The sequence below is a fragment of the Callorhinchus milii genome, unplaced genomic scaffold, assembly GCF_018977255.1.
Source record: "Callorhinchus milii isolate IMCB2004 unplaced genomic scaffold, IMCB_Cmil_1.0 Scaffold25, whole genome shotgun sequence".
NCBI classification, from domain to species: Eukaryota; Metazoa; Chordata; class Chondrichthyes; order Chimaeriformes; family Callorhinchidae; genus Callorhinchus; species Callorhinchus milii.
In genome coordinates, this window is record NW_024704766.1 from 7944118 (window position 1) to 8088296 (window position 144179).

At 48.2% G+C, this 144179-nt stretch overlaps 3 protein-coding genes and 1 long non-coding RNA gene across 13 annotated transcripts; 3 read left to right on the top strand and 1 right to left on the bottom strand.

Moving 5' to 3' along the window:
• The first annotated feature begins 15237 nt into the window (after positions 1-15237).
• On the top strand, positions 15238-19288 carry LOC103190425 (C-X-C chemokine receptor type 5). The gene is made up of 2 exons (XM_007911194.2): positions 15238-15348; positions 17974-19288. The coding sequence occupies exons 1-2, from the start codon at positions 15328-15330 to the stop codon at positions 19015-19017; spliced, it is 1065 nt and encodes a 354-aa protein (XP_007909385.1). The 5' UTR covers positions 15238-15327; the 3' UTR covers positions 19018-19288.
• A 3076-nt stretch (positions 19289-22364) lies between these two features.
• Positions 22365-79417, bottom strand: LOC103190426 (BCL9 like). 9 transcript variants are annotated; one of them, XM_042343858.1, is made up of 10 exons: positions 79232-79417; positions 45468-45590; positions 44113-44429; positions 34268-34626; positions 33008-33127; positions 31515-31722; positions 30672-30771; positions 26796-29010; positions 26037-26291; positions 22365-25456 (listed from the first exon to the last, which is right to left on the bottom strand). In XM_042343858.1, the coding sequence occupies exons 3-10, from the start codon at positions 44415-44417 to the stop codon at positions 24399-24401; spliced, it is 4620 nt and encodes a 1539-aa protein (XP_042199792.1). In that variant the 5' UTR covers positions 44418-44429; positions 45468-45590; positions 79232-79417; the 3' UTR covers positions 22365-24398. The 9 variants fall into 9 exon arrangements, with proteins under 9 accessions (XP_042199792.1, XP_007909395.1, XP_007909396.1 ...); XM_007911204.2 differs by having other exon boundaries at positions 32963-33127; XM_007911205.2 differs by having other exon boundaries at positions 33008-33130.
• A 14355-nt stretch (positions 79418-93772) lies between these two features.
• LOC103190427 (uroplakin-2) lies at positions 93773-97965 on the top strand. Its single transcript, XM_007911207.2, has 5 exons — positions 93773-94274; positions 95421-95555; positions 96599-96740; positions 97003-97061; positions 97519-97965. Exons 1-5 carry the CDS (start codon positions 94211-94213, stop codon positions 97647-97649), a joined length of 531 nt encoding a protein of 176 aa, XP_007909398.2. The 5' UTR covers positions 93773-94210; the 3' UTR covers positions 97650-97965.
• Positions 97966-116748: 18783 nt separating this feature from the next.
• On the top strand, positions 116749-127823 carry LOC103190757. 2 transcript variants are annotated; one of them, XR_489184.2, is made up of 5 exons: positions 116749-116905; positions 118338-118574; positions 120797-120973; positions 122060-122151; positions 127747-127823. It is a non-coding gene; the product is annotated as an uncharacterized LOC103190757 (long non-coding RNA). The 2 variants fall into 2 exon arrangements; XR_489183.2 differs by lacking the exon at positions 120797-120973.
• Positions 127824-144179: the final 16356 nt, after the last annotated feature.

Consider the following 144179-nt stretch of genomic DNA (forward strand, 5'->3'; position numbering starts at 1 on the left):
AGAATAATCCTAGTTTCGCTAACCTCTCCTCATAACTAGGGTCCTTCATTCCTGGTACCATCCTGGTAAACCTCCTTTGCACCCTCTCCAATGCCCTAACATCTTTCCTAAAGTGCGGTGCCCACAACTGAACGCAGTCTCCAACTGAGGCCTAACCAGCATTTAATAAATATTCAACATAACCTCCTGACTTTTGAATTCTATGCCCCTATTTATAAAGCCTAGTATCCCATTTGCTTTTTTAACAGCTGTATCTACCTGTCCTGCCACCTTCAGAGATTGCTTATGTGGATCCCCAGGTCTCTGTTCATTTGCCCCTTTTAAGATTGTACCATCAGCTTATATTGCCTCTCCTCATTCTTCCTTCCAAAATGCAAAACTTCACATTTCTCCACATTAAACCTCATCTGTCACTTTTCTGCCCATTTTACCAATCTGTCTAAGTCCTCTTGGAGTCTGGTGCTATCCTCCTCACCATTAACTACTTTTCCTAGCTTAGTATCGTCTACAAATTTGGAAATTGTGCTCCCTATATCCAGGTCCAGATCATTAATATAGATCAAAAAGAGCAGTGTTCCCAATACCGACCCCTGAGGGACACCACTACACATCTCTCTCCAGTCAGAAAAGCAACTGTTTATGACCACTCTCTGCTTTCTGTCTCCTTCTGCCAGTTCTGGATCCATGTTGCCGCAGTCCCTTTAATATTTTATATTAAAATATTTTGTTTAAAAGTCTCTTATGTGGCACTTTGTCAAATGCCTTTTGAAAATCCATATAAACTGCGTCTACTGCACTACCTTCATCCACCCTCTCAGTCACTTCATCAAAAAATTCTATTAAGTTTGTCAGAAATGATCTGCCTTTAACAAATCCGTGTTGACTGTCCTTTATTAAACCATATTTTTCTAAGTAAGAATTTATATTGTCCCAGATTATAGTCTCTAGAAGTTTCCCCACTACTGACTGGCCTGAAGTTCTCAGGTTTATTCTTCTGCCCCTTTGTATACAGGGAAGTAACACTTGCAACCCTCCAGTCCTCTGGCACCTCTCCAGTGTCCAAAGGGAATTGAAAAACTGTGGTCAAAGCCTCCGCTATTTCCACCCTTACTTCCCTCAGTAACCTAGGATGCATCCCATCTGGACCAGGTCACTTATCTTTGTTGAGCACAGACAGCCTTTTTAGTACCTCCTCTCTGTTGATTTTTATCATATCCAATTTCTGTTCACACGCCTGCGATATTGTGGCATTGGTTGCCTTGTCTTCTTTTGTGAAGACAGTTGCTAAGTACTTATTTAGTACATCAGCCCTGCCCTCTGCCTCAGCAAGAAGATTTCCACTTGGGTCCCTAATTGGACCCGCCCTACCTTTGACTAACCCTTTAGTCTTGATATGCTTATAAAATACCTTAGGGTTCCCTTTTATGTTTCCTGCTAATCTTTTCTTGTACAATCTCTTCGCCTTTCTTATTTCCCTTTTCACTTTTCCTCTGTATTTCCTATATTCTATTTGATTATCCTGTGTGTTTTGCTGGGCGAAACCTTGGGCAAGTTTCCTTACTCAACCCGCCTCTGTTTACCTAGCAGTAAGTAAGAACCTTGTTGTTAAGTCGATTGGCAGATCGCTTTGTGGAGTTAATAAAACCTTAAAAAAAACAATTTGGTCACCCAATCCATAAGTTTTTGTGGGACACTGCTGTGCGCAATTGGCTGACGTTTCGCCCACAGTCAATTCACTTTACAGTATACTCTGTGAAGCGCATTGATACGTGTTGACGATGTGATAAGGCGCTACATTGAACGCAAGGATTATTATCAACACAAACAATGATTGTTGGCCAAACGTGGGAGCCAGAAAAGCTATAAATATTGAGGGACGTGGCAGGGAAAGCAAAAGGAAGCAAGAGAGAGACTACTTTAACTGCATTATTTACAGCCAGGGATGCACTGTTAGGAGTAACAAAATTATACATTGTAGAGATAGTGAGACAATGTCAAAGTACCTGTTTCTGGGGAGTGATAGGTGACAGGACTGAGTGCGGTCCACACACAGGCTCAGTGCTCACATTACCCGTCTCACTGCTTGGCTTTGGGCAGTTTGTGCTCACAGCAGACGACAGCCTGGGTGAGAATCCGGGCAGCCTCTGTGTCATCCCAGCTGGTGGTGGACAATCATTTGACGGAACCTTAAATTCTGAACTCTCAAAGTTATAAAATGTTTTTGTAGCATAAAATTGCTGGTTAGATTGCTGGTGCCCAAGGACAATCCACTGGTGACCATCACACCCGTGAGCAGCAAACAACTCACTGTGTAAAATCTCAAATCACTACAAATACAAACTATTGTGACATCGTCTCCTTAGTAACGGAAACCAATGTTACCTCAGATACCTCAGCGAAAGGTGATGGAGAGGGGATGGGGCAGCAGATGTTGTCCTCAGGGATCAGACAACAACAACAACTTGCATTTATATAAGCCCTTCACGCGGGTTAGCGTCCCAGAATGTTTGACCCTGAGCCAGGGGGAGAGAGAGTGGGGACGTGACTGTAAGCACAATCAAAAAGGAAGGTCTTTCGGCGGGATTTAAAAGTGGTGAGGGAGGGGGCAAGGTGGAGGGATTGAGGGAGAGAGTTCCAGAGTTTCGGGGCGTAAGGTGATGGGAATGGATGCTTCCTCCCTCGCATCTAAAGTGTTTTTTGTGTCCCAGTCCAGTTGGGTATGGTGAAATATTGGAGAAATGGGATTATCACTATCTAATAACCTACAGAACTAGCTCAATGGTCTGAATAGCCTCTTACAATGTTCCAGTGTTACCCTCACCTCAAAACTCGTGTGTCAGCTTGGCTCGGCGGTAGCACTCTTGCCTCTGAGTCAGAAGATTGTGGGTTTCAGGCCCCACATCAGAACTTGTATTTGATCTCTATCAGGATGTTCCAATGCATTGCTGGATGGTGTTGCTTTGTCGGAAATGCCTTACTTCGGATGAGATGTTAAACTGAGGCCCTGTCTGCCTGTTCAGGTGGACAGTAAAGATCCCTTGGTACTATTCGAAAAGAAGAAAGGATATCAAAGCCTTGGAGAGGATGCGGAGGAGATTTACCAAAATGATACCAGGGATGAGAGATTCTAATTACGTGGAGAGGCTAGAGAAGCTGGGATTGTTCTTAGAGCAGAGAAGATTAAGAGGAGATTTAATAGAGGTGTTTAAAATTATGAGGGGTTTTGATAGGATAGATAGGGAGAAACTGTTTCCATCGGCAAATGGATTGGTAACCAGGGCACATACATTTAAGATAATTGGCAAAAGAGCCAGAAAGGGGGGGCTGAGAATTTTCTTTACACAGAGAGTTGTTATGGTCTGGAATGCACTGTCTGAAAGGGTGATGATGGGAACAGATAAAATAACAACTTTGAAAAGGGAATTAGACAGGTACTTGAAAAGGAAAAATTGGCAGGGATATGGGGAAAGAGCGGGGACTAATTGGGCAATTCTTCCAAAGAGCCGGCACAGGTACGATGGGCCGAATAGCCTCCTTCTGTGTTGTGATAATCTATGATTTTATGAGAAGGTGGTTTCTCCCTGGCCAACAAATCCCCCAAATAAAAAAATTGGTCATTCACTCCATGGCTGTTTGTGGGATATAATAATAATAAAAAAATTGCGTTGCCGCCAAAAATACACTTTACAGGATATCCCGTGAAGCCCTTTGAGATATCTCAACAACGTGATAAAGCGCTGTATCAAATGGATTATTATTATTAGAACCTGATTCAGAGGTGCAATGTCACCCTGGAGCAGTCGAGGGCGATGTTCTGTGCCGATGGTTGACAGTGTTGGCCTGAGGGGCACTGACCGGCTGCTCGTGGACGACATGTAAACAGATAATCTGGGAAACTACGATTCAATGTTGTTTTTGTTTATACAAAATATATATTTATTTGTTGATATAGATTTACGCTTGTCTCAGACAGTATTAAACCTGGTACAGAAAAGAAGACGCAGCATCTTATGTTATTATCCAGTTACAGAACACAACAGAACCCGGCCCCTTGTGGCGGGGGGAGTGGTGGGGGAGGGGTAATGCCCTCCACTTTGGTGTAGGAACCAAAGGTTCTCTGCCTCGCGGTTCTGCCGCCCTTTGCTGGGCGCAAATACAAATGGGGTCTGTACCCCAGCCCCTCTCTATCCCTTCCCTCTTGGTGAGGAGTGTGAACAGGTTCACAGGTTGTGCACATTTTTTGGGACGCTTCCTTTCAGACAGTCGGGAATCTCCCGTGTGTGCACTACATCCATGTGTCACCCGTACACACCTGATAAGGTGCACTTGTCACTTTTGGATGGTGCCCCGATGTGCACCATACACAAACATGGTTACCCAAACACACACCTGGAAACCTCGCAAACACATACACCATTCAATATTATTAATGCATTTTTTATCGGTGTCATTGTTGATTTGTGGCTGAGTTCAGTGAGAAGCTATTCTTTATCTCTATGAGAAAATACAACTTGTACTTATAAAGTTCCAATGTGTAGCGTCACCTCAGAACTCATGTGTAGCGGAGGGGTGAGGGTGGAAAAGGGATATGCACTCCACTTTGGTGTAGAGGCTAAGGTCTCCCCGCTTCGCGGTTAGCATCTCCACACAGGGCAGCATCTCAGTGCGCTTAACGTGGCAGAGCCTGACTCCGAGCTAGGTGGGGAGTGGGGAGGTGGCCGTAAACACGGTCGAAGAGGAAGGTTTTCAGGCAGAACTTGAAAAAGGGGAGAGAGAGGGCAAGGTGGAGGGATTGAGGGAGAATGTTCCACAGTAGTAGCTGAAAGCGCAACCTCCAATGGTGGGGCGGAGGGTGCGAGGGACAAATAGGAGCTGGTGCCAGTCGAGAAGAGGCACCGGGTGGTGGATTGGGGAGTGAGGAGGTCGGAGAGGGAGGTGCCAGGGAGTGAAGGGATTTGAACACGAGAGTGAGAGGATCTTGAAGTCGATCCGTTGGGTGATGGGGCGCCAGTGGAGCCTGGGCCAGAGCTGGGGAGGTGTGGGTGTGGAGTTTGGTTGGGGTCAGTATGTGGGCGGCAGAGTCTGAATGAGCTGATCTTGTGAATGGTGGAGCCGGGGAGACCGGCGAGGAGGGGGTTGGAGTAATCCAGGCGGGAGGTGACAAACACACGCACCAGGGTTTCAGCTACATTTGGGGTAAGGTACGGTCGGAGGGGGGGCAATGTGGGGGAGGTGGAGGAAGGGGATCCTGGTCAGGAACCGAATGTGGAGGAGGAAGGACAGCTGGGGGTCGAACCGGGCGCATAGGTTGAGCACTGGTTCAGTGAGTGTGAGGGAGAGCCCAGAGAGGTTTAGAAGGTCAGATCCACAGGAGTGAAGACGTTGACAGGAGCCAAGGATTATGGCTTCCGTCTTCTCCACATTCAGCTGCAGGAAGTTTACACTCCAGAGAACATCAGGGACCTGGAGTCGCAGCTGGAGGAGGCAGAGTAGATTCGTGTGTCATCCGCAAACTTGTGGAAGTTTACCCAGTGTCTGCGGTTACATTGCCAACAGAGGGCATATAGATAAGGAAAAGAAGAGGCCAAGGATGGAGTCCTGGAATACCCCACAGGTGACCGGCTGGGGGCGGGTGGAGAAACCATTTGCCGAGATGAAACAGAGGTGGTTGGTTAAGTTGGACTCGAACCATGCCAGTGGGGTCCCACTAAGGTGGATGAGGGAGGAGAGGCAGTGGAGGAGGATGGCATGATCGACTGTGTTGAACATAGCAGAAAGATCCAGGAGGACAAGGAGGCAGAGGGAGCCCTGGTCACAGATAGAGAGGATGTCTTCATGTTGCGCAAACAAATCTCTCTGTAGCTTAGAGAGAGAGAGAGAGAGAGAAAGGGGATTGAGGCAAAGGAGGAGGAAAGAGCAGAGCTGTTGGATACTCCTTTAGGAGTAAACGGACAATTGACGAGGAGCCAATGAGAAGAAAGGCAGGAAGTATAAAAGGCCCCTGGGAGTGGGACAGTCTGTGGTTTACAGCTGATGAATTCTTCACCTTTGATTTGGATCAAGTTATATTACATGGTGTGAGAAGTGGATTGGATTGAATTGGGCTGTGAGATTGAAAGCCAAATTAAAGAAACAAAATGCAGGGTGGAACAAAAGAATACAAGGCCACGGTGAGGTGCAAATACCAAAGCCATTTAAGTTAACAGGCAAATGAGGCAAAATTGGAACCGGTTTGAATGCGATTTCACAGTAGTTGCCTTAGCCACCAATATGCTACAGCTGTCAAGAAAACAGCAAGAAATCAGTGAGCTACTATTCTTCTAAACGTAGTCGGGGAAGATACCAGAGAATAGTTTGAGACCCTAGAAAGGGATATAGACTTAGTCATGTCTTTAGATGATATAATGAATATTATGAGAGAAAGATATTATGGACAGAGCAATATAACAGTTGACAGATACAAGTTTGACACAAGAAACCTAGGGCTTGTGGAACTATATGCACAATAATTTGCTGTATTAAAGGTCACTCAGCAAAACATGCAACTGTGGAGCCCTGAGGGAGCAAATGATAAGAGATAAAATTGTGATCGAGTTGAAAGACAACACATTAAGGAACAAATTTCTGAAACAGGAAGACTGGAGTTTACAGAAAGCGGAACAAATAATAAACATAGAAGAAATGCCCCGAAGCATGGAGGAAAGAGTTTAGGGAATGGGGAACAAAGGATGGAAATTGATGACAAGATGCAAAATACAGCATCTATGGAGAGAGGAAAGTGGGTCAATGTTTTGGGTCCACGACCCTAAAGGGTCCTAAAACAGACCCTTGTGGAACTCCCGGTAACATTTTCCCAGTCTGATAACGTTCCCTATACCAACACCCTCTGGGTTTTTCTGGTCAACCAGTTTACGTATCTATTGTAATATACTTCCACTGATTCCTGAGGAACTGTATCAAAGGCCTTACTGCCATCCAGATGTACAACATCCACAGCCTTACCCTTATCAAGCTCCCTTGACACACTGCCAAAGAAAACCAATAAATTAGATTGGCAAAATCTCTCCTTCATGAACCCATATTGCAACAGTGACTGCAGAAAAGCCAGACAAATCATGAAGAATATGCTTAGACCCACAGTAGCTAAATGACACCACATGTAGAGAGCATTAGACAATACCTACGGTAGAGGACATACATGCCATGGAGCAATTGTTTTCAACATTTGTTTGGGGTACTGGCAAGTTAAGCTGACAAAAAGCAGTGTGTACTTAACAACATTTCTCACGCTTCGGGAGATATTGTTTTAGAAGAAAGCCATTTTGAATAAAGTCAGCGCAGGAGATATTTCATAGAAAATTAACACAGATACTGGAAGAGATACATTACACAGACAATATATTAAGATTTGGAAGAACAAGGGAAGAGTATGATGAACCTCGAGAAAAAGTACTAAAGAAATGCTGAGAGGAGAATGTAAAGTCAAATAAAGAAAATAGGGATGACAGAGGTCAAATATCTGGGACACAGAATAACACAGAAAGGGTTAAAAAGGGATCCAAAGAAGATTGAAGCAACAACAATGATACCAGCACCTCGACATCAACAACAAATGACATTTACACAATGCCTTTCATGTCAGGAGGACATCCTAAGGCGTTGGACAGTCAGGGATCCTCACCTGATCTGGGGTTTGCAATCAGGATGGGTGGAGGGCAGGGAGGGCAGGAGTAGGAGAGTGACCGAAGGCACGGTTCAAGAGGAGTGTCTTGAGAGGGGTATTGAAGGGGGCGAGGGGGTGAGGTGGAGGAACTGTAGGAGTTCCAGAGGGTGGGGGCAGTGTCAACAACAACAAAATTACATTTATAGAGCGCCTTTCACGTTGGGAGGACGTCCCAAAGCGCTGAACAGTCAGGTGTCGGGGCCCGAGCATGGGGGAAGGGTGGTGTAGGGGTGAAGGAAGGCAGAGAGGTGGGAGGGAGACCAAAGGCACGGTCGAAGAGAAGGGTTTTGAGACTGGCCTTGAAGGATGCAAGGGAGGAAGCGAGGCAAAGGGACCGTGGGATGGAGTTCCAGAGTGTGGGGGCAGAGAGGCTGAAAGCTCAGCCACTGATGGTAGGGTGGGTCGGGCGGGAGACATGGAGCAGGCCGGAGCTGAATGGAGGGAGCGGGCAGGTTGGTACAGAGAGCCAGCAGGTCAGAGAGGTAGGAAGGGGCAAGGCCCCCCGGCAAGAGGTCATGGAGCCTGGTGCGCAAGAGTACACGAGCTGCAGAGTTTTGGATGATCTGCAGCTTGTGAAGGGAAGAGTTGGGAAGGCCGCTGAGGAGGGAGTTCCCATAATCGAGCCTTGAGGTGACGAATGTGTAGGTGAGGGTTTGGGCAGTCTGAGGGGTGAGGCAGTGGCGGAGTCTGGCAATGTTGTGGAGGTGGTGGTAGGCAGTGCCGGTCATGGGGCGGATGTGGGGGAGAAAGGACAGTTCAGGGTCAAACAAGACACCCAGGTTCCTGACCGGCTTAGTGAGGTTGAGTGTGCAGCTGTGGAGGCTGATGCTGCCAGCGCCTGAGGTGCGGAGGCGCTGGTGCGAGCCAATCCGGAGGGCCTCCGTCTTGCTGACGTTGAGTTGGAGAAAGTTGGCCCTCGTCCAGGACTTGATGTCAGACAGGCAGGCAGTCAGGATCCCAGTAGTCCTGGAGTTCAGGATGGAAGCAGAGATATAGAGTTGGGTGTCATCTGCATACATGTGGAAATTTACCCCATGTGTGTGGATGATGTCACCAAGGGGGAACATGTAGAGGGTGAAGCGGAGGGGACCGAGGACAGAGCCCTGAGGAACACAGCACGAGACAGTGCCGGGGCTGGAGGAGAAGCCGTGGAGGCGGTGTGAAAGGTAGGATCTGAACCAGTCAAGGACAGAACCTTGAAGGTTGAGGTGGCAGAAGAGGCGGTGGAGGAGGATTGAGTGGTCCACGGTGTCAAAGGTGGCAGAGACATCAAGGAGGATAAGGAGGCAGAGGGAGCCCTGGTCACACATGGTCAGGATGTTGTTTGTGACTTTGACCAGAGCAGCTTCTGTGCTGTGGGCAACAGGGAAACCCAATTGGAGGGGTTCATGGAGGGAGTGGGAGGAGAGGAAAGAGCAAAGCTGGGAGGCAACGGCTCTCTCAAGGACCTTGGATAGGAAGGGGAGATTTGAGATGGGCCGGGAGCTGGATAGCTGTGATGGGTCAAGGGAAGGTTTCTTCAAGGTGGGGGTGATAGTGGCTGTTTTGAGGGGGGAAGGAGCAGTGCCAGATGACAGGGAGAGCTTAACGTGTCATGGTTACCCTGTTTTTATACACTCTTCAGCCTATATTTATACATAAATAAGTTCTCTAAATAATATATTTATAGTTCATATGTTTGGGGATTGCCTGTCCCTTTAAGAAGGTTTGTGATTTAAATACAACAAACCACTTTTATATAAAATATCAGAAACAGCTGGTTATAAAGTCTGAAGCCGTCTGAGTAAATAAACATTTTCCGGGGCATTCCCCCCAAACCCCCTCCCCACCCCCCATGCCTCCCACCCCCCCCCCTCCCCACCACCCTTCCACCCCCTTTATCTTGAGGGGCCTGGAATACAAAGGGGAAGAAATGATGCTTCAGCTGTATGGAGAGTTAGTCAGACCCCACCTGGAGACTGCGTTCAGTTTTGGGCACCACACCTCAGGAAAGATATATTGGCCCTGGAGGGGGTGCAGCACAGGTTCAGCAGAATGTTACCAGCCTAAAAGGGTTAAAGTTACAAGGAAAAGTGGCATAAACTTGGATTATATTCCATTGAGTTTAGAAGGTTGAGGGGGGATTTGATTGAGGTGTTTAAGATGATAAAGGGATTGATCGGGTAGATACAGAGAAGCTATTTCCTCTGGGGGGGAATCCAAAACAAGGGGGAAATGTCTTAAAATTAGAACCAGGCCATTTAAGAGTGAAATCAAGAGCATTTTTTCACTCAAAGTGGATAGAAATCTTGAATTCTCTCCCCAAAAGGCTATGGACGGATCCATCTTCACCTTCAAGAGTGAGGTTGATGGATTGTTGGGAGGTCAGGACATCGAGGGATATGGGGAGAAAGCGGGAAATTGGAATTGAAAGGATTAGTTGAGGTACAGATCAGCCACAATCTAGTTACATGGATAGGGATCATTGACATTGGACCAGTTTGTAAATGAAGAATATAGGAATTTTGCAATGGGCTGGGGAATCGAGCACAGAACAGCATCCCCGGGCTACCCACATAACAATGGGATGGTGGAGAGAACATTGCAAACACTTGAGAAAATTTTGATGAAAGCAGAAAACACAAAAGAAAATGAACATTTAGCAACTTTAACACTTTAACGTAGAGAAACACAGCAATACAGACAAATGGAAGATCACTGGCACAAATGGTAAAGTCAAGGCGATTAAGGGACAGAGAAATATGCAGAGCAAACAAAATAAACCACAACTGTGAAGGAAGAATAGTAATGCAAAACCAAAGGGAGAATCATAGTATCATACAGCAGAGAAAGAGGCCATTCGGCCCATTGTGTCTGCACCGGCTCCTAAAAGAGCTTCCAACTCAATCCCACTGGCGGCTTTCTCTCCACAGCCCTGCAATCCTGTCCTCGCCAAATACCATCCACTTCTCTCTTAAAAGTTGTTATTGAATCAGCTTCCACTACCCTTTCAGGTAATCCATTCCAGATCCCAACACCTCGCTGGGGTGAAAATGTTTTCCTCACCTCCCCTCTGTTTCTTTTAACAACTAACTTAAATCGGTGTCCTCGGGTTACTGACCCACATGACAGTGGAAACCGTTTTTCCCGGTTCAACCCATCAAATCCTCTCATGATCTTGAAAACCTCTATTGAATCCCCTCTTAATCTTCTCTGCTCCAGGGAGAATAATCCTAGTTTCGCTAACCTCTCCTCATAACTAGGGTCCTTCATTCCTGGTACCATCCTGGTAAACCTCCTTTGCACCCTCTCCAATGCCCTAACATCTTTCCTAAAGTGCAGTGCCCACAACTGAACGCAGTCTCCAACTGAGGCCTAACCAGCATTTAATAAATATTCAACATAACCTCCTGACTTTTGCATTCTATGCCCCTATTTATAAAGCCTAGTATCCCATTTGCTTTTTTAACAGCTGTATCTACCTGTCCTGCCACCTTCAGAGATTGCTTATGTGGATCCCCAGGTCTCTGTTCATTTGCCCCTTTTAAGATTGTACCATCAGCTTATATTGCCTCTCCTCATTCTTCCTTCCAAAATGCAACACTTCGCAAAAATAGAGATGAGAAGAAATGCAGGAAGTATAAAAGGGAGTGGGACAAAGTGTGTGGTTTACAGTTGGTGAATTCTTTAGAGTTTGGACGAACAAATAAAGAAGTTACTAACACACGTTTGATTTGGATTGAGTTCTATTAAAACAATAACAACTTGGATTTATATAGTGCCCTCCACGCTGGACAGCGTCTCAGAGCGCTTCACAGTAACAGATCCCGGGGGCCGAGCCAGGGGGAGGGGGAGGAGCCAGGGGGAGAGGGGGGAAGGTGACCAAAGGCGCGGTCGAAAAGAAAGGTCTTCAGCCGAGACCTGAAAATGGGAAGGGAGGGGGCGAGACAAAGGGAGTGAGGAAGGCAGTTCCAGAGCCTCGCCAATGGTGGAGCAACCTCTTTCTTTAACACTTGTCAGTCTATGGAGAAGGTTAGGGAGAGTGAAGAGAATATTGGGAATGCTTAGAGAGACTTCACTCTAGACCAGGGGTGGGCAATTATTTTGGCTGGAAGGCCACTTCAAAAGTTTTGGTAAGCTTTGCGGGCCACACACTTAATATAGATGCAAAATCTTAATAATAGCTCAAAGTCAAGGCTTACACTTGTACGTGCATAAAATAAAGTCTATATAATTGACATTCTCCGTTGTTGCAATGTGGAGTACTGCTGCGGTCATCGGTCATCACAGATCTATGTTTTGATTTATTGAATTTCATCACAGAAAATGTATATGTATGTTGATCCAAACAGCAAAAGCATCCTCCGGGCATGAGCCTTCATTTTTGGAAAGGTATATTCATCAAGAGAGCCATAAAAACTGGGAAGCGACACTGATTTGAATTGCTCGGCAAGCAATGGATCACATTGCAGGTCAATAAACTCGACTTGGAGGTCAAATGGGGCTTTGTCAATATCATATCAGAAAGGTGAAGAGACTAAAGAGGTCATTTTCGATCAAATTGAAATCCTGGAATCGGTGAGAAAATTCAGCATATAAGTCAAGTAGTGACGAAGCATACTTTTTAAGGCTTTGATCGCAAATAGTAATCTGCTGCAAAGTTGGAAAGTGGGCAAACTGCCTGTTTCCTATCTGACGTGATAAAAGAAATACTTTTGGCATAAATGACTTGACACTGCAATACAAATCATGCACAAAGGCCCTCTTCGGTTACAGTTTTGAATTCAGTTCATTCATGTGGCCCATGATATCAACGGCAAATGCGAAATCAGAGCCAATTTGCACTATTCAGTTGTGGGAAATCCAAATCATTTTGTTTCATGCCCAAAAATAAATCAATCTCTTTTCTCAGTTCCCACACTCTTTTCAAGACCTTTCCTAAACTAAGCCATTTTACACTCATGTGATACAGAACATCCGTGTGCTCGGATTCCAATTTCTCAAGCAGAGTTACAGATTGCCTGTGGTTTAATCCTCTTGCTCCAATGTAATTGACCATTTTTGTAACTGTGTCCACGACATTGCTTAGTTTTAGAACACTCTTACAGAGGACCTCTTGGTGGATAATGCAGTGTAGAAAAACAACAACAAAATGACATTTATAGAGTGCCTTTCATGTCGGGAGGACGTCCCAAAGCACTGAGCAGTCAGGTGTCGGGGCCCGAGCATGGGGGAGGGGTGGTGTAGGGTTGAGAGAAGGCAGAGAGGTGGGAGGGCAACCAAAGGCACAGTCGAAGAGACTGTCCTTGAAGGAGGCAAGGGAGGAAGCAAGGTGATGGGACCGTGAGATGGAGTTCCAGAGTGTGGGGCCAGAGAGGCTGAAAGCCCGGCCACCGATGGTAGGGCGGTTCGGGCAGGAGACATGGAGCAGGCCAGAGCCCGATGAACGGAGGGAGCGGGCAGTTTGGTAGGGAGTCAGCAGGTCAGAGAGGTAGGAGGGGGCAAGGCCAAAACAATATTCTGTTCTGGATTAGTTTCTTTGACTTGATCTTGAATTCTTTTCAGTAACCCAACATTTTTGCCTGTCAGATTTGGGCTTCCATCTAGTCACATTCGGTGGTCACATTGGCCAATTTTTTCCGCTCCACTCCAACTTTAAGATACACTTATTTACAAAAAGTCTTCTCCAGTTGTCGTATCTTTAATTGACCTCATTGATGCCAATTCTTCTGTGAGCTCAAAATGTCTGGTGATACCTCGAATACAAATTATCAACTGGGCTGTGTCTTTGACATCACAACTCTCATCGAGTGTCAGTGAAAAACATGCAAAATTGCTTACTTTATTTTGTAACTGCAGATACAGGTTCTCAGAGATATCCTCGGCATGTCTCACAATAGTTCACCTTGACAAGCTAATGTTCTCGAACTGGTTTTCCTTGTCTGGGCATAAAATTGAGGCAAAGTCAACCATATGTTCTTTATAAATTCTCCTTCAGGTTTGCTGTTCTTGGTGATCTTGTGTGCAATCACATAACTCACTCTTGTAATCTCATCCTGCGACGCAAATTGTTTTGCGAAAATGCTTTGTTCTTTTTGCATTCGAACAACCATCTCATCAGCTTTCTTTCCTTTTTCTTCAGCAGAAACCTTCTTATATTTGCTCTCGAAATGGCGATTCAAGTTGTAGTCTTTGAGCACTGCCACACTTACTTTGCAAATTAAGCACAGCTTTTCCACCCACACTGGTAAAAAAAATATTGAGAAGTCCATTCTTTGTTGAATATTTGGCCTTCAGCGTCCACTTTCCGCTTCTTTAATAAACTCATTTAGAACGTCCTCTTCAGTGAAAACTATTGCCGCGGTTGCCACGCGCACGTGTTTGAAAATTTGCCGATCCGTACATTCCTGACGTCAGCCTGATTCAACACTTAAGGGAGCGGCGCCCAACTAAGCCGTGTGATTGGCTGTTTTCTATTGCTGGACACAATGACAGGCCGGATAGAATCATTTGGTGGCCGGATATGGCCCGCGGGCCGTCTTTTGCCCACCCCTGCTCTAGACTCTCCATATCTACACAGGGTGGGAGGTGGGTGAAAGGCTTGTGTCTGTGTACAATGGTGGGGATAAATACATGTTGTTACCATAATTACTGCTTTTGAATCCATTGTTTTGAACCAATCGTGTGAATGTCTACAGAATAAAGGTAATAATAATAATTCGTGAATTTTATACAGCACCTTATCACATCTTCTAGGCATCTCAAAGTGCTTCACAGAAAAAACTGTAAAGTGAATTGACTATATTTTATGGGCGAAACATGGCAGTCAATACGCATAGCAGTGTCCCACAAACAGTTGTGGATTAAGCAAATTATTATTTTTTTGGAGGGATTATTATCCCTGGAAAAGTGATCCGCAAATTGACTAGCAACAAGGTTCCTGCTGACTGCTGGGTAAATGGTGTATGGAGTAAGGAAACTTGCCCAATGTTTCGCCCGGCTGGGAAATCAAACCCAGGTCTCTTGCTTGCGAGGCTAGTGCTTTAACCACTGAGTTACAAGACTCCAGATATGGTGTATGACAGTGTACCTGTTGTTTTTGTGAATTAGTGGCCATCACTAGCTGGTTAAGATTCTAGGATGGGATTTGAGCCTTTCCCCAACATTGGTAAAAAAAATAAGGTTAGGATTTATTTTGGGGCGAGAAGGCAAGATTTTCCGATTTTCACATCCGTTACTGTTGGTTTCAACATTTAGCAGAATATTTTTAAAAAGGGGTTTTAAAATACCAGTGTTTTATTTAATACAATTTACATTTACACATTGCCTTTCACATTGGGAGGACATGTTTAAGCTTGCTGATGCCAACTGAACACCCAGGAAAGAGTGAGAGAGGCCAAGATTACCGAGAGCACATTGAAAGAGATAACGTTTTTAAATATGAAATGTACATTTTATGTAAATTTCTCAAATTGTGAACAGGAAGTTGGCAGGCTCCACTGTTTGATTAATGGGAACGCCTTCACATAGAGCTCATCAAAAGGTCTGTCACTAGTTTGAAAAGTGGCCACAAAAAGCGACAAACAATCTCTCACAGTTTAAGCTCTTGATGTGACATCGATGCCATGGAAATATTTCAAAATTTGGTAAGCATTGTATTGTATTTTTTTCTGCTGTTTTAATGCAGTGCGATGATTAAGATGTTAATACTGGGTCAGCAAACATTTCAGATCATCAAAAAACATTGAGTGGAAGGTTAGGAGACAACTGGGTCATTAGGAGGATGCAGCGCTTTGTGATGGGTTCCTGATATGCTATTATACTTGTACATTGTGGCAGTTAGCACATGGTGATACCCTGGAAAGCTATGTATTTAATATGAAGAAATTGCTTTTTTATAGTGCCTTATAATTATTTTTTGGGATCAGCCGGGTGGCTGATACATGCAGAAACCCATCACGATGCTTAAGAGTCTCCAAACCAAGCTGAGAATTCCATGTATTCCACCTACACATGGAAATCCCAGAGATAGCTTTTGGAATGGAATGCACTCTCTCTCTGTCTCTCTCCCTCGAGGGACACATCCTGCTTATCTGATTCCAGAAAGTATTCAGTGCAGTTTGGCAAGAGCCAAGTCTTGGGGGGACCCCAGATTGTGTGTTGGGGTAACTGCTGAAGTTTAACCAGCTAAACCCACACAGCTTACCATTGATATTGGTTTATTGATAGTGCCTTATAATAATACAGCAATAATCCTTACATTTGATGTGTCAAAATATTTCACAGGGAATTGTTCTCACATTTTTGGGTCAACCGGGGAGGCAGTTTTGAACAGGGGAAGTCTAATAAGGAAATAAATAACATCCCAGTGGCAGCGCTAGCAAAAGTGTCTCAAAATAAAAGCAGCAACTGCCGGACTGAACCGTCTCATGTGGAACAATGTTTGCATGTGATGGTGAAGCTGAGTGCAGCTGGTGGAGACGATAAAGAGAGCAGTGATTAGTGTGGTTAGTGGCATCCTCTATCTGTTTGCTATTTATTATCATTGGGGACGACTCTTGCCATCTGCTGATTACCCAACATTACATCAACAGAAATGTTAATCTAAAGTAGCAATTGAACAAATAAGTTGGGACGGAAAAAAGAAGAGAGCTCCATTGGCGGATGTACCAGCTTTTAGGACAGGTTGATAGAGCTGTTAAAAAAGCATACGGGATCCTTGGATTTATAAATAGGGTACAAAAGCGAGAAAGTTCTGCTCAACCTTTATTGGTTAGACATCAGCTGGAAAAAGTAATTGGTTTGGCCTCAGCTAGAATATTGTGTCCAATTCTGGGCACCACACTTTAAGAAGGATGTCAAGACCTGGAGAGGGTGCAGAGGAGATTTACCAGAATGAGACAAGGGAAGCCAATTCGATAACAACTTTTAAGAGAGAAGTAGATAATTATTTGGGGAGGACAAGTATGCAGGGCTATGGGGAGAGAGCGGGGGAGTGGGGTTGATCACGGCTATGGGGAGAGAGCGGGGGAGTGGGGTTGATCAGGGCTATGGGGAGAGACCCGGGGAGTGGGGTTGATTTGGATAGATCTTTTCAAAGAGCTGACACAGATATGATGGGCCACATGGCCTCCGTCTGTGCTGTATAATTCTATGATTCTATGAGGCACTTTAGTTATGTGGAGAGACTAGAGAAACTGGGATTCTTCTCTTCAGAGCAGAGAAGATTAAGGGGAGATTTAATAGAGGTGTTCAAAATTATGAGGGGTTTTGATAAAGTAGTTAGGGAAAAACTGTTTCCACTGGAAGGTGGATCAGTAACCATTGCACATAGATTTAAGATAATTAGCAAAAGAACCAGAGGGGAGATGAGAATTTTCTTTACACAGAGAGTTGTTACGGTCTGGAATGCACTGCATGAAGGGGTGGTGGAAACAGATACAATAACAACTTTCAAAAGGAAATTAGTTAGGTACTTGAAAAGGAAATATTTCCAGGGGTCTGTGTAACGTCATAACGTCAGTAGTGGGGAAACGTCTAGAGACTATAATCCGGGACAAGTTTTCACTTAGAAAAATATGGGTTAATAAAGGATAGCCAACATGGATTTGTTAAAGGCAAATTGCCTTATCAGGAAAGGCTGAACATTCTTGGACTCTTCTCTTGAAAAGAGGAGGGAAACGGGTGACCTGATAGAGGTCTTCAAAATGATGAAAGGTTTTGATAGGGTTGACAAAGGAAAGATGTTTCTATTTGTGGGGGAGACCAAAACTAGGGCCATCGATATAAAATAGTCACAAATATCATTATTATTATCCTTGCGTTTAGATCAAATAGGGAAGTTAGAAGAAATTTCTTCCCACAGAGAGTAGTGGGAATGTGGAACATGCTGCCACAAGGAGTTGTTGAGGCAAATAGCATAGATGTATTTAAGGGAAAGCTGGATAGGTACTTGAGAGAGAAAGGAATAGAAGGTTCTGCTTGAAGGCTTGGTTGAGGAAGGGCAGGAGGAGACTCATGTGGAGCATAAACACCGGCATAGACCAGTTGGGCCGAATGGCCTGCTTTTGTGCTGTATATTCTAATGGTTCTAATGTAACCCTGATAACGGAGCCAGCACAGACATGATGGGCCGATGGCCTCCTTCTGTTCTGTATAATTCTCTGACCTTCCAAAGGCTCGGGCCATAATCTGGTTTAATGTTAGTTTCAAATAAATCAGTATTTCTACAAAATATTTCAATATTTCTGTTTCTTTTTTTTCTCCCCCAGGAATTTCCAGGGAATGAGAATGACACTTCTTACTATTATGGGGATGGTTATGTCTGCAATCCCAGGGATGAATTCAGCCTCGAATCCCAGACCATTGCTATATCTGTAGTCTCCCTGCTAGTCTCTGTAATGGGGGTGCTGGGGAATGGGCTGGTCCTCACTGTTCTGATCTGCACCAAACACACAAGAACCCCTACCGACAGTTACCTGTTGCACCTAACACTGATCGATCTCCTGCTCTCCCTCAGCCTCCCATTCACTGCCATTCAGGGTATTTTCCAGTGGTACTTCGGGCAAGTTGTGTGCAAGATGGTGGGCACCATGTATAAACTCAACTTTTTCTGCAGTAGCCTTCTCCTGGGATTCATCAGCTTCGACCGGTACCTGGCGATTGTCTATGCAGTCCAGACCTACAAGAAACGCAAGCAAGTGGTCATCCATTGCATATGCGCTGGAGTCTGGGCTCTGTGTCTCTTGCTGCAGCTTCCCAACACCATTTACTTGAGAGTTGAGACTCAAGAGAACAAGAGCATGTGTACCTACCCTTGGGCCAGTGTTGAGCGATGGCTGCTCACAGAGCAAATCCTGTATCATGTGCTGGGCTTTGCACTACCCTTGCTTGTCATGTGCTATTGTTACACCATGGTGGGCAAAACCCTGTGGAGGTGCCAGAACTTCAAGAGACGCAAGGCCGTCAGGGTTGTGCTGTTGGTTACTGCTGTCTTTTTCCTCTGTTGGACTCCCTTCAACCTGGTGATCTTCATCAACACTTTATCCAAACTTGAATTGATCAACAGTCAGTCCTGCCATTTTGAACACGACCTGGGGGTTGCCCTCAGAGTCACCGAATGCATCGGCTCTGTCCGCTGCTGTTTGAACCCCATACTTTACGCTTTCATCGGGGTCAAGTTCAGGAATGACGTGTTGAAGCTTCTCAGAGAAATGGGCTGCATCAGCCAGGCTACCCTGGACAAGCACTTCCAACTCAAACAAACCACCAAGAACAGGAGCTCAACTCTGACTGAAAATCAATTTGTGGAATAATAAGCACTGGGGGCCACTACCCTGCATGAGGGCGCTGTCTAATTGCAAGTTATTGTTGTCCAAACCTGCAGCGCAACCCATAGCCATCATGGCAAAGCATGGCCAATAATATAAGGTGGGGGGGGGGGGCGGGATTTGTCTAATGGCTCTGCTTACACAATAACCTCGCTTTGTGAACGGCGCTTGTTTTGTGCTCAATATTCTCCTCACTTTTACTTTTAAACAGTGTATTTGCTCAACCACATTTTAATAAAAAAAATGAGTTTATGAAGGTGCTTGGATCAGGTTTCCATTTCCTGTGACATTTTTGCAGTGTTTAGTACCTCAGCTGTGAAGAGGCGACGTGTGTGGTGGGGGTGGGGGAGGGGAAATGTAGGGACTCTTTTAAGCTAATTTGGAATCACAAGTTGAGTCAGTCTGATATCTGGCAGGTTATAAACACTAAATATTAGTAATATTATCACCGAGACAGTGTCACTGTTTGCACACGGCGGGGCAGCTTCTTTAAAGGGCATTGCTCACAAACTTGTTTTTTTCACCTCCACCAGTTGCGCACAGCAGCGTCCCCACAAACAGTTGTAGGTTGAATGACCATATTCTTATTTTTTTTTCTTGAGGGATTATTATCAGGCGTGTGTGTGGAGTGAGGAAACTTGCCCAAATCAAACCCAGGCCTCTTGCTTGCGAAGTGAGTGCTCTAACCACTGAGCTACAGGCTTCCACATTTACTGCCTAAAAATTATTTTTTTTGTTGTTGTTGTGCAGTACATTACTCCAGGTAGAGGTTTGAGAGAAAGTATAACCCATTGGCAGGAGGGGTTGTGGGGGCAGAAACCACCACAATAATTTGTATTTATATAGCACCCCTCACGCAGGGTAGCGTCCTACAGCGCTTAAGTGCAACGTTTATAAGTACAGACATCTGGGAATTTAAAAGTATTGAGGGGTACGGAGAAAATGGGTTTAAAAGATCTCCCATCATGTGATAAATTAGCAGATCAGGCTCGATGGGCTTATTCGGTTTCCTGCACCCATTGGTTTTAAAACAGCCAACCCGTTATAATAATATTTGCATTAGCTATGACACCTTATCACATCTTCGAGATGTTTCAAAGCACTTCACAGAATACACTGTAAAGTGAATTGACTGTATATTTTGTGGGTGAAACACGGCAGCCAATTGTCCCACAGTTGTGGATTGAAATGACCAACTCCAAAAAATTTTTTTTGAAGGAATTATTACCCCCTGAAAAGTGATCCAATTGATTTAACGATCGGGTTCCTACTTACTGCTAAATAAACAGGAGACTTGTGGAGTAAGGGAACTTAATCAATATTTTGCCCTGGCTGGGAATCAAACCCAAGTCTCTCGCTTGCGAGGCGAGTGCTCTAACCCCTCTACGGTCTTGGATTCAAATCATGGTAATCATGGTTATATGAGTCTGCTTTGGTCCCAGCTCTGGAGGGATTGGCTGGTCTCAGCTCGGCTTCAGCATTTGGTAGATGTTGGTGAGTTTCTTGGTTGAGTTGGGTTTGTGGCAGGATGCTTGTTGGAATCTGGCCACAAGATCGATTTTCCTGTCCACATGACTAAGTTTGACTGAAGTCAGAAATCCACCATTGAGTAAATTGGCCCTTGCTGTAATCACAATGTAAAGTGATCATTTATAATCAACCTGAAAAGCTGATGGCTTACTGCCCTCAAGTATACAATACAAAATTATATTTGTATCTCGCAATTCACATCAGAAGGACATCCCAAGGCACAGAAGCTAAGAACGATGAGTGGCTAAACGTGAACAGGATGTTATTGAGTTAGTGATGCAATGCTGAGCGAGATCTGTGTGGGTGATACTTTTAAAACAGCGAGTTTGTAGACAACTTAGTTTTTCTGCAAATTGCTTCTACAAACCTGGAAGGTTTAATAAGAGATCATTTGTCTGATTGAAGTGAGTCAGCACAGTGCACAAACACCCCAGGATATTCCAAGTTGTGTAATTACATCAAATCTTCCTAGTTTGGTCGAATCAATTTTTAGTGAGTTGCAATTTTCAAAGCTCCAAGTTTCATTAACCTGGACCTGGGCCAACACCAGGAGAAAGGACTGAAGTCAGAAAAATAAAGACAGTTCCTGTGGCTGGGACAAGATTGCTGCCTCTGTGGCTCACTGTTCATGGATAAATATTGCCATTCTTTAATAATAATCCTTGCATTTGATACAGCGCCTTATCAGATTGTTGAGACATCTCAAAGCGCTTCACAGAATATCTACTGTGAAGTGAATTGATTATTTTGTGGGTGAAACACAGCAGTCAATTGCCCACATAGTCATGGAATGAGAGACTAAATTATTTTTTGTAGCGATTACCCCCAAAAAGCGATCCTCCAATCGACTAATAACCTACTTACTGCTAGAGGCATATGGAAACTTGCCTAAGGTTTTGCACCAACTCTTTTCATCTCAAAAGATTTGATGTAATCTGCCCACGAATTGTGATCTCAGTAAGGCTGGAAGATCAGCGTGAGCAGGAGGGAGAGGGGGGAAAGCTCTTGAATTACTTCAGATACATGAGATAACATTTACTCAAATGGCTGCCAGTTAATAAATTAAACGTGAACTCCCCTAAACACAGTCTTGCGGTAAAGGCCTGAGTGAGTGGTTGCTGATGTTCAGCCAGACTTGCTCAAACAGGAGCAGCAACGCCTCCCACCGCACCAGGAAGTGGCCCGTGACCTGCAGGCAGTTATTAATAATAATAATCCTTGCATTTAACACAGCGCCTTATGTTTTCAAGATGTCTCAAGGTACTTCACAGGATAAACTGTAAAGTGAATTGACTATTTTGTGGGAGAAACATGGCAGCCAATTGCGCACAGCATTGTCCCCACAAACAGTTGTGGATTTAGTGACCAAATTATCATTATTTTTTGAAGGGATTATTACCCTCAGAAAAATGATCCGCCAATTGACTCACAAGCGCCTCAGGATGTCCTTCTGACGTAAAAGGTGCTGTACAAATGTAATGTTGTATTGTAACAACTGTGTTCGTACTTACTGCTGGCTAAACAGAGGCCTGCCCGGGAATCGAACCCAGGTCCTCTTGCTTGCGAGGCGAGTGCACCACAAAAACAGGCCATCAACCCTGCGCTGGTGTTTCTCTCCATGAGAGCTCATGGCAAGACAGAGCAGCAGTTTCAGACCATTACAGTGAATTCCCCTTTACGTTCTGAATCCACCCCCTCACCATATGTACGGTTTGTGTCCAACAAATACAGAAACACCAACAAAGACTTTTGTCCAAAGAAAATAGGTTATTCTTACAAAAAATGATGTTATTTTTAAATCTGATTTATTTTATCAATGGCTGTTATTATATAAAGAAAAACAAAAACCAGCATCTGTACCAAAAGGTGCAAAAGAAAACGTTCAGAACGCACTGTGAGTTAGACCTGTGCTGAGCGAGAGCAACTGGCCACTGCCAGCTCCACCGAGGTGTGCCAGGCCCGTTTGGAGGCAGGAGAGTGAAAGCCTCTGAAGGGCAGGTTTCACCGGTTCCCGACACCTGGCTCTGCACCTATGATGCCCTGAAGTGCAGCTAAACTGTACTAACCTGCCCACTTGCATTCCTTCTGTGCCTTTCCTCACGGCGGAAAAAGGTGTGGAAAAAGGCATCTTACCGATTGGAGACCCCTTGAAGAAGGGGGAAAAGAATGGAATGGAGGTGATGCCAGATAGACAGGAGCAGGCATTGCACACAGTGACTGTTTTTTGCACCTGAAGCCAGGGCAGGACCCAACACAACCCCAATGAGGTCAGGGCTCAGGAGGAGAACGCACAGCTCCAAAGCCATCAATCCTGGAAGCTGGGAGTTTGGTCCTGTGCCACTCAGCCGCTGTCAAACCTGAGAAGGCTGCAGGAGCAAGACTCGCCGCTTAGCCCTCCCAGCTCCACCGAGGCAAACACGGACCAATAGTTTGGAAAAGTCCAGCACCTCACCCCCAGGAACCCAGAATAATCCTTGCATTTGATATAGCGCCTGATCACCATGTTGAGCCATCCTCAAAGCGCTTCACAGAACATACTGCAAAATGGGATGACTCTATAAAACAGGCCATCAACAGTGCGCTGGTGTTGATGAAACGCAGCAGCCAATTGCGCACAGCAGTGTCCCACAAACAGTCGTGGATTGAATAAAACACAGGTTCTGTGCAGGAATCCACAGCTCCTGGAAGTTAGGATTTGTTCAAACAAGATTTTCTGGACACAACTTGGTTCACGCTTCACCTGTTGACTGGAAACATTATCTGCTAACGTTGGAGATGGATGGGCACTGAGGCAAAGCACAAACCAGGCTATCTGCTCCTGAACTAATTGCTGCCTGGAGGTGACCAGAATACTGTAGGGTGAACAGGGTCTGGCGTGACCAACACGTAATCATTACAGGCCAGACTTGGCACCCAATGCTCTCCACCCACCTGCCCAAAAGATCTGCTCCATCACATGACACCTGTGCAGCCAACAATCAGTCACTGTGGATGTACATCCATGGCAGCCGGTTACCCTGGCCAGAGGGGTTCATGCCGTTTGGAGGTGCAGGAAGCATTTGTTTAAATAGAGGGTTTTTTTGAGACCAGTTCTACATAGTCTGAGGTCAATAAAAACCCAATCTCCCTCCCCCTCCCACACGGTGACCCTTCTGGGACAATGGGGAGAGCACCCACAGGAGGGGGGTGGGGGGGGGTGTCAGGCAGGAGCCAGGTTTGCCACCTCCTCACACTGATATCGTCAAGACTACAGACCTAGTCACTGTACCCACTCAATCCCCACTCCTGAGCCGCAATTAATCCACGTTCTCCCTCTCCTCGTCCCACCCTACGGTCTCTTGGCCAGAGTGTATTCTCACCTCGGACATTAGCAAACTCCAAAACATGGCAGAGCATGGGTGGGGGGTGAGGGGTGGAGAGGACAGAGACAGAGAGGGGAGCGTTGCCCAGGAGCCTAATGCGTCATCTCCCCTGCCACCCCCCACCCAGTCAACAGTTCCAGAGGATTCTCGCCAGGAAAAAACACAGTTACAGAACCTTAAAAACAATCAGAGATTGAGGCTGAATATGTACAGCAAATATCCCATACCCCCACCCCTCACGGAGGTGGAGAGAAACCAAACAAACTGAAACAAAACCAAAAGCAGGTTGTCTGGAAGTCTTGGGCTGCGGCAATTTCTCTCTGTTAAAAAATAATCTTTGACATTTTCTTCCCTTCTGTCTGTCTAGTTAGTCAGGCTGTTACCAGTCTCGTTCTCATAATAAAATTATTTCTTCTCCGCCCTCCCCTCCCCCTTCCCTGGACTTTGCATAAACTCGACGAGATCCACAGATGGCTAGAAGGGCAAGTTGGCGAGATTAGAGGTTCCTGTGATATAGTTCATGGGCGTGTCCAGCGACATGCTCCTCTGCCTGAGCACCTGCTGGGGCAGCATCATGTGGGGCGAGGGTCCGAGCATGCCCACCTGGGGGGGCAGCATGTGCCCTGACTGTCCGTACATGTCGCCCGAAACCGATAGGCTCCTCTGTTTGGCTTGCATCAGCATCAGGTTCTGTTGGTTTAACATGTTCTGCTGCTGGGACATGATGCCCTGGTGTAGTCCGCTGCCCATCAGACCCTGCTGAGCTGGCATGCCTGTCCTGCCAATCAAGGGCCCGGGTACCTGTCCGACGTGGCACATGTGCATGTTGAGGCCTCTCTGTGCAACCTGCTGCCCAGACATACCGGGTGGCCCCACGCACAGCCGGCCGGCCGCCTGCTCGACCATCATGCTCTGAAGGTTCATAAGGTGGGGGTTGGAAGTGTGTGGTTTGACCAGCTGTGCGGAGTCGCTCTTGGGGAAGTACTGCAGTGTGCTGCTGGGTCTCTCGGACGGAATGATGCGAGAGAGATTAAACTCTGGAATGCCGCTGGGAGACGGACGGATCACATCCTGAAGTTCCGGGTCGTTCAGCACGGAAGCCACTCCAGGGAGCACGGGGGTGTAGCCGTCCACGCTTTTACTCATCATGTGCTGTTGTGGTGGTGCCGATCCTCCAGGGGGCGCTGGCCCACCATCGTCGTACAGACCCCCACCCCCCAGGCCCATCCGCAGCCCGGGGTTTGGTGACTGCATGGCGTTGTGGACTTGCTGCTGCAGCCGCTGAAGGGACATGGGATTCTGAGGTAGCATCTGGGCCCCACCGGGCAGAGGGCCGCACCCCGGCCCCAGCTCCATGGGGTTCTGCACCCCCTCGTGCAGGCTGGGGGATGGGACCATGGAGACCGGGGGATCGTGGGAGAGGGGGTGCTGCCCTGACACCACGCTCAGCCCCATGGGGCTGTGAGCGGATGCGGGCCCCACCACACTCTGGGGCTGCAGGTGTAGCTGCGGGTTCGGAGCATTCTGAGGGCCTAGAGAAACAAAAATAATAATAATCCTCGCATTTAATACAGCGCCTCATCACATCTTCGAGACGTCTCAAAGCGCTTCACAGAATATACAACAACTTGTATTTATACAGAACCTTTCACATGGGGTGGTGTTCCAGCGCTCTTATACAGTGAATTGACTGTATTTTGTAGACGAAATGTGGCTGCCAATTACACACAGTGGTGTCCCAGAAACAACAACAAGATTCCATTTATAGAGCGCTTTTCACGTCGGGACTGATGGGATTATTATTCTCGGAAAACAATCCGCCAATCAACTAACAACCAGGTTCCTACTTACTGCTCGCTACAGGTGTGTGGAGTAAGGAAACTTGTCCAACATTTCGCTGTGCCCGGGAATGAAACCCAGATCCTCTCGCTTGTGAAGCGAGTGCTTTAACCACTGAGCTACAGGATTCCACAAGATAAACATGGGCATGAGGTGTGCAGAGGACTGCAACACCACCCCCCCATCCCGTAGTTCCCTACGAGTGCTGATAATTGGGTTTATTGACTCCCCACGCCCCCATTCTCCCTCCAGCTGCCGATGGCGAGGACACACCTGTGGAGGACATCATGGCCACTGTCCTCTCTGGCATCATCTCGTCATCGGAGGTGGCGATGGTTTTGATGGCATCATGGTAGAGTGGTGTGGAGCTGGGCATGGCGTACTTGGACATCTGCGACATCATGAGAGTTAGGGGGTTCTGGGAAGGCGTGGGGTCTGGCGAGGAGGTGTAAGGCATACTGGGGTTGATCCCCTTGCCCCCCAGATTGGGTGCTGTGGGATTACCACGCATGTTCGAGGGGATAGAGCCTAGAAAAGAGAAGGGAGAAGTTTTTTTTAAAATATACAAACAGACTCCTTCCAGCACTGAGAGAGGCTGTTTCTTAGCCAATGCCAAGTCTCTTATAGGACACCTGGAGACCAGAAAACCTGGTCAGCTCTCACCTCTTCACTACCTGGACTGGAAGTGAGAACAAGGAAGGAGATCTTCCCTTCAATTCCCATGGGAAATGTTTTATCTCCGCTCCGAGCATTTCCATTGCCAGAGGCTGGGATTCAAATATCCATGAGTGTTTCGTACACCTTAAAATCTCTAAGATGATTGCAAGCAACTTGGACTTAGTAAAGGGAAACACATTCCACCAACACTCCAAGAGACTCCCGCTCACGCCAGGTGCACGGGCGACTGGAACGGTAAAAGAAAGGTGCAGAATTTGCAAACAGGTTGAACAATGTCAAACCCAACCATGAGCATCAAACAAAGCAGAGCAGGGTTGCTCAGTGATGTGGAAAAACAGAAAATATTATTCTCACCTTGTTCAATAGTCCCCATGTGAGCAGGATTCATCCCAATGGTCTGTTTGCCTGGATTCATGACTGGGCTTGAGAGAGTGGTCTTGGGGGAGGGAACCCACCCTGGTGAGCCAACGGGCATTGACGGAGACTTAAGTCGACTCGGGGAACTGGTAGGAGAACGGACAGGGAGGGAGGAGCTCAAGACTTGAGGAGACTTGATGGGACCGGAAGGGTTGGTTGACGACATGTTCACCAGCTGCGACGGTGTTTGTGGGGACTTTAAGTTGGCGGAAGGTGAACTGACCAGAGGAGAATGAACCTGGCTGATGGTGGGAGACTTGAGATGACCCATGCTAGGAGAGCCCATCTGGTTGATGCTGATGGTGAGGTCGGACGGCCTGCGACCCGGCCCCCGTTGGGTACCTGGGAGCATGTTCCCATGGCTCACAGGCTGCCCTGATGCTGGAGGCACCTGCATGTGGCTGAGTCGGCCAGTGCCAGCCATACCTCCCATCGGCATCGGGCATTGCTCAGGACTGAACATCTCTCCGTGATTTCCCACATTATTCACTTCCTGAGACATGTTGGAATATTGTCCCTGACCCGGAGGAAAGCCCGATTGTTCATGATTTGGGAATTGCGATTGCATCATCAGTTTTTGAGGATCCCCCATCAGGCCCCCACCGTTCTGTGCCCTGACCCGCGCCAGGTCCTCTGGGGTGACGCCCTGGTGACTCATCATTTCCTGAGCCCTCAGCTTTTGTGACATCATCATTTGCTGCTGTGGCGTCATCTGGACATTCAGATTCATGTTCATATTTACATTCATGTTCATATTGACGTGGCTCGGCCCCATCGATGTGTCCATATCACGCATGGGTCCAGCCTGTCCCAGGGGAGGACTCAACATACCCCTGGAGGCCACAAAGTCCAACCCCATTGAGTTTGCACTCAGATTGTCTCCAGGCATTTGGCCAGAAAACATATTTGGCATCACTGCAGCGTCCATTTGTCTCTGAATCATTTGTTCCATCTCCATGCTGTTGGCATTTGCCATCCCTAGAGCCCGTTGCATCCCTATTGATCTCTTCTCCATTAACTGCTGCCTCATCAACTCTTCCCTAACTCTGGGATTCAGAAACCTTTCAGGATCCCCTTGGCCGGGAGGGTAAGACATGCCGCCCTGAGGGAAACTCCCACTGCCACCCATTGGTGACATCTCATCCGGCCAAGTCATTCCAGGTCGGACAGACCGCTGCATTGGATTCAGAGACGTCAGAGCATCCATTGGGATATTCTGCATCCCCCCATACCCACCCACCCTCTGCATCTGATTGCCAGGGAACCTCGGCCCTGGGAAAGGTGGCTTCCCTCTGGGCTGCATGGATTCGGGGACTTGGATAGGACCGGCAAAGCGACTTCCCACTGCTGGTGGCCACTGTTCTCCAGCCTTGCTGTGGTAGGGAGGGGGGGGCCCTCGCACCATTGCCATTGGCCTTTGCATCATCATTTCCTGCATTGTTCTCTGATGGACCACAGCCTGCTCCTGTTTTCTCCTTTTCTCTTCGTAGAAATCTTCCTGGAGCTTCCTCCAAGCCATCTGTTCCGGAGTAGGATTATCAGGGTTGATTGGATTCATCATCATAGCGGCTTGTGCCATTGGGTCATGCAGCACATCTGGGTGGTGCATTGGATCGTGATCTGCATTGGTGCCTCCAACTACTCCCAGGGTCTGTGCCTGGACAATCATAGACTGCAGAGGCTCCTCTGGCTTCTTCAGCCCCTGCTGCCCATCCCCTTGTCCATTAGGAGGATACGTGCCTTTCATGGCAAAGTCAGTCTCAGTGCTCCTGAGCAAAAGCCTCTCGATGTCCCTGAGCGTCTGCAGTGACCGCTCCCTGTGCTCCAACTGCTCTTTGGACAACCCTTGTGTAGTCATGTGAGCACGGAGATTCATCCCCGGTGGGGCAGTCCCATTTGAACCGTCTCCGCTCACACACACCATGCTCACACCAAGTGCGTTCCCTGCATCCGCCTGCATCGCACTGGCTGCTGTGCCACTGGTCTCCATGGGTTTGACTCTGATCTCCGAGTGCATGTCCTCAGGTAGCCCCTCCTGGGGCAGCAGGTTTGGGGGCTGCAGCCCTGATTGCTGGGACTGGGGAGCACTGGCTGAGGTACTGATCGACAGCTGCTCCTGTGGCCCCGCTCCTTTCTGAGGGGGGCAGGACGCCTGTTAATGAAAGGAAAAAATTAATTATTCACTAATCCTGTCACTGCTGGGAAAGGGGAATGGGAAATTGTGTTGGCAACCAGGCTCTCAGCCCCCTCCACCCCCCCACACAGAGCTGTAATGACGCGCTCACGCGCACACAGAGCTGTAATGACGCACTCACGCGCACACAGAGCTGTAATGACGCGCTCACGCGCACAGAGCTGTAATGATGCGCTCACACACAGAGCTGTAATGATGCGCTCACACACAGAGCTGTAATGATGCGCTCACACACACAGAGCTGTAATGATGCGCTCACACACACAGAGCTGTAATCACGCGCTCCTCACACACATAAATAGATCAAAGGAGGAAGCACTGCAACCTGGCCACAGGATGCTCAAGCCACATCCTGTCGGAGCTCAGAGCGTGTGACCAGCTGCTCACTGAGATACACAGCACCCAAACCCCGGTGAAAACGAATCTGCTTCCACAGCCAAGGTCAAGAGCCGGACAAAGCTTCCGACAATCCAGTCAGATTGGCATCTCTCTGTGATCTGTACACTGACACAACACGGCCTGTGTTCACACCTCAGAGGCTACACGGTGGCAACAAACAAACAAAGGCTCCTGCTTGTTGATGATGTCAGAACCACCTCAGAGCAGTCAATTCCTCAGGCAAAGGAGAATTACATTCTGAAGCAGTTTAAGGACAAATTGATTGGCTTGGCGTGCTTCCTCACGGTGCTGAATAATTCAGTTACTCAACCCATCTGGGTGAAGGATTATTGTGGTTGTGCAGAACCTTCAGTGAGACAAAGGTCTCAGCCCTCAGCCCAGGCCCCCCCCAGCCTCAGCCCAGGCCCCCCCCAGCCTCAGCCCAGGCCCCCCCCAGCCTCAGCCCAGGCCCCCCCCAGCCTCAGCCCAGGCCCCCCCAGCCTCAGCCCAGCCCCCCCAGCCTCAGCCCAGGCCCCCCCCAGCCTCAGCCCAGGCCCCCCCAGCCTCAGCCCAGGCCCCCCCCAGCCTCAGCCCAGGCCCCCCCCAGCCTCAGCCCAGGCCCCCCCAGCCTCAGCCCAGGCCCCCCCAGCCTCAGCCCAGGCCCCCCCCAGCCTCAGCCCAGGCCCCCCCCAGCCTCAGCCCAGGCCCCCCCCAGCCTCAGCCCAGGCCCCCCCCAGCCTCAGCCCAGGCCCCCCCCAGCCTCAGCCCAGGCCCCCCCCAGCCTCAGCCCAGGCCCCCCCAGCCTCAGCCCAGGCCCCCCCAGCCTCAGCCCAGGCCCCCCCAGCCTCAGCCCAGGCCCCCCCCAGCCTCAGCCCAGGCCCCCCCCAGCCTCAGCCCAGGCCCCCCCCAGCCTCAGCCCAGGCCCCCCCAGCCTCAGCCCAGGCCCCCCCCAGCCTCAGCCCAGGCCCCCCCCAGCCTCAGCCCAGGCCCCCCCCAGCCTCAGCATTCATTAATCTTCTATGTCATTCATCACCAGAAAGGTTTAGCTATTTCTTTAGTTGTATGAAATCAGAGGCAAATTAGGAAAGTTCTTTTGTTCAAATAATGGTAAGAATTTTGTCACAACAAAACGTTTGGGAAGGGGAAGAGAGAGGGGGGTTGGGTTAACTCTTGCATCACCAAATCACACCCAACTTTACAGCGAATTAAGTGATAAACTCCGAAATCAGGCGCTCACTAACCTTAGGGTCATATACATGTTCCAGTTTGGTACGTGGCACATTATGCGAGTGGTAGGCAACAATGGAATCCGCTCGGCCCTGGATCACAGCCTCGGCCGCCCTACAAGCAATACAAACGCCAATCAGCAACTGGCTTATCTGTTCCGGTTCTCGCCCCCCACCCCATACCCGAACCACAACTCACTCTGCTTTTAAAATCCAGTTTTCTTTTTCCTGTCACCACAGAAAAACCATTGGGTAATAATCCCATAAACAAATAATCATAATAACTGTTAGTCCCACAAACAGTCGTGGATTGAGTTTCCAAATAATTATTATTATGTTTTTTTTAAGGGATTATCATCCCTGGAAAAGTGATCCACCAGTCGACTAACAACTGGGATCCTACTTACTGCTGGGTAAACAGAGGCGTGTGGAGTAATGAAACTTGCCCAACGTTTCACCAGGCTGGGAATTGAACCCAGGTCTCTCGTTTGCAAGGCAAGTGCTCTAACCACTGAGCTACAGAACATCGCAGGAACTTCCCCTGGGAGAGTCACTGACACAGTGCTGCGTGTTCTCCTGCACACAGGTAAACCCAGCCCCTCGCTGCACAATCTTCCTGCACTGCAGCAGTGACCACTGTAGTAACCACGGTAGCTCTGCTTCCCGACGTGACAAAGAACATGATGTCATCAGGTACACGCGCAGAGGGCCCTGAAACCTCAGGATCACTCAAAAATAGGATGGATTCATTCACTTTTCAGCTGGTATTGAACTGTTTTCAAAGATAAAGGATTCAAGAGTGAACCCTGAACACGCCGTGCAGTGAGCCCAGGGCTGATCCACACACTGTGTACTCACATGTTGGCGAGATTGGTTGTGAAGACGTAGACAAACTGGGAGGGTGGCTTGCCGGCGGTGCCGGGTTTGCTATCCAGCCGCAGTCCCGGCCCCCCAGGCGGCTTGTGGGAGACACTGGAAGATGAGTTTTCGTTGATCTTGGGGAGGGCATTTGATCCAGGAGCTGGCTGTGAATTCACTGACAGGGTGGCATCCCCAACATTACAATCTGTAAACAAAACAAGAACAGCCTTTATTGCCCCCAGCACATCAATCCAGCCAGTCTGAGGGGAAACAATCTCACGGAGAGGGGGGCCTTTCCCTGCTTCCACACACTATCCAGCCCTCTTCAGGCTGAAATTACCCAGGGGGGAAATTTTTTAGTGACGAAATCCACAGCTCTGTTCCAATATAAATCCTCAGGAATCTCCACCATCACCGCCCCCCCACAATACGCTTTCCTTTCTCTGCTCTCTTGGAGGAGTTATTGGACAATAATATTGGCACCCTCACACCACGTTCAACTGGCCAATCCTCGCACATGAGGCTGTGTTCGAACCAGTTTCGGGCCTGGGTTGTTCCCAGACTGGGGACATGCTTCATGCAGACTCCAAGAGAGGAAATGGGGGGAAAAGCATGTTTAAAAAAAACACCCCCAAACCCCCCCCCCCCCCACCCCAGCATCACTTTGAAACACGTCATTTGGAAACTCCATGAAACACCCTGAAAGTAGAGAGAACATCCTAAACTATTGCAAACAAGTTACTGGATAAAAAACTCTCAGCAAAATCACTTTACATACAACAACCATAGAGCAGCAGAGAACGAAGCGAGCAAACATCCCAAAGGGGAAACGGGAATATTTCAGTGAATGTTAGTCTTCCCAGCAGATGGTGCAGTTTGTGGATAACTATACACAATGACAGCAGGGGGCACTGCAGGGTTCTCTTGGCTCCATTCCCAGCTCTTTTTCCATCCATTTGAGGTTAATCTCAAACCATTCAGGAGGCTATTTGGGGGTTACTGGATCGGCAGCCTGCAATTGTGTGGTAAAATTAAGATTGTGCAGAATTATGGAGAATTATTAAATCCAGGGCCAAGCTTTTTTTTAATGTAAACTGCGGAAAAACAGTTTTCAAATTACAACTGAAATTTTACGACTTTTCCACAATTCTCTTGATGCGAGTCTCAGAGGATAAACTTAGGTGAAATTTTGGACCGTAGAATGAGAAAAATGACCGAAAGGTCAATTTAATATCAAATACTGAAAACTAGACACGTTTCCCAGAGATCTGCGCAGGAGTCTGCTCCAGAAGGCAAGTCTCAATGTTCTAGCTCGCAAACCCAGCCCAGAGCCCACAGCGTCTGAACACAGCCCAGAGCCCAGGTGGTCGCCTGGCCTGAGGACTACTGACCAAGATCAGAACTATACGTTAATAAAAATATGCAGCAACTTTTGGTGAAGTGACCTTTCTGTGACCGATCGCTGTAGCGGAACGGGAAGATGGTCTCACTCTGTGGGGCGTGCCGAGGCTTCTCCTCTTCCTCACTGTCGGGGCCAGAGTACCACTCGTCCCCGCTGTACGGCTGCTTGCGCTCCAACACACAGCGGCGTTTGCTGCGAGGGGCTCCGTCTGCTGTGGCACAAACACACACACACTTTGTCAAGTCCTTGTACTCCACCAATCTGCCTGACAAAAGCGAACAAAGAATAAAACACTGAACCAAACGCACTCTTCGTCACGCAGCTCACAGCCGCATCATGGAGCCTGGTCAATGCGACAGTTCCGAGTGAGACTAACCCGATCTGAGAGACGACAACAACCGCTGAAACACTGACTGTATTCAATCCAGGAAACTGGCTCCATGTTTCCAACCAAGGAATCATAGAAAGAAAAACAGAGGCTATAGCAGGACTAAGCAAGCATTGTTTGTGGGATGCTGCCGCGTTTCACCCACAAAATATACAGACAATTCACATTACAGTAAATTCTGTGAAGCGCTTTGTGACGTCTTGAAGACATGAAAAGGCGCTATTTCAAATGCAAGGTTTATTGCTGCCACAGTTCAATAACAAAACCACCAGAAACAGAGGTACAGAGGTACTGGGAGATCGCGGCAATGATCTCCTGAAGGCCCATTCTCATATTAAAACAGGCTATTTCAATTTTTTTTTATTGTGTCCTTAAGTTCTGTCTGCCTTGTGATCCAGGTGGATGTGAAGGAACATAACATTCACCTAATTTCTAACTAATGCTAATTTGTAAAGCGCTTCAAGATGATATTTATTATGAATTGGGGTTCATTTTTTTTGAAACACTGGCTCGTGCTGACGGACAGTTCCAGCAGAAGGAGGATTCCTATATCTCCCAGTTGCTTAAAAGTCTAAATCATTCTTCCCCTGGAGACCTGTGCACATGCGTCTCTCTCTCTGAACATTCCATCTGTGAAGCATTGTTTATAGTTTGTGCGTCACCGACACATTGAGAATAATGCACAAAGTACAATGCTTCAAAGATGGGAGGTCCAGAGGGAGAGAGACACACACATACACAATCATGATATCTGACAGGCAAGTGACGGACTTGTGGTTAAATGCCACCACAGACCCCCTTTTCTTACTTTCAGAAATAAAACACTAACTTGCTACTTTCCTGGAACTAAGAGGGCAATTTGGGATTTTGCACGAACAGGTGCCGGTGTCACTATGTCCAGGTGCGAATTGCCTCAGTTTAGTGTTCACCGCTTTGCCGTCACTCATCCCCAAAACCTACCTTTAGATTCTGGATCTACCACCGGCAAAGCCGTCTCCCGCGGGTTGGAATCTACGGAGACGCTCCTCTCTCGTTTGACTTTCCCCTTCAATGCTCCGAGACCCGATGTCAGGATTTGACTGCCCTTTAGCCCTGTGTTTCCAGGAGAGATCTGGTTGGCTTTGCCACCCTGTCCAGTGGCAGGGGTGACCTTTGATGCCACGCCACACAGTGTCCCCTGGGTGCCAGCCGCAGGCTGGGTGCTGGTGCTGACGGGCTTGCCCTGGGTGCCCAGCTTAGTGTCCGAGTGCATTGGATTGGGAGTGGGCGGTGTCCGGCTTTCCCCCTCGTGCTTCACCTTTGAGCTATTGTCGGGGAACCTGCGCAAGAGAAACAGAAAACGATAAATAAGGCTAGCTCCTTCTACCCCGGTCTTCAATCCATTGAGATTCTGAAACTTACAGCTCCTGCAAAGGGAATAGGGAAATTCTTTCACACTGAGAATAATTCGATGCAGCCAACTGACTTGCAAACAACATCAAGGTGGGAGCTACAGGAATCATGGTGGGGAGAAATAGTGAAGTTGAGATGGACTGACTTACAAGGGCCCAGAAATGTTGTGCACAGCAATCATGCACCAATCACGGCTGTGTTGTGCAGCTGGGGTGGGTGACAGGGGGAGTAAGAACATACTGAGGAACGGACTCTGTTCCTCCAGCTTCAGGAGCAATGAGGAGAGGGGCTGGAGCAGCTGTGACAGACAAATCTGGTCACTTATTCTCACCATTAACAAAAAACATTGGATCCAGAAATGATATGCAACTGTAGGAGAGAGACTCCCACACAACACACACTGTCTAACTGGAAGCAACTCAGGGGAAACCCATTTTATTTCTCCATTAACCAGAGTGAAACTGTGGGTGAGAAAGGTCTAAATAAGTACGTTGAGGAAACTCGTCACAGACAGAAACTGAGTCTGTAACATCAGTATTTCCTTAGAGGCATGTCTCAGTGACTTCCCCCACACCAGGCCACTCTGTACATACAGTGGTCAGCATAGACTCGGGGCTACAAATGTCTCTCTTCTTCTCTCTTCCCTCCACTCCACACGCTCTCTATCTTTCCGTCTCTTTTTCTCTTTCAGATAATGTGGTCATTCAATTCATGACTGTTGTGTGCCGCGATTCGCCCACAAAATATACAGTCAATTCACTTTCTAGTATATTCTGTGAAGCGCTTTGAGATGTCTCGAAGACATAAGGCACTGTATCAAATGCAATATCGTCGTTCCCCCTCCTCTTTAGCAATTTGCTAAATACTCCAGACCCGCTCAGGGATTTTTTTTTACTAACTCCAGTCGTTTTTTTTGCAGAATGTCCACAAGCCTGAACTCATATTCAGGTTACTAGTTATGGAATATTTAAAGTTCACTGCCTAAAAGCTGCTGGATTTCCTTAGAGGCATGTCTCAGTGACTTCCCCCACACCAGGCCACTCTATACATACAGTGGTCAGCATAGACTTGGGGCTATCAATGAGATTCTTTTCCCTAGCACCTCTCACTCACACTCATAGACAAGATACAAAGAAAGACTTCCTGTCTCAAACGAATCCTTCTCTCACCTCCAGCCTCAGATCCCCAGCCCCCCAAACCCTCCTCATTTAGATTTTTTTTCCCTTAAACTTTCCTCTCTAGTTTCCCCCAAGAGCTAAATCCCCCATCATCATACTCCTCCCTCTCCTAATCATATTATTATAATAATAATCCTTTCATTTGATTTGGCGCCTTATCACATCATTGAGACATCTCAAAGCACTTCATGGGATACACTGTAAAGTGAAGTGACTGTATTTTGTGGGCGAATATTGCCATCCAAATTCCTTGTCATCGTCTCCTCTTTCCCACACTGCAGGTCATTCAGAACTCTGCAGTTCGTGTACTGTCCCGCACCAGGCTTCGCGCCCACATCATTCCCACCCTCGCCCTCGCCCTCACTCCCACCCTCGCCCTCGGTCGCCTCCACTGGCTCCCCATCCCCCAGAGGATCGAATTCAAGATCCTCATCCTCACCTACAAGGCCATTCACGGCCTCGCTCCCTCCTACCTCTCCGACTTACTATCCCCCTACTTACCTGCCCGTACCCTCCGTTCCTCTGGCTCCGGTCTGCTCCACATCTCCCGCCCCAACCACTCTACCATCGGTGGCCTTCAGCCTCTCAGCCCCGAGGCTCAGGAACTCCATCCCCAGTGCCTTCGTCGCTTCCTCCCTTTCCTCCTTCAAGGCCGGTCTCAAGACCTTTCTCTTCGACCGTGCCTTCAGTCCCCTCTCGACCCCCTCCTCGCTCCCTCCCTTCCCTCCCCTCACCCTGACCATTTCCCCGACCCAACTGTCCAGCGCCTTGGGACGTCCTCCCAACGTGAAAGGCGCTCTATAAATGAAATCTTGTTGTTGTTGACACAATGGAAACCACCTCATCCTCACTTGCTCCCTCCCTCGCTCACTCACAGTATTTTTAAACCCAGAGCGTAGTATCACCTAACCAATAGAAAATGTATTTATTCTCTCTCCATCTCAGGGTACAACAATAACTTCCACTTATATAGCGCCCTCCACGCAGGGTAGTGTCTCAGAGCGCGTAACGGTGGCGCAGTGACCGGAGTTTCACAGCTTAGTTGCTGAATGCGCTACCTCCAATGGTGCAGTGGAGGGTGCGAGGGACAAGCAGGAGCACCGGTGCCAGTCGAGTGGAGGTGCCAGTTGGTGGATTGGGGAGTGAGGAAGTCGGAGAGTTAGGGAGGGGCCAGACAGTGAAGGGATTGTCACTGTTCCTCTCGCTGTCTCTCCTGGGCACGTTACACACTCGAGGGAGGATTCTAAATGTTCACCTTTGAATGCGACAAGACACGGCACGCAGGAGGGTTATAGGAGCTCCCTTGTTTGTTTGCATTTCTCAGACTGCTCTCTCTCACACACACACTCTCTCTCTCCTCTTCCCCCCCCCATCTCTCTTCTCCCTCTCCCCTCTTTTCCCAGACAGATATACTCAGGCTGCTGTGTCTGTGTGGCCTATTACTGGACAATATGAAAACATTTAATATACAGATTGGTGTTGGGATGGTGTGGGGACTCTGGAACGGGGAGGGGTGGTATTAGCTTTGCTTGGCCTGTTGCGCGGGGTCCCTCATTGAATCTCAGGTGACAAGTGATGGCTCAGCTGGGCAGCAATCATAGAATCATACAGCACAGAAGGAGGCCATTCGGCCCATCATGTCTGTGCCGGCTCTTTGAAAAGAACTATCCAAATCAATCCACTCCCCCGCTCCCTCCCCATAGCCCTGCAAACTTGTCCTCCCCAAATAATTATCTGCTTCTCTCTTAAAAGCTGTTATCGAATCGGTTCCCACCGGCCTTTCAGGCAATGCATTCCAGATCCCAACAACTCATTGTGTGAAAAAATGTCTCCTCTCCTCTGTTTCTTTTAACAACTATTTTAAATCGCTGTCCTCGGGTTACCGACCCACCCACCAGTGGAAATAGTTTCTCCTTCTTCACCCTAATCGAATCCCCTCATAATTCTTGAAAACTTCTATTGAGTCTCCTCTTAACCTTCTCTGCTCCAAGGAGAATAATCCAAGCTTCTCTCGCCTCTCCTGATAACTGAAGTCCCTCATTCCTGGTACCATCCTGGTCAATCTCCTTTGCACCCTCTCCAGTGCCTTGACATCCTTCCTAAAGTGTGGGGCCCAGAACTGAACAGTCTCTCGCTGAGGCCTAACCAGTGTTCCTGACTTTTGTATTCTATGCCCCTATTTATAAAGCCCAGTATCCCATATGCTTTTACAACAGTTTTATCTGCCTGTCCGGCCACCTTCAAAGATTTACTATATGACCCCCCGGTCTCTCTGTTCCTTCACCCACATTAAGATTGTACCATCAGCTTACATTGCCTCTCCTCATTCTTCCTCCCAAAGTGCATCACTTCACATTTCTCTACATTAAACTTCATCTGCCCCGTGTCTGCCCATGTTACCAGTCTGTCTGTGTCCTGTTGCAGTCTGATACTATCCTCTTCTATTTTTCCAGCTTCGTATTATCTGCAAACTTAGAAATTGTGCTCCCTATACCCAAGTCCAGGTAATTTATACAGATCAAAAACAGCAGTGGTCCCAATACTGATCCCTGGGGGTCAACACTGTACACTTCCCTCCAGTCAGAAAAACAACCGTTCACCACCATTCTCTGCTTTCTGTCTCCCCGTCTGTATTTTGGACCGGACATTTATCATAAGCTTCCTTGTTCGGTTTTATTTTAATCCCAATTTCCTTATTCATCCAGGGAGGTTTGGATGCCCTACCTTTCCCCTTTGTGGGATTCTATTTGTTTTGCCCCCGAACTATCTCCTCCTTGAAGGCTTCCCATTCCTCGTTAGCTGTTTTACCTGCCAATCTTTCTTTCCAGTCCACCTTGGCTAGGTCCCTTTTAACTCAATGAAATTAGCCTCTTCCAGTTGAGTATCTTCACCTTTGATTGTTCCGTGTCCCTTTCCATCAGTACTCTAAACCTAATGATGTTGTAATCACTGTAGGATGCACCCCATTCGGACCTGGTGACTTATCTACCTTGAACACCGTCAATGAGCCATTGTGATCAATGAGCCACACAGAAGTGCAGTCACAGGTTTGATCCTTGCTTTGAGCCGAGTTATTGATTTGGGTGGAGCAGCTACAACTGGCCTCAGTCATGCGCCCATATTTAAGTATCCTCCCAACATAGTATTCTATAATAATAATAATTCTCAAAATGAACAGGAAGAAACGTTTCCAGAAACCAGTTTATATATTATATATTAAAAAAATCATTCCTGATCATCAACAGAAAAAANGTCTCCCTTTAGATCATAATATATTTTAGAAAATATATGATCAACTTGTGAGTGAAAACACACATGAGAGGAAATGTGCACTATAGTGAAAAATACACAAGAGTGCACGAGTGTGTGTGAAAGAAAGAGTGAGAGAGAGCAAAAACACACACACAGAGAGGAAGAGAAGTGTACAAAACCAAGATTATAAATTGGGAACGTAAGAGCGGGTAGTCAAAGCTTTATAATCTGGGAGAGATTTGAGTACGGACTATCTGTAGTAAATAAAGAGGTAGGCCATCTGAGAGCACTGGGAATGCCTGGGTGTCTGTGGTGTGCAATTACTGACTGGAGGGCTGCTTTCAGTACAATTGTGATGAGATAAAGTGAGACCACAAAGTAGAGAACATGTGGTGACTGCATTTTGCAGATACGTGCGACACACACCAACCACAGGCCCAATGGGGTACCTGCTACCTGATTGTGATCAGGCACCAGCGTAGCACAAACCTGACAAACCGTATTGCAGAAACTAACCAATTATATACCAAGTAACAGTATTGAGGAGACTCCACACAGGGTCAGCCTCCGTCTGTCTGTCTCAAGTAACACACAAGCCTAAAGTGTTGCTCACTGCAGTCAAAGTCTTTCACTAACTCCTGCAATGCCAGACTTCCAGCCGGACTACAGCTTACTAGTCTCACCACAATATTACAGGAGCTTCATTACAAAGTCCGAACAGTCATGAGCTTTACACCCTTTGAGCACTGACCTCCCAGTGACTTCCTATTTATACAAATATTTAATAAAAAGATACAAACCATCATCTGAGGGTTTATGCAAGGAAAGCACGATTTGATGAAAGTTGAAACAAACATGAAAGAACATTATGTTGAAGGAGAGAAGCCTTCAGCACTCCGTGTTATTGTTGTACTCCCTGCAGGAATCTCAAAACAATGAGATACAGTAAGTACTCACTCAAATGAAATGGTTTCCTCATCGCCCAGCATTGAGCACTGGAATGCTTTACCACACAGGAACCCTGACTTTAAAAAGTCTCTAAAGTAAACCACGTGACCCTGGTCACACAGGCTGGGCACTGGGACACTCCGCTGTACACTCACAGCCAGCCGCGCACAGCCATCCTCACACCTCCTCAGCTTCCTCTCTCCCGGGCTGCTGCTCACTTCACTTCAAACGAAAGCATGACTCATGCCTGAAGCCACGGCGTGTTGCTGCACGATTTATATCTGTGGAATTCAGCCACTCAGACTCTCCTACACACGGTCATAAACAAAGGGTTCTTTCCCTCACATGCTCATGGCTTCTCATTCTTTCTTTCCAAAACATGAAATACTATTCCCAACTTTCAAAATAAACAAGCAGGTCAGTATACACACAGGCAACATACATGTGTACCATGTGTATAATGTATACAACATGTACACATGTGAAGCATGCACAAACACGCATGCACTGAGTTGGTGCGACTCCATCACATTTCAGCTCACAACAAGCAGCGTGGAGTTTCTACTTGTATTTGAGATTGTCGTTCACCTGTAGGTTATTCTGCATTAATAACCTACCCAGATTTTACTCTCTAAACAGCAGTAACAGAGTCTCAAGTCATGAGCAAGTGATCACGGGAAGCTCACTAGTGTCTGGCATCTCACAGCACGAAACAGCCAGTGGCCTGCTGTCTCCTTTAAAGACAATCAACATATTGGGAAGGGAGTCTTCTACCCAACAGTGCGTTAAGAGCCCACAGATTCTCTCAGATGACAAAATGCACCTAAACACAATGCATTCTTTACAATCCAACTTAACTGTACACCAGCACCCAGGGTCTACAGAACAAACAACTACAAGAATATGGAACATTTCCGTAACATCTCTCATCCCAAAGTGGCACAAGCTACAACACGCACTGCACTGCACCCTGTGAAGCAATCCTATCCCATGACAGAAGAGGCTTGAGCCTTGGAAGGTGACGGACTGTGCCGGCAGGAATAACATTGAGTTTGCTGGGTGCCTGGAACCATGCAGGTGACCGCACTGAGACCGCGCGTTGGCATTCCAGATGGGCAACTAGACTACAGAAACAGAGTGAAGGGTTTGATTGCAACATCTCCAGCTCAAAGTTTCGACAATGGGTCAGTGCAGGCGTCTCAGCTTGGAAGCCAGTTTGAGCGCGAGCTGGGCTCAAGTGGCTTCAAAGGGAATCAGAATACCATAAAGCAGCGGCCCTGGTGAGGCGTTGGGGAAGGGAATGCACACGGTGGGATGGCAGGTGTGGTGGCAGCAGGTCATCACGGACTGGGAGCTCAGCGGGATTTATGGCATCACCGGCAGCAGCCAAACAGGCCCGTTTAGAGAGGGAGAAAAAGAAAGAGGCGATAAATCACCTTTCGCTTGCCTGTGGCGATACCACTAATAGTAAGAAAAAGAATAATTTGATCCCAGAGTAATGCATGGGTCTGCATTTAACCCTAAATGCACCATTAAATGCCAAGCCCACTACCGTAGCATTATCATTGTGCTGCAAGCGACGGCTTGGCATGGAGGCTGGAATGGCCTGGGATTTGCACTAGCACGTTTGGTTACATATCTGGTCTTTGCTCACTCGCTTGGACAATTTCCACATAAAGGAGCTGTCTGACCGGCATCTGACCGGCGGTACCCAGCCTGAGCTTGGAGAGAGCCGCGTGGTGGAGCACACTGCTGTTCAAAGGATTGCTTACGGGAATTACTGAATAATAATAATAATCCTTGCATTTGATATAGTGCTTTTCACGTCTTCTCGACATCTCAAAGCGCTTCACAGAATGGACTGTAAAATGAATTGACCGTATATTTGTGGGCGAAACGTAGAACAACAACAAGATTGCATTTATAGAGCGCCTTTCACGTCGGGAGGAACAAGAGGCAACATTGAAAGAGTCCCAGAGCAGGTTCCTTCAAGCCTTGAGAGAGGCAATAGCTTTGAAAATCTCTGGATATTTTTTGGTGAGTGCAGGTTAGGTGGGAAGGGAGAACATTAGAGGCACATTGTTTAGCGATTACTCTTTAATGTGTTGTTTGCCTGAGGGGCTTTTTACTGATTTAACTTTGCAGCTCGATTACCTGATGAAAGGAAACTGGAGTCAGATCAGGAGAATCCAGATTAAAAAGGCAGAAGAATTGAACCACTTCAGACATCTTGGCATAACAAGCGCCGTTTATAATCTACCCCATACAATTGGGGCAATCGTTTCCTCCTGCACTACTTTTCTCCTCTCCTGAAGTAGGTAACTCATGTTGGGGGAATAGTTCCATGAGCTGCCTCCGATATCTTACCAAGTGACGGTTCGTCATGCAAGAGTACCAGACAGCAAGTGTGAAGACTGATATTCCACTGCAGGGCATCAGGCACTCAACTACCCCACATCCCAGGCCTTGACACGGATATCCCCACACAGGCACCTTTTCTGGATATTGGTCAGGAGTAGGAACCGTGACTGATGTTACCCCTGTTCTAACCCAGGGATGCACGTGCAATATTGCACTAATGTAATTAATAAACAGGATGGAATACAATCAAGGGGCTCCAGTGTTTTAAATATAGAATAATGGATCCCCAAGAGTGAGTTCCAGGCTGTAACCTAATCAAGGGGCTTAAAGGGGGGTTATGTATAGCTGGGAGCAAGTTTTTGTGACTGCTCTGGTTGGCAGCTGGTTGGGGTTACAGAAACACAGTTACAGGCAGTACTGACCACGCACATAGTGACACACGTGACAGATTTCCAAGTTATATTTGTGGCCATATGTTCAGGGGCTGGTAGGATGGATATAGAAGCCAGAAAGAGTATATAAATAGGAAGTATAGGGCACTTGGCGTTGTCCTAATATCCAGTTACACTCAGTACAGTCTTAACAGACCCCTGTGGAACCTATAGTGTAGTGGTTAGAGCAGTCGCCTCGCAAGCGAGAGGACCTGTGTTCGATTCCTGAGCAGGGTGAAACCTTAGCCAGGTTTCCTTGTTTACCTAGCAATAAGTAGGAACTCGGTTGTTATTCGAATGGTGGATGTATGCAATTAATTCACTTTATTGTAAATTCTGAGAAGCGGTTTGAAATGTCTCGAAGATGATGAAGCGCCATATCAAAGGCAAGGATTATTATTATCCCTCCATCTCACTGTGACTCATCTGACCAGTCCTCGCAGTCCTCAAGTACTGGCTGCCAGAAGCCAGGCTGCACATTTCAAGCCTTATTTATAATAATAATAATAATTAAATTTTCTTTGAAAACATCACAATGAAAGAAATTATGATGACATTCCTCCTGTGGCTGGTTCCGTTTGTGCAAGGATTTCATTACAGAGCTGCAGACACCAGAGGTGCCTGGCTACACACTGAGCCTATTCCTGACGCTGCTGGATAACAGACTCGGTATAATTACACTGAAACACTACTCAGTTGTGCTACACAGTCACAGCACCCTGCGTGACCTTTATTGATCATTTTGATTGATTATGTAAACAGATCCCAGACGTACACAGGCTTTCAAGAAACTTCCTCCCGCGCTGGTCAACACAAAACGTGGGCAGGTCACAAGTCACGAGGCAAAGGCAATCCGTCCATTCATAACTGGGCACTCACCATGTCGTAGTGCTGTCACAAGAGGCTGCCCGAAAACAGTGCACCGCCCTCTAGCGTGAGCAACCCGCTACTACAACACAATCAACACTCACTTCCTAATGGATCCCACGGATGCTGTGAATTTATTCAGAAAGCATCTTCCATATAAATAGTAATTGTTGTTAAACCACTGACATCTAGAACAGAATAATAACATGTTCAAAACTAGATCTAGATGATCTACAGGCTGATACCAAACCTGCAGCTTTTCTATCTGGTCTCAATTACTGTTGCCATGTGGGACAGCACAAGAGGCACATCAATCTCTATAGCGCTCGCTGTAAGCACATTGAATCTAGGCCGGTATAATAGAGGTGTTACTTACCTTGGTGAGTCGCTCGGTGGGGGGCTCTTCAAGCCCCTGGGTTTGGCACTGGCCGGGTGGAGAGCTCCTGGGCTGTGCGACATCAGTGCAGGTGAGGCGGGGCTCTTTAAGTGCTTGCTGGGGCTGGAGTTCTTCGACGCTCTGAGCGGGGGTTGGGAGCCAGCCAGCATCTTATTGTCTGTGGGCCGACCCTTCTCCTTCTTGGGTTTTTTCTGACACACAAACTGCTCGAGAGCCGGGTGCTCCTCCTCGGGTGTGAGGATGCGCTGAGAGTCAGCCTGCTCTCTGTGCTGGTACTCTCTCATCTCCTGAGCTCACTGGGCAAACATCCAGGGCAAACACAGAAACAACAGTCACTCAAACAACCTTTCTGAACTCCCACAAACCCAGCCCCTTCATCCCCAAATTGAATACCTCCCTGCCACTCCATCCAATCTGAACAACAACTGTACACTTGTTCACTTCTAACAGTTCATAAGCCAATCACACATTCATGACCAAATTGGTTAAAAGCTTAGACATACAGTGTACGATCAGGGTTATTTACCCTCCAATTTTTTCCCTTCTTCCCTGTGCCCATTGGTTTGTAGTGAGTACTGTCCCACACCTGAGTGTAGGTACTGAGCTGAGCGATGATAGGCTACATGACTAGCTAAGAGCATCACGGCAGAATCCAGTTCTCTGCCCCTCCGCCACCAATGCCCATCTTCCAACAATGGGTCTCTGGAAAGCAAATGGGTGTGTGAACAGGGTGTGACATGACTGTTCCCAACCTGGGTTCTGCCTGGCAGCTGCTGATATTGTTTCAAGGCTTTTCCCTCTCCCATGATGTTGGCAGTTATGCTATTAACCTGGTTATCTTGTCCCATGTGACCTCCAGTTTCCGGTACAGAATGAAAGTCATAAGACCAGCAGAAGGAGTGTCCCACAGAACCTGAACTCCACAACCTGCTGCTAACTGCCAGCAAACTCACCTGGAGTAAAGGAATGTGTCTCACTGCACTGAAAGAGGTCAGAATCCAAGAACTGCAAGTGAGTTGGGGGGGACAACAGGCAAAGAGGTGGGTGTGTTTAGAACAGGGAGGGAGAGTGGGTATGACGCAAATGGAATCTGTGAATGACTTCTGAACAGCTAGCCAATTCCCTCTTGAATTTGGTGACGATCTGTTTACACCACCTCTCTGGGTTGGTCATTCCATACATAGGAACAAGTAGGCTATTGAGCTCATGGAGCCTATTCTGCAATTCTATAAGATCATGGCTGAACTGTACCTCAATTCCAATTACCCTAACATACATTCAACAACAACTTTATATTTACTGTAGTAAATAGTATAGCCTTTCACATGACTTACTTGAGATTCTCAGACTAGGCGGTTTTTTATGCTGCAGCACAGAACGCAGGAGACGGCAGGGGAAGCAGCCAGTAACACATTCCCGCTCCTCTTGTACTCAGGGGCTCAACAAGTTTAATTACTCTGTAAAACAAACACACACGACTGAAGTTCAGTTGTTGAAAGGTTTAATGGGTCACATTCTCCTCTCAGTCATATAACTGTGGGTTTAAGGCCCACATCAGACCTGAGCTAACACTCCAGGCTGACTTCCTGGACATGCTTGCCAATAAATACAGATACAACATTTAACAGTGACTGCTTGCGAGTGCTAGTAATGTTGACGTGATGGGGCACTATAAATATGCAGGTTCTTTCTTACTTGCTGCTTAAAGAATAATGCAGACATGTTGTAACAGGAGCTCTCTCAAGGAGCGCAGCAAAATCTGCAGTTTGTGTGTATCAAGGGACATCAGAGATGAGGGACAGAAGAGTTTTCTGCAATTATACACCCCTCGGTCAGCGACTGCACTGTAGGTTAGACACAGAGTAAACTTCTGTACAGGTCTCATCGAGCATTCACAGGTTAGGTATAGAAGGGGTTAGATACAGATACAGATGGGGGCCAGACATGGGTGTGAGATTGTAACACAGGTTAGTTGGTTAGTTAGTTATGAGATATGCGATTACTGGGAGGAGTGATTGCCACCTGAACAGGTGTGTTCTGCCTGATTGTTCAGACTCTGAGACGCAGCAGAGCTGAGCACGTTCACTGTAACTAACATTCACAGGCCATTTGCTACAGGTGAGAATATGCCGACATTTGTACTTAGCTGCTTCAACATGAAAATAGATTTGTGCAAATAAAAACCCAACCACGCAAACATTCTGGAAGAATCTCTTACTCAGTCCCTATAGCTGGTAATGACTTCACCTGGCAAGCATGAGGAAGTCTGAAGTCCGGTCAGATCACTGGCTCCCTATTTCCACTCGCACTGGACAGAACAGTGTGTGCGAGTGTGACAAGGCAAATAAGTACTGTTTTTTTGGGGGGGAGCAGCTGCAATGGCACAAATGGCCATCAGATTAGGTCTGAATTGGTCTTTCAGTACGGAATGTTGAGGGGGGGGAGAGGGGGCTGGGGGGAGAGGGGGGAGGCATCTCATCAGGGCCAGCTCCTACCAGGTGCAGAAAAGAGAAAGGAATGGAGAAGTATGGGTATTTTCGAAAATTAATTCAGATTAGAAAACGGGGAAAGTTTTCTTCTGATCAGTGAGCAAAGGTTCACAGTCGTCCTTGTGTGGAGAGGGGTCTGTTCTGCACTGTCTGTACACCCGACCATTGGGAGCTGAATTTCAGGCCTCTGTCTTGCAGGCGTACTCAATTCCTTGTGTGTGCCACAGGGCACATCTCTGGCCGATTTTCCCACTGTAGCCCCACACTCTCAGCAACCTGGCTTTCACTACCCACCTTTCCAATTGCTCATGCTCTTTCCTTTTATTTTCCAGAACATAAGCGTCTCAATTCATCTAAGAAAGGTAATCCTTGGCTCAGTGTCCTTTATTTCACACCTCTTCTCGAACGTGAAGTAGAAGATCTATGGAGATTATTTATCTTGTGCATCATACAGCTTGATTGGCGCAAGAGACGAGAGAGAGGGAGGAGGCTACTCTCCTGACCTCAATCTTGCCTGGTATTCTTATACACATAGTGATGTATACCTAGCAGTTATGTCCTGTACAGGAGTCCTGTAGCTCAGTGGTTAGAGCACTCGCTTTGCAAGTGAGAGACCTGAGTTCAATTCCAGGCAGAGGGCGAAACCTTGGGCAAGTTTCCTTACTCCACACAGAGCCTAATAATAATCCCTCCAAAACAAAAACAATAATAAATTGGTCATTTTCAATCTACGACTGTTTGTGGGACATTGCTGTGCGCAATTGGCTGCCGCGTTCGCCCACAAATATACAGTCAATTCACTTTACAGTCTATTCTGTGAAGCGCTTTGGGACGTCCTCCCGACGTGAAAAGCGCTATATCAAATGCAAGGATTATTATTATTATTATTATGTTTTCCTAACAGTAAATAGGAACCCGGTTGTTAGTCTGATCACTTTTCCGGGAGCAATAATCCCTTCAAAAAAAATGAATAATTTGGTCACTCAATGACCAAATTGGCTGCCGCAGTTCGCCCATAAAATATAGTCAATTCACTTTACAATATATTCCGTGAAGTGCTTTGAGATGTCTCAAAGATGTGATAAGGCCCTATATCAAAGCAAGGATGATTATTATTATTATGGAGCTTTGGGCCACTTACTATCTGTTAAACTCCTTCAAATGGCAAATATATATTTGCACGAAATTGTACAAATATTCAACACATCACAAGCATCAAACACAGCCTTTCTCTGTCACACCAATAATCAGCTTATTTTAAGAAAAAGTATTTCATCAAAATTTCCAAGTGTGCAAGTTGGAACTTGGCTTCTGGGGTTACAAAGGCTTTGTACCAATCACAGAGCAAGTGTGTCTGGGCATGTCTCCCAGAGTGTCAGTACATTTCTTCTGTGTGTCAGGTTGAGAGAGGGGGAGAGAGAAAGAGAGAGATAATCAAAGAGAGACAGAGGGAATACAATCGGGGGGCGGGGCGGAAGGAGGGAGAGTAAAGGAAAGCTTGAGAGAGAAAGAACACACACACATACATACACACACCCACCATCTATGTCTCCCCCTTTATGAGCTACAGAGCAAGTACCAGCAACACCCACGTTAAAAAGTGCAGAGCAGGAGGACACTGAGACAATCTTCATCAAGCCACAGCCGCTGCTCATTCTCTGAAGAACTAACTCAAGTTCTATCCCTGATCTATGTTACTACTGATCTCACAACAACAACAAATTATACTTGTGTGGTGCCCTTCACGTCAGAAAAATGTACCTGGGCGCTGGAAGTCGGATTTATTGGACCCGAGCTGGGAGTTGGGGTCACGAGGGGTGGAGGGCAGGGATGGTGGGGGTGGGAAGGTGGCTGAAGGCACAGTCGAAGAGGAAGGTCTTTAGATGGGACTTGAAGCAGTCAAAAGAGGGGGTGAGGCGAAGGGATTGCTGGAAAGAGTTCCAAAGTATGGGGGGCAGAGATGCTGATGCCCAACCACCAATGGTGGGGAAAGAACTGCGGGGAACCTGAAGCCGAAAAGAGGGGGCGGACAGGATGATATGGGGTTAGGAGATCGGAGAGGTAGGGGGAGCAAGACTGGAGGGTTTTGAAGGTGAGAACGAGGGTATTGTACTCAATTCTGGGGGGTGGGGAGCCAGTGAAGCCATGCCCTCTGCCTCCACAAGATTTCCTCTTTGGTCCCTAATTGGACCCACCCTATCTTTGACTAACCTTTCATTCTTTATGCTTATAAAATACCTTAGTGTTCCCTTTTATGTTACCCGCTACTCTTTTCTCATACAATCTCTTTACCCCTCTTATTTCCTTTTTCAGTTTTCCTCTGTACTTTCTATATTCTATTTGATTATCTTCTGTATTTTGGACCTGACATTTATCATAAACCTTTTTCGGTTTTATTTTAATCCCAATTTCCTTATTCATCCAGGGAGGTTTGGATGCTCTACCTTTCCCCTTTGTGGGAATGTATTTGTTCTGTTCCCGAACTATCTCCCCCTTGAAGGCTTTCCATTGCTCGTTAGCTATTTTACCTGCCAATCTTTCATTCGGGTCCACCTTGGCTAGGTCTCTTTTTAACTCACTGATATTAGCCTCTTCCAGTTTAGTATCTTCACCTTTGATACTTGTCCCTTTTCATCAGTACTCTAAACCTAATGATGTTGTGATCACTGTTGTCCAGATGCTCTCCTACTGAAACTTGCCCCATTCCCCAGTACTAGATCCAGCACTGCTTCCTTCCTCGTTGGGCTGGAAACATACTGATCCAGAAACTTATTCTGCACACATTACAGGAATCCTTCCCCCTCTTTGCCCTTTACACTGTTATTTTGCCAGTCTATGTTAGGATAATTGAAGTCCCCCATTATCACTAGTCTATTGGTTTTGCATCTTTCTGAAATCTGCTGCAGATTTGCTTGTCTATCTCCTTCCCACTATTTGGTGGTCTATAGTATACACCAAACAGTAACAGCTTCTTTTCTGCTCTTTAACTCTAACCAAACAGATTCTGTTTTTGGACCCTCCAGCACATCATCCCTTTCCAGGGCCGTAACCGTATCTTTAATCAATATTACCACTTCCCTCATTTGTCATCCTCATTTGTGACAAGCTCAAACCTGCGCTCAGTCCCACACCAGCGGAACAACTCTCAGCTACAAGATCTAACAGAGCAGCCTTTCACAATGAGATGAGTGCAGAGAGGATACCTTGTTAGAATAATTCCAGTCCATGTAACAGCACTAATTGTGTTCTCAGTGACTGATGGAGAATCCTCTTATTAACAAGGGTCTCTCCAGAGAGAGAATTAACACACAAGGTTAGCTTTTATTACCAAGGTCAATAATCAGTTAGCGAGCAAGGACCTGTCTGCCAATAATACAACTTACAGCAGGAACTGCACATCTCCATTAGGGCAGAGGGCCAATAACAGTAACCTGTTCAGGGCAGAGACACAGGCACTGAGGGTGTGGGCATGTTCACTGACAAATGGGAGTCCTGTAGTCGATGTGTATTCCGTGAAGCACTTTGAGGCGTCTCAAAGACATCATAAGGCGCAAGATCCCATCTCTTACACCGGCTCCACTTTGTCTCCACAGCTTCTCCTCCAGCCCCCGCAGTCTCATACAGTGTTCCTTAGGGCTCTGTCCTCAGTCCTCTCCAACCTGTACATGTTCCATCTTGGTGACATCATCCGCAGACATAGGGTCAACTTCCACATGTACATGGATGACACCGACTCTACCTCTCTGCTTCCACCCTCGACTCCAGGACCACTGTTGTCCTGACAGTCTGCCTGGCAGACATCAAGTCTTGGATGAGGACCAAGTTTCCACAGTTGAACGTCAGGCTCAGCCAGCGTCCATGCAACTCAGGCAGTGGCAACATCAGCATCCACGGATGCACACTCCACCTTACCAAGCCAGTCAGGAACCCGGGCATCTTGTTCGACCCTCAACTGTCCTTTCTCTCCCACATTCCTTGCCATGACCCGATCTGCCTTCCCCCACTTATATATCAAATGCAAGGATTATTATTATTATTATTATTATTATTGCCCGACTCCACTACTACCTCACCCCTCAAACTGCCAAAACCCTCATACAACAACTTACACTTATACAGTGTCTCCATGCAGGGCAACATCTCAGAGTGCTTAATTACATCCATACCTTCATTACATCCAGGTTGGACTATGTCAAGACCTGCTTGTCGACTTTGTGCTGAACGATGGTGAGGCTTGCAAGAATCCATAGAATTCCCAAGTTGTGTAGCTGGTGAAAGGCTTTGCTCACCAGCAGGTCAGTGGTAAAGGCACTACCTGGTGCAATGCTGTGACAAATAAACCCAAACATTTCAGGTTGATAATGGCCTGGCCTGCTGATCTCAGCCAGGACTATAACTGTGATCTCAATAATAAGCCTTACATTTGATACAACACCTTGTCACGACGTTGAGACGTCTCAAAGTGCTTCACAGAATATACTGTAAAGTGAATTGACTGTATATTTTGTGGACGAAACGCTGCAACCAATTGTGCACAGCAATGTCCCACAAACAGTCGTGGATTGAGTGACCAAATTTTTTTAAAGGGATTATTACCCCCAGAAAAACGATCCGCCAATAGAATAACAACCAGGTTTCTACTTCCTGCTGGGTCAACAGAGGGGTGTGGAGTAAGGAAACTTGCCCAACGTTTCACCCTGGCCAGGAATTGAACCCAGGTCTCTCGCTTGCGAGGCAAGTGCTCTGACCACTGAGCTACAGAACTCCACGTACCTAGGTTAGGTAAAGAGTGGGATTCCTGACAACTATCCAGTGCCCCACCCCCAACAGAAAATGTGCTCACAAAGCTTCTCTGCGGTCAGTACTGTAGTGAAGCAGAGATATCACCCCGAGACATAAACATGTTAAGTTCCTGGTACCAGCCTGACTCAGACTGAAACATCAATGAGTCAGTGAGTGCCCACTCACCCCTGTACTATTACTGTAACCCACCCACCCCCTTCCAGTTGATATGTGCAGCTGTCACACACACTACTGTCCAGCCTTTCATAAGTCGAGCCCTTCCTATGAAGGCTAACTCCCGTGTGGTGTATGCAAACCAAGGAGGAGACTTTATTCTATTACTCTACATGAATTTGACAATATTGCCCCTCTCTCCTGCCCATCCCCCCAGGCAGCCAGCAGTCAATCAGACTCATGCTTGTTCAGTCAAGCTTCAGGTTCTGTGTAAGTGAATCACTGGAATTTTTAGGCGAATGTTTTTCACTGTCCTCATGTCACAGTGTAAAGAATGCTTCCTGTCTTAGATTAACACTTTAATCCTCAATCTGACATGAACTGGATTTAGCTGCAGGGATAGGGGGTGAGTGGTCAGGGGAATAGACAGAAAGTACAAGCACAATGGAGAAATATGGAGACAAAGAGGCACTAGAGCACACCCCCCCCCTCACATACACACACACACAGATAGGGAGGATGAAACAGACGAGAGAGAGGGAGAGAGGGGGAGATAGAAATAAGGACAAAGATTCCAACAAGAAATACTACAAATATTCCATCAAGAGGGAGAAGGATTTAGGAACAATGTGCTGAAATCTCAAAAGATCTCCTATTGTACAGATGCAGCATTTCCAATTCACACAGGAGCCATCCTAGCCTCCCTGAGCGAGACTGAAAATTTAGTACCAAATCAGAAGTAGTTTTATGCTGTAATCCATCACTTGGAACCCAAAACCACTTCGAGTCCATGCTTTGTGGCCAGCAGAGTCAGGACTAGATCAGAGGCAAGAGGAGAGTGTGCTGCTAGTCTCCCACACATCAGGTTTTCAAAGCAAGAAAATAAAGTACACAGAAGGAGTCGCAGTAAATAAAATGTCAACATAAACAGAACAAATTCAGTCGCACAGTTAAATCATGATGCTCTACAACTGCATTCATGCAAATTGTGGAGCATCACAAAGTCCATTTTTCAATGCCCAACCTATAGAATCATAGAATGTTACAGCACAGAGGGAGGCCAATCAGCCCACCGGGCCTGTGCCAGCTCTTTGGAAAAGCTATACAACCAGTCCCAGTTCAACGAATTTTCAGCATTATTGGAGGTTTGGTCCTACATCCCTAATGATTGGACTCCTGCCTAAGTTACTGTCATTACAAAGACAAGACAGACCAGGCTGCTGAACACCCCACCTGCTACCTCGTGAATCTTGCAATGACACAGACACCCAGTAAAGGGTCTTCTGGATCCATAAACATAACAGCCACATTGTCTGGTTTCCCTACACCGTCTGTGGCAGCTGTCGAGCAGCTCCTGGCTGACAATTTGCCAGTAGTGAAACATGTCCCTTTAAATCAGTGCTTAATCCAATATCACTGAAGCTCTCCCAAGGCCTAGAGGTAAAGGGCTTGTCCAGGGCAGCACTAGACCACACAGAGCCCAGAATCCTTCATCAATCTGAGCCTAGTTATACACAGTAGAATTATAGTTATAATGCAGTTATACAATATTACACATTTATAACACACCTTTCACATGGTGAAGAGTCTCAGAGCACTTGAAAATGCTAGACGGACACTTGAGCTGGGGGTTGGGGCCAAGGGAGCATGGAAGGTGAAAGAAGATTGAAACCATTGTCAAAGAGGTACATTTTGAGACGATGAGAGTTATTCAACACTCGAGAAAGAGAAAACTCAAGCAAAAAAAATGCAAAGTATGTCACTACCACTCAATTTAGAAGGTCTCTTGACAAGGCTTTCACACAATTCTCTCAACACCACCCCGATACTGACTATCCTCTGCTAGTGCTACCCTGTAAGTAACTATTAGAAGATGCAAAAGAGCACTTCCACTGAGGAACCAATTGCTCAGTCTCCCTTCCGCTGTTTTCCAACGGGGGAGAAAGAAGCCACATCCAAGCCTAATCTAGCCATTTGCTACTAAAACCATTTTGGAAGCATAGCAAAGAGAAAGCCCCTTTAAGACAGCTTCTCTGGTACTTGACACAGTGACACAGCGGAGGATTATTAGCACCAGTTAGGCAGGTAACACCTGAAAAAGTACAAGAGTAATTTGTTCGAGCCTTATCTGCACAAGTCTATAAAATACTTAGGTTGGGGACTACACACCCAGAAGCAAAAGCTGCACACACCTTACTGCAGTTTGGCACCCTGGACTTGGGAACTTGCCCTACCAGTTTGTATCTCTCTGGGTCTCACGCTGTGCAGCAGCGAGTGTAACCAGGACACAAATACTCAGCACATTACTCAGAACAAAGGAATTTACTTACTCCTGTTATCCCAGAGCGTGAGCTGCAGCAAGATGCAGCCCCCCTACCAAGATCCATGTCTCGCACTTTCAGGGCAGAGCGAGAGGAGTTCTCAGTTCTGAGCAGTGGTGGTGAGTCACCTGAGACAGTGTGACACAATCGGGGCGGATGCAGACTTACCTGGAGGCACACAGGCTCACTCGCGTTCTCTCTTTCTCCTTGACTGCTTAGTCTTTTTACACACTCTCTCATTCCCAACTCGCTCTCTCAGTCTCTCTTTTTTTTAAGTCTGTTTCAATCCCTTTTTCCTCTCTTTACACAACCTTTCCCAGTCCTGTAAGGCAGCCCAGGTATTTCTAAGCAAACACCTGGGGTATGTTTCTCTTTGCTTTAGCTGGGAAACTAGGATTGCAATCTGGGAGCAGCCACATAAGTTCATATCCAATTGAGGAGGAGGCAATTGCGATTTGTTTTTTGACTCATGTTTCCCTGGTAACAACAATAAGCGCCCTTAATGCCTTGGTCTGATATTTAATAATATGATAACGTATGCATTTGATGAAGCGCCTTATCAAGTCTTCAAGACGTCTCAAAGCGCTTCACAGAATATATTATAAAATTTTTATTTTGTGGGCGAAACGCGACAGCCAACACGACAGCCACTGCAGTGCACCCCACAACCTGTCGAGGATTGAGTGACCACTTTTTGAACAAAATATATTTTTCTTTGAAGGAATAACCCCACTGAGTACATTTATTTCCCAGAATTTGTGAAACTGCATACACTTGTGGGATATACTCCAGTCTATAATAATAATGAGAAAGTCCATATGGAGTTTAACCCCGTAAAACAGCCATTTTTTGACCCCATAGTATGAAACTGGGAATCCACTCCCAAATTTAGGGCAGTTTTCTGCTGTGTGTGGGAATGTCCCAAATGCAGCTCACAAAGAGCCCTTACAGCTAAGGCACAGGAGACTTTCATCCCATGTTTCTGGGTGGAATTTGATCTCAGGCTTCAGAGATGAAAGTTGAGTGTCTAACCCACCAAACATGACATTTATATTGAGCTGTAGCAGTAAATGTTCCTGTGTACAGGAATACCACAGGGTCCTACTCAGTGTGGTTCCGACATCAGTGCCCAGGACAGATTCATTTAACCCAATCAATGACTAACCACCAGCAACAGGGCACAGCCTTCATCCTGCACTCCCACTGGGCAAAACCAGCGTCCAGAGGAAGATTGAGAAATGGGAAATAGGGGGGCTAAGCTCTGAGAAACAAAGGCTGATGTAATAATACTGTACTGCATCATCTTTAAATGGGCAGAGGAGGGGGTTAATTAAGAGAACTATCCATTTTGACACCAACTGAAGTAATGAATCATTGTTTACAACTACACCACTACTAACAGGAAGTGAAAAGTTATTGAGTCAGGCAGTCCCAAAGACTGGGGGACCTGGAAAGAAATGGGGGTGGGGGGGCAGGGAGAAAGAGATTGCTCCTCCTGATTGGCTTCTGTCAGCATCTCCATACCTGAGGTACTGACAGCATCATCTTCCAGGGATGCACACTCCACCTCACTGAGCCAGTCCAGAATCTTGGCATCTTGTTTGACCCTCAACTGTCCTTTCTACCCCACATCCATGCCATGATCCACTCTCCCTTCCACCACCTCAACAACATTGCCCGAGCCAGGCCGCCGAAACCCTCTTCCACACATTCTTCACATCTAGGTTCAATTATGCCAACTTCCTGCTTGTCGGCCTCCGCAACTCTTCCCTCCACAAGCTGCAGATCATCCAGACCCTGCAGCTCATGTCCTCTCCCGCACCAGGCTCCGTGACCCCATCACCCTCGCCAGCTCCACTGGCTCCCCATTCCCCAGAGGATAGAGTTCAAAATCCTCATCCTTGCCTTTAAAGACCCTCCACAGCCTTGCTCCTTCCTACCTCTGCAACCTGCTGACCTCATACCAACCTGTCCGCTCGCTTCACTCAGCAGGCTGTGGCCTGCTCCACATCCCCCACCCGAACCGCCATCGGCAGTTGGCCCTTCAGCCTTTCTGCCCCCACCCTTTGAAACTCCATCGCCATCTTCAGCCAACTTCCTACCCCTCCATGATCCCGACCCTCAGCTCGGGTCCAAATCCCTGACTGTCCAGCGCCTTAGACTTCCTCTTGACATGAAAGGCGTTATACAAATGTAATTTTGTATTGAAGTTGAATTACTGTTTGGTTCAACCCCCCCTCCCCCCAACTGGTGTCACTTCACACGAAAGCCATGGGATGACGCATGCCATGGGAGGTGGGCACATGGGTGAGGGCAGGTCCTGGCTGGCTTCAATGATCCCTCACTGGCTAATGCCCCTCCTATACCTCAAGATGATTCCAGGTTCATCGATGAAGAACGACCACACACCCACCTCGTCCTCCCTGCTGCACCCATTTCAACATCTGTCAGACAGAGAGACAGAAGAGACATAGGCACCTACACAAAGATAAGAGACAGAAATGTGCATGTAGGCATACAGGTGCTGCAGAGATAGAGTATATATATATATATATATACACACACACACACAGTATATATGTACGTATCGTCATAAGTGTGAACGCCAGTCGCACATTACAGATACACACACAATATGGGAGTTGAGCATTCTGTGCTGTCAGTAGCAAAAGCTGTGGTTTTGGTCAGTGTGTTTAGTGCTTCTCAGAGACTATAAATAGCTACCGGCTTGAGGCACGTGACAAAGGAAACACTATAATTCTTAAATGTCAAGTTTCATTTGAAAAGTCTGGGTCAGAGTGAGAACAATACTGGTGAGGCAGGCAATCCATGCTACTCGGAAGAATTAGATTGCATTTTTACCCGATTAAACTGTTTTTTTTACTATTTCTTGTTCCTTTCATTCTCTCTCCCCCACCCATCTCTCTTATTATTATTATCATCACCTTAAGTGATAGCAATAGGAACTGTGTGCAGCCCTCCAGGTATGGCCTAGACCCTCATTACAATAACACATTGTAGTGGTTCGCAAGCAAGAGGACCTAGGTTTGATTCCTAGGCAGGGAGAAACGTTAGGCAAGTTTCCTTACTCCACATGCTTCTGTTTCCCTAGCAGTCAGTAAGAACCCAGTTGTAAGTCGATTTGCAGATCACTTTTCAGGGGGTAATAATCCCTTCAAAAAATAAACAAATACTAATTTGGTCACTCAATCCACGCCTGTTTGTGGGACACAGCTGTGTGTAATTGGCTGCCGCAAATAGCCCACAAAATATACATTAAATTCATTTATAGTATATTCTGCGAAGCACTGTGAGACGTCTAGATGTGATAAGACGCTATATGAAATGCAGGGATTATTACCTCCGTCTACACTCCGCCCCCGCCCTTCCACCAGCTATTGACTATTCAATCACACCCATCTATAGTTTTTAATTTCTGTCCTCTTGCATTCTGAAAGGATCTCTTCCTCAATGACAGCGGGACAAGAAGATGTGGCCCATTTTAAGATACCACTTGACACCAGGTAACTCTAAAATGTTTCCGTTTGTGGCTGTAAAGTTCCACCTTATCCTCATGCCTGCAACAGCCAGGTTATTCTCTTCCTCCTCACCAGCTCTATGGCCTGAGCAGCCACCGTATATGATAGCAATAGGAACTGCGTGCAGCCCTCCAGGTATGGCCTGGACCCTAAACACCAACCCCCACCCACCCACCACTCTCCCCAACACCACCACCACTATGTACAAGGCTCACTTTCCCAGCACTCAAAACAAAGTACATGGTGATCTCACCACCTTATAATAATAATAATCCTTGCATTTCATATAGCACCTTATAACATAAGAAATGCTAGATGAAAAAAGACCAAGGTCCATCTATTTCACCTACCATCTTCCTGACGGTCGCATGCGCATATGTCCCAAACTACCTAGATAGTATATCCCACAATACAATACCAAGTTACATTTGTAAAGCCCCTTTCACATCGAGAGGATGTCCTAAAGCGATAGTCAGGGATTAGGACCTGAGCTGGGGGAGGATGGAAGCCAGAAGCGTGGCCAAAGGCACGGTCAAAGAGGAGGGTCTTGAAGTATGCCTTGAAGGAAGCAAAGGAGTGAGCAAGGCGAAGGGAATGTAGGATTAAGTTCCAGAGGGTGGGGGCAGAGAAGCTGATGGCCCGATCGCCAATGGAGCAGGCTGACCGAACAAGGCGCCCAGGTTCCTGACTGGCTTGGTGAGGTGGAGTGTGTATCCGTGGATGCTAATGCTGCCAGTACCTGAGGTGCAGAGGCGCTGGTGTGAGCCAATCGGGAGAGCTTCGGTCTTGCTGACGTTCAATTGTAGAAAGATGGCTCTCATCCAGGACTTAATGTCTGATAGGCAGTCTGTCAGGACATCAGTGGTCGTGGGGTCGAGGGTAGGGGCAGAGAGATAGAGTTGGGTGTCATCCACGTACATGTGGAAGTTGACCCCATGCCTGCAGATGTTGTCATCAAGAGGGAGTATCTACAGGTTGAAGAGGGAGGACCGATGACAGAGCCCTCAGGAACACCGCACAAGACGGTGCGGGGGCTGGAAATAATGTTATTTCCTAAAAAAAACCTGTAACAACTTGCATTTATATAGTGCTCCTCATAGCGCCTCTCACTCGGGGTAATGTCCCGAAGATCTTATCACCTCTCAAATCGCTTCACAGGTTATACACGCATGCAGACAGGTAGTCTGTGAGGGAAATTGGGAAATTGCCCAGGGTGGTGTTGGCTAATCTTCTCCACCAGGTGGAGAACGGGTTGGCTCTGCTTTGTCCGGGAATTGTGGTTGTGTTTACACTGGAGCAAAGCAGCCTGGCTACTTTGCTCTATTGAATTGACTATATTGTGTGCAAAATACGGCAGTCAATTGTGCATAGCAGTGTCCCACAAATAGTCGTGGATTGAGGGACCAAATTATTATTGTTTTTTTTAAAAAAAGGGATTCTACACCCGGAAAGGTGTTCCACCAATTGACTAACAACCAGGTTCCTACTTACTGCTAGGTAAACAGAGGCATATTGAGTAAAGAAACTTGCCTTAGGTTTCGCCCTGCCTGGGAATCAAACCCAGGTTGTGAGGCAAATGCTCTTACCACTATGCTATAGGACTCTTCTCTGTGTTGCAAATTTCAAGAGATGAAGAGGCTGCTCATGGCAGAAAAACACCTCCGGAATGAGATGGAACTGAAACCGTCCATGGTTTAATCTGCTTGAAGGATGACTGTCCCTGACCTGCACATTCCCTGTCAGTACAGGAAGCGATCAGCGTAACTTATCCATCTCTGAGCCATCCAACACACTATCTCCTGCATCATACAGGCCGAATTAGCCGGAAATATCTTCTGACATGGGATTCCCTTCCTACTGCTTCCTTTCACCCCTCCTTTCTGTAGCTCCCTCTCAGACACGCTTTGGGAAGGGAATAAGGAACGATGGAGTCTGCAGTCAAGGGTGATTGGAGCCAAGACCTCCCAAACCACAGGAACGCCTGGACCTCCAAGTGATTGGAATGCCTCACACACACTCTGTGCTGTGAATTATAACATATACCCTGGTACAACATTGGACCCTAAAAGAAAGCACAGCCCAATGTGTCTCCTCCCTGCTGCATGGCGTTGGTCTGGTGATGATATTACACAGACTCCAGTGTATAGCATTTCTGGGGCCAGGCTGCTTTGCTCCAGTGTAAACACAACTACAATTCCCGGACAGAGCAGTGTCCACACGTTTCTCCACCTGGTGTAGAAGATTACCCAACACCACCATGGCAATTACCCAATCTCCTTCACAGCCTACCTGCCTGCGTGTGTGTACCCAGGATCACAAAGGACTTGAATATTTTCACACTGCTGGAACCAGATCCTTTTGAAGGACTGACCTCAAGGCAGGAACCCACCAGAGGTCAGAACCACACAAGCCCTTCAACACCGCAAAATCACTCGGATTGTACAGATTTTTATACAAAAACAGAAGGTAGGAATTCTCATTTATAGAATGTCATTCACCTCAGCAGGATGTCTCAAAGAATTTGACACTGCAAGTACACCCATTGGATGGCACTCTGTCCCTTTAAGATCTCCCCTTTCCTATCAATTGCAATATTTCAAGCTATGTTCCCCCACATCCCAGAGCACAGCATGGCACAATTAGCTTGACATTAGCGCACATGGAGAGAAGACAGCAGAGCATCCAGAGAGCTGCATTTGTCAGGAGGCATTAAGCAGCTATTACCAGGCTCTTCGTTTGCAAACACAGGCTAATTAGGTTTACATTCATGATGGGAGTGGCTGTGTGCTCACGGCATGCAGCCATTCCAGTGTGCGAGATTCACTATTGGGACGAGCACACATTATAAATTCATTTAGCAACATCACCATCTCCGATTGTGACACCTACAGTATTTGATCTCACACTCCCTCCCTTTCCAGCCTCAATTATATCCAGGCTGTTCATTTGGAATGAATTCAGAAATAACAGCCAAATTTCTGTTCCACACAAATGCCTCACTCAGAGCTCCAGAGGCACAATTTCTAAAACATGAGACACTATTCATACCACTGCCTGGGAGGGCTAAGTGTCACTAGGCTCTATGGTCACTCGAGGTCAGGCTCCACATTGTCCTACACTTGTACTGGCTGCTTTCAGGGAAGGTACCGATAAGCAACACACAACTACAGCTCCCAAACTCGACACACAATATAAATTGCTACTCATCCTGGATATACATATATGTATGCCATCAGTCCCCAACATGTCCACACGCCTGCATTACATTTCCCGTTAGTCCCTGGAATGCCCTTTTGCAGCAATTCACAGAAACCTTATTTTAATTTCCTTAATTTTCCAGGGGAAACTGGCTCATTGGTGGATCACTGTGTACAGCGACATCGCTGCAACTGATTAGCTGCCCTGCTGACCCAACAGCAGTCACTATACTTTAAAATAACCCACTGAGTGAGGTGCTTTACTTAGCCATCACTAAGGTGATGGATCAATGCAAGTACCATTCAGATATTTCATGAATCAAAACCCAAGTCGTAATGAACTGACCAGCAACTCGAATGGAAGCCCAACCAGTTCTAGACTAGAAAGAGTTAAGAGCATCTAAAAATACTGGTACCCAGTAGCGTGCCTTTTCTTAACCCCACACCATCTGTTCCAATCTATACTCCAGCTACATTACATCAGCAGCACATTCCACAGCCAGCAGAAAGCTCCAAAAATAGTCGGCAGCCTGGTTTCCCTTCCTGCTTCTGTTGCAGCCTTTAACAGCTTTGCTGAAGCTCCGGCCACTCACTGGCTCTGTGCCAGGCCGCCTGCTCTAACCAGTGCTCAGCATATGATTTAAACTACAACAACTTGAGGGAAATGAGAGCCAGTGGTCACCGCTTACCTGCCTGGCTACTTCAAACACTCTTCCATCAGCCATTGGCCAAATACTGGCATCAATTTAGGAGGTGGGGGCAGCAACACGTTGGGGCCAATCCCAGAGCAGTATTATACCATGTGTTACTGAAAACAATGTTCCTCTGTAGTTAATAAATACACCATGTGTCACTAATACCACAGGTTGTAAAAGCTTTTATCATTGCATATCAAGAAACGGTGGATTCTGTCCACTGGCTGCCCGTCACACAGAGTTCAAGATCCTGGTCTTCACCTTCATGTCCTCCATGGTCTTGCTCCCCCTTATCTCTAAAACCTCTTAACCCACCCCTAACCCCCATCATCATCCTGCCGGCTTCCTTCGCTCAGTGGGCTCCAGCTTGCTTCATGTCCCCCACCTCGCCTGCCCCACTATTGGCGAGCGGGCCTTCTGCCACTGCCCCACCATTGGCGGACAGGCCTTCTGTCACTCTGCCCCCTCTGGAATTCTATACCGCAGTCCGACTGCCACACCCCCTCCCTTGCGTCCTTCAAGACCCATCGCTTCAACCCTCCTTTCGATCTCCCTGCTTCCCCCCTGCCCTCCACCCTCCCCAATCCTGACCCCCAACTAAATGACTGACGAATACACTGACTGTCCAGCACCTTGGGACGTCCTCCCCGTGTGAAAGGTGCTATACAAATGTAATGTTGTTGTTGAATAAGGCTAAGGATAAACTGATCACCTAATGAAACCCAGAGACACGTGACTATTAATTCCCAATGAACACAGGTAGGGAGTTTTCAAGATGGGAATATGTACTGTACCCTTCTACCTTCCCTCACATCCGGTCCCTCACCAGCACCGCTTTCTTCCACCTCCGACGCATTACCCGTCTCTGCCAATACCTCTCCTCAAAAGCCGCTGAAACCCTAGTCCATGCCTTTGTCACCTCTCGGCTGGACTACTCTAACCCCCTCCTCGCTGGTCTCCCATCTACCACCATCCATAAAAATCCAGATCATTCAAAACTCTGCCGCCCGCATTCTCACCCGCGCGAACCTCCGCTCCCCGATCACCCCAGTCCTTGCCAGACTGCACCGGCTGCCTGTCCCAGAGAGAATCAATTTCAAGATCTTGGACGCCTAATAATAATCCCTCCAAAAAACCAAAAACAATAATAAATTGGTCAATTTTAATCTACGATTGTTTGTGGGACATTGCTGTGCGCAATTGGCTGCCGCGTTCACCCACAAATATACAGTCAATTCACTTTACAGTATATTCTGTGAAGCGCTTTGGGACGTCCTCCCGACGTGAAAAGCGCTGTATCAAATGCAAGGATTATTATTATTATCTTCACCCTTGTATTCAAGTCCCTGCACTTCGCTGTACCCCCCGACCTCCTCTCTCCTCAAAACAGTACCCGTTGCCTTCGTTCCTCCGGGTCTGGCCTCCTCCTCGTCCCCCGAGTCCTCCGCTCCACCCTCGGCGGCCGTACCTTCAGCCACTATGCCCCGAGGCTCTGGAACTCACTTCCTCACTCCCTTTGCCTCGCTCCCTCCCTTCCTATTTTCAGGTCTCTGCTGAAGACCTTTCTTTTCGACCGCGTCTTTGGTCACTTCTTCCCCCTCCCCCTGGCTCAGTCCCGGGATCCGTTACTGTGAAGCGCTCTGAGACGCCGTCCGGCCTGGAGGGCGCTATATAAATCCAAGTTGTTGTTGTGCATTTCTCAATCACAATACAATCTCACTCCACGAGTCTACACATAGACTCGCTCCATTCACCTGATTGTAACTGTAATCACTCTGAGTGTAATAAACCAGTTTCATTCACATCAATGGCTTGCAAGCTGTCTCACTCTTGCTCCCTTGTAATCTAGTCAGCAAGTGGCCTGACCTTGGCTTGTGTACAGCACCTCCTTTCACCATTAGCAAGCAATAAAATCTCATATTTTGCTTTGGTGAAAGACAGAATATGGTACTGTAAAACACCAAGCTATAAATGTGCGGCAGAGAGGAGGTGAGTGGAAACAAGACTCTGCTGCCTGACTCCGAGGTTTGGCAACAGTGCAACAAGCTGGATTAGAATGGGCAGTGGCTCGCGGCTTTGAAAGTGGAGGTTGTGTTCAGTCTAAAGACCCACTCTCACTAGGGAATTACTGCTTATTTACTTTCTTCTCTGTGCTTGGGAGACCAGTGCTGAGCAAAGGTTACTGCAGTTCAAATCTGCTTCCAGTGGTTGGGCTGGGCTCTCTCCAGGGGTTAGTCAGCTTGTGAATGTTGGGCTGATGTGAATTCAGCACCAAGCACAGGGTTGCTGGCATTGTGTGTGTGGCCTGGGCTAACAGAGGAACGGACACACCCAGTTGCCATAGCTCGCTCCAGTAAAAAGGACCGAGGAAGTGGTAGTTGCTGTGGCAACGGAACAATTGTAGAAGCTTGGGTAAATATGCTCAGGTTTGGTCAGTGTTTGCTGAGCAGAGACAGCGGAATACAGTCACAGCTTTGCACAAACCAGGGCTTACATTCAGCACATGGAAACTTCATTCCCAGAAACTTCAACATTAGCTCCTAGTTGTGTAGAATTTAGTTTATGTTTACTGCACTAACCCATGTTATAAGCCTTACATTTGACAGAGGCTATAACCTTGAAAATTCCTTAAACACTTTACAAATAATGAATGTAAAATAGTTGCCACAACTGGAAAAATGGACAACAGATTTACTCCCATAGCAATCTTAAAATACCAGGCCTTGGTGGGGGTGGTGGTGGGGGGGGGGTAAAGAATCCTTCCACCCACCTCCATGCTCTCACCATAGCCACAGGAAAGCATAACCGTTTAGTCTGGATTATACAGTAGTCCACTGCAGGGCAGCAACAAGGTTGAAGTAAGTAGCAAAAGGAAATGAGGAAAGTCTTGGCCTATAAAAACTATACAAGTGTGTAGGAGATTCAGGAGATTACGGCAGACAAGTTCCACAGCATCGAGGTACTTGGAAAAAACAAGTTAGAGGAAACTGCTAGTTTTGTTTTTAGCAGAGTGAGGAAGAAAGAAGAGTATGTACTTTGGGGGAATTTGAGATTAGGAGAACCAACAAAAAGAAAATTTGGAGAAGCAATGACTAAGTAACAGTCAACCAGACGAGCTATTAAAGCCCCAGTTCAACAGGTTCTGAATGGTAAACAAGTTTAGATTTAATTACAGACATCTGTTCTGCTGCACCTTGCAAGGAGCACACACCAGCCATTAGTGAAATAAATGGCTGGTTACAACCACCGCCAGCCATGCTCACACTAACACCCTCACCGTCTAGCCAAGGGCTTAAGTCATGAGGTTGTGTGGGTAAACCAAGGCATAACGTGACAGTCAATGAGAGATGGGGACATGATGCCAATTAGTGTCTATTGGGGTTCCAAGACAACTTTCCAAGATAAATGTGGGAACAGCCTTGAACCCAAATCACAGCCAAAGAGCAGAGAACAAGCACCATTCTTCCTACCCAACCCACTGCCCTCTTGACTCGTAGTTTATTCTGGTATCACCCAACCTCAGGCTGCCCAACTCATAAACTGCCCTCTGCTCCAGCACAAACGACACTTCCCAGTATCCACATTTATGAAGTGCAGAGCTTGTAATCATTTTGAAACGTTACCATTCAGCAAGAGGGCAATTAATGGCATTTCTTAAAAGAATGAAATTTTTATGCATCTCTTTCATTGTCTGTATACAAGTATGTCCGACTCTCACTCCGTCCCACTCCAAAACTACCATCCTTCCTAAGGGAATATGGCACCCACCAATAGGGCTGGTATTTTCTTCTGCTGCACAGGTTAATTGAAGCAGACTTTAAAAATGAAAGTGGCTAAAATATTTCTCTCAAATTGAATAAGAGTTTGTTCGTCAACCACTGCAATTACTGTGCACAGTACCCAATGTGAACTAAAGCTTTTGCAGCTACCCACGTCACATACCTTCACACTGTTCAGCCTCTCTAACGTGGAGATTCTTTCCTTTTTTTATTTTTTTTTAAAAAAGCCCATGGGGGAGGTGGTAAAATCAAGACTGTGGCTTCTGGGAACCTCAGACATTCCTTTTGACTTAAGGAAAAAAAATAAGCAAGTTCTAGAAATTCCATCTTAAAATGACAAACCAGCTGAGAAGGACAAGTAAGAATTCGGGGAGTCATTGTTTTGAGGGAAAGAAACGAATAGGTCAGAATCCAATCAATCTACTGGATATTTCCAGTCATTTGTGTTTTGTTTCGGGTTTCCAGCACTGGACTGAAGCGCACTGCGCAGGATGAATGCGAGTCTGTTCCCCGGGAAGCCTAGAGGGGCGACCGGCTCAAACACCAAACTGGCACAAGGCAGAGGAAATTCCGTCTGCTTTCTTCTGGCAGAATCCGACATTCCAGCTTCAGCAGCTCATAAAAATAATAAACACTCAGCAATTTTAACCCAGTCCGTAAACATGCAGTGGCCTAGCTCCCAGGATGAGCTGCTCTTGTATCTCGAGACCATTATCGGGGTCTGAAACACCTTGTAGTGGCCAGAGCCTCCGTACAGCTGCAGGACAGTTTCTGTTTTTAGTGCTGTCCCCAAACCTTCTGGCTTCACTTGGAGAGTTCTGCAATCTATAGAATCCTGTAGAGAATGAACTACTGGTGGCCAGCAGCCTTCACACTGACATACACAACCCACCCCACAAAAAAATCATTGTTACCCAGTGGCCAAATGAGGTGCTGGCCAATTATACATGTGAAACTTCCAAAGGATTTGGGTGGGTGGGGTGGGGGGGGAAGAGGGAACCATTAAACCATTGAACAGACTACAAGAAACCACAGATTTGAGCTGTGCAGAGCAAGTTTAGGAAGTATTGGTTTACAAAGGGGATAATGAACAAGGGACCAGGATATGTGGTTGAGGCCAGGACAGTGGATTTAAATTTAAAAAAAGTTGGGTGCTGAAACTCTGAACGAATGAGATCAACTAAGGGCTTTCTCCATCTTTCTTGTGACAGTGACACCAGGAGGTAGGTACCTGTTTGAAGGCTGCACTGCAGGCACACACTGCACCGAGCGGAGCAGGTCAGGTCACGTCAGGTTTGTGTTCTGCAGGGAGAGATTAATGCACGTTCCCACTCAAACCACTCTTCCAATGCCACAAGTCAGATCACCCGCAGACAGCACAGATGTGCTCTGCTGTCAAACACCAAGCCCTCTACCAGTGACACCAGCTGGGAAAGTACTTCACATTATGTCCCCGAGCAAGACTCAAGAGACACTTTAAGCTGCCAGAATTTTTTCCTTTGAGGACTATTGTAAGATTGACTCTCTTCACCACCCAAAATAAATCACAAGTACATTTATACAGACATTCTGAATGAATAATCCATTGCAAGTAAATGACTAATAACTAACAGATAAAACTGTATAATCTGATATCATATGCAACAGTGGCTACATAATATAGAACATATAAAATATCAGTTTAATATCCTTTTATAATGGGTTGCAGCCAATATTACAACTGTGACCTAAGCAACAATTTGTAAAGAATTCAACACAATATACTATACAACACAAAATTACATTTGTATAGCGACTTTCACATCAGGACACCCCAAGGCGCAGAATTTGGACCCGAGCTGGGGGTTGGGATCAGGGAGGGTGGAGGTCAGAGAGGATGGCCAAAGGTGCGGTTGATAAGGAGGTTCTTGAGACATGCCTTGAAGGGGGCAAGGGAGGGGGTGAGTCGAAGGGAATGTGGGATGGAGTTCCAAAGGTTGGGGCAGAGAGGCTGAAGGCCCAACCACTGATGGTGAAGTGAGCCGGGTGGGGGACGTGAAGCAAGCCACAGCCTGCTGAGCGGAGGGAATGGACAGGTTGACATGGGGTTAGCAGGTCACAGAGCTAGAAGGTATAAGGCCATGGAGGCGAGGATTTTGAACATTATCTTCTGGGGGATGGGGAGCCAGGCAAGGGTGGGGGTGATAGGTTCACAGAGCCTGGTCCAAGAGAAGACACGCATCCTGGACAGGACACATCCTGGAGTCAAGGGTGGAGGCAGGGAGATAGTTGTGTGTCATCCACATACATGTGGAATTTGATCCCATGTCTGCGGATGATATCATTAAGAGGGAGCATGTACACGTTGAAAAGGAGAGAACCAAGTAGAGAGTCTGAGGAACGCCACACAAGACGGTGTGGGGTCTGGAGGAGAAGCCATTTGTGGAGACAAAGTGGAGACGGTGTGAAAGGTATGATCTGAACCAGTGAAGGACAGAACCGTGAAAGTTGAGGTGAGAGGACTGGTGATAAAGGAGGATAGGGTGGTCAACAGTATCGAAGGCAGCGGCCAGGTGAATAATAATAATAATCCTTGCATTTGATATAGCGCTTTTCACGTCGGAAGGACGTCTCAAAGCGCTTCACAGAACACACTGTAAAGTGAATTGACTATATATTTGTGGGCGAACGCAGCAGCCAATTGCGCACAGCAATGTCCCACAAACAGTCGTGGATTGAAAATGACCAATTTATTGTCTTGTTTTTTTGGAGGGATTATTATTAGGCTCTGTGTGGAGTAAGGAAACTTGCCCAAGGTTTCGCCCTCTGCCTGGAATTGAACTCAGGTCTCTCACTTGCAAAGCGAGTGTTCTAACCACTGAGCTACAGGACTCCACAAGGAGTCGAGGAGAACAAGGAGACAGGGGGAGCCCTGGTCACTGGTGGACAAAATATCATTTATCACTTTGACCAAGGCTGTTTCTGCACTGTAGGCAGTATGGAAACCCGATTGGAGGAGTTTATATAGGGAGTGATGATTCCAGGGCAGTTGGAGATGGAGGTGGATTGGGTGACAGTGGGGAGAGGGATTGAAGAGTTAATAATAATAATAATAATCCTTGCATTCGATATAGCGCTTTTCACGTCGGGAGGACGTCCCAAAGCGCTTCACAGAACACACTGTAAAGTGAATTGACTGTATATTTGTAGGCGAACGCGGCAGCCAATTGCGCACAGCAATGTCCCACAAACAGTCGTAGATTGAAAATGACCAATTTATTATTGTTTTTGGTTTTGGAGAGATTATTATTAGGCGTGTGGAGTAAGGAAACTTGCCCAAGGTTTCGCCCTGCGGGAGATGAAATAATGGTCCAAGATGGCTTTGGCTTTGATCTTGAGTTGCTGAGGCCCCGGGTAATCACCTGGTCAAGCGAGTGGCGATGGACGTGGGTGGGAGAGTGAATGTGGAGGGAGTGGTTGTGAGAGGAGAGAGGAAAAGTCAGCAGAGATTCAGCAAGCGGGGGTAAAATGCAGGTTGAAGTCGCCTCGGATGAGGAGGTGTTCAGAACAGAGGCAGAAGGAAGTAGCAGCGTGAGATGTCAGAGAGGAAGATGTGGGTGGGTTTGGGGGTCAATAAACAATATAACTGTTTGTTCATCGTTGTCCCTGAACAGAATACATAATTGTCCTGTGGCCATGTCCAAATCATTTATATATACGTCAGGTCCCAACACAGACCTCTGGGGCATGTCACAAGCTCTTTTGCCAATTGAAGAAACATCCTTTTACTCCCACCCATTCTCTGCCTGCAGTCAAGCTTCTATCCATGCAGCTCTTTTGCTGATTAATAGCTTGGGTCTAAATCCTCATAACAAATCTCCCATGGTACCATATTTTCAAAGTCCATGTGTACAACATCCACTGTGTTCCCCTACCCTGTAAACGGTGACAAGACAGAAGACATACTCCTTGGCTCCTATCAACATCTTCTCTCCTGCGGTTCAGATCCTCACCCTCTCCCTAAGACTCACCGAACCCATGTGCACCTTACAGGTCAGGTTCAATCACCAGCTATCCTTCGTACCCCACATCCGGTCCCTGGCCAGGACCGCTTTCCTCCATCTCCTCCACATTGCCTGCCTCAGTCCATGCCTCACTTCAAAATATGCCAAAACACTCGTCCTTACCTTCGTCACCTCAACTTCTCAAAACACCCTCCTCACTGGTCTCCCCTGCTCCACTATTCACAAAATTCAACTAATTTCAAAACTCTGCTGCCTGCATTTTCAGCTGCACTAAACTCCATACCTCCATTACCCCAGTCCCGCATGAAACCGACCACCTGCTCCCTTGACCCCATCCCTACCCCTCTCCTTACCTCCCAGCTCCAGCTCCTTGCCCCTCGACTCACAGACATCATAAACCTCTCTCTGTCTTCTGGTACTGTTCCCACCCCATTAAAAATCGCTGTCATTACTCCTATCCTTAAAAAAACCCTCCCTGGTCCCTTCTCTACTCCCAAACTACCGCTCCATCTCCAACCTCCCTTTTCTCTCCAAGGTCCTGGAATGAATTGTTGCTTCTCAGCTTTGCTCCTTCCTCTCCCGCCACTCCCTTCTCGAACCCCTCCAATCGGGTTTCTGTGCCGCCTACAGGAACAGCCCTGGTCAAAGTGACAAATGATATTCTGTCCATCTGCGACCAAGGCTCCCTCTGCCTCCTTGTCCTCCTTGACCCCTCTGTTGTACTCTATGCCTCAACTATCCTTTCTACCCCACATCTGCGTAATGGCCTGCTCTGCCTTCCCCCACCTCCGCACTGTCATACATGCTTTCATTACATCGAGGCTCGACTATGCAAACATTGCTTGTCGGCCTCCCCAACTCCTCCCTCCATAGGCTGCAGATCATCCAGAACTCTGCAGCCCGTGTCTTCTCCCACACCAGGCTCCGTGACCCTATCAGCCCCATTTCCATCAGACTCCACTGGATTCCCATCACACAGAGGATACAATTCAAGATCATGGCCCTCCACGGTTTTGCTCACCCCTATCTCTGTGACCTGCTAACCCCCTACCATCCTGTTCGCTCCCTCCGCTCAGCAGCTCTGGCCTGCTTCATACCCCCTTGCCTCACTCGCCCCACTATTGGTGGGTGGGCCTTCTGCCACCCTTCCCAGACCTGACCCCAGCTCGGGTCCATAACTCTATCTGTCCAGTGCCTTGGAACGTCCTCCCAACATGAAAGGCGCTTTACAAATGTAATTTTGTTGTTGTTGTCCTTGCCAAACTCCATTGGCTCCCTGTCACAGCGCAGATCGATTTCAAGATCCTCACTCTTGTATTTATATCCCTTCACTCCCCGGCACCCTCCTCTCTCTCTCCCCAACCTGCTAGCTTCCTACACTTCCGGCCTCCTCCTTGTCCCCCAGATCCTCCCCAACATCGGCGGCCGTGCTTTCAGCCAATATGCCCCGAAGCTGTGAAACTCTCCCTCAATCCTTTTGCCTTGCTTCCTCTCTCCCATTTTCAGGTCGTGCTTGAAGACTTTCCTCTTCAACCGTGCCTACAGTCACCTTCCCCCTCCCCCTGGCTCGGCATCGGGCTCCACTACCGTTAAGCGCTCCGAGATGCAGTCCAGTGTGAAAGGCGCTATATAAATGCAAGACATTTTCTGACTACATTCACACTGCCTCCAGGGCTTCGGTACCATTCTCATTTCACCATGTTCCTGGACTGGATTTGGCCTTAACGAGACAGACGTTTACTTTAAGATGTTGGATATTTTGTCACAATATTATTTCCAGTACTTTCCCCAGGCTGTTGGATCAGTCCTTGTTTCTGGCTATACCTGGAAAGCGGTTTCATGTTCTATTGGTTGGGTTTCTGACCGTTTCTAAAATCTACATGGGTGCCTTCATTTTACACAATATGGGATTTTAAATGTCACAGATTCATAAATGAGCAGCTCAGGAAAGGAAATTCAGCACCAAATCTTCCTATATTCCCTCAAACGAAGACAGACTGTAATTTTATGCCGACTTTAAGCCTGCCGTAACTCTATCCCCACGCCAGAACCCAGCGAAGGTCAATCCGCTCCCTAATCCCCATCGCTCCAGGATTCATTCTACTGGCTGTTGTTCCTCTCCATGAGGCCCAGTGCTTTCACACGCATTTTGAACAGGAAAACCCTCACACCTGGATTAGACCCGCCAGCTACATTCACACAAAGAAGCTCCATTAACAGAACAGAGCTATCTGGAATCTGCAGTATTATTCTACTAAGAGAATTAGAAAAGAAACTTTCCTAGAGGATATGAAACATAGAAACAAGGGTAGGCCATTCAGCCCCTCAAGCCTGTTCCGCCATTCTATAAGATCATGACTGATTTTTACCTCAGCTTTAATTACTCACCCTTGCCCCATATCCCTGGATACCCTTACCTAACAAATATGAATTTAAAGGTAGGGCAAAATAAACTTGGACTGAGGCAAGGTTGAATGTTTTCCTTGCAGACAGATGAGTAATTGAATGGCCCAGAAAGCCATGGATGAGAATATTGATTGAGGAAATCAAGAGAGAGTGGACAGGTACTTTGGAAGCTGAAATGTAGAAGAAGATGGCGAGGAGGCAGGGAAGCATAGGGAGCAGAAAATAGCACCATGAATGGTTTGGGGTGGAGAGGACCCAATGAACCAAATAACACTATCCTAAGTTCCTATTGTCCAATGTTCACTGGAGATGTGCGATTGATTCTATCAGATTCCCCAAATTGAGTACCAAAGAAGGAACCTCACCTCTGCGGGACTCAGGAAGTGCAGAGGCTTAAAGAACATCAGTACCAACTAGCTGTACATTGCACAGCCTCCAAAGCAAACCTTACTGATAACTTCTCTTACTGAGAACAAATACATTCCCACAAAGGCGAAAGGTAGGTCATCCAAACTTCCCTGGATGAATAAAGAAATTGGGATTAAAATAAAACAGAAAAAGGAGGCTTATGATAAATTTTAGGTCCAAAATACAGAAGATAATCAAACAGAATATAGAAAGAACAGAGGAGAACTGAAAAGGGAAATATGAGGAGTAAAGAGATTGTATGAGAAAAGATTAGCGGGTAACACAAAAGGGAACCCTAAGGTATTTTATAAGCATATAAAGAATGAAAGGTTAGTCAAAGATAGGGTGGGTCTAATTAGGGACCAAAGAGGAAATCTTCTTGTGGAGGCAGGTATACTGAATGAGTATTTGCATTTATCTCCACAAAAGAGGGTGCAGCCAATGCCATAGTATCAACGGAGAGGTAGAGAAATCGGATAAGAATAAACCAAGAGGAGGTACTAAAAAGGTTGACGGTGCTCAAGGTAGATAAGTCACCTGGTCTGGACAGGATGCATCCTGTCCGGATGGAACAGGGTGGAAGGGTGGAAATAGCGGAAGCTCTGGCACAATCTTTCAATCCTCCTTGGACACCGGGATGGTGCCAGAGAACTTGAGGGTTGCAAATGTTACTCCCCTGTACAAGAATGGTTAGAAGGATAAACCCGGGAACTACAGGCTAGTCAGTCTAACGTCAGTCATGGGGAAACTTGTGGAGACTATAATCCGGGACAAAATAAATTTTCACTTAGAAAAATATGCGTTAATAAAGGATAGCCAACACAGATTTGTTAAAGGCAAATCATGTCTAACAAACCTGGCAAAAGTTGTTTGATAAAGTAACGGAGAGGGTGGATGAAGGTAGTGCAGTTGATGTAGTTTATGTGGATTTTCAGAAGGCGTTTGATAAAGTGCCACATAAGAGACTTGCAGCAAAATAGAAGCCCCGATATTAAAAGGACAGTGGCAGCGGATACAGAACTGAATGGGAGACAGAGAGCAGAGAGTGATGGTGAACGGCTGTTTTTCTGACTGGAGGGAAGTGTACAGTGGTGACCCCCAGGGGGCAGTACTGGGACCACTGCTGTTTTTGATCTATATAAATGACCTGGACTTGGGTATAGGGAGGACAATTTCTAAGTTTGCAGATGATACGAAGCTGGAAAAGTAGTAAATAGTGAGGGAGATAGTATCAGACTGCAAGAGGACATAGACAGACTGGTAACATGGGCAGACACGGGGCAGATGAAGTTTAATGTGGAGAACTGCAATGTGATGCACTTTGGGAGGAAGAATGAGGAGAGGCAATATAAGCTGATGGTACAATCTTAATGTGGGTGAAGGAACAGAGAGACCGGGGGGTCATATAAGTAAATGTTTGGAGGTGGCCGGACAGGCAGATAAAGCTGCTAAATAAGCATACAGGACACTAGGCTTTATAAATAGGAGCATAGAATACAAAAGTCAGGAACTTACACTGAACCTTTAAAAAACACTGGTTAGGCCTCAGCGAGAGACTGGGTTCAGTTCTGGAGCCCACACTTTAGGAAGGATGTCAAGGCACTGGAGAGGGTGCAAAGGAGATTGACCAGGATGGTACCAGGAATGAGGGACTTCAGTTATCAGGAGAGGTGAGAGAAGCTCAGATTGTTCTCCTTGGAGCAGAGAAGGTTAAGAGGAGACTTGATAGAAGTTTTCAAAATGATGAGGGGATTCGATAGGGTGAACAAGGAGAAACTATTCCCACTGGTGGGTGGGTCGGGAACCCGAGGACACCGATTTAAAATATTTGATAAAAGAAACAGAGGGAAGGTGAGGAGAAATGTTTTCACACAGCGAGTTGTTGAGATCTGAAATGCATTGCCTGAAAGGCTGGTGGAAGCCGATTTGATAACAATTTTTAAGGGAGAAGTAGATAATTATTTGGGGAGGACATGTTTGCAGGGCTATGGGGAGAGAGCAGGGGAGTGGGATTGATCAGGGCTATGGGGAGAGGGTGGGTGAGTGGGGTTGATCAGAGCTATGGGGAGACAGCGGGGGTGTAGGGTTGATCAGGGCTATGGGGAGAGAGCGGGAGCGTGGGGTTGATCAGGGCTATGGGGAGAGAGCGGGGGTGTGGGGTTGATCAGGGCTATGGGGAGAGAGCGGGGGAGTGGGGTTGATCAGGGCTTTGGGGGGAGAGCAGGGAAGTGGGGTTGATCAGGACTATGGGGAGAGAGTGGGGGAGTAGGGTTGATCAGGGCTATGGGGAGAGAGCAGGAGCGTGGGGTTGATCAGGGCTATGGGGAGAGAGCGGGGGAGTGGGGTTGATCAGGGCTATGGGGAGAGAACGGGGGAGTGGGGTTGATCAGGGCTATGGGGAGAGCGCGAGGGCGTGGGATTGATTTGGAAGCTCTTTTAAAAGAACCGGGACAGACACGATGGGCCGAATGGCCTCCTTCTGTTCTGTATAATTCTATGATTCTCCAAATGCATTTGTTGGTAGGGAGAAACAAGTTGGAAAGCACAGCATCTAAAATATCATATTTAACTCAGACAGCAAAGTATCAAATAAACCACCTCCTCCATCATAACAGCTCAGGACATGCAGATAGGGAGTGAGGTGAAGCAACACCTCATGCTGTCCTGTTTGCTGAGAATTAAATCAGTTCTGGTGCATACTTAATGCCCAGGCACCTCCAATCTATTACGATGGCTTGCAGGTTTAACAGGACGGTGCAATTATCATGCTAAATTATCAAGCAGCCCCTGTGCAAAAAAAAACAATCTGGATGTCAACAATCTTTAACAAAAATAACCTGCTGACTTTGAAATAAAATGTAAGCCTATCAAGTACAAGAGATCACTCTCTCTATCCAGTCATTCAAATAGCCTGAAGGTTTCACCTACACATTTCATTATCTCCCCTTATAGGGGCCAATTGTCCCCGGTAACTGTCTCCAATCAGTTGTTGCATGTAGCAATGGCCAACCCTTGCTATACAGATCGGCAGAGCTTAAGCTTGTCCGTAGATGTATTCCCTGAGGGTGGATTTGGCTCATATGCGAGGCACTGTCATCAGTGCAAGCCCAGCTAGATTCTATCCACAGCAAACATGCAAGTACACTCAACTTCCAAAATGGTGTCTCCAACAAGGAACACTGGCTGACTTTTCCCCTTGCTAATCCAGGGGGCGCTGAGTCCAATTGCTAGCATTGCACCAGCAGAGACCAGTAACTCAGCTCACTCCAGGCATTAAAACCTGGAACTGTATGATTAAAACAATTCCCATGTTAATCTTGCACCTTTGAATGACCAGTTCTAAAACAACAATCAGCAGCTGGCCTCTGTGGGTAAGAGAATGGGATGGGGATGAGAAGTTTGAAGGCAACCTTGGGGGGGGGGGGGGGGAGACTTACAGAACCATGGGAGAAATTATCAAAGTGGCTTAGAATTGCTTAGAAAAGAGAACATATCTGCCATAACCTGGGGTAGATATACATATTGCCCAAACGGGTCAAAGTTGACACAGGAGTCACTGTTGGACACAAAGTGGTGGTGATGCCAGGATCAGTGCCATGCCTGGCACCTGCTGCTGTGTCCAAAGCTTCTATCTCACTGTTCCATCACCAGAAGGCACCATCAGTGGCTAATCAGTTTTCATTACGCAAAAAAGTCCCAGTGATTGAGTCAGACACTTTCCTGCGATTCTTGGGATGAGCACTGATCTTGGCAAAAATCCTGATCTATCAGAATTCTGACCAAAGCTTTATTTTATACATGCAGCAGAGCAATGTAACCACGGAAGCAGGCAGCCCGCTGATCAGGGTCAACATCATACATCATATATTGGCAGTGAAGGCTCATACACTGAAAAAGACCAGCGCACAACATACAAGACTTATACCTGGACAGGTGCACTGCACCTACGCATCAAAGTACAGCAATGAAGCCAGAGCTCAAACTTGAGGCTTGAAATATCACCGCCTTGCCCTGTAAGACTATTTAATGTGTCTTAAGCTACATCAGAAAGAATTGTGAAAAATTCTATCTTAATTTGGAAGCTAGTTTCCACATTACTTAAAAGAAAATAAGGTTCTAAACTAAGACCGAATAATAAGTTAGACAGCTCCACTGGCTCCCCAAACCTCAGCAGATCGAATTGAAGATTCTCACCCTCAATTTCAAATGCCTCCACAGTCTCGCTCCACCCTATCTCTACAACCTCCTGCCTGGGCTGCTCCCTCTACTCAGAAAACACGTGCCTGCTTCATGTCCTTTGCCAGCTCGGCCCTACATCAGTGGATAAGCATTTAGTTATTCTGCCCCTGCCCTCTGGAACTTCATCAGGACTCCCTCACCTTGCCCCCTTTGAGACATTCTTCTGATGTGAATGGTGCTATGTCAATGTAAATTGTTCTTGCTATAGGCTAAGACTGTGAGGTGTTATGGGCCTGTGATGTTTCAAAGCATACAAATTACCCAGTCACTATACTTCACAGGAAATTCTGTGAAGCGCTTTGTGACATTTAGATGTGATAAGCCCCATATCAAACGCATGGATTATTTTAAAATGGCCAGGCTTCAATGCTGCGAGAGCTAAAACTCAGTTTACAAATGTGTGCAAATAAGAGTGTGCAATTACAGATACAGAGTGGGTAGATGGTTCGCATCGTGGCTGAGAAACACAAGAGTGGGCTTCACAGAACATTATTCAAGACAGCACTTTATAAAAGTCACAGCCTTTAACTCCTTCTGAATCATCAGGGTACATGTCTTCACTGACCAACCTCTGCCTCAGACAAAATCAATCAGTTTAGTTCAACGCAGTCAGAGATAAATGAGGAAATAAAACACCCCATTCCACGAGCCAGTCACTCAGATACCAGATCTGTCAAAATCTCACACAAGCAGAGCCCATGAAGCAGCATTCAAATTTCCAGTAATTTAACCCTACGACAACTTGCAAGTCAAAGGAAATTCCAGAGTCCTCGGTCTGGCTATTTTTCTAGTACACTGTGAAACTAAAATATATACAAATGCTGTACTAATATAAATGTCAGAAAAACATGTAGAAATATTACTCCTCTATATCTAAAAACCTTGGAAACTATTTATATAAAACTTTTTCATTTTTACCATTTTAACTTTGTTCCAACTACTTTATCCTGTCCCAACCACTCAAAGCTTCTTTTCAAAATTCTATACTATTTATTGCTCAATAACCAGTCTATTTAAAGCCAGGACCATGTTGAAAACAAAGCGCCTCCAACTGACTGTAAACAAGCTTAAAAAAAACTTTGAGGCAGACATGGTCAAAAGTTCTGAGCGCCCGAGAAAGTTGGTGTCAGGCAAGTAGCTTCCTCCACTGCCTTGGCCGCTCCTCTGTCACCAGATCAGACAACTCGGGCGATGGCATCACAATAATAATCCTGGCATTTGATACCGCTCCTTATCACGTCATTGAACATCTCAAAGCACGTCACAGGATATACTGAATGGTGGATTGACTGTATTTTGTGAACGACACGTGGCACCCAGTTGCGGACAGTAGTGTCTCACAAACAGTCATGGAGTGAATGACCAATTTTATTTGGGGAAATTACATGGCAAGTGTTAGCATATCACGCTGCAGTATTTCTACGTGCACGGATCACAATGAGCGCAAGTTAGAGAGAGCATTAAAGCAGGTAAGCGCACACCAATGCAATGGACCACAATATGGAGGCCCTGAGTTACTCACCCTTTGTTTCAATAGTGCAGATGCCAAGGCCTTTCGATACAAGATAGCATGCACTCACAGATTATATTTGTAGGGGCCCCCAAGTTAGGACTGTTGGAATAAAAATTTGAGGATCTTAGAAAAAACGATTCTTCATTGAGAGAAGTTTTGGATTCATTGCCACAAACAATGGCATCTCCATCAATGTAAATACTCTCCCAGTATTGCAGATGATGCACCAGCATAGACTATGAGCTCAACATTAAGTGAGACTTGGACTCACAGTCCACTGCAGTGTGAGTCCAAGGAGAGGGGAAAGAAAAGATTTATGTCAGATGGCCAGTTGTTCAGGCGTGAATCCTGGCGACGTGATAAGGCACAAAATCAAATGCAATTATTATTATTGTCTGGCTGTTCTGGTGGATGCACGACAACACAATTCAAAGAGAGTTTGTCATGGTGTCCGAACCAACAATCAGATTAATCAGTTGATTCACTGTCTGGCTGTTTGTAAGCTCTTGCTGTGTATAAACGTCCTTCCTGTGTTTGTCTACAAATACAGTTCTACACTTGACAGCAATTACTTAAGGATTATTATCGTCAGAGATCGCTGGGAACATTCAGCAGGTCAGGCAGCATCTATGGAAAAAGGAAAGTGGGTGTTGATAGAACTGAAGAAGGGTCGTGGACCCGAAACGTTGACTGACTTTCCTCTCTCCATAGATGCTGCCTGACCTGCTGAGTGTCCCCAGCCACTTCTGTATTTGTCAGATTTCCAGCATCTGCAGTATTTTGGGTTAGGGTTATTTAGTCTTATTGATTGTGAGATGTTGTTGCCTACGCATAATACCATCAAACTTATTGAGTAAAGCACGTAAAGAGGCGTTTTTTGTGTACCTGAAAGCTACTATACAACTGCAAGTTGTTGTTGCTCCGCCTGTGGTGAACTGGACTACAACTCCCGGCCTCCCCCGCGCCGCCTCCGCCTCTCGCTCTCCATTGGATAACTCACAAGCATGAGGCGGGACTGACAACAAACTAGCGCTGCTGATTGGTGCAATAGCTTGTCACTCACCCCGAGGAGGAGGGGGAGAGAGAGAGGCAGAGTCACTCCCCGGGCTCCTGCAGGAGGAAGAAGCCGTTTCCCTCCCTCCCTCAAACTTAAACTTTCAATCGATTCTACACCTCGCATAACAACTTTGCAGAGCGAGCGGCCGTGTGCATGCTGTGGCCTGCTGCATCCGCCTTGTATCGAGGAAAAAATACCCAACTAATAAATACCGCGCGATCCGTGTGTGTGTCTGGGGGGAGAGCTCCTCCACCTCGCGCTGTGCTCCAGGGATTTTTTTTCCCGAAAAAAATATTTTCCTGACGCTCTCTCTTAAAGGAAACGTCGAGACTCACTGACTGACTGTCTGCCCCGCGCTCCGCGCGCGCGCGATCGACGACCAACCGTCAGCGGCGGCCGTTTGAAGCATCCTTTGCAGTTTGATTTGAGTTGAGTTGGGAGCCGCCCGCGCGGGGCCGGGCCGGGCCGGGCCTGGCCGGCGTGGTGAGGTATTACCTGGGAGCTGGCGCCGGCCGCTGACGGGGCAGCCGCCTCCTCCTCCACCTCCAGCTCCCCCGGCGGCGGCGAGGTTCCTGCGGGGCGGCGGGCCGCTCATGACCGGCTCCCAGCGACGACGGCGTCTCCCGAGTGGACACGTCTCTCGCTCTCGGCGCCTTTCTCTCCGGCGCGGCGCGGCTCTCCCTCCCTCCCTCGCCGTTCCCCTCCCACTCGGGATTGTTATTAAATGGCAGCGGCCCCGAACAGTCGTTTTAGCGGCGCTGCCGTGCGTAAGCCCACAGTGTGCCGTGGCGTGCATACGCGCGCGCCTCGGTCTCGCCACAATAAGGGTGCCTGCGCGTGCCCCCCACCCTCCCTGCGTGCCCCGTGCGTGCGCGCGCCCGTCCACGTGCGCATGCACACATGCAGCCCCCAGGTCACGTGCCACTCGCCCTCTCCGCTCCCTTTGGCTTTGCAGATCCCACTCACAACAACAACAAATTGCATTTATATAACAGGGCCTCTCAGGTCAGGAGACCGTCCCCATCGGCATCGCTCCAACACCGTGTCACTCAGTTTGCTGACAGCGAGACCAGTGTAACCAACGCCGCCACCACCACACGTGCACTCACACATGCAACAACCAGTGCCACCTGCAGCTCCCCTTCCAGGCACATTATGTGACAGTTTTTACTTTTCCTGTTGAATCTATTTTACAGCTGTTTTTTCCCATCATTCTATGTGTGTGTGTGTGGGCGGGAGGGGACCGGGAATTTAGGGATGTATAGGAGCAAAAAAAGACCAATGTACGCAACCTCATTTGGCAAATTATCCTCTTCCCATCACAAACCCCTTTCGTTTCTTCTCAGATTGCTGACACTATCCTATCCATCTCAGCCATCTCTCCGGGTAAACTTACCCACATTCACCAGCCTCCAAGAAGTAGCTTAATCTAAGCTAGATGTGTGCATTATACTCTGTACATAGTATACAATATTTATCAAATTGGAATAAATGCATATTTTTACTGTGTACAATAGGTGGCATTCTTGCTCCAGCTGCTGGCTGGGGGGTGAGGGGACTTTTATGTTGTTGGAGTTGAATCAAGGGCAGTTTGTGCAACTAATGCACCTCCCAGATCACAAGCTTCCAATAGTCTGAGTCACCAGCGCTAACTTCATTAGGAGGTTTTATGCACAGAGCCAGATTCAGAGACACAACAGAAAACTGTTTACTCCTAGACGTTGAGACATGAACACAGAGTTATACTGCTTTGTGCAATTGGCTGCTGTGTTTCGGCCACACAACACATTACATTTGTATATTGCCTTTAAAGTCAGTACCAAAGCCCTGTACAGTCAGGGATCCGGGGCAGAGGGACTGCGCGATGGAGTTCCAGAGAGTGGTGGCAGAGTGGCAGAAAGACTGCCCGTCAATGGTGGGGCGGTCAAGGTAGAGGAGGTAAAGAGGGCCAGAGTCCGCTGAGCAGAGGGAGCGGGCAGGTTGGTAGAGGGTTAAGAGTTGGCAGAGGTTGGGGGGTGCAAGGCCATGGAGGGCTTTGAAGGTGAGGATCAGGATCTTCAACTGTATCCTCTGTGTGATGGAAAACCCGTGGAGTCAGGCGAGGATGGGGGTGATAGTGTCATGGAGCCTGGTGCAGCAGAGGACACAGGTTGCAGAGTTCTGGATAATTTGCAGCCTATGGAGGGAGGAGTTGGGGAGGTTGACAAGCATTAAGTTTGCATAGTCGTACCTCGATGTTATGAATGTATGGATGAGCATCTCGGGGGCCTGCGGTGTGAGACTGTGGCGGAGTCGGGCGATGTTGCAGAGGTGGGGGAAGGCAGAGCAGGTCATGGCACGGATGTGGAGTAGAAAGGATAGTTGAGGGTCAAACAAGACCCCAAGATTTGGGACTGGCTCAGTGAGGAGGAGTGACCCCCATGGATGGTGATGCTGTCAGCGCCTGAAGGTGAGGAGGTGCTGATGAGAGCCAATCAGGAGCCTCAGTCTTGTTGACGTTCAACTGAACAAAGTTCGCTCTCATCCTGGACTTGACGTCTGACAGACATTCTGTCAGAACAGCAGTGGGTCCTGGAGTTGAGGGTGGAGGCAGAGAGAGAGAGAGTTGGATGTCATCCACATACATGTGGAAGTTGAACCTATGTCTGCGGATGGTGTCACCAAAGGGGAGCATATAGATGTTGAAGAGGAGGGGACCAAGGACAGAGCCCTGGGGAACACCACACGAGACGGTGCGGGGGCTAGAGGAGAAGCAGTTTGTGGAGATGAAGTGGAGATGGTGTGAAAGGTGGATCTGAACCAGTCAAGGATAGAACCATGAAGGTTAGCTCTTATCCTGGACTTGATGTCCGACTGGCAGTCTGAGGATAGCAGTGGCCCTGGAGTCAAGGATGGAGGCAGAGAGGTACAGTTGGGTGTCATCTGCATACATGTGGAAGTTGACCCCTTGTCGACAGATGATGTCACCAAGAGGGAATATCTAAATGTTGAAATGGAGGGGACCAAGAACAGGGAGTGACGCTTGGAGTAACATAACATAACATGTAGGAGCAGGAGTAGACCATTCAACCCTTCGAGCCTGCCCCGCCATTCAATCATGGCTGATCTTCTAATCTAACTCCAGCTAATAACCTGACGCTGCCTTATCCCCATATCCCGTAATCCCTTTAGCAATAAGAAATCTATCTCTCTCAGTCTTGAATATGTTCAAGGACTGAGCGTCAACAGCCCTTTGGGGTAGTGAGTTCCAAACATTCACCCCTTTGAGTGAAGAGGTTCTTGCTCAACTCAGTGCAAAAGGGCTGCCTCTGATTTTAAGGTTGTGATCCCTGGTTTTAGTTTCTCCAACCGGGGAAACAATCTCCCACTATCCACTCTATCATTGCCCTTTGATGATCTTATAGGTTTCTATAAGATTCCCTCTAATTCTTCTATATTCTAGAGAATATAGGCCCAAATATAGGCCTATCCTCATAACTCATCCCCTTCATCACTGGTACTAACCTAGTAAATCTACGCTGCACCCCCTTCCTTAAATAAGGAGACCAAAACTGGACACAGTATTCCAGGTGTGGTCTCACTATACTGTAACTATACAGTTACAGCAAGACTTCCCTACTCTTATACTCTAATCCTTTCAGAATGAATGCTAACACCGTTAACATACTGTTAACATACCGTTAACATACCGTTCGCCTTTCTAATTGCTGCTGCACCTGCAGACTAACTTTCTGTGATTGGTGTACAAGGACACCCAAGTCCCTCTGGACACTAACACATTCCAATCTCTCCCCTTCTAAAAAATAACCCGCTCTACTGTTTTTGCTACCGAGGTGGATGACTTCGCACTTCCCTACATTATACTTCATCTGCCACCTACCTGCCCAATCACCTAACCTATCTATGTCTCGCTGCATTTTTTTAATGTCATCCTCTGTGTTGACACTTCCTCCTAGTTTTGTGTCATCAGCGAATTTAGATATATTAGCTTCGATGTCCTCATCTAGATCGTTGATGTAGATGGTAAATAGCTGAGGCCCAAACACTGATCCTTGTGGCACTCCACTAGTCACAACCCGCCAATCCGAAAAGGACCCGTTTATCCCTACTCTGTTTCCTACCCGTTAACCATTCCCCAATCCACGTTAATATGCTCCCCCCAATTCCATGGGCCCTTATCTTTTGGACTAACCTTTTATGCGGCACCTTATCGAATGCCTTCTGGAAGTCCAAATAAACCACATCCACTGATTCACCCTTATCCAGTTTACTCGAAATATCCTCAAAAAACTCTATGAGATTTGTCAAACATGACTTCCCTTTTGTAAAGCCATGTTGACTTGGCCTAATTATATTGTGCCCTAAATACCGCACTACCACATCCTTAATTAACGATTCTAAGATTTTTCCTATCACTGATGTGAGACTAACTGCCTATAGTTTCCCATCTTTTCCTTTCCACCTTTTTTAAATAGTGGTGTGACATTTGCGATCTTCCAATCCATGGGGACTGTTCCAGAATCCAAGGAATTTTGGAAGATCAGACATAAGGCCTCCACTATCTCATAAGCTCCTCTTTTAAAACCCTGGGATGCAGACCATCCGGACCAGGGGATTTGTCACTTTTTAGTGCTAACAGTTTCCCGAGCACCAATTCTCTACTAATGAAAATTTCCCTAAGTTGCTCCCTGTCCTTATCCCTTTGGTGCATCCCTATCGTTGGCAGACTTGTTGTGTCTTCTAGGGTGAAGACAGATGCAAAATATCCATTTAGGGACTCTGCCATGTCCTTGACCCCCATTACAACTTCTCCCGTCTCTGACTGAAGTGGATCTACATTTACCCTCACAGCCTATTCCTCTTAATATATTTGTAAAAACTTTTTACAAATATGTAACAGAGGGTTTGGGAGTGAAGCTGGGAATAATGCGGTTGGAATTGAAGCTGGGAGTAACGGGGTTTGGGAGTGAAGCTGGGAGTAACAGGGAATTTGGAGTGAAGCTGGGAGTAACGGAGTTTGGGAGTGAAGCTGGGAGTAACGGGGAGTTTGGGAGTGAAGCTGGGAGTAACGGAGTTTGGGAGTGAAGCTGGGAGTAGCAGGGAGCTTGGGAGTGAAGCTGGGAGTAACGGAGTTTGGGAGTGAAGCTGGGAGTAACGGGGAGTTTGGGAGTGAAGCTGGGAGTAACGGGGAGTTTGGGAGTGAAGCTGGGAGTAACGGGGAGTTTGGGAGTGAAGCTGGGAGTAACAGGGAGGTTGGGAGTGAAGCTGGGAGTAACGGGGAGTTTGGGAGTGAAGCTGGGAGTAACAGGGAGTTTGGAGTGAAGCTGGGAGTAACAGGGAGTTTGGGAGTGAAGCTGGGAGTAACAGGGAGTTTGGGAGTGAAGCTGGGAGTAACGGAGTTTGGGAGTGAAGCTGGGAGTAACGGGGAGTTTGGGAGTGAAGCTGGGAGTAACAGAGTTTGGGAGTGAAGCTGGGAGTAACAGAGTTTGGGAGTGAAGCTGGGAGTAACAGGGAGTTTGGGAGTGAAGCTGGGAGTAACAGGGAGGTTGGGAGTGAAGCTGGGAGTAACAGGGAGTTTGGGAGTGAAGCTGGGAGTAACAGGGAGGTTGGGAGTGTCCCTGTGCTCTGTCTCTGGCCTCTCTCCACTTGTACACATCACAGCTCGCAGTGCGCTCAGTGCCACTTGGCTTCTCGAAGGCATTTTTGAGGGATTCAGTCACTGCAAAAAACCATCGCTATTTTACTGCTGATTTCACCCACTCGACTCAGCGCAACTATAGACACGTTTCCCTCGGGGCATGAACTGTTGTTGGTGTGACAGCAGAACACACAGAAACCGTCACATTCCCCAGGTAACGGGACAGACAGCCGAGGAAGGATTTGGATGTGTTGTTGGGCCACACTGGGAGATGAGAAAAAGCTGCACCTCTCAATGACACAAACTCACTGAGAGGTGAGAACAATAACAACCAACACTGATACAATGAACCGTGCAGAGTAACATCCCAAAGCACTTGGTAACGATGGTGTGGAAATCTGAGCGCGGCCAGTAACGGGGGAGCAGGGAAGGTACAGGTTTCACTGGGGGCAGGGAATCCTCCCCCTCAGCTCCTGTTAACCCTGATGTGTGGGGAGGACATGGCTGGACAAGCAGCGAGAAAGCCGGCCACACCCTGCGGGGATTTTCAAAATCCCTTTACATCCCTCACAGTGAACCCAAAGTGTGAGGTCAGGGAGACTTAGAGTTTGAGTGGGCACTTCCTTTACCAACACTGCGGGGGACCGGGGCGGAGGCTGGGGGACCGGGGCGGGGGCTGGGGGGGCCGGGGCGGGGGCTGGGGGGGCCGGGGCGGGGGCTGGGGGGGCCGGGGCGGGGGCTGGGGGGGCCGGGGCGGGGGCTGGGGGGGCCGGGGCGGGGGCTGGGGGGGCCGGGGCGGGGGCTGGGGGGGCCGGGGCGGGGGCTGGGGGGGCCGGGGCGGGGGCTGGGGGGGCCGGGGCGGGGGCTGGGGGGGCCGGGGCGGGGGCTGGGGGGGCCGGGGCAAGGGGGAGGAGTGTCAGGGGGTGGGATGTTAGGGGGTGGGGTGGGCAGGCGGTGGGTGGTAGTGGGTGGGTTCGGGGGGGGGGGGGGGGGGGGGGGAGGGGGGAGACTTTTAATGTGAAATTGAAGATCCCGAAAAACTGAGCAGCCCCTGAGCAGGAGCCCAGACTGAATAATAACAGGTTTCTAACAGCAGAGAACAGACCTGTAGCCTTGTGTCTGTGTGTATGATGTATGTGGTGTGTATGTAAGTTTGTAGTCCTCATATACAAAGCCCTCCATGGCCTCGCCCCACCCTACCTCTGCGACCTCCTAACCCCCTACCAACCTTCCTGTTCCCTCCTCTCAGCCGGCTCTGGCTGCTCCACGCCCCCGCCCCACCCACCCCACCATTGGCGGGAGAGCATTCAGCGCTCTGCCCCCAACCTCTGGAAGTCCATCCCCCAGTCACTCCCTCACCCCCTCCTTAGCCTCCTTCAAGTCCTGCCTCAAGACCCTCCTCTTCGACCGTGCCATCGGCCATCCCCCTTCCCCTCCCCTCCCTTACCCCCCCCAAAACCCCCAACCCCAGCTCGGGTCTGAAATGCTGTCACTGTCCAACACCTTGGGACGTCCTCCCGACGTGAAAGGCGCTGTACACATGTAATCTTGTTGTTGTTGTACGTAGGTGGACGGTCCATCAGCCCCTGGTCTGTGTGTATGTATGTGTGTGTGTATGTACGAATGTGGGTATGTATGTGTATATATGTGTGTGTATGTATGCGTGTATGTCTGTCTGTGTGTGCACATGTATGTATGTGTGTGTGTGTATGTATGTATGTTTGTGTATGTGTGCTCTCTTCACAGCCAGCCTCAACCCGGCCTCAGCTCAGTCACACTCTCAGCCCCCGGTCACACACACTGGGAAGTCCCAGGGAACAGGGAATCCACAGGCTGTGTGTCTGGGCAGCTGCCAGACCAGACAGATCAGACCAGACAGACCAGACCAGACAGACAGACAGACAGATCAGACCAGACAGATCAGACCAGACAGACCAGACCAGACCAGACAGACCAGACCAGACCAGACCAGACAGACCAGACAGATCAGACCAGACAGACCAGACCAGACCAGACAGACCAGACCAGACAGACCAGACCAGGGGCTGATGGATCATCCACCCCCAGCTTCAGGTTAACCCCTTGGACGCCGAATTTCCTGCAGACACACACACTACGCCACCCCCCCCCCCCCCACCCCAAACACACACTCCCCACCAAACACGCACTCCCCCTCACCCCAAACACACACTCCCTGTCTTGTGGCTCAGTGGTTAGAGCACTCGCTTTGCAAGTGAGAGACCTGAGTTCAATCCCCGGGGGGTCAGAGCCAAACCTTGGGCAAGTTTCCTTACTCCACACAGAGCCTAATAATATTCCCTCCAAAACCAAAAACAATAATAAATTGGTCATTTTCAATCTACGACTGTTTGTGGGACATTGCTGTGCGCAATTGGCTGCCGCGTTCGCCCACAAATATACAGTCAATTCACTTTACAGTGTGTTCTGTGAAGCGCTTTGGGACGTCCTCCCGACGTGAAAAGCGCTATATCAAATGCAAGGATTATTATTATTATTATAAACACACACTCCCCCCCCCCCCCCCCGCTCCAAACACACACACTCCCTCCCGCCCCCACACACACATTGCCTTCCCACACACATACACCCCCCCCACACACATACACACTGCACCCCCCACCCCACACACATTGCCCTCCCCACACACACACTCCATCCCACACATACACACTACCCCATACACACACACTTTCCCCCACACACACTCCCTCCCACACACACACTCCCCCCCCCTACACACCTCACCACACACACTCACACTCCCCCACCCACACACCCTCCAGACTCCCCCACACACACTCCCCCACACACACTCCCCCACACACACACACAATTGCCCCACACACACACTCCCCCCACACACACTCCCCCCACACACACTTCCCCCCACACACACTGCCCCCCAGCACACCTCCCTCCAGACACACACCCCCACACACACACTCCCCCCACACACACTTTCCCCCACATACACTGCCCCCCCAGCACACCTCCCTCCAGACACACACATTCCCCCACACACATACACCCCCGCACACACACTGTCCCTACACACACACTGCCCCCCGCACCCCCCCCCACATACACACACACTTCCCCCCCCACTCACCCCCCACGATACGCTCCCTCCAGACACACACTCCCCCCACACACAACATCAACAACAACAACAAAATGACATTTATAGAGCGCCTTTCACGTCGGGAGGACGTCCCAAAGCGCTGAACAGTCAGGTGTCGGGGCCCGAGCATTGGGGGAGGGGTGGGGGAGGGTGAGGGAAGGCAGAGAGGTGGGAGGGAGACCAAAGGCACGGTTGAAGAGAAGGGTCTTGAGACCGGCCTTGAAGGAGGCAAAGGAGGAAGCGAGGCCAAGGGACCATGGGATGGAATTCCAGAATGTGGGGGCAGAGAGGCTGAAAGCCCGGTCACCGATGGTAGGGCGGGTCGGACGGGAGACATGGAGCAGACCGGAGCCCACTGAATGGTTGGTAGGGAGTCAGCAGGTCAGAGAGGTAGGAGGGGGCAAGGCCATGGATGGCCTTAAAGGTGAGGACGAGGATCTTGAACTTGATCCTCTGAGGGATGGGGAGCCAGTGGGGTCGGGCGAGGATGGGAGTGATGGGGTCGGGCGAGGGTGGGAGTGATGGGGTCGCAGAGCCTGGTGCGTGAGAGTACACGAGCTGCAGAGTTTTGGATGATCTGCAGCTGTGAAGGGAAGAGTTGGGAAGGCCACTGAGGAGGGAGTTCCCGTAATCGAGCCTTGAGGTGACAAATGCCTGGGTGAGGGTTTGGGCAGCCTGAGGGGTGAGGCAGTGGCGGAGTCTGGCAATGTTGCGGAGGTTGAGTGTGCAGCCATGGGGACTATGCTGCCAACGCCCGAGGTGCGGATCAGTAATCACACACACCATCCATACACACACTCCCTCCCACAAACACACTCGCCCCACATATACTCACCCCCCACACACACTTTCCCCATACACACTCCTCCCCAACACATACACTTACCCCACACACACACTCTCCCACCACACACACTTGCCCCACACACTCGCTCCACCCACACACACACACTAGAATGTCTCATGTCCCAGCTCTGGGCTCAGTTACTGAACTCAACACCCTCTGGGTCACTCAATCCACATCTGTTTGTGGGACGCTGCTGTGTGCATTTCGCCCACAAAATATACAGTCAATTCACTTTACAGTATATTCTATGAAGCGCTTTGAGATGTCGCGAAGATGTGATGAAATCAGCCTGGGTTCAGACTCCTCTCTCCTGGTAATCTATCCTGGGAAGCTCTCACCAAACCCTCACTCCTCCCTCTGGGATGCAACAACAACAACAAGATTACATTTGTATAGCACCTTTCGTGTCAGGAGGACTTCCCAAGGAGCTGGACAGTGTACAACTGAGGTCAGGCAGGAGAACGGAGGGGAGGGGAAGGGGGTGACCAATGGCATGGTCGAAGAGTAGGGTCTTGAGGCAGGACTTGAAGGAGGCTAAGGAGGGGGTGAGGGAGTGACGGGGGGATGGAATTCCAGAGGTTGGGGGCAGAGTGGCCTAAGGCTCTCCCGCCAATGGTGGGGCGGGTGGGTTGGGGGACGTGGAGCAGCCAGAGCCGGCTGAGCGGAGGGAGCGGGTGGGTTGTTAGCGTGTCACAGAGGTAGGGTGGGGCGAGGCCATGGAGGGCTTTGTATGTGAGGACCAGGATTTTGAACTGGATCCTCTGAAGGATAGGGAGCCAATGGAGTCGGGCGAGAGTGGGGGAGATGGGGTCACGGAGTTTGGTGCGGGAGAGGACACGGACTGCAGAGTTCTGGATTATCTGCAGCTGTGGAGGGAGGAGTTGGGAAGGCCGACACGCAGGGTGTTTGCATAGTCGAGCCTGGAGGTGATGAAGGCATGAACGAGAGTTTCAGTGGCCTGAGGGGTGAGGTAGTGGGGGAGTCGGGCGATGTTACGGAGGTGAGGGAAGGCAGAGTGGGTAATGGCTTGGATATGGGGAAGAAAAGACAGTTGAGTCGAACAAGACCCCCAGGTTCCTGACTGGTTGGTGAGTTGTAGTGTGCAACCATGGAGGGTGATGCTGCCAGAGCCTGAGGTGCTGAGGCGCTGGGGTGAGCCAATCAGGAGGCCCTTAGTCTAATCACATTCAACTGTAGGAAGTTTGCATCAGGACTTGATGTCCAACAGGCAGTCTGTCAGGACAGCAGTGGTCCTGGAGTTGAGGGTGGGGGCAGAAAGATAAAGTGGGGTGTCATCCCCATACATATGGAAGTTGACCCCATGTCTGCGGATGATGTCACCGAGGGGGACCATGTAGATATTAAAGAGGAGACAAGAACAGAGCCCTGGGGGACGCCAAACGTGACAGTGCGGGGGCTGGAGGAGAAACTGTTAGAGGCAACAAAGTGGAGATGGTGAGAGAGATAGGAATCAAACCAGGCAAGGGCATGCACACCAGCTCTTGCCCTGTATTGAATATAAAATTGTTTTACAATTAAGTGACCAAATCTAGAATAAATGGGACAGCCTTTACTGGCATTGGGCGCCTCCTGCAGGAATTGTACTGCAATTGCACTGAGGTTTTGATCGCCACCGTGTGATTACATGGTGATACTACAACTGGAACATTAACTTCAAAACAGAATCCCAGTGGAAATGTGAAACTAGCGGCTAATCGAGGTTTCACTTTACAGGCTCTGGGTCCAGGCTGCCACATTTGACAACAAATTCCCAGTAAAAATACTGTAAATCCTGTCAGACATCAAGTTCTGGATTGGAGCTAACTTTCGACAGTTGAAAGTCAACAAGACCGAGGCTCTCCTGATTGGCTCTCATCAGCGCCTCCTCACCTTAGGCGCTGACAGCATCACCATCCATGGTTGTACACTCCATCTTGCTAAGCCAGTCCCGAACCTTACGGTCTTATTTGACCCTCCACTATCCTTTCTACCCCACATTTGCGCCATGACGCACTCTGCCTTCCCCACCTCCCCAACATCGCCAGGCTTCGACACTGTCTCACACCGCAGGCCCCCGAAACCCTCACACACGCCTTCATTACATTGAGGCTCGACTACGCAAACTCACTGCTTGTTGGCCCCCAACTCCTCCCTCCACAGCCTGTAGATCATCTAGAACTCTGCAGCCCATGTCCTCTTCCCCACCAGGCTCCGTGACCCTATCACCCCCATCCTCGCCCGACTCCACTGGCTTCCCATCACACAGAGGATACAGTTCAAGATCCTGGTCCTCACCTTCAAAGCCTTCCATGGTCTGCAATCTCCTAACCCCCTACTATCCCACTCGCTCCCTTCACTCAGCGGGCTTCGGCCTGCTTCACATCCCCCGCCTCGCTCGCCCCACTATTGGAAACACTGATTGTCTAGCGCCTTGGGCCATCCTCCTGACTATACAAATGTAATTTTGTTGTTGTTGTTAAGATGTCTTGATGAAGTGATAAGGTGCTGCATCAAATGCAAGGATTATAATAATTTAATTCTCATCTGAATAAATGACAATAATTGACCTGGTGACATTTAATTTGATTTTAACTTATAAATTACTGCACTTGTTTCCGGCCCCATGGATATTGGTCTGGGTTGTGTCTATGTGCTGTCTCACTGCTGGAGGCCAGTGCAGGTGGGAGTAACACAGAGTGAGGTATCGGGCATGAGTCAGGGTGAGAGGAGAACAATGAGAGTCGAGGCTCCCAGATCTACCTTTCCAGGGCACTCACTGCTGATGACAGCACAGCCTGGGTCATCGGCAGGACTTGGAAAAGCAGAACAGTCACTGGGGACAGGGAGTCATCCCACTCAACTTCTGTTAACCCTGCAGCCAAAGGAGGGTGGTCCTAGCTGGACAAGCCGCAATATCAATGGCAAGCTATGTGGTTTAGCTGGTTAGACTCCAGCAGTTACCCCAATGCACACTCTGGGGTCGCCCAAGCCTTGGGTCTTGCCAACCTGCGCCTAATACTCTCCGGAATTAAGTAAGCAGGATGCAACCCTCCAGGGAGAGAGAGAAAGAGAGAGAGAGAGCAACTCCAGTCCAACTCTGGAATTTCCATGTGTAGGTGGGATAACATTCATCCCATTCTGACCATCCCAGGCTCCTGATCTTCCTGATAATCTTACTATCAACTCTGTTAAAGTGCTGCCCACCTCCCCGATGGCTCAGAGGATAAACCTGCTGAGCAGTGAGTCTCCCTGTATGGCCAGAGGGTTAGAGACTGTAAACCTGGACAGGACTGAGTTACTGATCTCAACAACAACAACAAAATGGCATTTGTAAAGTGCTTTTCAAGCCGGAAGGATGTCCCAAGGCGCTGAACAGTCGGGGATCAGGACCCGAGCGCGGGTAACAGGGGAGCAGGGTTGGGATGAGGAAGGGCAGAGGGGGTAGGAGGGCACCTGGAGGCATGGTAAAAAGAGGGGTCTTGAGTCGTGTCGTGAAGGAGGCAAGAGAGGGAATGAGGGGAAGGGGTTGTGGGATGGAGTTCCAAAGAGTGGGGGCAGAGATTCCCAAAGCCCGGCCGCCGATGGTGGGGCGGGTCGGGCGGGAGACCTGGAGCAGGTCGGAACCTGCTGAGCGGAGGGAGTGGACAGGTTGATAAGGGGTCAGCAGGTCAGAGAGGTAGGAAGGGGCAAGGCTGGGGAGGGCCTTGAAAGTGAGGACGAGGATTTTGAATTCTATCCTCTGAGGGATGGGGAGCCAGTGGTGCCAGGCAAGGGGTGGGGGTGATGGGGTCACACAGCCTGGTGTGGGAGAGGACACGAGCTGCCGAGTTCTGGATGATCTGCAGCTTGTGGAGTGAAGAGTTGGGGAGGCCGACAAGGAGGGAGTTGGCATAGTCGCAGCTAAATGTGATGAATGCGTGTATGAGGGTTTCACCCCTGGAGCCTCTGATCACCCCCTACGAGGATCTTTAACTGAAACTCACTGTGTCATGATGTGCTGTGGATGTTTGTGTTAATGTGCACATCAGCCGTTGGGCGTGTGTGTAAACCCTGTGTTGTTTCCTGTGCTCACTATCATTCAACAGAGACATTTGTTTTTTTCTAAAGGAGTCTCAGCCCCGCCTGCCCTGACAGCACCTGGACAGACTGGCTGGACCTGTTATTATCAGAAATGAAGCCTCTTGTTCTGCTCCAGGGTGTCGCTGGAGATAGAGCGCATTCCATTCCATCAATCTGTCTCTGCAATTTCCATGTGTAGGTGGGAGGCATGGAATTCTCAGCTTGGTTTGGAGATTCTTAAGCAACAGCGACGGGTTTCTGTGTGTGTCAGACACCCGGCTGATCATGATGACGGATTTCCACGTATGTCAAATGTATGGTTGCCAAAGAACAGAGAAACACTGGCTCCTGCCCTCTGCCGGGGACTGAGGCTAGTTGTAGCCACAACTGAGATGAGGAAGGATCCCACGCTATTGGAAAAGAGAAGGGAGTTTTTCATTGTGTCTTGGCCGACAATCCATGATTGATTGATCTGTCACCTCATGGCAGTTTGTGGGACCTGCTCGGCCCGAGCATCTTACAACAACAACAAGAACTTGCATTCATATAGCGCCCTTCAGCATGTGGTCTCGGAGCGCTGAAAATAGTTATTACACTTGCTAGCGATTACATATGAAACACTTTTTAACAATTTGACGTGTCAGCAAAAACATGTGCTTATCCACATCAAGTTTGAGTGTGCACCTGGGGCTGCAAGGTGACAAGGACAATATGAGTCAGTGCAGGCTCAGGCCAGTGAGTGTGAGAAACATCTCTACTTTATAATCATTGCAAAGATTCTTTCTATATTATTAGGGGAATCGCAGAACTTGGTCCCTGTTGGATGTGTTGCAATCTCAGGAGCTTCTTCTATTGGAGTCCTTTTGCTCAGTGGTTAGAGCACTCGCTTTGCAAGTGAGAGACCTGAGTTCAATTCCAGGCAGAGGGCGAAACCTTGGGCAAGTTTCCTTACTCCACACAGAGCCTAATAATAATCCCTTCAAAACCAAAAACAATAATAAATTGGTCATTTTCAATCCACGACTGTTTGTGGGACATTGCTGTGCGCAATTGGCTGCCGCGTTCGCCCACAAATATACAGTCAATTCACTTTACAGTGTGTTCTGTGAAGCGCTTTGGGACGTCCTCTCCCGACGTGAAAAGCGCTATATCAAATGCAAGGATTATTATTATTATTATTGCGCCTGACATTTCCTTCATTATTGTGACTTTATCCCCAAGTGTTGACCTGCCAATGACATCACTACCCAAGGGTGGGGCAGTGATGGGATAAGATCAGAACAGCTCAGCCTGGGTTTAAAGAGAAACAACAGCAGTGATTTGATGGGTGGAGTGGTTTCTGTGTTGCAATCTTTACATTGTGGAGCCTGACTGTGTCTCAGCCACTGATTTATATAATGCAGTAAAACTGCTGGAGCTCAGTGGTGCCTCTCTGCTCTGTCGAGGCAAAAGGGGGTTTAGTATCAAGTGATTTCATTTCTCTCCTTGCAATCAGAGGGGCAGCGCGGTGTCAGGATGACTGGTGATAACTGGCCCAGGTCTCCATTGTGTGTGTGTGTGTGAGAGAGAGAGAGAGAGACGGTCAGAGGCACTCCCCGGCCCTCGGGGTTGGGGACGGGAATGTTTAGGAACCTGTTTGCCTGGCTCTGTGGTTCCCTGATTGGCTGCTGTTTTGTGTAGAGAACTGGCAGGTCGGGTTCAGCCCGAATTCCTCACATTCTCCCACCACAAATTGTGAGACACACAGCACCTCAGTACCAAACTCACAAACTCGGACACTCGGACACCATGGAGACCATGGCTCTCTCTCTCCACATCACCTTGCTGCTTCTTTCTCTCGCCGGAGCTCAGGGTAAGTAAAAAATTCACAGACAAAACCACTACTACTACTACTACTAATAATAATAATGCTTGCATCAGCGAGGTGTCTACAGAACACACAGAATATATTGTAAAGCGAATTGACTGTATATTTTGTGGGTGAAATGCAGCAGCCAATTGCACACAGCAGCGTCCCACAAACAGTTGTGGATTGAGTGACCAATTTTGTTTGGGAGGATTGTTGGCCAGAACACCGAGAGAGAAAAACTCTCTTCTCTTTTCAAATATCGCCATGGATCTTTAACATTCACCTGGACAGGCAGACAGGGCCTCGGTTTAATGTCTCATCCAAAGGACGAAACCTCTGACAATGCCCCCCCTCCCTGCCCAGCACTGCATTGCAGCGTCACCTTAGACAATGTGATCCCAAGTTCCCAATAAGGGCTTAAACCCACAATCTTCTGGCTCAGAGCCACGAGTGCTACCACAGAGCCAGGTTAATGTGTATTTTCTCTCTGTGTCTCCCCATTGTGTCTAAGTCAGTGTCTCCCATTCCACACTCTGCCCCCCCCTCGCCCGCTCATTCACTAATATGGGTTCTCACCCCCATCACTATCCAGAGACCCCCCCCCCACTGCAACCATTCTAGTAATGGTGTGAGTGAGGACAATCCAGGCTGACAGTCACCAGTTAGGATTCCTGTAGATCAGCAGTTAGACACTCGCCTCGCAAGTGAGAGACCAGGGTCCGATTCCCAGGCAGGTGAAACCTTGGGCAAGTTTCCTTACTCCACACTCACGCCTCTGTTTATCAGCAGGAAGTAGGAACCTGGTTGTTGGTCGATTGATGGTTTGCTTTTCTGGAGATAATAATCCCTTATTGGTCACTTCAATTTGTGGGACGCTGCTGTGCGAGATTGGCTGCTGTGTTTCGCCCACAAAATACACAGTCAATTTACTTTACAGTGTATCCTGTGAAGCGCTTTGAGACGTCTCGAAGACGTGATAAGGCGCTGTATCAAACGCGAGGATTATTAGAGGAGGGCCAGAGGGAGCCAGTATGACTCCGCGATCAGCCCCAGAAACGGGCAGTGTTGCGGGTGGGGGAGGGGAGGAGAGGGGAGGAGGGGATGGCTGAGACAGGCTGTGTAATTTTATCCAGTATTTTTTCTAAACAGGTTTTAACATTTCGCTGGTGAACGATAAAGAGCTGGTCACCAACACCTTCTCCAGGTCCGTCATCGTGGGGCTCCCGCCCTGCAGGTTCATCTCCAAGTCAGTTCACATCAATGTCACTACAGGTGACAACCCAGGTAAAGGGATTCGATAGGGAGACTTCGCAGAAACTATTCCCTCTGGTGTGGAATCCAGAACAAGGGGCATCATCTTAACATTAGAGCTAAGCCACTTAGGAGTGAAATCAGAGGCGGTTTTTCACACACACACAAAGGCCAGTGGGAATCTCTCTCCCCACAGAAGGCTGTGGTTTATGGCTGATCCATTCACACTGTCCAGACTGAGGTGGAGAGATGTTGATCAGGTCAGCGGATCAAGGGATATGGGGCAAAGGCAGGTAATTGGAGTTGAGGTACAGGTCAACCATGATCTTACAGAATGTTGGAACAGGCTTGAAGGGCTGAATGACCTCTTCCTGAGGATTTCAAGATCCTCATCCTCACCTACAAGGCCATTCACGGCCTTGCTCCCTCCTACCTCTCCAACCTACTATCCCCCTACTTACCTGCCCGTACCCTCCGTTCCTCCGGCTCCGGTCTGCTCCACGTCCCCCGCCCCAATCGCCCTACCATCGGTGGCCGGGCCTTCAGCCTCTCAGCCCCGAGGCTCTGGAACTCTATCCCCTGTGCCTTCGCCGCTTCCTTCCTCTCCTCCTTCAAGGCCGGTCTCAAAACCTTTCTCTTTGACCGTGCCTTCAGCTCCCCTCTCGACTCTCTTCCCCCTTCTCGCTCCCTCCCATCCCTCCCCTCACCCTGACCATCTCCCCCCTCCTCGCTCCTCCCTTCCCTCCCCTCACCCTGACCATTTCCCCCCTCCTCGCTCCCTCCCTTCCCTCCCCTCACCCTGACCATTTCCCCCCTCCTCGCTCCCTCCCTTCCCTCCCCTCACCCTGACCATTTCCCCCCTCCTCGCTCCCTCCCTTCCCTCCCCTCACCCTGACCATTTCCCCCCTGCTCGGGTCATGACCCAACTGTGCAGCGCCTTGGGACGTCCTCCTGACGTGAAAGGCGCTTTATAAATGGAATCTTGTTGTTGTTGTTCCTGCTTCTATGCTTCTATCTGTCTATCCCCACCTCCCCGACTGTCGTTTATCCCCGCTCTCTCTCTCTCTCTCTCACAGGTCCGTTACAGGAGAATTTCACTATGATAGCTTGTCGCTTTCCACGTGATTTGATCAGCATTGTCTCCTCCCAGGGTGGCAGCCAGCAAACCAACCACGTGGGGGTCAGACTGACTGACCTGAATCCTGGCACCGATTACAAGTATGTAACATGTGTGTGTCTGGATCAGACATGAAACATAGGAGAACACGCCTCGCTGTGTGCACACGCATAGACTGGCTCAGGGTGGGGATAGCTCCATTGAGGCTCAATGACTGCACCGGACAGACCCCCATCCCACGATGTGGGCTGGTCCCCCATATTGGTGTTGCAGCCATCGCCCCCATCAGGCAGAACCTGGTATTGCAGACTTCACCTCTCCAATTCTGTCCTGTTGACTCCACTTCTTTTCCTCTGTCTACAGTGTTCAATTCACCATCGACACCGAATCCAGTAACAAGCTGCCTTTCCGATCACTGAATCGTGAGTATTAATCACTGTTCAGTCAGCAGCCCGAGCTGGTGTGTGAGTGTGAGTTGGTGTGTGAGGGCAAGCATTTGAGCCCATATGCCAAGGCGAGCTGGTGTGCAATAGCAAGTAGTGTGAGCCTGTGTGCAAGGATCAAGTGGTTTGAGCTTGTGTGCGAGGGCAAGTGATGCGTGAGGGTGACTGGTATGAGCTAGTGTGCAAGGGTGAGCAGTGTGCAAAGGCAAGCTGGTGTGCAAGAGCAAGTGAAGTGAGCTGGTGTGCGACTGAGTGGTGTGCAAGGGTGAGCGGTGTGCGAGGGTGAGCGGTGTGCAAGGGCGAGCGGTGTGCGAGGGTGAGCGGTGTGCGAGGGTGAGAGGAGGGTGAGCGGTGTGCGAGGGAGAGGGGTGTGAGCTGGTGTGCGAGAGCGAATGGTGTGACTGTAGTGATAGTAATTGTTCCTGGGGGTTTCCAGCCCAGGATTACCGGAATATTGATGTGAACTTCAGGCGGACGGGAGCAATGGTGGTGATCACAGTGCTGCTGGTGGTCGCGATGGCGCTGCTGATCGTATTCCTGATCATCGCTCTGGTGATCAAAAAGTGAACACACCCAACGTTAGGATCTGTTCATTCCTGAAGCTGTTTGTGAAAAGGACATTCTGAACTTTCTGACTAACACGGTGTAACTCTGGCTCGGGGAATATCTGATCAATTGGAGTTGATTTGGGGGGAGTTTTATATGATGTGATTTTAATTCTTTTCACCCCTTCGATGTAGACACTGACAGTAACCTGATCAATAAAGGTGTAAGTGAATGGGGAGAGAAAGCGTCCCAGGGGATTGAGATGACGGTTTAAGAAGCCTGATCATAAACATTCATGTTCTTCTTATTTTATAATAAAAGTGTAATTATAACAGAGTCTTGTGCTGTCAGCCTGTGTTTGTTCAGGTAACTCTGTACACAGGTGTGTGAAGTTCAGCTGTCACCTGATGTAGCCACACAGACAGGAGGTTGTGAGTTCAATCCCAGGTCTTTGACCCCCATAACTGGCCGATCCCACAAATCATATTGGAAAATAATAATAATATTTGCATTTGATACAGCGCCTTCTTCAAGACGTCTTAAAGCGCTTCATAGAGTACACTATAGTGATTGTGTATTTTTATGGGCAAAACGAGGCAGCCAATTGCGCACAGTAGAGTTCCACAAACAGTCGTGGATTCAGTGACCAAATTTTTTTTTCTCTCCAAAGAATGAGCTGTTTCCAGGGATCAGATTTATTACAATCTGCTGTGTCCACAACCAGAGAGACCTGTAAAGGCCGCACTTGCCCCCACACAACAGGGGGCGCCTTCCTGTGTGGCCACCAGGTGGCGACCAGCACACGTGTCCAGAGGCTCACGTGTTAAAACCACGTGTGAGTGTGTGTTAGTGACTGAGTGTGAGTGTGTCAGTGACTAAGTGTATCAGTGACCGAGTGAGTGTGTGTTAGTGATTGAGTGAGTGTGTCAGTAACTGAGTGAGTGTGTTAGTGATTGAGTGAGTGTGTGTTAATGACTGACTGAGTGTGTCAGTGTGTTAGTGACTGAGTGTAACAGTGACTGAATGAGTGTATCAGTGACTGAGTAAGTGTGTGTTAGTGACTGAGTGAGTGTGTCAGAGACTGAGTGTGTATCAGTGACTTAACGAGTGTATCAGTGACTGAGTGTGTCAGTGACTGAGTGTGTCAGTGACTGAGTGAGTGTGTGTTAGTGACTGAGTGAATGTATCAGTGACTGAGTGAGTGTGTATTAGCTACTGAGTGAGTGTGCGTTAGTGACTTGACCGCCTTCCATCACCTCCGGAACATCGCCAGAGACTACGGCACTACCTCACCCCTCACGCGGCTGAAACTCTGGTCCACACCTTTATCACCTCAAGGCTGGACTATGGGAACTCTCTCCTCGTCGGCCTTCCCGGCCCTCCCTCCACACTGCAGGTCATTCAGAACTCTGCAGCTCGTGTACTGTCCCGCACCAGACACCGCGACCACATCACTCCCACCCTCGCCCTCACCCTCACCCTCACACTCACTCCCACCCTCACCCTCGCCCTCACCCTCACCCTCACTCCCACCCTCGCCCTCACCCTCACCCTTACTCCCACCCTCACCCTCGCCCTCACCCTCACCCTCGCCCTCACCCTCGCCCTCACCCTCACCCTCGCCCTCACCCTCGCCCTCACCCTCACCCTCACCCTCACTCCCACCCTCACCCTTACTCCCACCCTCACCCTCGCCCTCACCCTCACCCTCGCCCTCACCCTCGCCCTCACCCTCACCCTCACCCTCACCCTCACCCTCGCCCTCGCCCTCACTCCCACCCTCACCCTCGCCCTCACCCTCGCCCTCGCCCTCGCCCTCACTCCCACCCTCACCATCACTCCCACCCTCACCCTCGCTCTCACTCCCGCCCTCACCCTCACCCTCGCTCTCACCCTCGCCCTCACCCTCACTCCCACCCTCACACTCGCCCTCACTCCCACCCTCGCCCTCACCCTCGCCGTCACCCTCGCCCTCGCCCTCACTCCGACCCTCACCCTCGCCCTCAACCTCGCCCTCACCCTCGCCCTCGCCCTCACCCTCGCCCTCACTCTCACCCTCACTCCCACCCTCGCCCTCACCCTCGCCCTCGCCCTCGCTCCCCTCCACTGGCTCCCCATCCCCCAGAGGATCGAATTCAAGATCCTCATCCTCACCTACAAGGCCATTCACGGCCTCGCTCCCTCCTACCTCTCCGACCTACTATCCCCCTACCTACCTGCCCGTACCCTCCGTTCCTCTGGCTCCGGTCTGCTCCACATCCCCCGCCCCAACCGCCCGACCATCGGTGGCCTTCAGCCTCTCAGCCCCGAGGCTCTGGAACTCCATCCCCAGTGTCTTCGCCGCTTCCTCCCTTTCCTCCTTCAAGGCCGGTCTCAAAACCTTTCTCTTTGACCTTCAGCCTTCAGCTCCCCTCTCGACTCTCTACCCCCTCCTCGCTCCCCCCCTTCCCTCCCCTCACCCTGACCATTTCCCCCCTCCTCGCTCCCTCCCTCCCTCCCCTCACCCTGACCATTTCCCCCCCTCCTCACTCTCTCTCTTCCCTCCCCTCACCCTGACCATTTCCCCCCTCCTCGCTCCCTCCCTTCCCTCCCCTCACCCTGACCATTTCCCCAATGCTCGGGTCCTGACCCAACTGTTCAGCGCTTTGGGACGTCCTCCCGACGTGAAAGGCGCTTTATAAATGGAATCTTGTTGTTGTTGTTGTTGAGTGAGTCTATCAGTGACTCAGTGAGTGTGTGGTAGTGACTGAGTGAATGTATCAGTGACTGAGTGAGTGTGTATTAGTGACTGAGTGAGTGTGTATTAGTGACTGAGTGAGTGTGTGTTAGTAACTGAGTGAGTGTATCAGTGACTGAGTAAGTGTGTTAGTGGCTGAGTGAGTGTGTCAGAGACTGAGTGTGTGAATCAATGACTGAGTGTGTGTCTCAGTGACTTAGCGAGTGTATCAGTGACTGAGTGTTTCAGTGACTGAGTGAGTGTGTTAGTGACTGAGTGTGTGTGTGTCAGTGACTGAGTGAAAGTGTGTTAGTGACTGAGTGAGTGTTTCAGTGACTAAATGAGTGTGACAGTGACTGAGTGAGTGTGTGTTAGTGACTGAGTGTGTGTATCAGTGACTGAGTGTGTGTTAGTGACTGAGTGAGTGAGTGTGTGTTAGTGACTGAGTGAGTGTGTTAGTGACTGAGTGAGTGTGTGTTAGTGACTGAGTAAATGTGTGTCAGTGACTGAGTGAGTGTGTGTTAGTGACCGAGTGAGTGAGTCAGTGACTGAGTGTATCAGTGACTGAGTGTATCAGTGACTGAGTGAGTGTGTCAGTGACTGAGTGAGTGTGTGTTAAGTGACTGAGTGTGTGTGTCAGTGACTGATTGAGAGTGTGTTAGTGATTGAGTGAGTGTTTCAGTGACTGAATGAGTGTGACAGTGACTGAGTGAGTGTGTGTTAGTGACTGAGTGTGTGTATCAGTGACTGAGTGTATGTTAGTGACTGAGTGAGTGTGTTAGTGACTGAGTGAGTGTGTGTTAGTGACTGAGTGAGTGTGTGTCAGTGACTGAGTGAGTTTGTGTTAATGACTGAGTGAGTGTATCAGTGACTGAGTAAGTGTGTGTTAGTGACTGAGTGTATCAGTGACTGAGTGTGTAGTGACTGAGTGTATCAGTGACTGAGTGTATCAGTGACTGAGTGAGTGTGTCAGTGACTGAGTGAGTGTGTCAGTGACTGAGTGTATCAGTGATTGAGTGAGTGTGTGTCAGTGACTGAGTGTATCAGTGACTGAGTGAGTGTGTGTTAAGTGACTGAGTGTGTGTCAGTGACTGATTGAGAGTGTGTTAGTGACTGAGTGAGTGTTTCAGTGACTGAATGTGTGTGACAGTGACTGAGTGAGTGTGTGTTAGTGACTGAGTGTGTGTATCAGTGACTGAGTGTATGTTAGTGACTGAGTGAGTGTGTTTTAGTGACTGAGTGAGTGTGTTAGTGACTGAGTGAGTGTGTGTTAGTGACTGAGTGAGTGTGTGTCAGTGACTGAGTGAGTTTGTGTTAATGACTGAGTGAGTGTATCAGTGACTGAGTGAGTGTGTGTTAGTGACTGAGTGAGTGTATCAGTGACTGAGTAAGTGTGTGTTAGTGACTGAGTGTATCAGTGACTGAGTGTATCAGTGACTGAGTGAGTGTGTCAGTGACTGAGTGAGTGTGTGTTAGTGACTGAGTGAGTGTGTTAGTGACTGAGTGAGTGTGTGTTAGTGACTGAGTGAGTGTGTGTCAGTGACTGAGTGAGTTTGTGTTAATGACTGAGTGAGTGTATCAGTGACTGAGTGAGTGTGTGTTAGTGACTGAGTGAGTGTATCAGTGACTGAGTAAGTGTGTGTTAGTGACTGAGTGTATCAGTGACTGAGTGTATCAGTGACTGAGTGAGTGTGTCAGTGACTGAGTGAGTGTGTCAGTGACTGAGTGTATCAGTGATTGAGTGAGTGTGTGTCAGTGACTGAGTGTATCAGTGACTGAGTGAGTGTGTGTTAAGTGACTGAGTGTGTGTCAGTGACTGATTGAGAGTGTGTTAGTGACTGAGTGAGTGTTTCAGTGACTGAATGTGTGTGACAGTGACTGAGTGAGTGTGTGTTAGTGACTGAGTGTGTGTATCAGTGACTGAGTGTATGTTAGTGACTGAGTGAGTGTGTTTTAGTGACTGAGTGAGTGTGTGTTAGTGACTGAGTGAGTGTATCAGTGACTGAGTAAGTGTGTGTTAGTGACTGAGTGTATCAGTGACTGAGTGTATCAGTGACTGAGTGAGTGTGTCAGTGACTGAGTGAGTGTGTCAGTGACTGAGTGTATCAGTGATTGAGTGAGTGTGTGTTAGTGACTGAGTGAGTGTGTCAGTGACTGAGTGTATCAGTGACTGAGTGAGTGTGTGTGTCAGTGACTGATTGAGAGTGTGTTAGTGACTGAGTGAGTGTTTCAGTGACTGAATGAGTGTGACAGTGACTGAGTGAGTGTGTGTTAGTGACTGAGTGTGTGTATCAGTGACTGAGTGTGTGTTAGTGACTGAGTGAGTGTGTGTTAGTGACTGAGTGAGTGTATTAGTGACTGAGTGAGTGTGTATTAGTGACTGAGTGAGTGTGTATTAGTGACTGAGTGAGTGTGTCAGTGACTGAGTGTATCAGTGACTGAGTGAGTGTGTCAGTGACTGAGTGTATCAGTGATTGAGTGAGTGTGTGTCAGTGACTGAGTGTATCACTGACTGAGTGAGTGTGTGTTAAGTGACTGAGTGTGTGTCAGTGACTGATTGAGAGTGTGTTAGTGACTGAGTGAGTGTTTCAGTGACTGAATGTGTGTGACAGTGACTGAGTGAGTGTGTGTTAGTGACTGAGTGTGTGTATCAGTGACTGAGTGTATGTTAGTGACTGAGTGAGTGTGTTTTAGTGACTGAGTGAGTGTGTTAGTGACTGAGTGAGTGTGTGTTAGTGACTGAGTGAGTGTGTGTCAGTGACTGAGTGAGTTTGTGTTAATGACTGAGTGAGTGTATCAGTGACTGAGTGAGTGTGTGTTAGTGACTGAGTGAGTGTATCAGTGACTGAGTAAGTGTGTGTTAGTGACTGAGTGTATCAGTGACTGAGTGTATCAGTGACTGAGTGAGTGTGTCAGTGACTGAGTGAGTGTGTCAGTGACTGAGTGTATCAGTGATTGAGTGAGTGTGTGTTAGTGACTGAGTGAGTGTGTCAGTGACTGAGTGTATCAGTGACTGAGTGAGTGAGTGTGTCAGTGACTGAGTGTGTGTATCAGTGACTGAGTGTGTGTTAGTGACTGAGTGAGTGTGTGTTAGTGACTGAGTGAGTGTGTGTTAGTGACTGAGTGAGTGTTTCAGTGACTGAATGAGTGTGACAGTGACTGAGTGAGTGTGTGTTAGTGACTGAGTGTGTGTATCAGTGACTGAGTGTGTGTTAGTGACTGAGTGAGTGTGTGTTAGTGACTGAGTGAGTGTGTGTTAGTGACTGAGTGAGTGTATTAGTGACTGAGTGAGTGTGTATTAGTGACTGAGTGAGTGTGTATTAGTGACTGAGTGAGTGTGTCAGTGACTGAGTGTATCAGTGACTGAGTGAGTGTGTCAGTGACTGAGTGTATCAGTGATTGAATGAGTGTGTGTTAGTGACTGAGTGAGTGTGTATTAGTGACTGAGTGAGTGTGTGTTAGTGACTGAGTGAGTGTGTATTAGTGACTGAGTGAGTGTGTGTTAGTGACTGAGTGAGTGTGTGTTAGTGACTGAGTGAGTGTGTGTTAGTGACTGAGTGAGTGTGTGTTAGTGACTGAGTGAGTGTGTGTTAATGACTGAGTGAGTGTATCAGTGACCGAGTGAGTGTGTCAGTGACTAAAAACATCGCCAGAGACTACGGCACTACCTCACCCCTCACGCGGCTGAAACTCTGGTCCACACCTTTATCACCTCAAGGCTGGACTATGGGACCTCTCTCCTCGTCGGCCTTCCCGGCCCTCCCTCCACACTGCAGGTCATTCAGAACTCTGCAGCTCGTGTACTGTCCCGCACCAGACACCGCGACCACATCACTCCCACCCTCACCCTCGCCCTCACCCTCGCCCTCACCCTCACCCTCGTCCTCACCCTCACCCTCACTCCCACCTCCCCTCGCCCTCACCTCGCCTCACCCTCGCCCTCACCCTCACCCTCACCCTCACCCTCACTCCCACCCTCCCTCGCCCTCACCCTCGCCCTCACCCTCACCCTCACCCTCACCCTCACCCTCACCCTCACCCTCACTCCCACCCTCGCCCTCGCCCTCACCCTCGCTCCCACCCTCGCCCTCACCCTCGCCCTCACCCTCGCCCTCACCCTCACCCTCACCCTCACCCTCACCCTCACTCCCACCCTCGCCCTCACCCTCGCTCCCACCCTGGCTCTCACCCTCGCCCTCACCCTCGCCCTCGCCCTCACCCTCGCCCTCACCCTCGCCCTCGCCCTCACCCTCGCCCTCACCCTCACCCTCGCCCTCGCTCGCCTCCACTGCTCCCCATCCCCCAGAGGATCAATTTCAAGATCCTCATCCTCACCTACAAGGCCATTCACAGCCTCGCTCCCTCCTACCTCTCCGACCTACTATCCCCCTACTTACCTGCCCGTACCCTCCGTTCCTCCGGCTCCGGTCTGCTCCACGTCCCCCGCCCCAACCGCCCTACCATCGGTGGCCTTCAGCCTCTCAGCCCGAGGCTCTGGAACTCCATCCCCAGTGCCTTCGCCGCTTCCTCCCTTTCCTCCTTCAAGGCCGGTCTCAAGACCTTTCTCTTTGACCTTCAGCCTTCAGCTCCGCTCTCGACTCTCTTCCCCCTCCTCACTCCCTCCCTTCCCTCCCTCACCCTGACCATTTCCCCCCTCCTCGCTCCCTCCCTTCCCTCCCCTCACCCTGACCATTTCCCCCCTCCTCACTCCCTCCCTTCCCTCCCCTCACCCTGACCATTTCCCCACTGCTCGGGTCCTGACCCAACTGTACAGCGCTTTGGGACGTCCTCCTGACGTGAAAGGCGCTTTATAAATGCAATGTTGTTGTTGTTGTTGTTGAATGTGTTAGTGACTGAGTGAGTATATCAGTGACTGAGTCAGTGTCAGTGACTGAGTGTGTCAGTGACTGAGTGAGTGTGTCAGTGACTGAGTGAGTGTGTGTTAGTGACTGAGTGAGTGTGTGTTAGTGACTGAGTGAGTGTGTGTTAGTGACTGAGTGAGTGTATCAGTGACTGAGTGAGTGTGTCAGTGACTGAGTGAGTGTGTCAGTGACTGAGTGAGTGTGTGTTAGTGACTGAGTGAGTGTGTGTTAGTGACTGAGTGAGTGTGTGTTAGTGACTGAGTGAGTGTATCAGTGACTGAGTGAGTGTGTCAGTGACTGAGTGAGTGTGTCAGTGACTGAGTGAGTGTGTGTTAGTGACTGAGTGAGTGTGTGTTAGTGACTGAGTGAGTGTATCAGTGACTGAGTGAGTGTGTCAGTGACTGAGTGAGTGTGTCAGTGACTGAGTGAGTGTGTGTCAGTGACTGAGTGAGTGTGTCAGTGACTGAGTGAGTGTGTGTTAGTGACTGAGTGAGTGTGTCAGTGACTGAGTGAGTGTGTGTCAGTGACTGAGTGAGTGTGTGTTAGTGACTGAGTGAGTGTGTGTTAGTGACTGAGTGAGTGTATCAGTGACTGAGTGAGTGTGTCAGTGACTGAGTGAGTGTATCAGTGACTGAGTGAGTGTGTGTTAGTGACTGAGTGAGTGTGTGTTAGTGACTGAGTGAGTGTATCAGTGACTGAGTGAGTGTGTGTTAGTGACTGAGTGTGTGTGTCAGTGACACTGGTGAGGGCAGAGAGAGCAGTGGCAGTGGTGAGGGCAGAGAGAGCAGTGGCAGTGGTGAGGGCACATTCACTCTTTTGCTTGTAAATTAGTTTGTCTTAAACTGTCCTAAAAATCTCATTTCCCTCTCAGTCTGTGACGCAGCCGATGGGGACGTTCTCACAGATACACAAATATCCGGACGTCACTCTGACAGCAGAGGCCAATCATTGCTGTCAGCCCTGAGCTCCTGAGGGCAGGTGACAGACGCTGATTGGCAACACACAAATATTCATCAGATACATACACTGAGCTCAGCCTCTGCTCCCACTATTTGTTCTTTGTCAAACATGATTTGTCTGTTCCATAAATCTCCTTCTCGCTGCATTTCTTAATGAAATAAAATCTTTCCCCCCCCACCCCCCCAACAACGCTATTGTCCTTGACCTTAATGGCGAGCGAGTGGATTAATGATGTGATGGATGTGCCCAGGGCTGGTGCTGCCCCCGCACTGGGAAACAGGGCAAGAGCATCAGTTAAAAAAATGTGATGAAATGTTCCCTTCCACCTCACACGCCGGGGCTACTGTATGTGCTTACGTTTGCTGTGCAGCCCCTTACGTTTCACCCACAAAATATACAGTCAATTCACTTTACAGTACATTCTGTGAAGCGCTTTGAGTTGTCTTGATGACATGATAAGGCGCTGTATCAAAAGCAAGGATTATTATTACTCTCCCTGTGTGTGTGTGTGTCTCTACAAAGAGTTGGTGAGGATAACACTTAGTGAAGCGAGCTGTCGAGTGTCCAGGCTGGGGGTTGGGGTGGGGGAAGGGTTGTTGTCATTGGCTGGAGGCTGAGGGGGAGCGAGGGCAGGAGCTGGGCTGTTTGCATCGTAATGAATCACCGCTGTGACCAGGAACAAAGCTTTCAGGGCAGAGCGTAATGGGACTCCCATCCGCCCTGGCCTCAGAAACAGCAGCGCAGGCTGGCTGCCCCTGCACACCATCCCTCCACACGCCCAGGTCAGGCTTAGAGACACAGTAAAGCTCCAAAGTTATTCCAAAACACAAATTAAATGGCTTATCGACTTTGATGTGAGAAGGCCCTGTATGAGACGCAAGTGCTTTGTTTAACCCCTTTGCCCCAAATCATGCCTTAACCCCAGGGTGAAATATTGGGCAACAACAACAAAATTACATGTATATAGTGTCTTTCATGTTGGGAGGACGTCCCAAGGCACTGGACAGTCAATGTTTTGGACCCGACTTGGGTGTCAGGATTGGGGAGGGTGGAGGGCAGGGGGGAGAAGGAGGGTGACTGATAGCACGGTCGAAGAGGAGGGTCTTGAAAAAGGCAAGGGAGGCGAGGCGAGGTGGAGAGGGCAAGTTTCCTTACTCCACACACCTCTGTTTACCAGCAGTACGTAGTATCCCAGTTGTTAGTTGATTGGTGGATTACTTTTCTGGGGGTAATAAACCCTTCAAAAAATAACAGTAATGTGGTCACTCAATCCATGACTGTTTGTCAGGCATTGCTGTGTGCATTTGGCTGCCGCGTTTCGCCCACAAAATATACAACAACAACTTGCACTTATATAGCGCCCTCCACGAAGGGTAGCGTCTCAGAGCGCTTAACAGTGGCGGAGCCTGACTCTGAGCCGGGGGAGGGGGGAGATGGCTGTAAGCACAGTCAAAGAGGCAGGTTTTCAAGTCCTGCCTGAACATCTTCCTCTTTGACTGTGCTTACAGCCACCTCCCCACCCCCACTGTTACACACTCTGAGATGCTACCCTGCGTGGTTACCCAAAATACAGTCAATTCATTTTACAGTGTATCCTGGGAAGCACTTTGAGACGTCTCGAAGACATGATAAGACACTGTATCAAATGCAACGATTATTATTATAATGTAATACCCTCCCGGCCCCCCACCCTCCCTAATCCCAACCCCCAGCTCAGGTCCAAATCCCTGAGTGTCCAGCGCCTTGGGACATGCCCCGGACGTGAGTGGCGCTGGGTAACTGTCATCTTGTATTTTATGTTATTGCAATAGGAGATGCCAAGGCTCAGGTTCATGTCTTTCTGCTGGAGTTGATGCTTTCTGCTCTGATCCAATTTACTGCTGACAATTTGACGTATTTGCGGTGACTGGAGTATTGAAGAGAATTTGTGTGAAGCTTCCTACTGAAGTTGTCTTGACTAAAATGTCCTTGTGAGCAAGTGCCTTTCCTCCTCTCCATTCTTTGACGAGAGATGTTAATTGAGGCCAGGAAAAAAATCTTGCCAGAGAGAGAGAGCTTGACTGAGCACCGTGCTCAGTGCTGAGGCAGAGAATGTGCCCTTCAGCACGTTCTAGAAACATCAGTGCAGGTCAGCACTTTTGTCAACATTTCACTGCTCCTTACAACAGGGCATGGCTGACTGTCCTGCATGAAAGGCGCTAGATAAAGTTGTTGATGCTGTTGTTTTGTTTTACGCCAGAAATTAGGAACCTCGGAACATGGGAACAGGAGGAGTTCATTCAGCCCCTCAAGCTTGTTCTGCCATTTTATAAGATCATGGCTGAGCTGTACCTCAACTCCAATTACTCACCCCTTTGCCCAATATTCCTGTTTGTGGGACACTGCTGTGCGCAATCGGCTGCCGTGTTTCGCCCACAAATATACAGTCAATTCACTTTATGGTCTATTCCGTGAAATGCTTTGAGGTGTCTCGAAGACGTGATAAGGCGCTGTATCAAATACAAGGATTATTCTAGTTATATGATTATCCCTTGATTCTCTGACCTGACAAATATCTGACAGCCTTGAAAATTGCCAGCATCCACAGCCTTTTGGGGGAGAGGAGAGTTTCAGATTTCCGTAAACCTTTGCATTGAGAGGAAGCTCAAAACATCAGATTCTCATTGTACACAACAACAACAACTTGGATTTATATAGCGCCCTCCACACCGGATGGCATCTCAGAGCGCTTTACAGTTTAGAATCCCGGGACCGAGCCAGGGGGAACCAAAGGCACGGTCGGAAAGAAAGGTCCTAATGGTCAAACCCCTTCCCATTCATTCCCATTGCTCTGTATTGCAAATTGCAAATCCTTGAATGTCCAGCGGCTTGGGACGTTCTTCCAGTGTGAAAGGCGCTGTCGTTTGTTGCTGTTGTTATTGGATTGATTGGGAAAATGACCTGAGGTTGGGTCTCTCAGAGTCGCCCCCTAATGGTTGCTACTTGTGTTTCTGTAGACACTGATTGAACATGATTTATTTCAATGATTTGCCCATTTTTTGGGTGTGGAGTCAGAGCTACTGTTGCCTGAAGGTGGACTTCTGACCAACCGCACTAGCTTCTCCTTCGTGTTAACCAGCATCTAACTGTAGGCAAAGATACACTAAGCTCAGGGCTGAAGCTCTAATTAGACTTGGAGCTGCTGGAGGCCAGGGTACCTCACTCCTGAGGAGATTGTGTCTACAGTGACCAAAGGGACCTCTTGCTGCTCAGTCTTTGAGCTTGACTGGACAGCTTGCATTGGAATAATGTTTGATCTCTTGAATCTCTAACATCAGCGTCTGATTCTAAATCAATAATCATCCTTGATCTTGCTACAATGCCCACAACACTGAAACAACTCAAAGCACTTCACAGGAAATTGCAGGAAGTGTAGTGGCTGTGTATTTGAAGGCAAATGCAGCTGCTAATTTGTGCACAGCAATATGTCACAAACAGTGGGACTTACCGGGCTGGTTCGGGTTGAAACCACTGTTTAGTTTCTCTCTAATGAATGTGGAGAAAGTTTCACCTGAAACCTCACTCTGTCTCTGTCGGAGTTAATGGGAGTTTTCTGAGGCTCAAGGACAGGTCACAGGATTATCTCTGCATTGACACTGAGTGTTTCTCCACATCCTCTTGGTCTTCCACTGGCTCCTCATGAGGTGGGAGACAATTACCCCTCAAACACTCAAACTCAAACATCCCTCCTGCTGGGCTCAGTCTCTCTCGTCAGAAGTGCTTCAGATGCACAAGGGCAAATTGCTGGTCCCAAGTCAAGAAATTCACTGATCGAATATAAAACCAAGGTATGTTTGAAATCTTTTAATTATCTCTCAGCAGTTACCTTTGCAAAGAAGTTTCAAAGTGTCGGAGGCATTAAAACTTTATGATGTTTCTCTGTATTGTTGTGAAATGATGTGTTCACAGGCTCAGGCTTAATTAGTGGAGATGCCACACTCAGTGTAAGGTCAAGGTGAGGTAGGAACGGGGGCAAAGTGGCCGAGATCACAGATATTTTATAGATTCGGACATCATTCATCTTCTAGAAAGGATGAGATCAAAGGGTCTTCTTCATCCAAACCTCTCCCAATCTCATGAGACTCAGAAAAACGAGAGAGAATGTCAATAAGTGTAATGCAGTTATACCTGAGGGAGGGACACAGATTGTGGTACAGTTAACCCTTTGCAGCTCGATGGTGTAATGAGACACTGAAGCAATCAGCTGCTGATAAATTGGCTTCATTACAGAACTCATTAACCTCCATCAGACACGCTGTGAGCTTTGGACAGACCCACAGAGCAGAATGTTACTGTCGTAAAATAAGCAGATTGACAACAGCTGCATTAATCATCCCAAACCACATCACATCTCGGTCATCCAACCGTTTTTCTCCCCTAAGTCATTCTGTACCTTTCCCAAGGAGTCTGACCTCCTCACAGCCTCACTGTCCCTCTCTCTCTTTCTCTCTGTGTCTCTCGCGCTCTCTCTCTCTCTCTCTCTGTGTCTCTTGCTCCCTGTACCTCTCTCTCTCTGTGCCTCTCTGTGTCTCTCCCTGTACCTCTCTCTCTCTGTGCCTCTCTGTGTCTCTCCCTGTACCTCTCTCTCTCTGTGCCTCTCTGTGTCTCTCCCTGTACCTCTCTCTCTCTCTGTGTCTCTCTGTGTGTGTCAGTTACGAACTCATTGGGTTTATTTAATTCCTTTCCAGTGAAGTGGACAATTTGCACCGAGTAAAGTTTCCCAAACATCCGTGAGGCGATTGACTGATTTTTATTTATTGTCTGCAGTTCCTACTGCTCGGGTCCTGACCCAACTGTACAGCGCTTTGGGACGTCCTCCTGACGTGAAAGGCGCTTTATAAATGCAATGTTGTTGTTGTTGTTGTTGAATGTGTTAGTGACTGAGTGAGTATATCAGTGACTGAGTCAGTGTCAGTGACTGAGTGTGTCAGTGACTGAGTGAGTGTGTCAGTGACTGAGTGAGTGTGTGTTAGTGACTGAGTGAGTGTGTGTTAGTGACTGAGTGAGTGTGTGTTAGTGACTGAGTGAGTGTATCAGTGACTGAGTGAGTGTGTCAGTGACTGAGTGAGTGTGTCAGTGACTGAGTGAGTGTGTGTTAGTGACTGAGTGAGTGTGTGTTAGTGACTGAGTGAGTGTGTGTTAGTGACTGAGTGAGTGTATCAGTGACTGAGTGAGTGTGTCAGTGACTGAGTGAGTGTGTCAGTGACTGAGTGAGTGTGTGTTAGTGACTGAGTGAGTGTGTGTTAGTGACTGAGTGAGTGTATCAGTGACTGAGTGAGTGTGTCAGTGACTGAGTGAGTGTGTCAGTGACTGAGTGAGTGTGTGTCAGTGACTGAGTGAGTGTGTCAGTGACTGAGTGAGTGTGTGTTAGTGACTGAGTGAGTGTGTCAGTGACTGAGTGAGTGTGTGTCAGTGACTGAGTGAGTGTGTGTTAGTGACTGAGTGAGTGTGTGTTAGTGACTGAGTGAGTGTATCAGTGACTGAGTGAGTGTGTCAGTGACTGAGTGAGTGTATCAGTGACTGAGTGAGTGTGTGTTAGTGACTGAGTGAGTGTGTGTTAGTGACTGAGTGAGTGTATCAGTGACTGAGTGAGTGTGTGTTAGTGACTGAGTGTGTGTGTCAGTGACACTGGTGAGGGCAGAGAGAGCAGTGGCAGTGGTGAGGGCAGAGAGAGCAGTGGCAGTGGTGAGGGCACATTCACTCTTTTGCTTGTAAATTAGTTTGTCTTAAACTGTCCTAAAAATCTCATTTCCCTCTCAGTCTGTGACGCAGCCGATGGGGACGTTCTCACAGATACACAAATATCCGGACGTCACTCTGACAGCAGAGGCCAATCATTGCTGTCAGCCCTGAGCTCCTGAGGGCAGGTGACAGACGCTGATTGGCAACACACAAATATTCATCAGATACATACACTGAGCTCAGCCTCTGCTCCCACTATTTGTTCTTTGTCAAACATGATTTGTCTGTTCCATAAATCTCCTTCTCGCTGCATTTCTTAATGAAATAAAATCTTTCCCCCCCACCCCCCAACAACGCTATTGTCCTTGACCTTAATGGCGAGCGAGTGGATTAATGATGTGATGGATGTGCCCAGGGCTGGTGCTGCCCCCGCACTGGGAAACAGGGCAAGAGCATCAGTTAAAAAAATGTGATGAAATGTTCCCTTCCACCTCACACGCCGGGGCTACTGTATGTGCTTACGTTTGCTGTGCAGCCCCTTACGTTTCACCCACAAAATATACAGTCAATTCACTTTACAGTACATTCTGTGAAGCGCTTTGAGTTGTCTTGATGACATGATAAGGCGCTGTATCAAAAGCAAGGATTATTATTACTCTCCCTGTGTGTGTGTGTGTTTCTACAAAGAGTTGGTGAGGATAACACTTAGTGAAGCGAGCTGTCGAGTGTCCAGGCTGGGGGTTGGGGTGGGGGAAGGGTTGTTGTCATTGGCTGGAGGCTGAGGGGGAGCGAGGGCAGGAGCTGGGCTGTTTGCATCGTAATGAATCACCGCTGTGACCAGGAACAAAGCTTTCAGGGCAGAGCGTAATGGGACTCCCATCCGCCCTGGCCTCAGAAACAGCAGCGCAGGCTGGCTGCCCCTGCACACCATCCCTCCACACGCCCAGGTCAGGCTTAGAGACACAGTAAAGCTCCAAAGTTATTCCAAAACACAAATTAAATGGCTTATCGACTTTGATGTGAGAAGGCCCTGTATGAGACGCAAGTGCTTTGTTTAACCCCTTTGCCCCAAATCATGCCTTAACCCCAGGGTGAAATATTGGGCAACAACAACAAAATTACATGTATATAGTGTCTTTCATGTTGGGAGGACGTCCCAAGGCACTGGACAGTCAATGTTTTGGACCCGACTTGGGTGTCAGGATTGGGGAGGGTGGAGGGCAGGGGGGAGAAGGAGGGTGACTGATAGCACGGTCGAAGAGGAGGGTCTTGAAAAAGGCAAGGGAGGCGAGGCGAGGTGGAGAGGGCAAGTTTCCTTACTCCACACACCTCTGTTTACCAGCAGTACGTAGTATCCCAGTTGTTAGTTGATTGGTGGATTACTTTTCTGGGGGTAATAAACCCTTCAAAAAATAACAGTAATGTGGTCACTCAATCCATGACTGTTTGTCAGGCATTGCTGTGTGCATTTGGCTGCCGCGTTTCGCCCACAAAATATACAACAACAACTTGCACTTATAAAGCACCCTCCACGCAGGGCAATGTCTCAGAGCTTAACAGTGGCGGAGCCTGACTCTGAGCCGGGGGAGGGGGCTGTAAGCACAGTCGAAGAGGCAGGTTTTCAAGTCCTGCCTGAACATCTTCCTCTTTGACTGTGCTTACAGCAACTTCCCCACCCCACTGTTACACACTCTGAGATGCTACCCTGCGTGGTTACCCAAAATACAGTCAATTCATTTTACAGTGTATCCTGGGAAGCACTTTGAGACGTCTCGAAGACATGATAAGACACTGTATCAAATGCAACGATTATTATTATAATGTAATACCCTCCCGGCCCCCCACCCTCCCTAATCCCAACCCCCAGTTCAGGTCCAAATCCCTGAGTGTCCAGCGCCTTGGGACATGCCCCGGACGTGAGTGGCGCTGGGTAACTGTCATCTTGTATTTTATGTTATTGCAATAGGAGATGCCAAGGCTCAGGTTCATGTCTTTCTGCTGGAGTTGATGCTTTCTGCTCTGATCCAATTTACTGCTGACAATTTGACGTATTTGCGGTGACTGGAGTATTGAAGAGAATTTGTGTGAAGCTTCCTACTGAAGTTGTCTTGACTAAAATGTCCTTGTGAGCAAGTGCCTTTCCTCCTCTCCATTCTTTGACGAGAGATGTTAATTGAGGCCAGGAAAAAAATCTTGCCAGAGAGAGAGAGCTTGACTGAGCACCGTGCTCAGTGCTGAGGCAGAGAATGTGCCCTTCAGCACGTTCTAGAAACATCAGTGCAGGTCAGCACTTTTGTCAACATTTCACTGCTCCTTACAACAGGGCATGGCTGACTGTCCTGCATGAAAGGCGCTAGATAAAGTTGTTGATGCTGTTGTTTTGTTTTACGCCAGAAATTAGGAACCTCGGAACATGGGAACAGGAGGAGTTCATTCAGCCCCTCAAGCTTGTTCTGCCATTTTATACCTCCGGCTCCGGTCTGCTCCACATCCCCCGCCCCAACGCCCGACCATCGGTGGCCTTCAGCCTCTCAGCCCGAGGCTCTGGAACTCCATCCCCAGTGCTTCGCCGCTTCCTCCCTTTCCTCCTTCAAGGCCGGTCTCAAGACCTTTCTCTTTGACCTTCAGCCTTCAGCTCCCTCTCGACTCTCTTCCCCTCCTCGCTCCCTCCCTTCCCTCCCCTCACCTGACCATTTCCCCCCTCCTCGCCCCTCCCTTCCCTCCTCACCCTGACCATTTCCCCCCTCCTCGCTCCTCCCCTCCCCCTGACCATTTCCCCCCTCCTCGCTCCCTCCTTCCCTCCCCTCCCCTGACCATTTCCCCCCTCCTCGCTCCCCTCCTTCCCTCCCCCACCCTGACCATTTCCCCCTCCTCGCTCCCTCCCCTCCCCTGACCATTTCCCCCTCCTCGCTCCCTCCCTTCCCTCCCCTCCCCCTGACATTTCCCCCCTCCTCGCTCCCTCCCTTCCCTCCCCTCACCCTGACCATTCCTCCCCTCCTCGCTCCCTCCCTTCCCTCCCCTCACCCTGACCATTTCCCCCCTCCTCGCTCCTCCCTTCCCTCCCCTCACCCTGACCATTTCCCCCTCCTCGCTCCTCTCCCTCCCCCTGACCATTTCCCCCTCCCTCCCTCCCTCCCCTCCCCTGACCATTTCCCCTCCTCGCTCCCTCCTTCCCTCCCCTCCCCTGACCATTTCCCCCCTCCTCGCTCCCTCCCTTCCCTCCCCTCACCTGACCATTTCCCTCCTCGCTCCCTCCCTTCCCTCCCCTCACCCTGACCATTTCCCCAATGCTCGGGTCATGACCCAACTGTGCAGCGCTTTATAAATGGAATCTTGTTGTTGTTGTTGAGCAACAGCACCGCCCCACCCCCGTGAGGAGCTGTGCCCCCCCCCCGAGGCGCTGTGCCTCCCCCACCGAGGCGCTGTGCCCCCCCCCGAGGCTCTGTGCCCCCCCCGAGGCGCTGTGCCCCCCCCGAGGCGCTGTGCCCCCCCCGAGGCGCTGTGCCCCCCCGAGGCGCTGTGCCCCCCCGAGGCGCTGTGCCTCCCCCGAGGAGCTGTGCCCCCCCCGAGGAGCTGTGCCCCCCCCGAGGAGCTGTGCCCCCCCCGAGGAGCTGTGCCCCCCCCGAGGAGCTGTGCCCCAAATGAGTGTTTTGATGGTCGGTGGTTGTGGAGTGAAGTGACTGCTCTGAGCTGGGGGGAGGGGGGGCTCCTCATCGCCCTCTGGTGGGGTGGGGTCCGGGACCGGGTGTGACCCCACGCTCAGTCCGCCGCCCCGGGGGCAACTGGGACCAATGACTTCTTCATCAAAGGTCAAATGTGACTGCCGAGGAGAGAAAGTGGGGAGACCGAGAGCGCCGTGTGCACACGGTGCCACCCGGTGACTGGCATCAAGTTGGTATTGAGGGGGCGACACACATGTGTCCTGACATGTTTATTTGCGTGTCTGTGGTGTGGCTGACGTTACGTGTTACGTGTTAGAAGGCGGTGGGTTAAACACCTAATCAATTCCACACTTAAACTATCCACAATCCACTCCCGGGATATACACTGAACAATCAGGAAAGAGAAAGAAAAGCAGGAAAAAGAGTTGTGAGATAAGATGGAGTAGATTCCAGTGAAGGGGAAAGGACAAAGGGTCTCGGGTGGATGGGTGGAGTCTGTCCCCATGGAGTCTTCCCTTACGGCTGCCAAATGCCCTGCAGTCATTCGTGCCATTGTGTCGCTCACGTTAATGTACTAAACATTAGTTATCTCACAGCCTCTATTGCTGTCAGCAGTGAGGGAAGGACCTGTGCCAGTGACCAGCGCGTACTCAGTGACTGATGGCCTGAGCTCACACTCTCTTCTCTAATAAGTAGGAACCCGGTTGTTAGTCAATTGGTGGATCGCTTTCCGGGGATAATAATCCCTCAAAAAAATAATCATCTGTTCACTCAACCCATGACTGTGTGTGGGACGCTGCTGTGCACAATTGGCTGTCGCATTTCACCCACAAAATACAGTCAGTTCACTTTACAGTGTATCCTGTGAAGCGATTTGAGCCGTCTTGAAGATGTGATAAGGCGCTGTATCAAATGCAAGGAATGTTATATTATAAGAACATTAAACATTCACAGGTGATCTGAGGCTCACAAACGTTTCAATGATGACTCGAGGCCACACTGATCTCCCTCTCGGGGACATTCCCTCCGTTGGTGAGAAGCGAGAATTGCTTTTGGGATCACAAACTCAGATCACATTCACCTTTTCAGAATCTATTTGAAATGTGAATCACCCTCAGGCTGACACCAAGGGTGAGGCACATCATTGCGAAAATGCACCACAGAAATGGGTGGGATAGTGAGAGAGCCGGGGGGGGGGGGGGAGAGCGCTGGTGCTGGGCAGCTGATAGGATCAAGTCCATCTGTGCCTGATGCTTTCTGCTTGCATGTGGCAGGTAGATCTTCAAGTAAACATATCTACAGGATGATGCAGGAACTGACAGGGACTGATATGGGAATATCTGCATTGAGAGCCAAGTAAGTCGGTGACTGAGTGAAGGGAGAATGCAGGTGTGCAAGTGTGTATTCACGTGCGAATAAGTGTGGTGTGTGTATGTCTGTGTGTGTGCACCTCCTCTCTACCACCACTATAACCCACATGAAACTGACCACCTGCTCTCTCGACCACATCCCTATATCCCAGCTCCACCTCCCTGCCCCCCCCTCACAGACACCATAAACCTCTCCATGTCCACTGGCACCATTCCCACCCCTTTAAAAACAGCTGTCATCACTCCTTTCCTTAAAAAATCCTCCCTGAACCCATTCCTGCTCTCAAACTACCGCATCATCTACAACCTCCCTTTACTTTCCAAGAATCTGGAACCAGTCGTTGCTTCCCAGCTTCGCTCCTTCCTCTCCCGCTACTCTCTTCTCGAACCGCTCCAATCAGGTTTCCGTGCCGTCCACAGCACAGAAACAGCCCTGGTCAAAGTGACAAATGACATCCTGTCCATCTGCGACCAGGGTTCCTCGTCCTTCATGGTTCTGTCCTCGAATGGTTCAGATTGTACCTCTCACACAGTCTCCACTTCATCTCCACAAACCCCCTCTGCCCTCCACCTTCCCTGATCCTAACCCCCCCCCATCCCCCTGGGTCCTAATCTCCAAGTCCTTCCGACATGAAAGGCGCTTTACAAATGTAATTTTGTATTGTATCTGTGTGTGGTGTGAGTCTGTGTGTGTATCTGTGTATCTGTGTCTGTGTGAGTGAGTGTGTGTGTCTGTGAGTGTGTCTGGTTGTGTGTGAGTGTGTGTGGTGTCAGTAACTAGATGTAGCAGTGTGTCCATGTGTCAAACACCTGATATTCAAACAGTGAAGTTTCCTATAGAGAGAACTCGTGATGTTGGAGCTGTTTCTTGTCTCTTTGATCTTGGTTTGTAGTTCAGAGAGATCAGGAAGTCAGCGAATGTGTGAAAATGAAAGGTAGAGAGAGATAATAATAATAATAATAATCCTTCATTTGATATAGCGCTTTTCACGTCGGGAGGACGTCCCAAAGCGCTTCAGAGAATATACTGTAAAGTGATTGACTGTATATTTGTGGGCGAACGCGGCAGCCAATTGCGCACAGCAATGTCCCACAAACAGTCGTGGGTTGAAATGACCAATTTATTATTGTTTTGGTTTTGGAGGGATTATTATTAGGCTCTGTGTGGAGTAAGGAAACTTGCCCGAGGTTTCGCCCTCTGCCTGGGATTGAAATCAGGTCTCTCACTTGCAAAGCGAGTGCTCTAACCACTGAGCTACAGGAGATGGAGCGTATCAGAGTAAAATGAGAGATAAATGCTAACACTGCGAAGCATGGAAGGGACAGCATCTGGGCAGGATTTTTGTTGCTGGTCAACACAGAGGCTTGAAATTCTTCCTAAGTTTAGCTGTGACACTCTGTCTGTCTCACAATCTCAGGTGGCAGAAGATTGTGACAAATTCTTCAGTTTGGTCTCTGTAGTTTCTTAAAAAGAAAGTGGATGATCTCTCACCGATGTCTCGGAGTAAGGAGAGGATTCTGGAGCTGCCATATCATAATACGGAGTCTGGAGCGGTGTCTTCTGTAACTCCTCCTCCTCCTCCTTCGCACTGTCCAGGTGGACCACCTGAGCACAAGCAGATCCCGATCAAGAGAGAACAAACCATATAAAAGCGGTGAGGTGTGAGTTGTTGTTGAGTGACACTTGTGTGTGTGTGTGTGTGTGTGTGGTGCCGGTGCGCTTGCTGGGGAACGTCCCACAAACAGCCGTGACGTGAATGACAATTGTATCAGGGGGATTGTCAGCCAGGACACCGGGAGAGAGAGAGAAACTCCCATTTCTTTTTGAATAGCTCTGTGGGAATCTTTATTGTCCAGTTGAACAGACAGAGCTGGGACATAGCGCATACACTGCTCAGACCATGAGTTCAACGTTCCTGACACCACAACCTTCTGACTCAGAGACAAGAGTCCTGTTAACTGAGCCAAGATTTTAAGACAACAGAGCTCCACAGGCTAAGACTTCGGTGTTCTGTTCGACCCTGAGCTGTCCTTTCTTCCTCATATCAGCGCCACAACTGGCACCGCCTTCCATCACCTCCAAAACATCGCCAGACTACGGCACTACCTCACCCCTCACGCGGCTGAAACTCTGGTCCACACCTTTATCACCTCAAGGCCGGACTATGGGACCTCTCTCCTCGTCGGCCTTCTCCGGCCCTCCCTCCACACTGCAGGTCATTCAGAACTCTGCAGCTCGTGTACTGTCCCGCACCAGACACCGCGCCCACATCACTCCCACCCTCACCCTCACTCTCACCCTCACCCTCGCTCGCCTCCACTGCTCCCCATCCCCCAGAGGATCGAATTTAAGATCCTCATCCTCACCTACAAGGCCATTCACGGCCTCGCTCCCTCCGACCTCTCCGACCTACTATCCCCTACCTACCTGCCCGTACCCTCCGTTCCTCTGGCTCCGGTCTGCTCCACATCCCCGCCCCCCAACGCCCTACCATCGGTGGTCGGGCCTTCAGCCTCTCAGCCCCGAGGCTCTGGAACTCCATCCCCAGTGCCTTCGCCGCTTCCTCCCTTTCCTCCTTCAAGGCCGGTCTCAAGACCTTTCTCTTTGACCTTCAGCCTTCAGCTCCTCTCGACTCTCTACCCCCTCCTCGCTCTGTCCCTTCCCTCCCCTCACCCTGACCATTTCCCCCCTCCTCGCTCCCTCCCTTCCCTCCCCTCACCCTGACCATTTCCCCCCTCCTCGCTCCCTCCCTTCCCTCCCCTCACCCTGACCATTTCCCCCCTGCTCGGGTCCTGAACCACCTTGGGACGTCCACCCAACGTGAAAGGCACTCTATAAATGAAATCTTGTTGTTGTTGTTGTAAGACCAGCTGCAATTGAGGGAAGGAGATGAAACGCCTGTGGTAAAGTATGAGCTGATGTCAAGTGGTCTCCAGTGACGGTGGCATCGATTTCAGGCCAATTAATCCTATTACCAGCTATTACCATTCCCTACCTCTGCTTTAGCTCAGACACTGACTGGCAATTTACTGCAATTCACAGACATAATTTAATTCTATAAACTACAGCAATTACATCTGATCTAATCTGGGCTGCTCGCCTCACACAGTCTCCTCCCCCAGCGAGCAGCACACGGAAAAGCAAAGACTAATAATAATCAACCAAAATATATCAGACTCTGTTTCCGAAGATCAGGCTTCCTTCAGTCATCCATCCCTCGGCTGCAGATCAGCATCAATAATGCAAATCCCCACAGACGCCTGGGAGCACAGAAAGCCACGTCTATTAATTACCAGCGAGAGAGACTCCTGATCAATCTCAATCACTCGTCCCAAACGGATAGTGCTCAGAGGCTAGGGAGAAACACACTGTTTAAAATAGATTTTTGTCCAATCTTCCTCTCTGTTTATCCAGCATCTCTCTCCCAGCATCTCCCAGTCTGTGACCGTCTCAGACTCGGTCACGGTCTATCTCGGCTGCTGTCGGCCTACAAAATATAGTCACTAAAAAATCCTGTGAAATACTTTTGAGAAATTTCTTCATTCAACCAACAACTGTTTGTGGGACACTATGCAATTTCCTTGTGCGCAATTGGCTTCTGCGTCTTGCCCACAAAATACACAGTCACTACACTTTACAGTATATTCTGTGAAGCGCTTTGAGACGTCTCGAAGACATGATGAGGTGCTGTATCAAATGCAAGGATTATTATTAGTATCTCAATCTGTCTCTTCGCCTCATACTATCCTCTCTTTCTCGCCACTGCTTTTCCGTGTGCTGCTCGCTGGGGGAGGAGACTGTGTGAGGCGAGCAGCCCAGATTAGATCAGATGTAATTGCTGTAGTTTATATCCTCTCTTTCTCTGTATTCACTCAGAAATGGTGAATACAGAAATGTGTCTCTGTGTGGCGTTGGGGGTCAGAGCAGACACCAGGAAGAGCTGACTCAGGGAGCCGTTTGATGATTTGCTCCAGTTCCTTCATTGGAATCAGTTTCCTGACAGAACAAAAGCATTTCCTCTCTGTGTCTGGAAAGATCGCCCATTTCCTGAAGGTATCTGGCAGAAGTGGCTTCCATTGGACATGGGACAAAATGCACAGCTGTGTGGAGGCCGGGGGGGAGGGGGCGGTGTGGAGACCTAGTACAGAAACACTGACAGGTTCTGGCACTGCTCTTTATGCATCAATGAATGTCCTGGTCCCCAGCACTGTAACACAGTAACAGGCACCTTAGTAAGACAGCATCTCATGTCTCTTATTTCTTTAAACTTCTGTGACACTTTCTAGTCCGTTTCCTGAGCCAATATTCCAGGGCACTCACTGCTGAAGGCAGACCAGTCACTGGGGGCAGGAAATCCTCCCCCTCAGCTCCTGTTAACCCTGCAACAACAACTTGGATTTATGTAGCGCCCTCCACGCTGGACGGCGTCTCAGAGCGCTTCACAGTTTAGGATCCCAGGACCGAGCCAGGAGGAGGGGAGGAGCTGGGGGAGGAGCCAGGGGAGGGGGAGGAGTCGGGGGAGGAGCTGGGGGAGGGGAGGAGCCAGGCATGGAGCTGGGGGAGGGGAGGAGCTGGAGAGGGGGAGAAGCCGGGGAGGGGGAGGAGCTGGGGGAGGAGCCGGGGAGGGGGAGAAGCCGGGGGAGGGGGAGGAGCCGGGGGAGGAGCCATGGGGAGGGGGAGGAGCCGGGGGGGGGAGGAGCTGGGGAGGAGCCGGGGGAAGGGGAGGAGCTGGGGCAGGAGCTGGGGAGGGGGAGGAGCCGGGGGAGGTGGGGGGAAGGTGACCAAAGGCGCGGTCGAAAAGAAAGGTCTTCAGCAGCCAAAGCTGTAATGGGTCGGGTGGTCCAAGGTGGACAAACAGCGGGAAAGCGTGTCAGACAGTGGCATCAATGACAAGTTGTGTGGGTTTAGTTGGTTAGACGCCAACAATTGCCCCATCGCACACTCTGGGGTCCCCAAGCCTTGGCTCTTGCCAACCTGCGCCTAATACTTTCCGGAATTGGGTAAGTGGGGTGTATCCCTCCAGGGAGAGAGTGCGCACTCCATTCCAATATATATCTCTGAAATGTCTATGTGTAGGTGGGATACATGGAACTCTGTTGGCTTTGGATGGATCTTAAACACTTGCATCTCTGTCTCCAGGCTATCATATGCAGGAGGGAAACGGATAAGGAGTGGCTGCAGTCTCTGGTCTGGTTCAGAAGTTTCTTCAAGATCAGAAATCCTCAATTCCGGTGAGTCACGCCAACACAGCCCCCCCCCCCCATACACACACACACACACACACACACATTACCAGCACTGTATGGTGTCCAGAGTTTGCATTCCATACACAAACCTTCGCGGAAATTCCTGTGTGAAATATCCTGTGCTCCTATTTAAATGAATCAGCAGCTGTGAGATTTGCTCAATGTCTGGGGCGGCCTCTGAAGGGAACATTTCCCTGGAACAATATTGTTCCATTAATCCGGCAAACATTAGGATGAGAGAGTTTGCGATGCCTGGCTGCGCTCTCGCTCTCTTGCTCTCTCTCTCATTCTCTCTTTGCTGCTGCTCTTTATTTATCACTCATTGATGCTTTCTCTCCGGCTCAAGGAATATTGTTTTCATGATTTATTCTGTTATTTTATTGTTTCACATTCACAGTTTGGTTTCATTTCTTCGCCTCAGTTTTTTACCGGCTTCACCCGCCCAGGTTAGCGAAATGTCAGGTTTCAGTCACACCACAAACCCCACACCTGACACAGCACCTACAGCATCAAAGCCCGAGGTCCAAGGCCATTTAGGAGTGAAATCAGGAAGTATTTTTTTTACACAAAAGGGAGTGGAAATCTGGAACTCTCTCCCTCCCCAAAAGGCTGTGGATGCTGGATCCATTCACATTTTCAAGACTGAAGGGGACAGATTTCTGTTAGGTCAGGTTATCAAAGGATATAATAATAATCCTTGCATTTGATACAGCACCTTATCATGTCTTTGAGACGTCTCAAAGTGCTTCACAGGATCTACTGTAAAGTGAATTGACTGTGTGTTTTGTGGGCGAAACGTGGCAGCCAATTGCACACAGCAGTATCCCACAGACAGATCTTGAACTGGATTCTCTGAAGGATAGGGAGCCAATGGAGTTATAATAATAATAATAATAATAATCCTTGCATTTGATATAGCGCTTTTCACGTCGGGAGGACGTCCCAAAGCGCTTCACAGAACACACTGTAAAGTGAATTGACTGTATATTTGTGGGCGAACGCGGCAGCCAATTGCACACAGCAATGTCCCACAAACAGTGGTAGATTGAAAATGACCAATTTTATTATTGTTTTTTGTTTTTTTGGAGGGACTATTATTAGGCTCTGTGTGGAGTAAGGAAACTTGCCCGAGGTTTGGCCCTCTGCCTGGAATTGAACTCAGGTCTCTCGCTTGCAAAGCGAGTGCTCTAACCACTGAGCTACAGGACTCCAGGAGTTGGGCAAGAGTCGGGGAGATGATGTATCCCACAGACAATCGTGGATTGAGCGACTAAATTATTATTATTAATTTATTTTTTGAAGGGAGTATTACCCCCGGAAAGCGATCAGCCAATTGACTAACAAATGGGTTCCTACTTACTGCTGGTAAACAACAACAAGATTATATTTGTATATGCCTTTCATATTGGGAGGACATCCCAAGGTGCTAGTCAGTGTACAGTGGAAAGGGGATGGTCGATGGCATGGTCGAAGAGGACGGTTTTGAGGCGAGACTTGAAGGAGGCTACGGAGGGGGTGAGGGAGTGATTGGGGAATGGAATTCCAGAGGTTGGGGACAGAGTGGCTGAAGGCTCTCCTGCCAATGGTGGGGCGGGTGGGACGGGGGCGTGGAGCAGCCAGAGCTGGCTGAGCGGAGGGAGCGGGCAGGTTGGTAGGGGGTTAGGAGGTCGCAGAGGTAGGGTGGGGCGAGGCCATGGAGGGCTTTGAAGATGAGGATCAGGATCTTGAACTGGATTCTCTGAAGGATAGGGAGCCAATGGAGTTGGGCGAGAGTGGGGGAGATGGGGTCACGGAGTTTGGTGCGGGAGAGGACACGGGCTTCAGAGTTCTGGATTATCTGCAGCTGTGGAGGGAGGGGTTGGGAAGGCCGACACCAGGGCGTTTGCATAGTCGAGCCGGAGGTGATGAAGGCATGAACAAGAGTTTCAGTGGCCTGAGGGGTGAGGTAGTGGCGGAGTTGGGCGATGTTACGGAGGTGAGGGAAGGCAGAGCGGGTAATGGTTTGGATGTGGGGAAGAAAAGACAGTTGAGGGTCAAACAAGACATCTCGGTTCCTGACTGGTTGGTGAGTTGTAGTGTCTAACCATGGAGGTTGATGCTGCCGGAGCCTGAGGTGCGGAGGCGCTGGCGCGAGCCAATCTGGAGGGCCTCAGTCTTGTTCACATCCAACTGTTGGAAATTTGCCCTCATCCAGAGGTGTGTGGAGTAAGGAAACTTGCCAAACGGGATATAGGGCAAGTGTGGGTAATTGGAGTTGAGATGCAGATCAGTCATGCTATTATTGAATGGCGGAACAGGCCTGAGCGGTTGAATGGCCTCCTCCTGTTCCCATATGTTCCTATGCCTGGAGCTTTCTCTACCTGAATGTCATCCGCTGTCAGATGACTCTTCATCTCCATCTTCTTCTTGGGTGGTGGGGGTTTATGGGATGGCGGGAGATCAATGCTGTTTGGATTAAAAAATAGAAACATGTCAGTTTCTGCTCCGACAGATGCTGATGCTATTTCACATTATTTGTTAATGTTTATAACATGGTTTCACTGAGTGTGACAGAGCGAGAGGGACCGAGAGAGTGAGAGAGAAAGTGAGAGAGAGAGAGAGAGAGAAAGAGAGAGTTAAAGGGAGAGACAGAAAGAGAGAAAGGGAGAGGGAGAGACAGTGAGAGAGCAGGCAGAGAGAGAAAGAGAGAGAGAAACTGTCCTGATTCAGTGTTGTTTAAGGGTTTCCATTCATCACTGGAGGAGTAAGTTCCAGAGCAGACAAGCTGACTCTGCAGTAAATTGGCATATGGTAAGATGTCCCTCGCCTCCACCCAGCTCTGATCCTGTCAGACACCCTGGGCCCTGGTCAGTGTCCAAACCCCCGCGCTCTCCCCATAGCCCTGATCAACCCCACTCCCCCACCCTCTCCCCATAGCCCTGATCAACCCCACTCCCCCGTGCTCTCCCCATAGCCCTGATCAACCCCACTCCCCCGTGCTCTCCCCATAGCCCTGATCAATCCCACTCACCGACCCTCTCCCCATAGCCCTGCAAACATGTCCTCCCCAAATAATTATCTGCTTTTCTCTTAAAAATTATTGAATCGGCTTCCACCAGCCTTTCAGGCAATGCATTTCAGATCCCAACAACTCGCTGTGTGAAAACATTTCTCCTCACCTTCCCTCTGTTTCTTTTATCAACTATTTTAAATCGGTGTCCTCGGGTTCCCGACCCACCCGCCAGTGAAATAGTTTCTCCTTCTTCACTCTATCGAATCCCCTCATAATTTTGAAAACTTCTATCAAGTCTCCTCTTAACCTTCTCTGCTCCAAGGAGAACAATCTGAGCTTCTCTCACCTCTCCTGATAACTGAAGGCGCTGACAACATCAGCATCCAAGGCCGCACTCTCCACCTCTCAAAGCCATCAGGAACCTCGGGGTTCTGTTCGACCCTGAGCTGTCCTTTCTCCCTCATATCTGCGCCACAACTGGCACCGCCTTCCATCACCTCCGGAATGTCGCCAGACTACGGCACTACCTCACCCCTCACGCGGCTGAAACTCTGGTCCACACCTTTATCACCTCAAGGCTGGACTATGGGAACTCTCTCCTCGTCGGCCTTCCCGGCCCTCCCTCCACACTGCAGGTCATTCAGAACTCTGCAGCTCGTGTACTGTCCCGCACCAGACACCGCGACCACATCACTCCCACCCTCACCCTCGCCCTCACCCTCGCCCTCGCCCGCCTCCACTGGCTCCCCATCCCCCAGAGGATCGAATTCAAGATCCTCATCCTCACCTACAAGGCCATTCACGGCCTCGCTCCCTCCTACCTCTCTGACCTACTATCCCCCTACCTACCGGCCCGTACCTCCGTTCCTCTGGCTCCGGTCTGCTCCACACCCCCCGCCCCAACCGCCCTACCATCGGTGGCCTTCAGCCTCTCAGCCCCGAGGCTCTGGAACTCCATCCCCAGTGCCTTCGCTGCTTCCTCCCTTTCCTCCTTCAAGGCCGGTCTCAAGACCTTTCTCTTTGACCTTCAGCCTTCAGCTCCCCTCTCGACTCTCTACACCCTCCTCACTCCCTCCCTTCCCTCCCCTCACCCTGACCATTTCCCCCCTCCTCGCTCCCTCCCTCCCCTCACCCTGACCATTTCCCCCCTCCTCGCTCCCTCCCTTCCCTCCCCTCACCCTGACCATTTCCCCCTCCTCGCTCCCTCCCTTCCCTCCCCTCACCCTGACCATTTCCCCCCAATGCTCGGGTCCTGACCCAACTGTACAGCGCCTTGGGACGTCCTCCCGACGTGAAAGGCGCTCAATAAATGGAATCTTGTTGTTGTTGTTGAATTGTTCATTCCTGGTACCATCCTGGTCAATCTCCTTTGTACTCTCTCCAATGTCTTGACATCCTTCCTAAAGTGTGGGCTCCAGAACTGAACCCAGTCTCTCGCTGAGGCCTAACCAGTGTTTTTTAAAGGTTCAGTGTAAGTTCCTGACTTTTGTATTCTATGCTCCTATTTATAAAGCCTAGTGTCCTGTATGCTTATTTAACAGCTTTATCTGCCTGTCCGGCCACCTCCAAACATTTACTTATATGACCCCCCGGTCTCTCTGTTCCTTCACCCACATTAAGATTGTACCATCAGCTTATATTGCCTCTCCTCATTCTTCCTCCCAAAGTGCATCACATTGCAGTTCTCCACATTAAACTTCATCTGCCCCGTGTCTGCCCATGTTACCAGTCTGTCTATGTCCTCTTGCAGTCTGATAATAATAATAATAATAATAATCCATGCATTTGATATAGCGCTTTTCACGTCGGGAGGACGTCCCAAAGCGCTTCACAGAACACACTGTAAAGTGAATTGACTGTATATTTGTGGGCGAACGCGGCAGCCAATGGCGCACAGCAATGTCCCACAAACAGTCGTAGATTGAAAATGACCAATTTATTATTGTTTTGGGTTTTGGAGGGATATTATTAGGCTCTGTGTGGAGTAAGGAAACTTGCCCAAGGTTTCGCCCTCTGCCTGGAATTGAACTCAGGTCTCTCACTTGCAAAGCGAGTGCTCTAACCACTGAGCTACAGGACTCCACGGATACTATCTCCCTCACTATTTACTACTTTTCCTAGTTTAATATCATGCTCAAACTTAGAAATTGTCCTCCCTATACCCAAGTCCAGGTCATTTATATAGATCAAAAACAGCAGTGGTCCCAGTACTGCCCCCTGGGGGTCACCACTGTACACTTCCCTCCAGTCAGAAAAACAGCCGTTCACCATCACTCTCTGCTCTCTGTCTCCCATTCAGTTCTGTATCCGCTGCCACTGTCCTTTTAATATCGGGGCTTCTATTTTGCTGCAAGTCTCTTATGTGGCACTTTATCAAACGCCTTCTGAAAATCCACATAAACTACATCAACTGCACTACCTTCATCCACCCTCTCCGTTACTTTATCAAACAACTTTTGCCAGGTTTGTTAGACATGATTTGCCTTTAACAAATCTGTGTTGGCTATCCTTTATTAACGCATATTTTTCTAAGTGAAAATTTATTTTGTCCCGGATTATAGTGTCTATTAATTTGTTCTGGATTCTAGAACTTCCAGGAATGAGGGTAACGATACTCACAGGTCATTGTCTGTGTCCGTGCGGTTCTTCTGTTGCCGGCGGTAGATGAAGAAGACGGTGACGACGGCGCTGATGATAATGAGTGCGGCGATGATGCCTCCCAGGATCCCGATCACACTCCCAGGGGCTCCCTGTGGCAGTGGCTTATCTACACACAGGAAGAAAAGCAACGTTAGTAGCTTGTGTCAGGATCGTCCAGTGATGAACCTTTGTACTATAGCCTCAGACTGGGATAGGCCGCAGTCTGTCTGAAGCCGAGGCCTAGTGCTCTCAGGTGGGACGCTCCTGTCCTTGCGTTGCTGTCTCTCAGCTGAGCCTGGCTGTACTGCGGGGTGGGGGCTGCTGTATTGATGTCAGATTCCACGTCATCAATCAGTGAGCCAACCAGTGGCCTGAGCTGCATTGAAAGCCAGCCACGCGCATGTTCATTCCCATCCATCAATCTCCTGTTATATGAACTTGGATTGTGGGTAAACTGCTGTTATAAGGCGATTGCGGCATGTGCTCGGACTCAGTGAGTCTCCGGCTTAAAACCGAAGCCATCATGTTCGGGTCTCACCTCTCGCTCAGACCCCAGTTTCCCTGAGACTGTGTTAGGAGCACCTAGAGACCCACTGAGTAAATACCCCTCTCCACCCCCTGCAAGTACTGCCTGGCGCTGCCATTGAATCTAATTATGAAAGCAGATTCCTTTTTTCCACCTTTCATCTCAATTGAACATTAATATGCTTTAATTGGCAACAGTCCTGATTAGGCCAGAACGCGACAAAAAAAGACAGAAATTTATACTAAAAACACTCTAATTAGCTGCTGCTTGTGCAGGCGAGACCTAGTTTTCAGACCAGGAGCAGATCATCCCAATTTATAATCCAATTAACACATGCCTTACATTAAGCAACAATATGTAAATGAAACAAAGAACACAATTCCCTCGGAATCCCAATGAGTGTCTCGCTCTGTCACCAGCAGCCAACCCTGGATTGAGCTCAGAGGCTGAGCCATAAGAAAATACAAATTTCTCGATAAACAAGAACAAGGTCAACCTTCCACCATCCTGGCAGTTACTTGATATATCGTGTCCCAAACTATATATTGTAGCCAGGTTTGCATCCAGCCCCCAAGGTGGGGACGGGGGAACGACGACAGACTGGTGTAACACAGGATATGAATCACTTAATCAACAATCCTCCAAATAAAACTGGTCGCTCACTTCACAGCTGTTTGTGGGATGTTGCTGTGTACAAATTGTCTGTCGCGTTCGTCTACAAAAATGGACACTTTACAGAAAGTCCTGTGAGCAATTTGAGACGTCCTCCTGGTGTGAAAGGATCTAAGGTAAATTCCGGATAACACGTCAATCACGAAAGGAGCTCCGTGATGAGTTAGCAGGAGTGGCGAATTAGGTAGAGGTCTTCCCAGGCTACAGGGGGACACTATGACTGGTGAGGGAGCTTGGGAGAAGTTGGGTGCCCTTTGCAGATGCATCGCAGAGGCTTCTGGTCTATCATGGCCGCCCACCCTGACCTGTCATAGCCTCTGCCAAAGGAACAAACCACTTCCCCAAATCAGAGAAGCAGAGGGCATGGGCAGGAGATAGGAATAGAGAAGATGGGGAGGGAGGGAGTCAGTGAATGGTTAAGAACAGGATGAAGATCTTAAAGTCAGTTCCCTGGGGTAGGAGGAACCAGTGGAGCCTGAAGAGGAAGGATGCCTGAAGCTTTGTGCTGGAGGGCAGATGGGTTTGGAGCAGAGAGCAGCTACACAGTCTCTATGTACAGAGACCGACCACAATGTCACCCGACACCAACATGGGAGGTGCTGCGACAGCTGCTTGTGAGCAGCTCTGTGCTGAGGCACATCTTGTATCCGTGTCGCTGCAGATCACGTTGCTGGAGTCACTCACTCTAACATTCATTCTCTGTCGCTCTTCCCCTCACACTTGGGGGAGTGTGAACAGTGAGTAAACAGCATTACATGGAGCAGCTGCAGTCTGTGTAATAGGATCAAGATGTAAAACCGATTGCATAATTGGAACAAAATCTTTTCATAAATGAAGCTGCTTTCTCGCAAGTCCTATCAAGCAAAGCTATTCATCTCAATTTAGCAACAATCTGCCACACTGGTCTCTGCAGGCTCAGCTGGGCTGTTTAACATATTATTTAAGACTAAATTTTCAATGATCCTTTCACACCTGAGCCCTGAATTCCCTCGCGATCCTGGACTGAAAGACTATTGACATAAGAGTGTGCAGAATGATGCAAAATTTTGTTTTAATTTGGAAACCAGTTCTTAAAAGGCCTAATCCTAAATAAACTCCCAAATTACACTGAATTTAACTATTTACAGAATTTCTGCACATTCTTAACATTTTAAGACATTGAAGTGAAGGCTGAGGTGAGAGATTTCAGGGAGTGGCTAAGCCACGATGCTGGACGCACGACAATCACCTTATCATCTCTCATATTGTACAATAATATGATAATAATACACCTAGCAATGCAGGATGTGTGCATGAAGCCGAGAAGGGAATCTGATCCTATTGTTTATCTCCCACTGATAACAACAACAAAATTACATTTGTATAGCACCTTTCACATCGGGAATGTGTGAGTCAGTCGTCTGCACTGTGATTAATTACAGAAAGCTCCTCTCAGTGAAGTTATTGATCATTTATACATTGACCTCACAGACAGTGCTATTACTGGCTGCGTTATAAACTATGTGGCCACACAAGGTCTGCACTAAACAGCGGTGAGGAATTCCTGAGGCAGCGATACATCTATAATAAATATCAAATGGACAAATGACATAGAATTCACTCCAAAGGCAGAGTTGGGATCCCAGGTGTAGCTGCGCTACAGGCTGCTCATGTGGCACCCATCAGGCTAATGCAAAAACTTACCATCTTTTTAAATTATGCCAAAACTTTGGAAGGGGTTGACTTATAAGATGTTTATTTCGCCATGCACGGTTTGAAAGGTCTCACTAATGTGCTCAGACATTGCCTGATTGTCCTACAATGTGGTCCAGGGGTCAAGCTTCTACACTCAAAGCCACAGAGCTGTAGTTATTAACTGACATGATCTATCAGGTCTCCTCACTGCCCCGAGCCTGCTGCGTCCTCTCACCATTGCAGAAATTTCCCGACTTTAATGGTGGTGGAAAGTTCCAGGGAATTAGTAACCTACAGCACAGTGCAGCTCACATAATATTAATAATAATAATCCTTGCATTTGATACAGCGCCTTATCATGTCTTCGAGACACCTCAAAGTGCTTCACAGAATATACTGTAAAGTGTAGTGACTGGATATTTTGTGGGCGAAACACGACAGCCAATTGCGAACAGCAGCGTCCACACAAACAGTCATGGATTGAGTGACCAAATTATTATCATCTATTTTTTTGAAAGGATTAGTACCCTCGGAAAAGCGATCCACCAATCGACTAACAAGCAGTTTCCTACTTATTACTAGGCAAACGCAGGCGTGTGGAGTAAGGAAACTTGCCTTACTCTACCTGAGAATGGAACACAGATCCTCTCACTTATATGGTGAGTGCTCTAACTACTAAGCTGCAGGACTCCACACTTGTCACCCATTCCCCAAACACAGGAGCAAGAGGATTGATTCCATGTCAGAAAGCAGCCTACTTGTTCTCTGTGATAGTCTCAGACTTGTGAAGCCTCAATCAGTGCGGAAATGTATTTCACAGCTTGTAGATATAAATAGGAAGGTGTGGAGTGGTGTGTGGGAACCTGTACATATTTCACTGGTGAGAAACGCCTACACTCCATGGGGTTGGAGTGACGCTCAGTGCTGTAACAGGATACGTTTTTCACACTCACCCACGGCCCAGTCTCTCTGGGCTGTGCACAACCTGCCTCGTCTCTGTTGGATCCAGCTTCTTGCTCTGTGACCTTCACGAGGGCCTTATTACTGCTCCAAGTGACAGAATAATAATGATCCCTCGTGTGATATAGCTACTTTTAAGTCAGAATCACCGTAAAGTGCTTCTCAATCACTGCTGATCTCACCCTGAGTTGTCAGCAGGGCTTTGAATTGTTAACTGCACCGTTCTTTGATGAGATGTTAAATAGATCCCATCTATGACCAGTACAGGTGGAACTATTTTAAAAGAAAAAGGAGTTTCTGTCTACCAGTATATCCTGCCCTTAAATCCCCCACATCAAATTAATAATTTACTTCACAGCTGGTTTCGAGGTGTTGCTGTGCATAAATTGCTGCTGTGTCCACCCACAAAATACACAGTCACTGTGTATTAGAGTACAACCTGTGAAGCACTTTTAATGTTGTCGTAATGTCATGAGCCTATGTATCGAAGGCAAGGATTATTATTTTATATATATGCATGAATGTCAGTACGCAATGGGTTAAGGTTGACACTCACTCAGTGATATAGGGACAGGCTCTGACACTGGATTCCCTCTGCTCCTTACTCTGGAAAATCAAAGATGCCAGAGGGATTTATTATAAATTTATCCAAATATTCTTTAATCTGCTGCTAGCAAAATAAGCATTTTATTATTTTAAACATGACTTCATTACTCACATCAAAATCACCTGTATTTGTATAAATTACCATAATAAATACATCAGCACAATCCTTGTCACTTTTTTGTTGTCTGATTTCAAAGTGTGTCCTTTGAGCTCTCACTTTTATTGCTAATTAAGTAATTGGGGTTTAGTTGAAATGGTATCAGGGCAGAGAATGGATTTCAGGGCTTGTGGTTTGGACAGAACAGTGTCCCACACAGTGAGCTGTAGTGGCAGTGTCCCACACAGCAAGCGAGTGAGGATTGAAGACCTGAGCTATGTGCTGTTGGGAATGAGAGAGTTTAATGGTGCTGTCTCGCTCTTTTCCCTCCGGGCTCAGGTTCAGATAAATGATAAAGAGTTTCCAATTTCTGCACAGTTTGAAGTGAAGAAAAAAAAACCTCACTGCAGCTTAATCGTTTAACTTGGCCTCTCAACAAAAACAAGATAAATCGTTTAATTTTCATCTGGGCCCCGACTGATATAAATACCTGCGATATCCCCAGAATTACGATAACAAATTATTATTTTCAAATGTAATTAAATCTTCATGTAAGTATCAAAGATTCCTGCTCCCCAGTCGCAGATCACACACAGCCATTGGTTCAAAAACATGGTGTAGGAAGTAATGGAGTGCACGGGGGTGGGGGGGGAATCCACACCGACTACTTGTCACTGAACTAATGCTGTAGGTTTCACCCACAAAATACACAGTCACTTTACAGTATATTCTGTGAAGTGCTTTGAGATGTCTCAACGACGTGATAAGGCGTTCCATCAAAAGCAAGAATTATTATTATTATTACACACGGCATCGCAGGCTCTCAATATGAGCTGTACGCTGGGAATTGAGGTCACGGTCACACACGGTCACAGACATATGCATACACACCCAGACGCACAAATACACACACAGACAGACACACACACATCTACACACATCCATTAGTGCAGTTCTTTTCCATCAGCTTTAAATTCAACAGTGGATTAAAATATAAAATCTGACCAACACTAAAACGCTTGCTGAAGCCAGATATTGTACATTTGAAATAAAGTCTAAAAGGATTTGCCTTTAAGGCTGAGATTGGGTTGGGCGCTGCTGTGTTTACTCAGTCTTACTCTTGTACGGATGGGAATCACATCTCAGCCTCTCAGCAAAGCCCCCAACAGAGACACAAGCTCCCCGTGAAGGAAGCTCCCAGAGGAGAGCTCCCTCTACCATGTGCCCAAGGCTGGGTTGTTCAGCACATTGAACTCTCCAGTATATCACAGTCTCCAAATCAAAAAGGGAAGAGACTTAAAATGAGCCGACGTGATCTCATCTACAAAGATTAACATTAGATTGTGGCTTTGAGGCAGCGATTACCCAGAGTGTGTGTGTGTGTGTCTGTGTGTGAGTATGTATGTGTGTTTATGTGTTCCCTGCTTGGCTCCCGGCAGCGTCTCCTCTCCTCAGCCACTGAAACTATCAGCATTCATGGCTGCACTCTTCACCTCACTGAGCCAATCCGAAACCTCAGTGTCCTTTTTGACCCTCAGCTATCCTTCAAACCCACATTTGTGCCGTGACCCGTTCCGCCTTTCCACACCTCCGCAACTTTGCCTGCCTCTATCACTGCCTCTCACCCCAGGCCGCAGAGACCCTGATCCACGCTTTCATTACGTCCCAGCTTGACTACATCAATTGCCTGCTCACTGGACTTCCCAACTCTTCCTTCCACAAGCTGCAGATTAATCAGAACCTCTGCAGCTCGTGTCCTCTCCCGCACCAGGCTCCGGGAACCTATCGCCCCCGTTCTTGCCCGCCCCACCATTGGCAGTTGGGCTTTCAGTCTCTCTACCCCCATATTTTGGAACTATCCTGCAATCCCTCCAACTCACCCACTCTCTTTGGCTACCCTCCCACCCCCCAATCCTCCTCCCAATCTGAACCCAACTCGGGTCCAAAACCTGACTGTCCAGCAACCTGGGATGACTTTCCGACGTGAATGGTGCTATACAAGTGTAATTGTTGTTGTTGTGTCCGTATGTGTCTGTGAGTGTGTATGTGCGTCTGTGAGTCTGTGTGTGTGTGTGTCTGTGAGTGTGTGTTTGTCTGTGAGTGTTTCTGTGTGTGTGTCTGTGAGTGAGTCTGTGTGTCTGTGAGTCTGTGTGTGTGTGTGTGTCTGTGAGTCTGTCTGTGTGCGTGTGTGTGTCTGTGAGTCTGTCTGTGTGTGTGTGTTTGTGAGTCTGTGTGTGTGTGTGTCTGTGAGTCTGTGTGTGTCTGTGAGTCTGTCTGTGTGTGTGTGTGTCTGTGAGTCTGTCTGTGTGTGTGTGTGTCTGTGAGTCTGTGTGTGTCTGAGTCTGTGTGTGTCTGTGAGTCTGTCTGTGTGTGTGTGTGTCTGTGAGTCTGTCTGTCTGTGTGTGTGCCTGTGAGTCTGTGTGTGTACTCAAGACACTGTATTACAATCGTTTCCCAAGGGATTGTTTGATTGCTTGGTTGACGTGAGAATCTTGGTGAAGGTGATCATGGGGATATGGTGTTAGTGATGTGACAAACTGATCACTGGATCCCGGGGCTAAGCAAATGCAGAGTGAAACTGAGTGAACCATTAGAGACCTGAAACTCCCCCTGATCTCCATCTCAAAATTTAAAGACCATTTTGTCTTAAAATTTGAGATCAGCAGAAATTGTGGAAAATTCATGAATTCGGTGTTAGTTTGGAAATCGATTAGTTTCCTGATGTTCTTATCAGCTTCTAAATTAAAAATGGTCCACAAATCTCTGGATCTTAATTGTTCTGAAATCTAAATGGTAGAAAGTCAGTCAGTCAGGCCTGGGGGCTGGTGCTCACCGCAGTCAGTTAGTCAGTCAGGTCAATGCTGCAGAGATCTCACTGAGCAGGTGATGCTCAGCTGGTTGCAGTCATAATAGTAATAAACCTTGCGTTTGATATAGCGCTTTTCACGTCTTTGAGACGTCTCAAAGAGCGTCACAGAATAGACTGTAAAGTGAATTGACCGTATATTTTGGAGGGGGGATTATTACCCATGTAAAAGCGATCCACCAATCAACTAACAAATGAATTCCTATTTACTGCTGGTAAACATAAGCGTGTCTGTGGAGTAAGGAAACTTGCCTAACTTTTCGCCCCGCCCGAGATTCGAACCCAGGTCTTCTTGCTTGCGAGCTCACTAACCACTAAAAAATGTAAAGGCTTTTTTCAGCTTATCTCTTGATTAGGGCTGGTTCTTATTGATTCAGTGCAGAACACAACAGAACATTCCAGATTCTTCTACTCTCTATAGTCCAGCCTGGATACATTCTGTGGTTAAGGTTGGGTTTCTGGGAGGGTGTAACATGCCCACACACTTCTGTCACTAACCCAATCTTCCTGAGTTTAACCTGAACGACAATCACAGTGACTGTCTTGGCAAAACCAACACAAGAGGAACTCATTATGCCGAGTCAGCACTTATTTATACACTCCTGCCATCTGCCCATTATCACTAACGCACACGCACACACCCAGCTCCGCTGAGGCTTGTGGTATCAGCATTTAACCCACAAAATACAGTCACTACATTTTACAATATATTTTGTGAAGCACTTTGAGACGTCTCAACGACGTGGTAAAGCACTATATCAAATGCAAGGATTATTATAGTATTATTATTATATGCTTCTCACAATCTACAGTACTCTCCCCTCCTTCAGTCTCTTCTTCCTGAAACAGTTTAGTGTAACCCAAACCCAAGCTTATTATTATATTATTAATAATCCAAAGCTTTCAACCCTTACGGGTTTCTTTCTTCTTCCGTGCCTTTGCTTTGGACACTGATTCCTCATTTAGGTTTCTGAATAATATACCAGAATCAATATAGAATTGATTTCACTCCGAGAGACATATTTATTGATCATTACCTTGGAGCTCCCGGGGATAACAGCTCTTTACACTGTATTGTAGACAACTGTACACTGGTGAAAGCTTCCCCTCCATGTTAAACATATCCCGGGTGCAATTCCGGCTAAACTTCCCACCGTATTGGGTTTAGCTCTTTGGTTGGTTGGGCAGCGGTTCAGTCCTAACTAGGATAGTTAGCCATTTTTTTACCAAGTGATTCGGAAAGCCATTAGTAAGAATACTCTGGCAAACACCAACATTTAATTTCATGTGGAGATGGAATGTCATGAAAATGGCCTCCTGGTAAGTGATGGAATGTATGAGACTGGACAGGAAAGGGATTTTTCCATTAGGAGTTATTAAATGCAGTGTTATTTAATAATAATCCTTGCATTTGATACAACCCTTTATCACGTCTTCTCAAAGTGCTTGACAGAATATACCATAAAGTGAATTGACTGCGTATTTTGTGGGCGAAACACGGCAGCCAATTGCGCACAGCAGCGTCCCACAAACAGTCGTGGATTGAGTGACCAAATTATCATTTTTAAGGGATTATTACCCTCGGAAAAGCGATCCACCAATCGATTAACAACTGCGTTCCTACTTACTGTTAGGTAAATGGAGGCGTGTAGAGTAAGGAAACTTGTCTAAGGTTTTGTATGATCTTAATTTACATATACAGGGTGATATCAATCCTTCAGATAAATTGGCCATTCACTTAATAGGTGTGCGCGGGACCTTGCTTTTTGCAAATAGGCTGCTGTGTTTGCTTGCTAAGCTGTGAAATTACCTATTCTGCGACATTTTCATGTTACAGGTGTTGCATCAAATAGAGATTATTATTTTCATCCATTTTTGATGCTTCAATATTATTATTATTATTATTCAAGATGGGCCAAGCCCCAACCTTCACCTGTGACCCGTGTGTAAACCCAGTGACTAGAAGCTGGGAGCAGACAAGACTGATTATCACAGGTAACAATAATCAGAGAAATCACCAGGTTTGAGGAATGGCAGCCTGACACTGAGGCCTGACAGCTTCACTGGTTGGTTTAAACTCAGAAATAAATGGATTTCATGCTCTCTTTATCTGTGTAATTGAAACAGTCTCGACCTTGTCTTAGAAACTGTGTCTAAAGTGTAGGAGCTTTGAGAATTGTGTGTTGGTTATCAGCGTTCCTCAAGGCAGCCAGTGCTGCACTCCCTTTCCCACAGCCGGGATCAGAGTTCATCCGCGTGGAAACTGCTCAGCGGATCCGGGCCCCGCGGAGATCTCACTGCTCCAAAATAAATTCTTATTTGCTTCCAGGGGCCGCGGGAGTCGCTCACAGTGAAACACACGTTCCCTACACAGCGACCCTAGCCTCCAGTCACTGGCTTCACAGCTGTGACCCTGCATCTGTTTGCCTTCCTGACAGACTGCAGTAAAGACTCCGTGAGCTGCAAACTCCAACCAGTGGCTCCTGCCACTGCCCAGGGAGGGCGTTCCCCAGGGAGGGGGGAGTGGAAGTTGTAATGGTGGAATGGTCGCGGGCCGTGTAAAATCACCCGCTGGCCCAGGCTGGATGTGGCTCGCGGACCTTTCTCAAATAGGGAATCCGGGCTGTGGCAGCCAAAAGGTTGGACCCTCCCTGTACTGAGTATCTGGGAATTCGCTGAACAGAAATTTTCACTTGACAAAAAAAATGTGGGTTAAACAATCTGCAATTTACATCATCCTGTATGCTGCAAGTGTATTCCTCGCATGTATACACATGTTCTGTATAAGCAGATGGTTTTATGCATAGAACTGCAAGAAACAATGGTTGGATTCTGATTGTGCATTTTCTGGAGCCTCACTTCACAGCTTATTTAAAATGGAAAGTAAATCACCTGCTGGGCTGCCTGTTGGACCAATCGTCTCGGTGATGGAATCTGGGATTAAAGATGACAACAACCAATGAGGCAACAAGCATCAACTCCAGATCAAAAGGGAGTTTTTTTATGTCGTAATTATCCCATTACAGAAAAATTTAATTCAGTAAATTAAAATATTTAACTGCAAAACACAATAAATCCCACACACTCGCAACCTTGGTGAGCCTGGTATCTTACAAACAGAGAGAACACTCCAGCACTGGTCGGAAAATGGGGAATTATTCAGCTTTCACTTGCATTGTCTTTTTGATATTTCTCTAAATAGAAGACAGCCATGAAATATTAATACAAAACAAACAAAGCCTTGACAGGAGGTTTTTGATGTAAAACAGACTGGTAGCGACAAGAAAATATATACACACACACTACTGACATAAAGATACACGTTTGCCCAGAAACACACAGGCACTGTAATATATCCTGTGAAGCACTTTGAGGCGTTCTCTAGATGTGAAAGGTGCTATACCCAATCTAAGGATTATTATTATTATTGTTAATCAAGAAATTGTATTTGAGAGGCAGCCTCGGAGTTGGGGCTCAAATCCAGACTGAGCTTCCTGATAGGCACGGAGCAAAGACTGCTGCATTAATCAAAGTCATTTTCAACACGGAAGGAGGCCATCCTATCTATACCTTCACCACCTGTATTACCACCTTCCATTTTTGATCCCATCATCCAGCTCTTTCCTCACATCTCTCAGTGTTGTCCTTGCCTAGTTTATCCAGAATTCTCTGAACTGATGCAGGGCATGTGGAGACAGAGAGAGGAAGAGATTTCAGCTTGGCAGGTTTTGGCAATGTCCTTCGTGGGGTTTTTGCTTTGAAGATTAATTTTAAGCCTTTGAACCTTTTAAAGACAGATTCACTATTTGCTTTAAATGTGGGTGTGACTACAAGTGTTCAGAGAAAGAATGGTCTGAGTCACGTTGACCAACAGCCTTAGGTTGTTTCCTGACAAACATTATATCATAGTTTGCGAGAGTTGTACGGGCATTATTCACGCTGCATCTTAATGTTTGCGTTAAACCAAATCTGTAAAGAAATCAGTATTTGAATGTTCACAAACGCTATCAGTTCAGAGAAGCTGGAGTTCAAAGTCCTGATGAGGAGCTTGAATTCACAAACCTCAAACCCATGGCGACAGTACCAACTAAGCCAGGCTGACACTATAAGACAGTTGACTTAAAATTTAAGTAGCGCAACATTTTGTAAACTTAAATTCTGTCTTAATTGGCGAGGGTCTAAATAGCCTCACAGAGAGAAACAAAAAGAGAGCGCTACAGAATAATTCAGCTCTAGTTGACAGAATTATTTAAAAGGCTGTTGTGTTCTGATAAGGGATGTTGTTTTGGATTCAATTTGTTACATGTTTTTCCATTTTTTTCTAACACAGACTGTGTAGGTCGATAAGAGCTGTTGCCCTTTCCTTAACAAACACCTGTTTGAGGGAAGGAAATCTCTGAGCTATCGCAGTGCGGATGCTTTGCTCACCTCTGGAGGGTCTTGGGGGACGATGAGCCATTGTCAAGTGTTGGGCTGCTAATGGGATTGCAGATACAACACACACGTTGATGAGGGGTAAAGCTTTGAATAGTGCAGGTAGGGGAATGAGGGGAATGCCTTGTGTATTCCAGGCCACTGCCTTAATTACCTTCAACTCTTCACGTTAAATAACAACAACATTACATTTGTATAGCGCCTTTCATGTCGGGTTAGGATGAGTTTTGATCGCAGTAAAAAGTCAGCCAAGGAGCACAGAAGTGGCTTGTGCCACTCTCCGCGCAGACTGTGTGTGTTGGACACAGGTTCACCCCCATCCTCGCCCGACTCCACTGGCTTCCTATCACACAGAGGATACAGTTCCAGATCCTGGTCTTCATCTTCAAAGCCCTCCATGGCCTTGCTCCCCCTGACCTCTGCCACCTCCTAAACCCTTGCCATCCTGCCCGCTCCCTCCACTCAGTGGGCTCCGGCCTGCTTCACGTCCCTCGCCTCGCCCGCCTGCCCCACCATTGGCTGGTGGGCCTTCAGCTCACCCCCTCCTTTGCTTCTTTCAAGACCCATCTCAAGACCCTATTCTTCGACCGTGTCTTGGGTCACCCTCCTTCCACCCCCTGCCCTCCACCCTCCTCGATCCCGACCCCCAGTTCAGGCTCTGCAGAATATCTTGGGGGCAGTTAGAGTAATTTCAGAATGAATACATTTATTTCACTTTTGATTCAGACACTATTCACTGACTGACCACTTAACTTAAGATTCTTTGTGTTATGGTCTGGGGGATCCCGGCTTCCCGGCTTAACCTGATGGTGGGACACACAGTTCTGTGGGTGAGTGGAAATCCTTGCACTCATTATGTGACCTCACACTCCATGTTGTGCTGAGGCTGCAGATTTTTCTGATTTTAGATGCTTTGTTTCCAATTGGCAGCATTACAAATATAAAACAATCCACAGTGAGATTGCAACAAGAACCGAACACATTATCTCCTCCATATTCCTTTCAACACGAGAGAACAACACAAACAGACTAATGCATTGAGACCAACTGATACAACATGTTACAAGTATGCGGCAGTCAGCACGATATCTGACCAAAGGTCATCACAGCTGAGCCTTATCCATCCTGGTCTAATGTCCACAGTAGGCTTCGGTGGGGGTGGTGGCCTGCGGTAGGGTGGTGTTTGATAGGATTTTCGCTGAGTCTCTAAAGCCTCCCCAAAATCAAGACCGTTGATGTTAACTGTAAGCTGCCTTGGCTGAGATCAGCCGAGCACAGACAGGATTGGGCACCTCTGGTGGGTTTATTCACCAGTACTCCAGAGAAGGTACCTATCAATGTGACTAATGAGTGTATCTTTCGACACGTACAGAGAGATTCAGCGCTTGATAGTGACACTGACACCAAAGAAAGCGACTCATGACTGAAGAATAGCAGCCTGCACAAAACTGTTCACACTGTGCTCCTTGTTCTCTTCAAACCACATCCAATGTAATTGAAAAACCACGGCTCCACTTAGCATAACCCTGTACCCTGGAGTCCACCAACAACCTTGGCATTAATAAGATTTGAGATGCAATAATCCCATCGCCTGCAGCAATGTGTTAATACATGTTGATATTGTGCGTCAGTCAAGCTATCTGTGAGCTTTAATTGGAAGAATGTGTCCCCTTGTCATAGACCCTATAACAGGAGGAAGAGCCATCATCTATTATGTTCCCCCCAAGATTGTAAATGATGATGACTGTGGATTGTACTTGAGGAAAAATCAGGCTTTCCTCAACTTGAAATTTGGGATTACAGCAGTTGTCACCTGTGCAGGATCTTGTGTTGTGGTTTTCATACAATGAACAGGCGGTTCCAAGGCTGTGTGAGAAAGCTGGGTGTTTACTGAAGGAACACAAGAACATGTGGGGCAGTCATGGTCCATCTCAAAGCTAACAAAACATCTGTACGTTTCTCTCTCTCTCATACCAATCAACCCGCACCAAACAGCTATCCAATTTTCCCTTGAATCTGTGGACTCAGCCTTCCTGCGCTACACCCACTCCTGAGATACAGGCAAAGGTATCTGAGGATCACTGAGAACAAGACCTTGGCAGCTGCAATATTCACACCCACCAATAAACACACCTGCAGAATGCATTCAGCAAACAATGAAGCCAGCTGGCACAGGAGAAGGCAGAGGAAGTGTCTGGCCCCCAGATTGCCTCTTGAGGTTTTAATGACTTCAGGCATTCACTCCGCAAAGCTGCTGCTGGGGCAATAAAACTGAGAGCTCAAGGTAGGAGGAAACCCTGGTGCTTTTATCAACTTGCTGCCAACTTCCCTGGAACTGAATTCACATTGAAAAGAGGCCTGGGGAGAATTGACTAAATTACTCACAGGAGGCAGCCTATTATGGCAGATAATGGATCCCTTATTCCCAGGCTGTGCTGCACTGTTGTATGGGCAGTTGGTAAGGGCTGACTGCCAATGGTAAACTGGTCAATTTGCCGTCACAGGTATTTAGCACTGTAGGGTAGCTGGTATTTAGTTATTATCCTAAACTCTGGCACTGTAAAGCCTGGTTGGAGGAAAGTACTGTGACAGTAAGTTGGGGTAATCAAGCCAGGCCATCTGTGCAACAGAGGGTTGATGGAAATTGATGATTCTTTTCTTGAACCAAAATTTCCTCCCAAGAAAATGATTAGAGTGTACAGCAGGCCAGGACCACTGATGTAGTCTATATAGAGGGGAAGCTTGCAGGGGTATTGGGAGAGCGGGGGCGTGGGATTGATTTGGATAGATCTTTCAAAAGAGCCAGCACAGACACGATGGGCTGAATGGCCTCCATCTGTGTTGTATAATTCTGTGATGCTATGATCATAGGTTTGATCTTATTCAAGAGCAGGATGGTAATTCTGCCGAAGTGAGTAATAAGCCCTAATCTGGCAATTATCCCACCACACTTTCTTCTCCCACCTGATAGATTCATCCACAAAATATACAGTCAAGTCACTTTAAAGTATATTCTGTGAAGCACTTTGAGATGTCTTAAAGATATGATAAAGCACAGTATCAAATGCTAGAATGATTATTATTATTCACTGGAAAAAAATGGCTCCCTAGTGTGAAACCAGCCTGAATGTTTCTGGTAATAATAACATAAGAAATGCTAGACGAAAAAAAGACCAAGGTCAATCTAGTTCGTCTTCCACCTTCCTGGTGGTCACATGCACATCTGGAAAATACACATATGCCAAAAGAGGTCCCAAACAAACCCTTGTGGAGCGCCACTGGTAACATTTTCCCAGTCTGATGACATTCCCTGTACCACCACCTTCTGGGTTCTTCCGGTCAACTAGTAATAATAATAATCCTTGCATTTGATATAGCACCTTGTCACGTTGCTGACACATCTCAAAGCGTTTCACAGTAAAGTATTTTGTGGGTGAATGCAGCAGCCAATTGCGCACAGCAATATCCTACAAACAGGTGGGGGTGGGCACAGAAGTGAGGGGCTCTGAGCTAAACATACATTGGGGAGATGAAAGTCTCAGAGATAGTGCAGAGATGTTTGGGGGGAGGGGGTGAGACTGGGAGAGTTGGGTGAAGGGAAAACAATGCCATCTATCACCAGCCTCAATGATTTTGCCAACTGTGCAAAGATTTAGAAAATCTTTCCAGTTGAAGTCCCAGCAAAGTCCTTGAGTCGATTAGTCACAAGGGTAAAAATTCTAATTCTAATCCTTTGGCAAGAGGAGTGCCTTGCACATTAATGGAACTCTTCATCAGGAAGTGGGGGGGAGGGGGGCTGGTGGAGAGAAGAAAGATGAGATGAGATTTGCGTTCCTCAATGCCCCAGAAGCACCCAGTTTGCCAGTCAATCGCCACAAACTGTTTCTCACCCAAAATACAGCAGGTCATGAAGGAAGATTAGCATCAGAGAAACCTGCCTGAGCTGGTCTGTGCAATGCCAGGAGAACATGGTATAACTGACCGTGATATGCAGTGTGGAGATCGACCTGACTCTCAGACTGACTGTTGCTGTGGAAGGAGGGACAATATCTTGCTCCATAATAAAAGGCTGAGTTATTTGGAGTATTTGTAGCCCTTGCCCCCCAGGGCTTAAAGCGTGTTGTAAAAAGTTGAAAGTAACACATGAAACTGGTTGTTTTAATGAACTAATATTGAAGTCAGCTGCTGTTTTTACTGCCAGTATATTGGAACATAACCAGTTCAGGAATGTACCAGATGTGTGTAAACTGTTACTGAGAGGCAGCAACTGTGGCTAAACAGCAGGAGCTAGAACTGAGACAGTAACAAGGCATACGTGCAGAAAAGCCAGAGACTGTGTACAGTCAGGCACCAAGAGGCATCTCGTTGGATTGGTTTCTGACCCAGGTGGGCCCGCAGTACTCTTGGCACTGCTGATGATTTTCACGTGTAGGCAGCTTATACATGTGGAACAAAACGCAAAATACTGCAGATGCTGGAAATCTGAAAATAAAACAGAAGTGGCTGGGGACACTCAGCAGGTCAGGCAGCATCAATGGAGAGAGGA

Bases quoted from the DNA above. Each gene is read 5' to 3' on its own strand.
- LOC103190425 (XM_007911194.2), top strand. From the start codon at position 15,328: ATGGAAATATTTCAAAATTTG. The intron at 15,349-17,973 runs GTAAGCATTGTA...TTTCTCCCCCAG, and splicing joins TGGAAATATTTCAAAATTTG to GAATTTCCAGGGAATGAGAA.
- LOC103190426 (XM_007911195.2), bottom strand. From the start codon at position 44,417: ATGAGAGAGTACCAGCACAGAGAGCAGGCTGACTCTCAGCGCATCCTC. The intron at 26,292-26,795 runs GTGAGAATAATA...TCTCTTTTCTAG, and splicing joins CATGGGGACTATTGAACAAG to GCTCTATCCCCTCGAACATG. The intron at 25,457-26,036 runs GTGTGTCCTCGC...TTGTTTCTCTAG, and splicing joins GGCCATGATGTCCTCCACAG to GCCCTCAGAATGCTCCGAAC.
- LOC103190427 (XM_007911207.2), top strand. From the start codon at position 94,211: ATGGAGACCATGGCTCTCTCTCTCCACATCACCTTGCTGCTTCTTTCT. The intron at 95,556-96,598 runs GTAAAGGGATTC...TCTCTCTCACAG, and splicing joins CACTACAGGTGACAACCCAG to GTCCGTTACAGGAGAATTTC. The intron at 96,741-97,002 runs GTATGTAACATG...CTCTGTCTACAG, and splicing joins AATCCTGGCACCGATTACAA to TGTTCAATTCACCATCGACA.